The sequence below is a fragment of the Neoarius graeffei genome, chromosome 10 (genome assembly GCF_027579695.1).
Source record: "Neoarius graeffei isolate fNeoGra1 chromosome 10, fNeoGra1.pri, whole genome shotgun sequence".
NCBI lineage: Eukaryota > Metazoa > Chordata > Actinopteri > Siluriformes > Ariidae > Neoarius > Neoarius graeffei.
Genome location: NC_083578.1, coordinates 59042682 through 59186860, shown reverse-complemented (window position 1 = coordinate 59186860; position 144179 = coordinate 59042682). Strand labels below are relative to the sequence as shown.

Below are 144179 nucleotides of genomic sequence, written 5' to 3'. Positions count from 1 at the left end.
CAGGAAGGAAAGCGCAATGTTAGGTTGGAGGATTTGGCCATCAATTACTTTCACTTGATCAAAAGCATGTCTCAGAGACTCGTCACACATCTGCTCCAATGGGAAATTCCCTAAGGGATTCCCCAGATAGAGAGGAGAGCTCTCCCCCCTCTCCATGTCATCATGATGTGGAGCTGACATGGACGGTCCTGGGACCGCCTCCCCAGCTAACTTGCAGCGGGATTCCCCCATGATGTGCTACTGCAAGACCCACCCACTACTAACAGTTTCATTAATGTTTTAAACCCTGGCCAATCTGTTCCCAGCAGAACTGGGTGGGTGAGGCTCAGACTAACTGCCGCCTCCACACTATGTTTTTCTCCCTGGAAGTGAATAGTGATGGGCACTAGCGATATCTGTGAATGTCACCGTGCATACATCTGACCTTCACCAATCGTGCATTTCCCAGTGTCCCGCACTGAAACAGGCTTTGATGCATGGAGGTCTGATTACAACCAGAATCCACCAAAGCCTGATGTGTACCCCCTTGAATACTCACAATGATTCTGTATGCTTCTGCTCTATCAGTGGAAGCCTGTGGTACATCAGGAATGTGAATCAGTAGCCTCGCCTCCTTGTGCAAGCACTTATTCCCCGCCTTCCCTCCATGCTGGCAAACCTACCTGGGCTTGCTCCCAGTTCTGTTGGGCATGGATGAGTCCACCTGTGGATAGAGAGGGGGTTAACGGTGGCACAGACACAGAAGGAGAAGGGAGAGAAGAAACATGAGGACTGACATTAGTGCAGGGAGTGGGTTTGGGGGGAATTGACCCCGTTTCTATGGGGCTGGGGTAGGGGAGGGGCAAGGAGGGTGAGAGGGAGAGGAAGGGGGAGAAAGTGAAAGAGAGAGCGAGAGAGAGAGAGAGAGAGAGAGAGAGAGAGAGAGAAAAAGAGAAGCTGTGGGAGCGCCTGCTCCTGGAAACGCCATCAGGTGGTCCTCTGCCAGCCAGACCGCCTCCTCCAACAACGCTGCTCGGTGACACTGGACCCAAGTTGATGTCTTGCTCGGCAGTTGGGTGATGAACTGTTCCAGCATCACGCAATCGATGATGTCCTCCATGTCGCACTCGCCTGCCCGTAACCACTGTCAGCAGGCGTCTTGGAGCTGCTGCGCAGATGAAAGCGGCTGGCCGACTTCACTGTAGGCCAGCACATGGAACTGCTGGTGATGCTCTTCCGGGCCGTGGCTGGCTCCTTGCAGTATAGCCCGCTTCAGGTCCGGATACTCCAGCATGCTGGTGATGGGGAGCTGCTGAGCCATGAGCTGTGCTTCCCCTAACAGGAGTGACAATAGGCGAGCCGCCCACTCCAAGGTTGGCCACAAACTCGCCTCCACGATGTGCTCTAATAGCTTGAGGAAGGCTTCCCTGTTGTCTCCTTAACCAGCTGCACAGGAACACTGGCTGCAGAAGCGACCGCCGGAGTACCCGCTGACTGGACCAAGCTGTGCATCTCCTGCCGATCCTTTGTTTGGGCTTCGAGCAGGGCCTGGAAGCACTGCACGTGCTTGGTGAATAGGGCAAGCAGCTCTTGGTGCTGGCATTAGAGGTTAACCGTGAGAGTCTGGAGGAGCTCCTGGACTGGTGTGGACTCCATGGCACCATTTGTTCCTCAAAGTCCCGGGTTTTGGCACCAGTGTAACAACTTTGAGGGTGGACAATGAACCGGAGCCACACACTGCAATTCAAGGTGTGCTCTTTTTATTTTCAACCATACTTTTCAGTGACTATAAAACTACTATGTAGACATGCTACACATACACATGCAATGGGGTGTCACAGCTCTCTCTCTCTCGTTCCTCGCTGTCTGAAAGACACACAGATCCATAGGTTAATAGACAGCATGTTAAAATATAATTTAAAGTATTAAATACTGGATGACAGTGGCACAGTGGGTAGTGTTTCTGCCTCACAGCTCCCAGTTTGATCTTGAACTTGGGTTAAAATCTCTGCTGAGTTTTAAACTTTCTCCCCATGTTCATGTTAATGTCCTCCAGGTTCCTGGTTTCCTTCCACTGTCTAAAAACATGCAGGTACAGTGCATGTATTGACTACATTAAGTTGCTGATAGGTGTGAAGGAATGTGCAAATGTGTGTGAATTTGTGTGTGCATGGTGCCCTGTGATGAACAGGTGTCCCAGCCAGGATGAATATAAACATGTTTCACCCAGTGTTCCTGCAGGTACCATTATCCACTGGGACCCTCATGGGAATAAAACTACTGAAGATGATTTAATGAATGCTAATTAAATACCATTACTGTATGTTAACTCAACATATGTATAGGAAACACAACAGAACTCTGCTTTGATGAGAAACCAGCATTTGGGTTGGACTGGATTCTCATCTCATTATCTCTAGCCGCTTTATGCTTCTACAGGGTCGCAGGCAAGCTGGAGCCTATCCCAGCTGACTACGGGCGAAAGGCGGGGTACACCCTGGACAAGTCGCCAGGTCATCACAGGGCTGACACATAGACACAGACAACCATTCACACTCACATTCACACCTACGGTCAATTTAGAGTCATCAGTTAACCTAACCTGCATGTCTTTGGACTGTGGGGGAAACCGGAGCACCCGGAGGAAACCCACGCGGACACGGGGAGAACATGCAAACTCCACACAGAAAGGCCCTCGCCGGCCCCGGGGCTCGAACCCAGGACCTTCTTGCTGTGAGGCGACAGCGCTAACCACTACACCACCGTGCCGCCCTTTGGACTGGATTATTTGAAATTAAAATAATAGTCATGGTACAATTAGCTTTAAAACATCAGCCAGCTAACAGTCTGTTTTTAATCTGTAAGTTAACAATAATTAAACATAAACTTAAAAAAATAGGCAAACAATTATCAGCTATCCATCCATCTATTATCTGTAGCTGCTTATCCTGTTCTACAGGGTCGCAGGCAAGCTGGAGCCTATCCCAGCTGACTATGGGTGAAAGGCAGGGTACACCCTAAGTTGCCAGGTTATCGCAGGGCTGACACAGAGACACACAACCATTCACACCTACGGTCAATTTAGAGCCACCAATTAACCTAACCTGCATGTCTTTGGACTGTGGGGAAACCAGAGCACCTGGAGGAAACCCATGCAGACACAGGAAGAACATGCAAACTCCACACAGAAAAGCCCTCACCAGCAGCTGGGCTCAAACCCAGGACCTTCTTGCTGTGAGGCAACAGTGCTAACCACTACACCACCGTGCTGCCCCAATTATCAGCTAAATACAACAAAATAAGATAAAGCAATGAAACAATGCATAAGCAACGAAGCAAAGAACAAGGCAATACATTTCTCTCAGTAGATTTAATATTTGGACTTGTTATTCAGTCATGAACATGTTTCACCACTGATGTGAGGTTTCCTCAGTCTTACCTGGTGACTTCCACATGTAGCATTATGAGACTGACATGACACCAGGGTCCAGTGATGACCAGTGATTCTACATGGGGTACCACTGGGGTAAACATGCAAAAATGAGGTTGTAGGAAGGTGATAAGCACTGTTGTTCCATCTGTTCAGAGACATTAATGCTTCAATTTGACTTAAATGAAGTCTTTTCCAGAATGTGTTCTTTGTTGTGTTCAAAGCAGTGTTCCTTGTACCTATAGTTACAGGTACTGTGGATAGCTGCTTCCTGAGGTGATAGCTAGCAGTAACTATGATTGGCTTCTCAAATACAATTTCAGTCTTGGTAATAAGCTCATGGGTATCTGTTTACCAAGTTTGCATTTTAATTTATTTATTTTACCTGATGAAATTAGCCTCACTTGTAGCTGACTATAGCTTGCTTTGGTGATTTACAATGTTATCTAAAGAGCGATACAAGCAAGCTAACATTAGATAACCAGCTCAGATTAACAGTTTAAGCTAAGCATACCATAAACTTTATTTTCATTCCATGTACCATGTTCATGTTTCATTTCACTCGACCCAAATACTGGATTCACATGGCAACCACGCCATTATGTTGTGTTACCAACATAAATGTTGGGTTGCCAACATAAATGTTGGGTTAATATACAAAACACCTAGCAAAATGATTCAGCCCATTAAAGAATCAACAAAACAGAAAAATTCTGACATTCACCAGCCACCTCATAGTTCAGGGTGTCAAGATCATGTGCTTACTGCTGTAGGCTTTAAGGTTTTTATAATAATGACCCTGACTGTGCTAAATAGTGTATACTACAGTGCCCTCCATGATTATTGGTGCCCCTTGTAAAGATTAGTAAAAATAAATAAATAAATTAAATAAATTAAAAAGGGGGGAGGGGGTTAGAAAAAAAATCCACCTTTTGGTGAAGTAGCTTCATCTCCCACTGAAAAAAAAATTAGAAAAACCCAACCTTTAATTGAAATAAATTTATTCAGAGAAAAAACAAATCCCTCATCAAGAAATTCTGATTTTCAATAAAGACACATGTGGCAATATTATTGGCACCCTTGGAAATTATAGTGAACACAGAGTAACTGAAGCATGTTTCCCACTTAAATTGTACATTTGTGAGTTGATTGGAGTGTGTAGAAACTTTCAAACTATAATCCATGACTTCCTGATTAACTGGGGAACAAATATGAGGTGACATAGAGGCCAAATTCCCTTAGTCATTCATCAACATGGGAAAGATAAGAGAACACACAAGCCAAATGAGGGAGAAGTGTGTTGACCTTCATAAGTCAGGGAACAGTTATAAAAATCGCTACTCACCTGAAAATGCCCATTTCTACTGTTCGGGCAATAATTTTAAAAAATACTGGACACTAACTGGAACTGTTACAAACTTGCCTGGAAGAGGACCCAAGTTTATTTTGCCCCCACGTACAGTGAGGACGATGATAAGAGAGGCAAAAAACAAAAAACAAAAACAAAAAAAACCCCAAAAACAAAACTCAAGCATCACTGTTGGTGAATTACAAGACAAAGTAAAATCTTGGGCCTTCCAAGTCTCCAAAACGAGCATCAGACACCACCTCCATGCCAAAAGATTATTTGGAAGGTATGCCTTTTTTGTTGGTTAATCACAAACATAAACACCTGAATTTTGGGAAATGATACTACAACTGGGGCAGCACGGTGGTGTAGTGGTTAGCGCTGTCGCTTCACAGCAAGAAGGTCCAGGTTTGAGCCCCATGGCCGACGAGGGCCTTTCTGTGCAGAGTTTGCATGTTCTCCCTGTGTCCGCATGGGTTTCCTCCGGGTGCTCCGGTTTCCCCCACAGTCCAAAGACATGCAGGTTAGGTTAACTGGTAACTCTAAATTGACCATATGTGTGAGTGTGTATGGTTGTCTGTGTCTACGGTATGTGTCAGCCCTGTTATGACCTGGCAACTTGTCCAGGGTGTACCCCGCCTTTCGCCCGTAGTCAGCTGGGATAGGCTCCAGCTTGTCTGCGACCCTGTAGAACAGGATAAAGTGGCTAGAGATAATGAGATGAGATGAGATACTACAACTTTGACTGGAATAGTGTTCTTTGGTCTGATGTACCAAAAATGGAGCCTTTTGGCCATAAACACTCAAGGTGGGTTTGGTGTAAAAAGAAGGATGGCCATAATGAAAAGAACCTGATCCCAACTCTAAATTATGGTGGAAATTCTGTGATGTTTTGTGGTTGTTTTTCCTCCAAAGGCCCTGGAAACCTTGTTTGGATACATGGCATCATGGACTCCATGAAATCCCAGGACATTTTAAATCAAAATATGGCTGTCTTGTCAAGGAAACTAAAACTGGGTCATCATTGGATCTTCCAGCAGGACAATGATTTGAAGCATATGTCTAAATCAACACAAAAATGCTTTGTTGACCTCAAACTCAAGCTTCTGCCATGGCCGTCTCAGTCCCCAGATCTGAACCCCACTGAAAACCTGTGGGGTGAGCTGAAGAAGAGAGTAAATAAGAGAGGGCCTCGGACCCTGGATAATCTGGAGAGATTGTGTAAAGTGGAATGGTCTCAGATGCCCTGCTCTGTATCTCCAACCTTTTAAAATGTTATAGGAGAAGACTCAGTGCTGTTTTACTGGCAAAGGGAGGTTGTACAAAAGTATTAAAGTGCATATCACAGGTAAATTCAGGAGCAAGATCAATGTAATTCTCCTATTTTATATTAAACTTTGGTTAAATATCTGTAACATTCTGCATTCTCTGCAATTTTTTTACCTTGCGCAATACCAGAAAAATTCAGTTGAAATCAAGCCATTTGAGGCGAATTGGTCCGCCTCTGAAAAAACTTGGCATTTGGATTTCCTAAGAAACATTGATTTTCGTGATGTCATCTGTGGGACGCCTCCCTCTGAATCCTACATCAGCGCTGGTTTGTTTATGAGAAAACGACCTGGTGGTTTTCTGCAAATTTCTTCAACGTTATCGCGTAATTATTAAAATGGTTAACAGATTTATCGTAGGAGGGTGTAGCAACACCAATCATGATGGGATTAGCACTCATCATTTTCCAAAAGACCGGACAATGAGAGAGAAATGGGAGCGCTTCATCTACACAGGCTGTGCACTTAAACCATACAAAGCTCGCGCAGCCTGCTCGTGCTTCCGCAGATAACGTCATGATTCTGGCTCCAGACTCCCTTGGGATTTTTCCAGACACGTTTTGTTATTTTATTTTTTTTCTGCTGTCGACAGATGGCCTTGTGCAAAATTACCCTTCTGGATGAGTGTGTAAAGGGACATACTTTCATATTAAAAAAAAACAGAATTGGTCCAGAATATGCCCTTTAAATGTAGGGGTGCCAATAGTATTGGCACATGTGTTTTGTTGAAAATGATTGTTTCTTGATGAGGGATTTGTTTTACTCTGAATAAATTTATTTCAATTAAAGGTTGGATTTTTCTCATTTTTTTCAGTGTGAGATGAAGCAATTTCACCAAACAGTGGATTTTTTTAAAATCCTTTTTACTGATCTTTACAAGGGACACCAATAATTGTGGAGGGTACTGTATGTGCTGTATATATTTTTTAATAATATTACATGACTTGTACAAGTCAATAACCATCTGTCTCTTTTGTGCTGAAAGTCCTTTGGTCTTTTATAAATGACATGGGATTTTATATAGATGCAACCTCATACTGTATTTAGTGTGTGTGTGTGGGGGGGGGGGGGGGGGGGGGGTTGGCAGACTTTTATTTTGTTGAACTGAACTGTTAAAAATGTTTTTTGACAACATTTAATGTCCATTAAAATATGGTGACTCCTGTTGGGTAATTATGGACATGAAAAAATATATATCATAATAAGGAAAAAAGTGGATGAACATATGAAGAAACTTTTTGTCCTGGGTCCAAAGGTTAAGCAGTCAGAATATTAACAAAACCAGGACTGAGGTCAAGAGGACAGGATTCACTTCTTATGAGTGATCTGCCAAAGGTCATTTTCTGGCATTTGGAAGTCAAATGGAGGTTCATTAGTGGAGCAGCAGGTAGCATTGCCACCTCACAGCTCCAGTCCTGAGCTCAGCTTACTGTCGGTGTGGAGGTGTGCATGTTCTTGTAAGGTTCTCTGGTTTCATCCTAACTCTCAAACAAATGCAGACTGGTAAACTGGTTATGCTAAATTGCCCCTAGGTTACATGAGTGTATGAATGTGTGTGCGCAATGGTGCCCTGCAGTGGATTGGCATCCACTGTGATCCTGACCAGGATATAGTGGTTACTGAAGATGAATGAACAAATGAATTCTGATACACATGTATTGTCTCTGGTATAACTGAAAAGGAATGCTTATACTAGTAATTACACATTACATTTGTTGCAAATCTCAAATATTTTTATCTGATTAACAATTTAAAGTTTGTTTTTAATTAAATATAACCAAAACATTAAATCCACACCAATTATTTATGGATCATATCCAACATGCACAAGGATCTCACTTGTTCTTCATAAAAATAATTTGATAAAAATTACTATAGTCCTGACCTGTCTGTGATATCACTCCACCACCACCCCTCTCCTCTCATAATACCTCTGACACCAACAGCTCCCTCCTCACACCACATCACCCCCCCTCCGCTCCCTGCCAGACCAATCCACACACTCCACCCCCGACCTCACTCTACATGACTCACACCTCGGTTACACCCCTCACCTCTCCATAACAGCTGATCAGGTGTTGAAGGAGCTGAGGAGGATCAAGATGAGGAAGGCTGCTGGCCCTGATGGTATCAACTCCAGACTGCTTAAGGACTGTGCAGATCAGCTCTGTGGGATTCTTCTGTACATTTTCAACCTGAGCCTCAGTCTGGAGAAAGTTCCACTTTTGTGGAAAACATCATGTGTGGTTCCAGTTCCCAAGACTGCGCACCCCAGGGAGCTCAACCACTTTCGGCCAGTAGCTTTAACGTCCCACCTAATGAAGATCATGGAGAGGATTGTTCTCTCCCACCTCCGACACCTGGTGAACAGCGAGATGGACCCCCTGCAGTTTGCATATCGACCGGGCATTGGTGTGGATGACGCTGTTATTTACCTGCTACACCGGTCACTTTTGCACCTGGAGGGCACTGGGAGCAATGTGAGAATCATGTTCTTTGACTTCTCCAGTGCTTTCAACACAATCCAGCCATCACTGCTTAGGGGGAAGCTGGAGGGACCTGTTGTCGACTGCCACCTGGCTGCATGGGTCATCGACTACCTCATTAACAGGCCACAGTATGTGAGGCTCCTCGACTGTGTGTCTGATGTGGTAGTCTACAGCATGGGGGCTCCACAGGGTACAGTGCTCTCGCCTTTCCTCTTTACACTTTACACATCTGACTTCAGCTACAACACGGACAGCTGCCACCTCCAGAAGTTCTCAGATGATACAGCCATCGTTGGACATGTGTCAGAGGGGGATGAACTGGAGTACAGAGAGGTCATCACCAACTTTGTCGCCTGGTGCGAACTGAACCACCCGCGCATCAACGCCAGCAAGACAAAGGAGGTGGTGATCGATTTCAGAAGGATGGTTCCTCAAATTGCACCAGTGAACGTCCAGGGTTTGGACATTGAGATCGTGGAGGAGTACAAATACCTGGGTGTTCACCTCAACAACAAACGGGACTGGACTAACAACACAGATGTCCTGTACAAGAAGGGCCAAAGTCGTCTCCACCTGTTGAGAAGACTGAGGTCTTTTGGTGTGTGCAGGACACTGCTTAGGACTTTTTATGACTCTGTGGTAGCATCAGTGATTTTCTACGCTGTGGTCTGCTGGGGCTGTGGAAGTTCAGAAAAGGACAGGAAGAAACTTAATAAACTGGTCAGAAGGGCTGGCTCAGTCTTGGACTGTCCTCTGGACTCCATTGAAATGGTGGGTGAGAGGAGGATGTTAGCCAAGCTAACATCAATCATGGATAACCCCTTTCACCCCCTACATGAGGCTGTGGGGGCTTTAAGCAGCGCTTTTAACAGTAGACTGCTACACCCACGGTGTAAGAAGGAGAGATACCACAGGTCATTCATACCTGCTGCTGTCAGACTGTATAACACCCACAACTTGTAATGTAGCACTAATAACCTTTGTCATTATATTTGCACTACTTCACCACTACTACCTCTGCCATCTCTCATCGATGCAATTATTATGTGCAATAATATAGGCCTTAAACTATTTTTATGCATACTTATCTCATCTCATCTCATTATCTCTAGCCGCTTTATCCTTCTACAGGGTCGCAGGCAAGCTGGAGCCTATCCCAGCTGACTACGGGCGAAAGGCGGGGTACACCCTGGACAAGTCGCCAGGTCATCACAGGGCTGACACATAGACACAGACAACCATTCACACCCACATTCACACCTACGGTCAATTTAGAGTCACCAGTTAACCTAACCTGCATGTCTTTGGACTGTGGGGGAAACCGGAGCACCCGGAGGAAACCCATGCGGACACGGGGAGAACATGCAAACTCCGCACAGAAAGGCCCTCGCCGGCCACGGGGCTCGAACCCGGACCTTCTTGCTGTGAGGCGACAGCGCTAACCACTACACCTCCGTGCCGCCCATATATAAATATTATTTATGTATATATGTGTGTATATATACAGAGTCTACCTGTAATGTGCAATTTTTCCGAGCCTCTCAGTAAGGCAATTTTTCTATACTTTTTCACGGTAGATAATGCAAATAGCCCTCTGTGTTTAATCTTTCATTTGTCTAATTTTTATTTCAGTTTTATTTGTTATCTGTATGGCATTTTCTTGCTACTGTAACATGTGAATTTCCCCGATGTGGGATGAATAAAGTGAATCTAATCTAATCTAATCTAATCTAATCTAATCTAATCTAATCTAATCTAATCTAATCTACAGTATAAAAGGAAGATGATATTATGAAAAAGAAATGGCACAAATTTGAATAGACACACATGATGCTGCTGGATTTCTTTTTTTCATATAAATATATTGTTTTAGTGTGCCTGAATACTGTTAACACAACTCACTCACTCACTATCCAGTTTAACGTCACGTAAACACTACCAGTGTTTTGGACGCTGCGCGGCAAGTCCTTCTTCCAGAAGTCCCTGTCTATGTCAACTGTGTAATGAAAAAAAAAAAAGGTTAATTGGTTTTTGTATTTGCTTCCTTAGTACAAACCCAGGAAGACAGAGACTGGATATAATACTTCTGGATCAGTTCCTGACATGAACAGGCTCATCACATAGCAAGTGTAGCACAACTCACAGCCACCGTGGGGGGTCAGTCTACACATGTCACAGTCAATCAGCTTTACTCAGCAGACCTAGGGTCTGTGTTTGTGTCTCTTCACCAGAACACTGTTGTGGCCAATCAGGCAAATTGATGAGGAATTTGACAGGCAGGGATGGGGAGGCAGCAGCAATTCTCAGTGGATTAGAGTGAAGGCACCATTGCTGTGAAGGCTAAATGTTGGAATATCATGGTATCGGTTAGTATCTGAACTATCAATATGGACAAAATGAATGAAGCATCTAATAATATACAATCCCGTTTTCAAGAAAAGATGGGATGCTGTGTAAAATGTGAATAAAAAGAGAATGTGCTTATTTGTAAATCATGGAAACCATATATTTCATTGAAAATAGTCCAAATACAATATATTAAATGTTGAAACTAAGAATAATTATTGTTGTTGTTGTTGTTGTTGTTGTTGTTTTAAAATATATAAATATATGCTTATTTTTAGTGACTTTAGTGCCAGCAACACATTTTTTAAAGAGTTGGGACAGGGCAACAAAAGACTGGAAAAGTTGTGTAAGGATTCAAAACAAAACAAAACACAAAAACAAAAAACTGGCAACAGGTCAGTAACTTGGGTGGCACGGTGGTGTAGTGGTTAGCGCTGTCGCCTCAAAGGCCCGGGTTCGAGCTCCGTGGCCGGCGAGGGCCTTTCTGTGTGGAGTTTGCATGTTCTCCCCGTGTCCGTGTAGGTTTCCTCTGGGTGCTCCAGTTTCCCCCACAGACCAAAGACATGCAAGTTAGGTTAACTGGTGACTCTAAATTGACCGTAGGTGTGAATGTGAGTGTGAATGGTTGTCTGTGTCTATGTGTCAGCCCTGTGATGACCTGGCAACTTGTCCAGGGTGTAACCTGCCTTTTGCCCGTAGTCAGCTGGGATAGACTCCAGCTTGCCTGTGACCCTGTAGAACAGGATAAAGCAGCTAGAGATAATGAGATGAGATGAGGTCAGTAACTTGATTAGGCATAAAAAGAGCATCCCAGAGAGGCTTCATCTCTCAGAAGTAAAGATGGGGAGGGGTTCACCACATCAGTGGGGATCACTTCATCTATGGTACATAGATCATTTCAGAGAATCTGGAGAAATCTTTGTACACAAGGGATAAGGCCAAAAACCTAATTTTGGATGCCCTCAGGTGGCACTGCATTAAAAAAAGGATTTTGTCACGGAAATCGCTGCATGGACTCAGGAAGACTTCCGAAAACCATCATCAGTTCCTCACTGCATCCACAAATGCAAGTTAAAATTCTACTATGCAAAAGAAGAAGCCATATATAAATAAGACCCTGCTTATTTCAGCAAGACAATGACAAACCACATTCTGTGCATATTACAACTGCATGGCTCCATAGTAAGAGAGTCAAGGTGCTAAACTGGCCTGCCTGCAGTCCAGATCTGTCTTCCATTGAAAACATTTGGTGCATTATGAAATGAAAAATATGACAAGAGACCCCAAACTCAACAATTGAAATCCTATATCAGGCAAGAATGGGAGAACATTTCACTTTCAAAACTACAGCAACTGGTCTCCTCAGTTCCCAGTGTTATTAAAAGTAGAGGTGATGCAACCCAGTGGTAAACATTTCCCTGTCCCAACTTTTTTGAAACATGTTGTTGCCATCAAATTCAAAATGAGCATATTTTTTCAAACAACAATAAAATTTCTCAGATTCAACATTTATTTTGTTGTCTTTGTACTATTTTCAATAAAAACAGGGTTTCTGTGATTTGCAAATCACCACAGTTTTTACATTTAAATTTTACACAGAATCCCAATTTTTCTGGAAATGGGGTTGTATTATATATAATATTAATACTATGACCACCATTTATCTTCATTTATCTGCTGAGAGGTTCTACATTTTCTAAGAATGTTGTAGTAAACCTTTAGGAAAAAATGCTTCTTTACATGTTCCTTTGATGGTTAACCTCTTGATTAAACCTTTTAGAAAAATATGTAGTAATAATTCATTTTTATATTTTATAATATTATATATCTGTGTGTGTGTGTGTGTGTGTGTGTGTGTGTGTGTGTGTGTGTGTGTGTGTAGGTAGGTAGGTAGGTGTATTTGTGGAAAAACTCTGAGAAGTGGGTTGTGTGTAGTTGGGGGAGGAGGGTATTTGAAGGTCATCAGGGTCACACACATGGTTTGGCTTTGTGTAGAGTCTTTGTGTTTCCTCTCTAGAGGGGCCCATGTGGTTTGAACACAAGAAGAGGTAACACCAGTTGAAGGGTTACACTCCTTATATGATATTGATGCAATTTTTAAAAACTATTTAAAATAATGTGCACATTTAAAGGTCATTTGTTGTATGTAGTAAAGGAACAAGTATCTTTCAAACAACAACAACAACAACAATCAAAGAATACCAACCCAAAAGTTGAGTAATTGGAAAAAATTTAATGTAGGGTTGTTCGTACATGAATCATTGGTCTAAATGTGATGAACAATATCTTTTTAAATTTAATGAATTTTCCAAAGTGTATATGTTACTTTTAAAATTGGGTAACAATGTGAATTGAACACCTGAAATCTATTTCACCTTATGTTCAGTTTATACAATTGATTTTAACTATATTTACAACCAAAAGAAAACATTTTTACATTTTGAGATCTATGTTTCAACAAATAAAAAGCTTACCACTATGTGAGGCAGATATTTTTCTGATCAAGTGCAAGGATACATAATGAGCAGTGCTATGTTATTTGAAGTTTAACTTGAAAGTTTGTTCAGATCAAGGTTCATTATCGTGTGTTTCTCAGCAGTCATAACGCATAAATCTGTGAAACTACTGCCGTCTATTGGCTATGAACTGTCATTACAACAGAAATTACCTTGATATGCTGTTACATGTTCATTCATCTTCAGTAACCACGTTATTAGGGTTGTGGTGGATCCAGAGCCAGCTAGAACCCCGGGCATGAGGTGGGAATACACCTTGGATGGGACACCAGTCCACACACACACACACACACACACACACACACACACACTTCTATCTTTGTGGGGACACTCATTGACATACACTACCGTTCAAAAGTTTGGGGTCACTTTGAAATTACCTTATTTTTGAAAGAAAAGCACTGTTCTTTTCAATGAAGATCACTTTAAACTAATCAGAAATACACTCTATACATTGCTAATGTGGTAAATGACTATTCTAGCTAAATTCTACTAAATGTCTGGTTTTTGGTGCAATATCTACATAGGCGTATAGAGGCCCATTTCCAGCAACTATCACTCCAGTGTTCTAATGGTACAATGTGTTTGCTCATTGCCTCAGAAGGCTAATGGATGATTAGAAAACCCTTGTACAATCATGTTAGCACAGCTGAAAACAGTTGAGCTCTTTAGAGAAGCTATAAAACTGACCTTCCTTTGAGCAGATTGAGTTTCTGGAGCATCACATTTGTGGGGTCGATTAAATGCTTAAAATGGCCAGAAAAATGTCTTGACTATATTTTCTATTCATTTTACAACTTATGGTGGTAAATAAAAGTGTAACTTTTCATGGAAAACACAAAATTGTCTGGGTGACCCCAAACTTTTGAACGGTAGTGTAATGCATTCCCTAGCCCCTTACCCTAACCTTAACCATCGCAACTTAGTGCCTAACCCCAGCCCTCACACTAACCTAAACTTAATTTTAACCTGAACCATAAAACCAAGTCTTAATGCCTTTTTGTAATGTTTTAAATGGAATATACATCATTAATAATGACCAAAATTAATTAATAAAGCAAGGAGAAGAATAATATTAATTATTTGTTATTTTATTATCAAGCACAACTATCGATAAATCGCGGCTTCAGGATCCCAGAAAAAGGCAGCCTTGCCTCAGGGCAAATCTCACACAATGTCACACGTGGAACTCTGGTTATCTGGGTCATTTTGGTTCATCTGACTCTGTGGTTGTTTACTCACTGAGATTGGATATTGCTGTAGGAATTTTACAAAAATAATGATGGGGAAGCGCTGCATTGTGTTTGGATGTTCAAATTCCTATACAACAGGACATTTGGTTTACAAATTTCCAAGAAAAAAACAAATCTAAAGTGACAGTGGGTGAGGTTTGTGCAAACAAAGCAGGCAGATTTCGTGTCACCTACTAATAATAAATCTGATTCATCAAGTGTTCATCACCACATGGGAATTATTGGAGCAAAAAAAGAAACCCATTTGACATTTGGACAGTTCATTGATTCTCATATTATCACACACACACACACACACACACACACACACACACACACACACACACACACACACACACACTGCGCACCAGATGCAGGATTATGAGCAACATTTACATGCTCACAACATCCGATCTTATCATATCTGATGCACTTTAACAGGAAGAAAAATGCGCACGCACAATCATCATCATTAATTATTAACTGAAATGTATTAAATGCTCTCAGATTGCAATATTGCAAGACTTGATTTGTTTTTAGTTTTGTTCAGGAAAACATGATGAAAGGTAACCACCCCATTTTCCACATCTCTCTTTCTATCTATCTATCTCTCCATCTAACATGTGCTACAGAGGAAGACTCTTGTGAATTGGCAGTTTCTCGTCTTGGGGGCTGAAAAAGATAACCATTTACTCTGGAATATCCTTGATAATCATCTGCCCCTTCATCCAACATAAAAATCCCAATCACTATCAGAATTCTCTCCAAAACATGATTCCATATCGAGACTGGTCTAACCACTGCTGCGCACATGAACAATATTGATACCTGGATTGTTACACATGTGACGTCACACACCCCTTCAGGATCTTCTGGTTCAGTCTCAGCAGATTCTGTGAAAATCGGCTGATCTTATTGATTTTACATCAATTCATGGCCTTTTGGATCAGCTATGGTTCGAAAACACATGGTCAATCAACAATGATTGTGTCAGAGTGCAGGCCCTTATGGATGCAGGCGCAGAGGAGAGCAGAATAAGCAAACTGTAGACAGAGCCAAAACAGTAGACAAGAAGTGTAGTCAAAAAAACAGGTGGAGGTTGGTCGATTGGCAAACATAGATGAGACTAAGAGACGTGGTCGAGGTAACCATCAACAAAGGTCGAATACTAGAAGGCAGGCAGAAAGTAAATGGATTGGTCATGACAGGAAGGAAAGACTGACCGATACTTTGCAGTGAGTGAGAGTGAGAGTGATGTTTATATAGGGTTGTTGATAATGAGAGACAGGTGCATTTAATAAACTGGAGACAGAGGGCACTGTGGTTCTTGCGAGTTGTAGTTCATGGTGGCCGTGTTTGAAGGCTGTTTTGAGCTTGTGCTCTCAACACTGTTACTGACAGAACACCCCCCTGAGGAGCTCCCTCTGGGAGCAACATTCTTCCTTGGAAGTCCTCTCCCTCTTGGTGCCAATTGGCTGGGGTGTTGGCTATGAAATTCCTGTATCAGGAGAGGGTCCAGGATGTCCCTTGTGCCTACCCAACTTCGCTCCTTGGGTTCGTAGCCCTCCCAGTCTACCAGGTACTCTAGTTGTCCTTGTCTACATCGGGAATTCAGGATCTTGTTTACCTGGTAGATGGGCTCCCCCTCAAAGTTTAAGGGGGGGGGGCTCTTGGGTGGGAGTGGGAGCTGATAGTGGGCCTTGCATTGCTGGTTTCAAACAGGAGACGTGAAAAGTGGGTGCAACTCGGCTGTGAGGTGGGAGCTCTAGTTCATACGAGACTTCATTGATGCAATGAAGAACCTTGTATGGACCAATATAGCGAGCCTGTAGCTTTTTACATGTGTTGGGTTCTTTCAGATCCCTTGTGGAGGCCCATACCCAATCTCCTGGAGCATATTCCGGGTTCTTGCTCCTGTGTTTGTCAGCGCATTGCTTGTATTTAGCATTGACTGTTTCTATTCTGTGGTGTACCTCCTCCCATATCTGTTGGCCCCACTTGAACCAGGTGTCAGCTGCTTGCACCTGGATGGGTGCATCATCCCATGGGAACGGGGGGATTGGTAGCCGAGTATGCACTGGAATGGGGTTAATTGAGTGGCAGAGTGTTTGAGTGAGTTCTGTGCATACTCAGCCCATGGAAGGAATTGTGCCCAATCCCCCTGGTTCTGCATGCAGAAGATTCGCAGGAAGCACCCTATTTCCTGGTTGGCCTGTTCAACTTAGCCATTGGATTGTGGGTGGTAGCTAGATGTAAGACTTACTGAAATTCCCAATCTTTCAATGAAACATGACCAGAGTCTGGAGATGAACTGGGGGCCCTGGTCACTGACCGTGTTCTCTGGAATGCCAAAATATCTAAAAATGTGGTGGAAGATAAGGGCCCGTCCACACAAGTACGTTTTTGTCAAATCCGCATAAATACTTTATCGTTTCGGCCTCGCGTCCAGACGGATCTGGCTTTTTCGAGGTGTGAAACTGGTATTTTTTGAAAACAGGTCCCAGAGTGGGAAAATCCTAAAACGCCGGATAGCCCGGAGTCGTCTGGACAGCGAATGCGGATTTTTTCAGAAACGATGACGTATAAGCCCCTCCTCTCTAACCTTTAACCTCAGCCGCCGCCGCCGCTAGATGCGTCATAACAACAACAATGGCGGACTACAGGCTTCTACCATATAGCTCCACTTCATTGTCGGTCCACACAAAAGACTCTCCTCTTCCTCTCAGAGTTGCGCTGGCCATGATCGTCCTCTTCTCGTGTTATGAGCTTGTTTGTAAACAGCGCATGACCTTTATACGCATGCTCCATGGCTTCTCTTCCGGTTTTAGTGTATTGGTGTGGCGGCATCACAGCACCACATATAGGCCTGGCATATGTACTACAGTGTTTAGGGTCATTTCCAGTGAATCCGTGTGGATGCAGATATTTCTGGAAACGACGCCGTGTTTACGGAGATTTTTTTCAAAATGACAGCGTATTGGGTGAGGCCGCATACTCGTGTGGACGGGCCCTACGTTTGGCAGTGTGGAATGCTGTGGGTAGACCAGATAACGGGAGGAGTCTGAGAGCCTTGGAAAACCTGTCGATGATGACCATGACAACTGTGTTGCCTTGGGAAGGTGGAAGATCAGTGATGAAGTCGATGGCCAGGTGTGACCAGGGTCTTAGAGGTACAGGGATGGGGCATAATTTTCCAGCGGGTGGGGTTCATGGTACCTTGGCTTGTGCACACTCTAAGCATGAGGAGACAAAGTGGTTGATTACAAAGGGGTGCGTGGCTTCCTCCAGCCAATGTCTCCATTCTTCGAAGGCTAACTTAATGGCTCGTAGTTCTGTATTGCCGATGTCATAGTTCCTCTCTGGGGGCGTGTGCTTCTTAGAGAAGAAAGCCACTGGGTGCAGTTTGGGCTTCTCCCCGAATCATTGAGAGAGCACTCCCCCTACTCCAGTCTTTGATGTGTCTACTTCCACCACAAAAGGCTGAGTGGGGTCAGGATGCTGAAGTATGGGAGCTGTGGTGAAAGTGATCTTGAGTTTTCTGAAGGCCTCCTCAGCTGCTGGAATCCACTGGAGGCGCTGAGGCCCATTCTTTAGGAGAGAGGTCAGGGGTGCAGTGATGGTGCTAAATCCCCTAATGAAGCGCCAGTAAAAATTGGCAAAGCCCAGAAAACGCTGTAGTTCCTTAATCGAAGCGGGAGCAGGCCAAAACATGACAGCCAAGACTTTCGATTTGTCCATGCTGACTCCCTCAGCGCTGATAATGTATCCAAGAAATGAGATCTAGTGTACATGAAATTCACACTTCTTGGTTTTTACATACAGGTGAGTTTTGAGGAGGAGGGAGAGTACAGATCCGAGGTGTTTTTGATGGCTTTCGTCATCAGGGGAGTAAATTAAGATGTCATCAATGTAGGCAATTATGTACTTCCCCAACATGTCTCTGAGAATGTTGTTGATCAGGCACTTGGTGCCGAAGAAAGGCCATAAGGCATTACCTGGTATTCAAAATGGCCAGTGGTGGTACTGAAGGACGTCTTCCATTTGTCCCCTTCTCTGATTCTGATTAGGTTACACACACTACATAAGTCCAGTTTGGAGAAGGTTCTAACGGGAATGTAGTTGCTCAAGGGCCAAAGGTACAAGTGAAAGAGGGTAAGGGTATTTCACTGTGATTTGGTTGAGACCCCTATAATCGATGCACAGATGAAGACCTCCTCCCTTCTTCTCCATGAAGAAAAAGCCAGCAGATGCAGGTGAGGTGGAAGGCCGAATGTACCCCTGGTTCAAGGCTTCCTGTACATATTCTTCCATGGCTGCTTGCTCAGTCTGGGAAAGTGGATAAATGCGGTTGTGTGGAGAAGTGGTATCTGGGAGGAGATCATTTGCACAGTCATATGTGTGGTGAGGAGGTAGGCCACATGCCTTGCCCTTGCTGAATACTTCCTTTAGGTCCATATAACATTCAGGAAAGTTGTTGAGTGAGTCGGGTTGTGGACTCTCCACTGACATAGGCGAGAGGGTTAGTTGGAGACGAAGCAGACAGTTTTGAAAACAGGTTGATGACCATTGAAGAATGTCTTTATGCTGCCAGGATATCAGTGGATCATGTAATTGTAGCCAGGGATGGTCTAAGATGATGTTGTGGTGTGACATCGGTGTGGCATACAGCGAAAGAAGTTCTGAGTGAAGAGCTCCCACCTGAATTTGAAGAGGGGTAGTGCGAGTGGTGACGAGTCCGTCCCCTATGGGACCTCTGTCAATGGTCTTGAGGCTGAGTGGTCTCTGCAAGGTGTTCGTGGACAGGTTGAATTTCTGGACAATTGAAATGTTGAAGAAATTCCCGTCTGCCCCTGAGTCAATAAACACAGATAGCACATGTGTTGATGCTGGCAGCTTCAATATGACTGGTATTTTAAAAGATTGAGTCTTATGAGGTAACAGGGGACTGACCGGGCTGGTCAATGCTTCAGCAGGACATGTAGGATTGCCATGAGGCAGACGAACAGGGCATTTAGAAATAAGATGGTTAGGATCACTGCAGTAGAAACACAAACCCTAGCATTTTCTTCTCTCTCTTTCTGAACATTTCAGGTGAGTCTGAGATACCTCCATGGGCGTGGGTGCATTAGTGGCTGGAGGCAGCATGGCAGCATTTTGTAAAGCTGGTCTACTGCTGATTAAATGATCCAATCAGATAGCTAGATCGATGAGAGAGTCTAAAGTTAAGTGTTCATCTCGACATGCCAGCTCACTCAACACTTCTGGGCATAGACCTTGGTGAAAAGCAGCATTTAAAGCTGGCTCATTCCAGCCACTGCTGGCAGCTAGGGTTCAAAAGTCCAGAGCATATTCTATGGCTCTTCTATTTCCCTGCTTAATGGTCAACAGACTCTTTCCGACTCTGATGCCCTCAGGTTCATGATCAAAGACTCGCTTAAATAATTCCAGGAAACGATCGTAAGATGTAGTGTGCTCACCTCTGCACTCCCAGACAGCACTTGCCAACTGAAGAGCCTTACCAGTCAGCAGCGTAAGATACTTTGATCTTTTGATCATCAGAAATGCCAGTGAGAGATGAGAAATAAAGGGAGCATTGGAGAAGAAATCCCTTTGTAACAGTTCCTGATGTGGGTGGAGCCCAGAAGCACGGCAGGCGAGAGTTGATATTTACACACACTCTTTATTGAGCTTTTCAGCTTTCTTTCTTTCTTTCTTTCTTTCTTTCTTTCTTTCTTTCTTTCTTTCACTCACTCACTCACTCACTCACTCACTCACTCACTCACTCACTCACTCACTCACACATGGGTCATTCCATGCCAAATCAAAAAATATCTGACAAATTTATGCTCGACCATCTCAGATTTCAACGAAATTTGGAGGGCTCAGAGATACTATTAAAAGAAGTTAATCCCCAAAATTTGAGCTTCCTATCTCCAACGGTTTCAGAGATACAGGCATTTGAATTTTTCGATTTTTTTGCATTTTGCTCAAAACATACATATTTCCAAGTGTAATATAACCTTTATTATGCAAGATAGAAACCTAAAATTTTGCACAGAGAGACTCAATGTCTTGTACTACAAGCTTCAACTTAGAATTTCAATGGTCATTGTATATTAGATGGTGATTTTAACAAGGAAATTAAAAAGACAAATTTGCATTTTTAACTCATTCTGGAAGCTTGCCTGTGGCAGTAATGCTTAAACTAAGAATGTTATTCAAATCTACACAGAAATATCTACCAATTTCAGTTTTACCAAGTCTCCACTATTCCTAGTTTGTCTGTAATAGGGTTTTGAAATTCGCTGATTTCTAAAACATGCCATTTTCAGTAGCATGGATTCCAATGTGGGATAGCACTTAGGAACTTGTAAATTTTTTTCAGTATTCTCCTAGACCCATATTTTATATTTCCAAGTTTTTGTTCTGTGTCTCTCAAGTATTTCTGAGCTACAGGTGTTTAAAAAAATCCATTTTTTCCAAATTCGAATTTTTGATATTATTTCCATTTTATTGATGATTAAGGACTGATAAATACAAATAAATGGTTTGTATAGATAAGGAAACATTTTACTTGTGTTCATGTCACAGAAATATGGTTTTAAAAATATTGTCATTTTGAAATAAGCTAAATAATATATGAACATTTCACATTTTTCAGTAAATATATATATAAAAACTAAAGAAGTCAGTCATTTTTTCATATAAATCACTTGCTGTTCTTGACTGCAGGAACTTTTCTTTGATAGAATCTACTGTTGACTGGTCAATGGTGTAACTTCTTGCTGACCTAGAACTAGAAGCAGTTGGGTGAAGAATGACTTGTAGAATGTGTTCTGCAGGAACCCAACAAATATCATCCTTCTTCAAAGGCCACTTAAACTGTTTGCAGGGACCATGAGGATGCATAAATTTGACTTCGTAGTCTTCATATTCAGTAGATCTTTGAACTATATTGCCACACCACCAGTTGCCATCATATAGACAGGCAATGTATTGTCCTGGGAAGTATTCTTGCATTGTTTCCTGTCATATGCAGCTTTCTGTTTGTGGCTATACTTGGCAATTTTCAGTGGAGAGCAACCAATTGACACAAGGCTTTTGTCAAGTGATTCAGGTACCTCACCAGTGTATGTTGGATCCACATCTACACACATGCTCTCTTGTTCTGATTCTGTAGAACCTGCTGAATCTGCTTGGCTTAAATGTTCTTTCACTCTCTGTGAACATTTAGAACACAATTTTTGTCCAGGTTTAATATTTTTATTTATCAGTTTTGAAAGTGAATCTGCTGTTTCAGGAAGAATTGAACATAATTCTGTTTTAACTTTTTTCTTGTGCCTTTCATATGGATCACAACAACTTTTCTGTAGCTCTTCATATTTCATCAGAAACAGTTTCTCATGATGCAGGCATACTGTGTCTGTGCTTGAAATGTTGTCAAGTTCAGTTCTCTGTTTAATTAATGAAATTTGCTCCAAACTATACTGAGAGAGTGTATTTAACTTACAATTTCTGTTGTACAGTATGTTAGTTTATGGCAGTCAGAATCTTTCTTTAGTCCAATTCCTATAGAACAGGGAGGAAGTTCAGCCATTTCTAGATGTCTAAGAACAAACTCATTTATACTGATCTCAAATTGAAAGCAACTGCAATTAAATTCCCTAGTCAACTATTCAAAATATCCAATCCTTGCAAAGAAACACATTCAGTTAATAACATTGGTAAATTTTCTCAGTGCTCTGTATTACAATGTATTTAATATAATCCAAGAAATATAATGTTATCTGAACAAGTATGCAGTTTACAGACTCTAAAACTATAAGATATGAGCCACGTGTTCTAGTATCAAAGGTCACCTATTGTGCTGTGTTGATATTGATAAGGCTGGCTGTTGACTGGTACACAATAGCTGGTCATTGATTGCTAATGTTACACAGTCTTAGATTAAAATAAATTTACAAATAATTAATACTGAGCATTAACTGAAATTTTATTTAAAATTGAGGAAGAAACATGTCTCCTAACCTACTTGAGCCTTATTGAAGCATTTATTAACCCTCAAATATCAGTTATATGAAAATATATCAAAAATTCGAATTTGGTGAAAATGGATTTTTTAAACCCCTGTAGTTTAAAAATACTTGAGAGACACAGAAGAAAAATTTGGAAATATAAAATATGGGTCTTGGGGATTACTGAAAAAATTTACAAGTTCCTAACTGCTATCCCACATTGGATTTCTTGCTACTGAAAATGGCATGTTTTAGACATCGGCGAATTTCAAAACCCTATTACAGACAAACTAGGAATAGTGGAGACTTGGTAAAACTGAAATTGGTAGATATTTCTGTGTAGATTTGAATAACATTCTTAGTTTAAGCATTACTGCCACAGGCAAGCTTCCAGAATGAGTTAAAAATGCAAAAAATGCAAATCTGTCTTTTTAATTTCCTTGTTAAAATCACCATCTAATATACAATGACCATTGAAATTCTAAGTTGAAGCTTGTAGTACAAGACATTGAGTCTCTCTGTGCAAAATTTTAGGTTTCTATCTTGCATAATAAAGATTATATTGCACTTTGAAATATGTATGTTTTGAGCAAAAAACAAAAAAATTGAAAAATTCAAATGCCTGTATCTCTGAAACTATTGATGATAGGAAGCTCAAGTTTGGGGGATTAACTTCTTTTAATAGTATCTCTGAGCCCTCCAAATTTCATTGAAATCTGAGATGGTCGAGCATAACCTCTTGTTGATTTGGCATGGAATGACCCACATGCATTGTGGTCGGGGAGAGACCCCTTTTCTCTGCTCTCTCTCCTTTTATGCACCATCCCTGTAACACACACACACACACACACACACACACACACACACACACAATAATTGACAGCAGGTGAAATGACTTAGCCACTTACCTTCCCCGACCCCGCCTTCCATTCACAGACTGCTGCTTGGCCATGCCCCCTACTGCCACATACCCCCACCGCCCGACTCAGGCCGGGGAGCTGTCCGGCCTGAAGCTGACTCCCCCCCCGATGGGACAAGAAGCCCGCCACCACCATCTGTGCCCCCAGCCTGTGGATCACCTTGAACTTAAATGGCTGGAGGGCAAGATACCAACAGGTGATCCATGCATTGGCATCCTTCATGCGGTGGAGCCACTGGAGGGGCGTGTGGTCTGAACAGAGAGTGAAAGGGCACCCCAGCAGGTAGCATCAGAGGGCAAGGACCACCCACTTGATGGCAAGACACTCCTTCTCAATTGTGCTGTACTTGCTTTCGCGCACCAACAGTTACAGGCTGATGTACGCATAGGCTCCTCGCCCTCCACCTCCTGGGACAAAATGGCCCCCAGTCCTCTGTCCGATGCATCAGTCTGCAAAATAAAGGGGAGAGAGAAGTCAGGGGAGTGTAAAAGTGGCCCCCCACAGTGCAGCTTTTACCTCAGAGAAGGCTTATTGGCACTGCTCCATTCACTGGACCGGATCTGGAGCTCCCTTTTTAGTGAGATCGGTTAGCAGGCTGGTGATGTCCGAATAATTAGGTAGAAACCTACAATAATAGCCAGCCAGCCCTAAGAACCATCTCACCTCCTTTTTGGTCTTGGGCCTCAGACAGGCCTCAATTGCTGCAGTCTTGTTAATTTGGGGACGCACCTGCCCATGGCCCAAGTGGAACCCCAGATACAGTACTTCCACCTGCCCAATCACACACTTTTTTGGGTTAGCTGTGAGGCCTGCTCGCCTCAGCGACTTTAGAACAGCCCTCAGGTGTTCCAAGTGCCGCGGCCAATCATGACTGTAGATTATTATGTCTTTGTGGCAGCGGGGGCGTGGTCAAGCGCCGGTCTGTGACAGGAGGGCAGAGTCAGGGAAGGTAAGTGGCAGAATCACTACACCTGACAACAATTAACCTGTGTTTGTGTGTGTCTTCCCAGTGACCGCGCCCTATTTAAGGAGGGAGAGCGAGAGCAGAGGGTCTCTCCCGAACCAGACACCTGATGTGTGTGCGCGCGTGTGTCTGGGTGTGTGTGTATGTTCATGAGAGACCACTGAAAAGTGTAGCAATAAAACTATTGTTGAACCTGATCTCTGTCCTGCTGTCCTCTGTGCTCCACCCCTTCATAAGAACTGTTACAGTGGTGCCGAAACCCGGGATCTGGAGCACAGCAGCCTACCAGCCCCATGGAGTCCTCCCCGTTCGCTGAACTGGTCCACGCCCTCGCCACGGCCCAGCAAAGCCAGCGCCAAGTGCTACTCACCCTCCGAAATGAACAAGAACAGCGGTTTGAGGCCCTGGTGTTGGCCCAACAAGAAGATCGAGAGGCGTTCCGGCACCTCCTCGCGTCGGCGGGGTCCACCAGCGCTCCTGCCGCGGGCCCGTCTCCCCTCACCGTCACCAAGATGGGCCCGCAGGACGACCCTGAGGCGTTCATCATGCTCTTCAAGCAAGTCGCCGAAGCCTCGGGGTGGCCGATGGAGCAGTGTGCGGCGCGCCTTCTCCCCCTGTTAACGGGAGAGGCACAGCTGGCCGCGCTACAGCTCCCCGCCGACCGCCGGCTGGCCTATGCGGACCTCCGCCGGGCTGTCCTCCAGCACGTGGGGCACACCCCAGAACAGCAGCGCCAGCGCTTCCGCGCGTTGCGCTTGGAGGAAGTCGGCCGGCCGTTCGCATTTGGCCAGCAGCTCCGGGACGCCTGCTGGCGGTGGTTGAGGGCCGACAACCGCGACGCCGAGGGAATCATCGACCAGATGGTGCTAGAACAGTTCATCAGTCACTTGCCAGCAGGAACTGCGGAGTGGGTCCAGTGCCACCGCCCGGCGTCGCTGGATCAGGCAGTCGAGCTGGCGGAGGACCATTTGGCGGCTGTCCCGGCGGCAGGACAGCAGATGGCATTGTCTCTTCTCTCCTCTTCTCTCTCTCTCTCTCTCCCCCTCCTCCTGTGTCCCATCCTCGCCCCATTCCCCCACCGCGGAGGCGGGGGCTGGCACCACCCCAGCCGGCCCGCCGCACCCGCGGTGCCCTCCCGTTTCTCCCTTCTGTGTCTGGCTCTCCCCCACCTCAGGTGAGTGAGGCCCAGATCACCGGTGCAGAGGGAAAGCCCGGGCCGATTTGCTGGCGCTGCGGGGAACCGGGCCACTTTCAACAGCAGTGCACGGCGATGGAAGTGGGCGTGGTGATTCGGATCCCCGACGCACCAGAGGCCGCCCTCGATCGGGCCGGAGAGAGTCACGCAGCTTTTGATTCTGAAGAGCCGCCGGGAATTGGTATTCCAGGCGGCTCACTTTAATCCCATGGCTGGACACTTAGGGCAGGATAAGACACTAGCCCGAATAATGGCCCGATTCTATTGGCCGGGGATTCGCGGCGATGTTCGTAGGTGGTGTATGGCATGCCACGAATGCCAGTTAGTAAATCCAGCGGCCATTCCAAAAGCGCCTTTGCGCCCTCTTCCATTGATCGAGACCCCGTTTGAGAGAATTGGGATGGATCTCGTCGGGCCATTAGATCGGTCAGCACGAGGGTACCGCTTTATATTAGCTCTGGTGGACTATGCAACGCGATACCCGGAAGCAGTGCCTCTGTGCAATATCTCAGCACGCAGTATTGCAGAGGCAGTCTTCCGCGTCATCTCCCGAGTCGGAATCCCGAAAGAGATTCTGACTGATCAAGGCACTACATTTATGTCACGAACACTGCGTGAACTATATGGGTTATTGGGGATTAAGCCGATCCGCACCAGTGTGTATCACCCACAAATGGACGGTTTAGTGGAACGGTTCAATCGCACCCTCAAAAATATCATTAAAAAATTCGTAAGTGAGGACGCACATAATTGGGATAAGTGGCTCGAGCCCTTGTTGTTCTCAGTGCGAGAGGTTCCCCAAGCCTCCACAGGGTTCTCCCCGTTCGAATTATTATATGGGCGTAAGCCGCGCGGCATCCTAGACGTGCTGCAGGAAAATTGGGAGGAGGGACCTTCACAAAGCAAGAACGAAATCCAATACGTTCTGGACCTGCGCGCAAAACTCCACACACTCACCCACCTAACCCAGGAGAATTTGCGGCAGGCCCAAGAACGGCAAGCCCGCCTGTACAACAAGGGTACGCGCCTTAAGGAGTTCACACCGGGAGATAAAGTACTTGTACTGTTGCCCACATCGCGCTCCAAATTGATCGCCAAGTGGCAAGGGCCCTTTGAGGTCACACGGCAAGTCGGAGACGTCGACTATGAAGTGAGGCGAACAGACAGGGGTGGGGCACTACAAATTTACCACCTCAACCTGCTCAAACTCTGGAATGAGAAGGTCCCCATGGCGTTGGTGTCGGTGGTTCCGGAGAAGGCAGAGCTGGGGCTGGAGGTCCAAAAGGGGGCATTGGCATCACGCACCTCTCCGGTCCCCTGTGGAGACCACCTCTCCCCGATCCAACTCACGGAGGTCGCCCAGTTGCAGACCGAGTTTTCGGATGTGTTCTCGCCCCTGCCCGGTTGCACTAACCTCATAGAGCACCACATAGAGACGCCCCCGGGGGTAGTAGTGCGTAGCCGCCCTTACAGACTACCCGAACACAAAAAAATGGTGGTTCGGGAAGAACTTGAGACCATGCTCGAAATGGGCATCGTTGAGGAGTCCCAAAGTGACTGGAGCAGCCCGGTGGTCTTGGTACTCAAGGCCGACGGGTCGGTCCAGTTCTGTGTGGACTATAGAAAAGTCAACGCGGTGTCTAAATTCGATGCATACCTGATGCCTCGTATTGATGAGTTGCTCGATCGACTCGGCACTGCTCGCTTTTATTCGACGCTGGATTTGACGAAGGGATATTGGCAGATCCCATTGACTCCACTATCCCGAGAAAAAATGGCCTTTTCCACACCGTTTGGTTTACACCAATTCGTCACCCTTCCGTTTGGGCTGTTTGGGGCGCCTGCTATGTTTGAGCGGCTGATGGACAGAGTCCTCCGCCCTCACGCCACGTATGCGGCTGCCTATCTAGATGATATCATCATCTAAAGTAATGACTGGCAGAGGCACCTCAAACATCTGAGGGCTGTCCTTAGGTCGCTGAGGCGAGCGGGGCTCACAGCCAACCCAAAGAAGTGTGCGATTGGGCAGGTGGAAGTACGGTATCTGGGCTTCCAGTTGGGCAACGGGCAGGTGCGTCCCCAAATTAATAAGATGGCAGCGATTGCGGTCTGCCCAAGGCCCAAGACCAAAAAGGGGGTGAGACAGTTCCTGGGGCTGGCTGGCTATTACCGTAGGTTTATACCTAATTATTTGGACGTCACCAGAAGTCACAGAGCAATGCCAGTGGGCTTTTTCTGAGGTGAAGGCTGCACTGTGTGGGGGGCCACTTTTACACTCCCCTGACTTTTCTCTCCCCTTTGTGTTGCAGACCGATGCGTCGGACAGAGGGCTGGGGGCGGTTTTGTCCCAGGAGGTGGAGGGGGAGGACTGCCCTGTCCTGTACATTAGCAGGAAGCTGTCAGTGCGTGAGGGGCACTACAGCACGACCGAGAAGGAGTGTCTGGCGATCAAGTGGGCGGTCCTCGCCTTCCGTTACTACCTTCTGGGGCGCCCTTTCACCCTCTGTTCGGACCACGCACCCCTCCAGTGGCTCCACCGCATGAAAGATGCCAACGCGCGGATCACCCGTTGGTATCTGGCACTCCAACCCTTCAATTTTAAGGTGGTCCACAGGCCGGGGGCGCAGATGGTCATGGCAGACTTCCTCTCCTGTCAAGGGGGGCCTGAGTCGGGCGGTAGGGGTATGTGGCAGCGGGGGCGTGGTCAAGTGCCGGTCTGTGACAGGAGGGCGGAGTCAGGGAAGGTAAGTGGCAGAATCACTACACCTGACGACAATTAACCTGTGTTTGTGTGTTTCTTCCCAGTTACCGCGCCCTATTTAAGGAGGGAGAGCGAGAGCAGAGGGTCTCTCCCGAACCACACACCTGATGTGTGTGCGCGCGCGTGTCTGGGTGTGTGTGTATGTTCATGAGAGACCACTGAAAAGTGTAGCAATAAAACTATTGTTGAACCTGATCTCTGTCCTGCCGTCCTCTGTGCTCCACCCCTTCGTAAGAACTGTTACAGTCTTCTAGATAGGCGGCCGCGTAGGCAGCGTGAGGGCGGAGGACCCTGTCCATAAGCCACTGGAACATAGCAGGTGCCCCAAACAACCCAAAAGGGAGCATGACAAATTGGTGTAAACCAAATGGTGTGGAAAAGGCCATTTTCTCTCGGGATAGAGGAGTCAAGGGGATCTGCCAATATCCCTTTGTTAGATCCAGTGTCGAATAAAAGCAAGCAGCGCCTAACCGATCAAGCAGCTCATCAATGTGAGGCATTGGGTATGCGTCAAATTTAGACACTGCATTGACCTTTCTATAGTCCACACAGACCCAGACCGACCCATCAGTCTTGGGAACCAGGACCACTGGGCTGCTCCAGTCACTGTGGGACTCCTCAATTATACCCATTTCAAGCATGGCCTTGAGTTCGTCCCGAACCACATTTTTCTTGTGTTCGGGCAAGTGGTAAGGGCAGCTACGCACTACCACCCCGGGGGCATTTCGATGTGGTGTTCTATGAGGTGGGTATGACCAGGAAGGGGCAAGAACACATCGGAAAATTCCTTTTGCAACTTGGCTATCTCCATGAGAGAGGTGGTCTCCACAAGGGACCGGAGACGTCCGAGATGTTATCTTTTTCACCTCCGGCCCCAGCTCCGTCTTCTCCGGGACTACCGAGGCCAACGCCATGGGGACCCCCTCATTCCAGGGTTTTAAAAGGTTGAGGTGGTAGATTTGCAGTGCCCTGCCCCTATCCGTTCGCCTTACCTCATAGTCAATGTCCCCGACTTGCCATGTGACCTCGAAGAGCCCTTGCCACTTGGCGACTAATTTGGAGCTTCATGTGGGCAATAATACGAGCACTTTGTCTCCCAGTGTGAACTCTCTAAGGCACGTGCCCCTGGCTTTGACGTTCTTGTGCCTGCCACAAATTCTCCTGGGTTAGGTGTGTGAGGGTGTGGAGTTTGGTGTGCAGGTCAAGAACATACTGGATTTCATTTTTACTAGGTGAAGGTCCCTCCTCCCAATTTTCCCGTAGCACATCCAGGATGCCATGCGGCTTACGCCCATATAATAATTCAAATGGAGAAAACCCCGTGGAGGCTTGTGGGACCTCTCCTACTGCGAATAACAGGGGCTCGAGCCACTTATCCCAATTATGCGCATCTTCACTCACTCACACATGCGTTGTAGTCAGGGAGAGACCCCTTTTCTCTGCTCGCTCTCCTTTTATGCTCCATCCCTGTAACAAACACACATACACACACACACAATAATTGACAGCAGGTGGAATGACTTAGTCACTTACCTTCCCCGACCCTGCCCTCCATTCACAGACTGCTGCTTGGCCATGCCCCTACTGCCACACCCTTATAGCCAGCATGTTTCTCAGCTAACGGGAGGAGCTTTGTGGAGCTTACGGAGGCTTTAGAGCATGTTAGGAGTGCCTGCGACATCATAGCAGCGAGCTGCGCCTTCTTGGTGTTGAGGCCGCTGAGCATCTACTGGTGTTCTCCTAAGAGGTGCCCTTGAGCGTTAAGGGCAGTCTGCTTTGCCTCCTCTGCTGCATCCATTTGACAGCAAAGTATCCTGTCAGGGTGCAGACACTTACGGATGCAGGCACAGGGGAGAGTGGAAGAAGCAAACTGTAGACAGAGCCAAAACAGTAGACAAGAAGCATAGTCAAAGAAACGGGCGGAGGTTGGTCGATCGGCGAACTGGATAACGTAGATGAGACTAAGAGACATGATCGAGGTAAACATAAACAAAGGTCAAATACTAGAAGGCAGGCAGAAAGTAAACGGCTTTGTAATGACAGGAAGGAAACATTGAACGATACTTCACAGTGAGTGAGAGTGAGAGTGGTGCTTATATAGGGTTGTTGATAATGACGAAAATGAGAAACAGGTGCATTTAATAAACCGGAGACAGAGGGTGCTGTTGTTCTTAGCAGTTGTAGTTTGTGGTGGCCATGCTTGAAGGCCGTTTCAAGCTTGTGCTCTCAACGCTGTTACTGACAGATTGTTGCTTTGTACAAGGAAAAAAGTGGGGTTTAATGGTATTACATACACTTTAACCCTCAAATGGCTCTTTGAAGAAGTGAGGACCAGTCAAAATGTCCTCACTTCCCAAAAATATCCTAACATTGCTGGTATTTAATTTTTTTTAAAAAAAGTATTAGAGTCCTCAACATGTAGCAAGTACAAGTACGCATGCGCACACACAAACACACACACACACACACACACACACACACACACACACACACACACACACACAACTAGGGCCAATTAGAGCAGCCAATCCACCTAAAGGCCTGCTGTTTGGAAGTGGGAGGAAACTGGAGAACCTGAAGGAAACAAGCATTAACATGGGGAGAATGTGCACAGAAATCTACATGGACAGTAAACCGAGTTCAGAATCAAACACGGAGATTTTGGCACTGTGAGGTGACAGCCCTACTTGCTGTGCCCCTGTTACTTCTCATGATTACTGATAATAAAAAATAAATAATGATAATTCTATCATTGTGAGTCAGATTCTAAAGTACTGTAGAATCCCTTCAGTTTAATGCTTTGTTACTAAATGTGAAATAAATATTCATTCATTTATTTTCAGTAACAGCTGTATCCTGGCCAAGGTTATTAAGGCTGTCCTGGGAACCCTGGACACAAAATGATAATGCACCCTGGATAAGACACCATACTTTGCCAGTCCACTTGCCAGCTGTTGTGAGATGGGACGAAACAGGAGAGCCTGGAGTAAACCTATGCTAGTATGGGAAAGTCTGCAGAGACAGTACCATGACACCCACTGTGGCATTGTGCCACACTGAAATAAATATTCTGTGATTAAACCTTTCCCCAATTCACCTATTACTGTTGCTCACACATCTTTTTGATACTGAGGCTATCCCATGGAGTCATGTGTCCCCATACAACACACACACACACACACACACACACACACACACACACACACACACACACACACACACACAGAGTTAAGGCACTGACCTTGAGTTGCCATGGTAACTGTGGTGCTCTACATGAAACTTCACTTTAAAAAAAAAATGCCTAGCTGTGCATACTGTCTCGCACATGTATGTACACACACAGATAGATCATACTACTAACAGAAATATATTAGTCCATAAAGTGTTTTGTGGTTACACATGCTTAGATATGGGCACTAAAGCATCTCCAACATCTTACATATTTCACAATATTCATCTACCTTCTGCCTTGTTTTTTGTCACACATTCATATCCTTCATAATCTGGACACACTCACCCAAACATGTGTTTAATTAAATCATCTCTCTCTCTCTCTCTCTCTCTCTCTCTCTCTCTCTCTCTCTCAACCCATCAGATCTTTTAATCAAAACAGAATTTTTTTTTGGATATAACTGTTGCAAGACAGTTTCCAAGACAACTAGGCCACAGAAGCATATACTAACTAATGAAGTACCTGTTAACATAAACCTCACATCTTGAAGAGAAAATGCTTGGAGATGAGGCAGAGTGACTTTAACATAATTAAACTAGATGAAATGTATTTTTGCAGTGAGTATGTATGTATGTATGTATGTATGTATGTATTATTATTATTATTATTATTATTATTATTATTATTACAGGAAAATCACTTTCCTAGGTTAATGACACATTTAATAGATTCTTCTAAATTTACAACCATCTGACTTTAATGTAAAGGCCAATTAAGAGCAAAGAATGTAAATAACTTTAATTACAAGAAGTAAAAAAAAGGGAAATCTTTTAAACATGTGAATTCCATTCTTCACAGTTAGCAGAGTTTGTTTGTTTGTTTGTTTGTTTGTTTGTTTTGTTAGCTATTATGCTTCAATGAGCACATTATCATGGCCATTACTGACTTTTAAAGTCTAGGCCATAAAAATACAAACAAATTATTATGGATGTAGCAAAGCACAAAATCTGGCACATGATCACTCAATACTTTACTGCATATAATTTAGACTTATACATAATGTTTTTTCTAATGCACCATTCCCCCCATCTACAATTTAGTTGCCTGGCACAATGACTGCCCCATTTTCAGTATAATAGAAAACTCAGTAGATGATTTAATTTCCTTAATCATATCTAAACAACTGTTCATTTATTAGACCAGAGAATCTCAGTCCTGAAGATCCTACAGAGATTCAGGTTTTTCTCTACTCCTAACCTGATCCACACCTGCTGAGCCTGATTTACCATCTCATGAGTTGGATTGTGTTTTGGGTGTGCACAAAACTTGGGGAAGACTAGAGTTTATCATATAGCACTACTCTAGAGTGTTTAGATGTAATAAAAAGAGGTGTATACATAGAGCCATTTAATTGTCAGTGTTTGTTAGAGTTTATCTTTTAATTTGTTAGTAAAGTAGATTGACTCTATGAGGGTGGATGATGACAGAACTGTTGCTATGGTTTCTGCAGTCCATATACAGAACAGAGAAATGATGCTTTACCTCAACTTGCTGAGTTGCATCAAGAAGCTGGTTTTAAGTTATAAATATATCACACACATCTCATTGTTTTTCCGTACATATCCTATCTGATTTTTGATGTTACTTGATGTTTTCTGTTGATCTGTTTGCTAGTTTGTCTCCCTGATCATTTGTATTATTGATCTTACTTTTTGCCACACACTCTTTACAACACACTTGCTTTACTTCTCTCACTTTAATTAAAGTGCACTTATTTGCTGGAGTGGTCTTTTTTGGTTTCATACAATATTTCTTTAAAGCAGTGAACATCACAGAAAATTGACAAGTTTTCTTTGTCCTATTCACAGCTACAGTAAAACTAATTGAAAGTTATGAATGCGCAACAGTGAGGAAAGACTGGGTGCATCTGTCCTGGGATTTCAAAAGGTCAGAGGGGAAAATGTAAATTTAATTATAATCCTGTTTCCAAAAAAGTTGGGACACTGTAAAATATAAATAAACCAGAATGTGATTATTTGCAAAACAGTGAAACTCTATATTTTATTGAAAATAATACAAAGACAACATATCAAATCTTGAAACTGAGAAATTTTATTGTTTGTTGAAAAATATATACTCATTCTGATTTTGATGCCAGTAACACATAAAAAAAAAAGTTGGGACAGGAGAACGTTTACCACTCTGTTTATCACCTCTGCTTTTAACAACACTCTGTAAATGTTTGGGAACTGAGGAGACCAGTTGCTGTAGTTTTGAAAGTGAAATGTTCTCCCAGTCTTGCCTGATATAGGATTTCAGTTGCTCAACAGTTCAGGGTCTCCTTTGTCATATTTTTTGTTTCATAATGTGCAAAATTGGAAGTGTCTCATTTTGCTTCAAAACAAATCTACCTATGGGTACAAATAAAGTAACCTGACCTGACCTGACCTGACCTGAAAATTTTCAATGGGAGACAGGTCTGGTCGGCAGATGTCCACTAGATGTTTTTTGTAGCATTACAGGACAAGTTTTCCAGTCTTTTGTTGTCACTGTCCCAACTTTTTGAAAATGTGTTACTGGCAGTAAATATAAAAAGTGAGTGTATATTTTTCAACAAACAATAAAATTTCTCAGTTTCAACATGTGACCTTTTGTCTTTGTACTAATTTCAATGAAATATAGGGTTTCCATGATTTGCAAATCATCACATTCTGTTTTTATTTACATTTTACATGGGGTTGTATATTTAATACTGAAACCATATGTGGTAGCAAGTGTGTGGTTGAGCGCCGGCTGTGAATGGTGAGGAGTCAGGTTGAACCAGTAGGTAACATGTGACAAGATGCACCTGTATCTAATTACTGGCTGTATGTTAACATGTGTCTGCATGTGTCTTTCAGACAGCCAGGAATGAGAGAGAGAGTGTGTAGAGTGTGCCTACATAGTAGTAGAAGTCACTGAATAAAGTTCAAGCATGCCTTGAATTACAGTGCCTGCTTCCAGTTCCTCATTGACCACTCCCACAAAGTTGTTACACTGGTACCGAAACCTGGAACTGAGGAACGAACACTGCCATGAAGTGTGCTCTGGTCAGGGAGCTCCTCCAGACCCTCACGGTTAACCTCCAATGCCAGCACTAAGAGCTGCTTGCCCTGTCCAATGAGCAGATGCAGCACTTCCAGGCCATGCTCAAGGTCCAGCAGATGATGCAAAGCTGGATCCAGTCAGTGGGTACTCCACCGGATGTTCCTGTGGCCAGTGTTCCTGTGCAGCTGGTTAAGATGAGGCCGCAGGATGCCACAGAAGACTTCCTCAAGCTGTTTGAGTGCATCACAGAGGTGAGCTTGAGGTCAACCTCACAGTGGGCGGCTTGCCTATTGCTGCTCCTGTTGGGGGAAGCACAGCTTGTGGCTCGGCAGATCCCCACCACCAGCATGCTGGAGTATCCGGGCCTGAAGTGGGCTATACTGGAATGAACCAGCTGCAGCCTGGAAGAGCATCGGCAGCAGTTCCATGCACTGGCCTACAGTGCAGTCGGCTGGCCATTTGAATTTGTGCAGCAGCTCCAAGATGCCCTGCCGACAGTGGTTATGGGCAGGTGAGTGCAGCGTGGAGGACATCATCGACCTCATGACACTGGAACAGTTCATCGCCCAACTACCGAGCGAGACCTCAACATGGGTCCAGTGTCACCAAGCAGCATTGCTGGAGGAGGTGGTCTGGCTGGCAGAGGACCACCTGATGGCATTTCCAGGAGCAGGCGCTCCCACAGCTTCTCTTCCTCTCTCTCTCTCTCTCTCTCTCTCTCTCTCTCTTTCATTTTCTCCCCCTCCCTCTCACTCTCCTCGTCCCTCCCCTACCCCAGCTAACGTGGAAATGGGGGCCAATTCCCCAAAACCTGCTTCCCGCACTCATGTCTGTCCTTGTGTTTCTTCTCTCCCTTCTCCTTCTGTGTCTGTGCCACCATTAACCCCCTCTCTCTCTCCACAGGTGGACTCATCCATGCCCACCAAGACCAGGAGAAAGCCTGGGCAGGTCTGTTGGCACAGAGGGAAGGCGGGGAATCAGCACTTCCACAAGGAGGCGGGGTTAGTGATTCACATTACTGATGCACTGCAGGCTTCCCCTGATCAAGCAGGAAAGAACAGAGTCACAGTGAGTATTCAAGGGGGTACACATCAGGCTTTGGTGGATTCTGGTTAAAATCAGACCTCCATGTATCAAAGCCTGATTGAATGCAGGGCACCAGGAAATGCACGATGGGTGAAGTTCAGGTGTGTGCATGGGGACATTCACAGATATCCACTAATGCCTGTCACTATTCAATTCCAGGGAGAAAAGCATAGTATGACAGTGGCCAAAAGTGCCATTGCACCCATTACCGTTAATGGAGATCCCATCCATCCATCCATCCATCCATCCATCCATCCATCCATCCATCCATCCATCCATCCATTATCTGTAGCCGCTTATCCTGTTCTACAGGGTCGCAGGCAAGCTGGAGCCTATCCCAGATGACTATGGGTAATGTAGAGCCCCTTGGATCTCATTGGGCCATTAGATCGATCTGCACATGGGTATTGCTTTGTGTTAGTCATAGTGGATTATGCAAGGTGATACCCGGAAGCAATGCCTCTTCACAATATCTCAGCATGTAGTGTTGCAGAGGAGCTCTTCCGCATTATCTCCCAAGTTGGTATTCCAAAAGAAATCCTGACTGATCAAGGCGCTACGTTTATGTCACGCACACTGAGCGAATTGTACAAATTATTGGGGATTAAATTGATTCATACTAGTATTTATCATCCAGAAACGGACAGGCTGGTCAAATGATTTAATCAAACACTTAAAAACATTATTTGGAAGTTCATTCACAAGGATGCTAAAAACTGGGATAGGTGGCTAGACCCTCTGTTGTTTGCAGTGCGCAAGATCCTGCAAGCCTCCACCAGGTTTTCCCTGTTTGAATTGTTGTATGGGCACCAGGGGCATGTTTAGCCTATTTTTGGGGGTGCTCAAGCACCCCCAAAAATGAGCTCAGCACCCCCTAGCTCAGCACCCTCAAAAACACTGCTTTTGGATGTAATTTTCAGAAATAAGTGCCCTTGCGCACTGCACAATGAATGTGTGTGCGGGCGTGTGTGTGTTCTTGAATTCATCTGTTACGTGATAGTTCTATGATCAGTAAAATACCTCTCCTCCTTGCGTCCCCTCTGATTGGGTTGCCTGTCCGCGCGAGTGCTTGCTACAACATGGTGGGTTTTTTTTAACTGGATTCCACCCCGATGAGGAACTCGAAGTAGCACCTGAGTATTACTGGCATAGCGAGATGTGAAGGTACGGACTGGAGCTACAATTGTTAAACACAACACAATAATATGCATAATGCAATATTGATGTTCCCTGGTCTATGAACAGAATGATAAAAATGACATTTACCATCCATATCGAGATACTTAATTAGCAAATTAATCAAAACAGACACTGAAACGTACATGCACGAAGCAAACAATTAAACAAATGACTATCAAAAGAACACTACCAAAATATAACAAATATAACAAAAAATATAAACTAATGTAAACTAATGTAAAATCATAATAATACACACTATTATTACACAATACACAATAACACATTAATTAACAATTACCACTGTTCAAAATTAATAGCTCCAACATTACAAATGCAGTAGTAGGTCTTGTTTAGTTAAAAATATAACGTAAATATTTGTGTCAGTGGTTGTAAATGTGTAGATATCATAGTTTATTGGGTCAGTTTCTGTTAAAACATTGCATAAGTCTATCTTGTCTAGTCTTCTTGTCTAGTTAAGTCTAGTCTAAATGCGGAATAAATGTGGAAACACTGTCATTCAAGCCAGGTGCCTCTGTCAGCTCTGGGGGGTAAGCACCCCCAAAGATCAGATGCTAGAATCGCCCCTGATGGGCACAAGCCCCGTGGTATCTTAGACATCATTAAAGAAAATTGGGAAGAGGGGTCTTCTCAAAGCAAAAATGAAATTCAATACATTCCTGACCTGAAAGCAAAAGTCCATGCACTGAGTCACATAACCCAGGAGAATTTGCTACAGGCCCAAGAACATCAATCTTGTCCATACAACAGAGGGACAATGCTAAGGGGATTTGCACCAGGAGATAAAGTCCTCATTTTACTGCCCACCTCAAGCTCAAAATTACTCTCCAAATGGCAAGGGTCCTTTGAGCTCACATGGTGAATTGGGGAGGTCGACTATGAGGTCAAGTGTTCAGATAGAGGTGATACATGTCAAATTTACCACCTCAATCTCCTGAAACCATGTAGAGAGGAGGTTCCTGTGGCTCTGGTGATGGTAGTTCCAGAGAGTGAGAAGCTGGGACCAGAGGTAAGTCTAAAAAATATGGCTCAATTCAGCCCGGTCCCTTGTGGAGACCACCTCACACCCTCACAGACAGCGCAGGTTATTAGGTTACAGGAGGAATTCTGTGATGTGTTCTCACCCCTCCCTGGTTATACAGACCTCATAGAACACCATGGTGAGACTCCTCCAGGGGTGGCAGTGTGCAGCCGCTTGTATCAGCTCCCCAAGCACAAGAAAAATGTGGTTCAGAATGAGCTCCAAGGTATACTTAAGATGGGAGTAATTGAGGAGTCACACAGTGACTGGAGCAGCCCGGTGGTCTTGGTTCCCAAGACTGACAGGTCAGTCTAGTTCTGTGTAGACTATAGGAAAGTCAACGTGGTGTCTGAATTTGACGCCTATCCAATGGCTTACATTGATGAACTGCTCAATCAGATATTGGCAGATTCCCTTGACTCCATTATCCCATGAGAAAATCTGCCTTTTCCACTCCGTTTGGTTTACACCAATTTGTCACCCTTCCTTTCAGGTTGTTTGGGGCCCTAGTGAAGTTTCAGCATCTCATGGACCGAATTCTCACCCCCACAATACATATGTGGCAGTCTATCTAGATGGCATAATCATCTATTGCAGCATTTCTCAACCTTTTTTCAGTCATGGCACCCTTCAGAAGTATGCAAATTCTCAAGGCACCCCCATATAAAATATACGCAGTCACGCTGACCATACGCTGACCCCGGCAGTGACGTTGTGACATGGGAAAGGGGGCCATGAGACAAATTTTGATGATGCATGAGGCGGCAATGATCTGCATTAGTGTAACTATCGTTTTTTGGAATTTTAATTCATTTTATTTATTTCAACGTTAGAATATGTAATTTTTTGATGGCACCCCCAACGAAGCCAGACAGCACCCCAGGGTGCCACGGCACCCTGGTTGAGAAAGGCTGATCAATTGTAATGATTGGGAGCAGCATTTACAACATCTCAGGGCGGTCCTGAGGTCGCTGAGGCGTGCTGGGCTCACAGCAAACCCAAAAAAGTGTGTAATTGGACAGGTGGAAGTATGGTATCTGGGCTTCCACTTGTGTCATGGGCAGATGCATCCCCAAATTGATAAGACTGCAGCAATTGCAGCCTGCCCAAGACCTAAGACCAAAAAGGTGGTGAGGCAGTTCCTGGTACTGGCTGGCTATTATGGGTGGTTTGTGCCTAACTTTTCAGATGCCACCAGCCTGCTGACTGACCTCAGTAAAAAGGGGGCACCAGATCTGGTCCAGTGGATGGAACCGTGCGAACGGGCTTTTGTTCAGGTAAAAGTAGTTTTGTGTGGGGGCCTGCTGTTGCATTCTCCTGACTTTTCTCTCCCTTTTGTTTAGCAGACTGACACATCAGACAGAGGGCTGGGGGTAGTTTTGTCCCAGGTGGTGGAGAGAGAGGAGTGCCCGGTGCTGCACATCAGCTGCTCTCCATGCAAGAGTCAAAGTACAGCACCTTGGAAAATTAGTGTCTGGCAATCAAGTGGGTGGTCCTCACTCTCCGGTACTACCTGCTTGAACACCCATTCACCCTTTGTTCTGACCATACCCCACTCCAGTGGCTCCACTGCATGAAGGATACCAATGCGCAGATCACTCACTGGTATCTGGCCCTTCAACCCTTTAAATTCAAGATGGTCCACAGGTCGGGGGCGTAAATGGTGGTGGTGGATTACCTCTCCCACCGGGGGGTGTCAGTCAGCTGCAGGCTGGATGGCTTCCCGGCCTGAGTTGGGCAGTGGGGGTATGTGGGCAGCGAGGGTGTGGTCGAGTGTCGGCTGTGAATGATGAGGAGTCAGGTTGAACCAGTAAGTAATGTGTGATGAGGTACACCTGTATCTATTTACTGGCTGTCTATTAATGTGTGTCTCTGTGTGTCTTTCAGACAGCCAGGAATGAGAGAGAGAGCTGTGACATCCTGTTACGTGTGTGTGTGTGTGTGTGTGTGTGTGTGTGTGTGTGTGTGTGTGTGTGTGTGTGTGTGTGTGTGCGCATGTGTGTAGAGTGTGCCTACATAGTAGTAGAAGTCACTGAAAAGTGCCAATAAAGTTCAAGTGTACCTTAATTTACACAGCCTGCTTCCAGTTCCTCACTGACCACTCCCACAAAGTTGTTACACCATATTTTAAAAAAATAATAATCACTGCCATTAAAAGTAAGCCTATATTTGTTGTGTATTTTCTAACTGTTAAAACCCTTAATGGACAGTTGGTATGGGGGAAGCCATGGCCTAATCGAACTGGCAAAAGGTTGCCAGTTCGATTTCCTGGACCAGCAGGAATGGCTGAAGTGCCCTTGAGCAAGGCACCGAACCCCCAACTGCTCCCCAGGCTGCTCTGGGTATGTTGTCCGTTGCTCTGGATAAGAGCGTCTGCTAAATGTTATTAATGTAATATAATGTATTTTGAAGTAAATCTTAAGCTATTCCACCTTTGGTTTTTGTGAACAGCAAGCCAAGTTTTGTTTTGATTTAATGAAAACATAAGTCACAGCATGGCATAATGGTGATAATGATAATAACAATGAGAAAGCAATTTCACAGTGCGTTATAGAGAGGTGCTTTTATTTCAGAGTTGTAATAAATTATTTTTGTTCAGTCAAGGCTGTTGTTAGCTGCTGTGTGTATATACAGTACATCTGATAATTTAAAGCAAAATGCACTTTTTGCTAGTTTTGAAATATTACTGTATCTTTGCCAGAAAATATCTTTTGACAAACATATTATTCTTCCCACCTAATTGTATTTTTCTTTTTAAATTAAGCCCATATGACAGAAAAGAAATATTGAACACTCGCATGTCCCATTTGTGTAATATAAACTGAGAACATCATATCATAATGTCATGGTATTGTTCTTTGAAGCCATTAAAGAAAAAGGCACTCAAACCTGAAATCACTTGCCTATGCCTGTAAAAGAAAAAGGAAAATCCCATATAAACCCACAAAATTATTATATTCATCCACAGCAAGACCAATACTTTATCGGCACAGTTCTCAGACACAAGAAGAGTTGAGTCTGCCATTATGGAGACAGTGTGAACAGAGTGGTCATATCACACATTGCAGGAGAGGGATCATGGCACACAGTCCAGAATCTGTTCTTTGCTTAGCTTTTCTCTCTGACCTGTTATCACACCAGCCACTGAAGTTGGCTTTTTTTATAAGCATGACAGAATACATGACACACCTTTCTTTCAAGCTTCATCCAAACCCCCAGTCAGTAAAGCAGTACAAGTCAAACAGTGTGAGCTCAAGCACCTGCTAATTGAATTCAATTCTCCTTTTTCATCCCTCTTTCTCGTTTTATGATTAACCAGACCCACCAGCCTCCCCTCTCCCCCTTTCACCGGTCGTTTCCTGTTACTTGGTTACCAGTTGCTGCGAACTGCTTGGGCCGGCCACGTTGCCATGGCTACTGTGCCCATTCTGTCGTCTCCCGGCTGCCTCTTGGCTTTCTCGTCCTGACATCCCCCCATCACACAGCCACCCACCCCACTGGTGTCCCGTGAGGCTGCATGTGTGTGTGTGAACAAGTTGGTGTATGTGCTTCTGTGTGTGTGTGTGTGTGTGTGTGTGTGTGTGTGTGTGTGTGTGTGTGTGTGTGTGTGTGTGTGTGTGTGTGTGTGTGTGTTTCTCCGTACACTCCTCCTCCCCCATGTTTTTTTTTTCTTTCCTATGGCTGATTGACTGCCCCAGACCAACAATTTAACACCTGCCGAAGCACTTCATCTCAGTTCAGGTACAGGAAATGGACAATGGACAGAAAATGGACAAATCATCTTATATTCAAACTTAACAAGTAACAAGGCAGCTAAATTCTTCCCTATATGGACAAGAAACAGAATTTTACATATATAAATACATTTTCAGGATATTTTGGTCTATCAGTGCCTCAATACTTCTGAGGCTGTAGGAAGTGAAACCACTTGATGTTTGAAATTAATTTTGTTGAAATACTTCACAGTTATACATATAAATAAAGATGTAGATGTAGACAGATAGATATAGATATATTAGTCCATAGATCTGTCCCATCAAGATGTGTGATATTTTTTGATTAGCCTATGAATATTGATGATACACTATATGGCCAAAAGTTTGTGGACACCTGCTATCACACCTATAGAGGATGTGCAGTCACGTGACCTGTCCGTGTTTACTCCGCCTACTCCGCCATATTGGACGGCTTCAGGATTGTTTACCTAGCGCGAGTGTAATGGATCCAGGGAGTAATCCCCAAGAAAATTCGGAAAATACCCCATCTACATCGCGCGATTACTTGTCTAAGTTTGTTCAGCATCTTGAAGGTGACGTGAGGCAGCGTTACGTGGAAAAGTGTTCCAGGTTGGGGATTGCAGATCCGTACAACTTGCCGCAATCCTTGTTCAGGGAAATTCGGAGCTGCGGTGCTGGCGATTTGCCCGATCTGGCCTACCACGACATTTACAATTTTCTCGTTAATCGTGAATCGTGTTACACTGGCAAAGCCCTCAAAGCTTACAAGAGCCTGGAAGCTTATAAATATTTTGTTGCGGGATGGGTATCTCAACTATACCTCTGGAAGGTCCCGAAGAAGAATGTCTACTTGATAACCTCACGGGTAAGTGGCATTAAGACGTTTATCATAAAGAGACTATGTAGGACGTTTTATCTTAAGAATGTTCGAAATCTAAACTCAGTTCCAGATAATGACAGGGTTGTAAATATGTATGTTTTTGTCTGAAAAACAGTAAATCAGAAAGCTGCGCACGTTTGCGCGGAAGCTGCGCAAATGTGTGCAGCTTTCTGATTTACTGTTTTCTTCTCATACTAATACTTCCTATGTTGCTTATTTAGTAATTTTAATACAGAATTTACTCTGATGAAATTATTCAGACACTCCAACGCCCCCCCTAAAAAAAAATCGGATCTGCGCGATTCAGCCTTGAAAAAGGCGGCATCCGCCGTTTGGATCCCTGTTTAAACTCATAGGTTAACCGACTTTAACCGGCTAATGAGGCTCGGTGGTCGGTCAAGATTTTTTTTTAGTTTTCGCCATCCCTACTATGGATTGGCCTTTCAAAGGCATATATGAGCCAAAAAGATAAAACATTGTCATAGACTAGGCCAGGGTAGTAGGGCTAGGCATAGCCATTTTAAACGTTAGAGACTGTCTAGTTTCTAAGTATGCAGTTATTATTCAATCCGAAAATCAACTTAACAGATGTACTAGGAGTATTGAATTAGAAGATTACACCTACCTGATATGAAGTGTTCACTACGAATTCGGCTGGTAGAACTGGGGTACCAGTTTTCTCTTCGCACAGCGGACACCCATTTTGCGCGTCTCTCCTCGTCTGCGGGGAATCTATAAAATGACAGGCCCTCCTTTTGGCCCTGTCTATTGGTCAGTGGCGATCCTAGAGTGATTTACTCCCCGGGCGAAACCCCCTGCTGGCGCCCCCCCGGCCCGTCTTTTTTTTTTCGGGGTTTTTTTGGGGGGGACCTTTTTTTGGGGGGGGGGGGACCGTTTTTTTTTTCGCACCCGCCCCCCCGCGTTGGGCTCTGTATTAGCCAACAGAATGTTAACAGCTTTACATGGTCATTTAAACATTTCTCGTCGTGTGTTGTACGTCGCGGACACGGCCCGTTATAAATTTGCTGTTACCAGAATGGCAATGATCAAGTCGTAATGTATTACTTAAGACTCTGTGTAATGTCATAGTAGTGTAGTACTATGGTAGTAAAGTCTTTTTGATGACTAGTACAACGTTCCGCTGGTGGGATTGTGCATATTATGGGGCTACGACAAGTTAGGCACACACACACACTGATGACGTCACCTGCGCAACTTTGGTATCGAGGGCTACCGCATGACGTCACCGCACCGCGAGATTTTGTTAGGCCCCATATTGGAAGACCAAGTACACATCTATGCAAGTACATACATTCATAAAACAAACTACACCTGAAATGTAGCCAGGGCCGGTTCTGCCCTAATCTGGACCCGGGTGCAACATCGCGCAACCCCCCCCCAAAAAACCCCCAGTCTAAATCAGGACAACCATCACATAACTATAACTATAAACATTTTATATCAACTATTTTAACTAAATGGGCTATAATAAATAAGCCTGCAGGCAGCCACGGCGGGCTGCCTCAGAAAAGTAACCATTCAATGACACAACTGAAAGCCTGCAGCCACGGCGGGCTGCCTCAGAAAAGTAACCATTTGTCCTACCTTAAAACTCGTTTTGCATTTTCTGCCTCCTTTTTTGTATTTTCGACCCTCCGTTTATTTTCTTTCCTTTTCTGAAAACCCGATTTGTGTCCAGACATTTTGTTCTGCTATCAACGAACTAACTTGTCAGGTCTCGTCTCTCGAGCCCGCGATGATTCCCATGGGAAGGGCAACAATTGATACATTTTTACAAACAACCAATAAACAGCCAATAGGGAGGTTGCAACATTCAGGCTCTCCTTTGCTCACAGACACTCAGTAATGCACTTATTCTCTGTCTCCTGGCAGAAAGTGCCTTGGTTTGCTTGTGTCTCAATCACAGCTGGTATTCTGTAGAAAGACTTCTTTTCACCTTTCCCATCAGCTTTGTTGGAACACCCTAACACAGCACAAAAGTTTACCATTGTAGGTTTATGATGACTCAAGTGCCTCGTGGGTTTAAATTCCGCGCGCTGCCGTTATTTCCCCCAATCACGAGTTTGTTGGTCTTCCAATATGGCGCAGGGTTTGTTTACTTCCGGTTTCCAGTGACGTCAGTGAAAAGGGTCTATTGGGCTTCCCCATCCAAAATGTTCACACACACACACACACCCGCCCGTCTTGTTTTTTTTTTTTCGGGGTTTTTTTTGGGGTGACCTTTTTTTTGGGGGGGGACCTTTTTTTCGCGCCCGCGCGCGTGCCGCCCCCCGCGAAGCCGCCCTGGGCGGCTGCCCGGTCGACCCGCCCCCAGGACCGCCCCTGCTATTGGTACAACCAAATGCTGAACAAGATATAACCATTCTCGAAAGATCTACTCCCACACACTTGATAATTAGAACGGGTTCGTCTAAGTTCTATGCGCGACCTTGCCGTCCAAAATGGCGGATAAACAAATATCATGTGACCTCGTGACGTCACATGCACGATCTCTATATGTGCTTTTTGAATGTCCAGTTCCAGATTTAACTCCCCTTTTGCTGTTATAACCCCCACTATTCTGGGAAGGCTTTCCACTAGATTTTTGAGTGTAGTTGTGGGAATTTTCTCATTCAGCGACAAGAGCATTATTGAGATCAGGCATGTCGGAGGCCTGGCATACAGTCAGCATTCCAGTTTATCCCAAAGTTGTTCAGTGGGGTTGAGGTGAGGGCTCTGTGCAGGTCATTAGAATTCTTCCATTTGAACCTTGTCAAACCATGTCTTCATGAGCTCATTTTGTGCACAGGGGCATTGTTGAAATAGATTTGGCCCCTTAGGTCTAGCAAAGGGAAATTGTAATGCTACACTATACAAAGACATTCTATACAATTGTGTACTTCCAACTTTCTGGCAACACTTTAGGGAAGAACCATGTATGTGTGTGATGGCCCGGTCTCATCAAACTTTTGGCCATGTTGTTTACGTATTGGTATAACTGCTTTGTGTTGATTTATTTGTATTTATAACAGGTAATTAAGGCTATGGACTCTTTGTTTCTGAATTGTGTTTAAGTGCAGCATACTCACTACAGGCAAAAATATTTATTCAGAACCTTGGTTCAATGTTCATTATCTCCAGAAATACTCAAATCATACATGAATAAACAGATTAATTCTGCTGGAGGGTGGCACGGTGGTGTAGTGGTTAGCGCTGTGGCCTCACAGCAAGAAGGTCCAGGTTTGAGCCCCGTGGCCGGTGAGGGCCTTTCTGTGTGGAGTTTGCATGTTCTCCCCGTGTCCGCGTGGGTTTCCTCCAGGTGCTCCGGTTTCCCCCACAGTCCAAAGACATGCAGGTTAGGTTAACTGGTGACTCTAAATTGAGCGTAGGTGTGAATGTGAGTGTGAATGGTTGTCTGTGTCTATGTGTCAGCCCTGTGATGACCTGGCGACTTGTCCAGGGTGTACCCTGCCTTTCGCCCGTAGTCAGCTGGGATAGGCTCCAGCTTGCCTGCGACCCTGTAGAACAGTATAAAGCGGCTAGAGATAATGAGATGAGATGAGATGAGAATTCTGCTGGACCAGTATTTCTCCCTTCATGGTCTAATTAAAAAAAAAAATCAGCCCACGTTGTGATGGGACAGAACTCTGGTGCAGTTCTGTGAAGCGAACTATAGGTGGCAGCAGTCAATAGAGGATCATTCTCCTCTTCAGTCCGTCCATCATCGACCTGCAAACATCAACTTTCAAACTTCATCTGTCATCTTTCTCTCTGCTATCACGCTGTGTGTTTGTGTGTGAGACACGATCTGATTAAGCCTGTCCAGTTTTGAACTTCTTGAAGAAGAGCATCTTCCACACTCATCCACTCTCACTGCATAACCAGTGGAACTTCGGGCTCTGATCTTGGGATGTGAATCAAAATCCTCCTTTTGACACTAATCACCTTGGTTATGGTGGAGTATCATGCCTGCCACTTGAGCACTGAGCCGGAGGGGGAGGATGAAGATGGCTCTCACGTTAAAACAGTCAGTGTTCTACAGAGATGATGGGTTGGGGTTTTAAATGGCTGTGCTGGAGCTGGGGGAGGGGCGTTTAATTAGGAAGTGAGATGCTCATTAACCGTCGGGAAGTGTGACAAGCCTCTCTCTGAGTGCCTCTTCATCCCATGCAACCCTCTTCCTGCTAGCAGCTGATCATTATGTGGTTTTTTGATGGAATGTCCTGCAATGGGTAGATGACTGATGTTGAGTCATCTTTGTGTGTAACGGTGTTGTGTTTAAGTGAACACTCAGGAAAGAAAGGGAATACACAACACCAGGGGTCATGTTATCATGTTATTTTATTGATATGTTCAATTTTTTTTAACCACAGTATTTTTTCCTGGTCAGTGAACAACTGATAAGGCTAAGAGTTAGTTTGAGAGGAAAAGCAGTGGACAAGACTATTTATCACACATTCACTCAAGCACAGTGAAATTCCTCCTCTGCATTTAACCCATCTGAAGCAATGAACACAGAAGTGAGCAATAAGTGCACACACGCACACACGCGCACACACACACGTACACCCAGAGCAGTGGGCAGCTATGCTACAGTGCTCGGGGAGCAGTAGGGGGTTAAGGGACCTTGCACAAGGGCACTTCAGCCCAACCTTCAGGCCATGACTGCCCCATGTTAACCACATGTCTTTGGACTGTGGGGGAAACTGGAGCACCCGGAGTAAACCAGACATGGGGAGAACACGCAAACTCCACACAGAAAGGCCCCCGTCAGCCGCTGGGCTCAAACACAGAACCTTCTTGCTGTGAGGCGACAGTGCTAACCACTACACCACCGTGCTGCCCAGCTTGTCTTTCAATGGTGAGAGACAATAAAGTATAAAAGAAGATGGAACAGCAGAGAGAGAGAGAGAGGGAGAGAGAGATTTTAGAAAGAAGAATAGCATAATGTGAATATCTGTGCTGGGTTTTTTTTTCTTTTTTTATCTAGACAGTTTTTGGGATAATGCTCTGCTTTGGTTCCACTGGCAAAAATAAACAGCAGTGCATCAGCACAACTGCACAACCTGAAATGAATGCTAGGAGAGGCGCTGCAAGCTCTGCACTAACCTACAGCAGTGGCAATCTCCCATTCATGACTGCATATGCAGCTTTTGAATGGAGGTGCAGAATCTATGTGCCAAATAAACCATAGGCTGTTGATGTGTGTGTGTGTGTGTGTGTGTGTGTGTGTGTGTGTGTGTGTGTGTGTGTGTGTGTGTTCAAAATGGTGTGCCACTGCAAATAACTGAAAACACATACACAAAGGCAGAAAACGACCATCATGTTCTCTTTGCAGAATTTTTTTAAATTGTGCCTCGAGGGTGTGATGTGAAAGGACTGGGATAAGCCACATACCAAGGCCACTCAGTTTGCTACACAGCAGCAGCAACAGCACCACAAGGTGTTAATCTGTGCCTCAGAACCACCATCATAACATAAAAAAGCCTTTACAAACAAAGGCAATTCTGTCTGCCTTTCCTCTAAAATGATGAAACTCCAAGAAACACTCTGACTTTAAGAGAAAGAAAACACATCCATGCTCACCTGAACAGAGCAAAAATGACCCACCTGTGTATCAGAAACCAATAAAAATGAAGCCTAGGCATTTTGGACAACACAGAATACCAATTTGTTTCATATGAGCAACGCACAAATTAAATATAAGAGCAGAATGGCTAGCCCTGCTATAGTGAATGAAATCAGATTTTTGATTCTCGTGCAGAGCTATACAACTTCCTGAGTATGCCCTTAGGGTTCTTCAGTTGTCCCTTTTCTGAGATGTAAAAACCCTTAATCATCCAGTCAGCCCATTATTTCTAAGAGTACAGCCTTTTTTCTTTTATTCATATATAATATACAGTAACATATCCCATGTATTTTAGGTGCTAAGACCAACAGATCTGGTAAGGAGAGATGAGGCGTATCATTGAAGTTGATCCGGATTGTCCTGTTCTGCATTTCCTACTGTTCAAGCCGGAGTTGGAGCCTGAGCTGAGCTGCTGTCATAGCAACAGCAGCAGACATCACCGGCAGTCCCAGCATGGTCTTCGACACGGCCCCGGAGCGCTAACACTGCACAGAGCACATACCAGAACACACACACACACACACACACATGACTTAATGTTCATGTTGTTCAAACAACAACAACAACAACACACACACACACATCCTGTCATGCTTACCTATCACATAATAGATTACACTACCTAAATGACTAGAGCACAAACATATAAAGTGAATCGAATTTGTTAAAGAACACCAAAATACACATCAGTGGAACACAGCTGTCTCAAACTGTAATGTGATTTACAATGTAGTGTACAAATTATAAAGCCTGATATTGTGATGACTAAATATAGGCTACTATTAACCCTCATCCATCCATTCATTATCTGTAGCCGCTTATCCTGTCCTACATGGTCGCAGGCAAGCTGGAGCCTATCCCAGCTAACTATAGTCGAGAGGCGAGGTACACCCTGGACAAGTTTCCAGGTTATCACAGGGCTGACACAGACACAAACAACCATTCACACTCACATTCACACCTACCGTCAATTTAGAGCCACCAATTAACCTAATCTGCATGTCTTTGGACTGTGGGGGAAACCGGAGCACCCGGAGGAAACCCACCCAGACACGGGGAGAACATGCAAACTCCACACAAAAGGGCCCTCGTCAGCTTCTGGCCTCGAACCCAGGACCTTCTTGCTGTGAAGCGACACTGCTAACCACTACACCACTGTGCTGCCCGCTACTGTTAACATATATGTAATACTGTGAATTAGTATAGGTAATCATATGGGACCGAGTAAAATTAAGGATTAATTTCACAAGTGATTTCGAAGTTTAGCGACTCGGGCAATTTCAAAACTTTGAAATCATGAGAGAAATTGATCCTTAATTTTACAAGGAACCATACAATTACTTGTTTATAATATATAGGGCCAAATTCATACTTCGGAAGTCATTCAAGTTCACAACATTTGTCATTCACGTTTTCTGAACCAATCAGGGCACAAGACTATCCTGCACGTTTGAATCAGTTTCTAAAGCGTCTTTCATCATGACACGGCGACACGACACGAGGATTTTGAGGTTTATCATTTCTTCGTCAAATATAGCGAAACGCGGCATTGCTGAGTCAGCAGAGTCAACCATTTTGTTGGCAAAAGTTGCTCATTTTTGTAACCGTAACCAAGCAACGAACTAGCCAATAGCATTTCAGAAATACGGCCTGTGTTAAGGAAAAAAAAGCCCTCCTTGACTGACCAATCAGAATTGAGTAATTTGGCCCTATGTATTATCTCATCTCATCTCATTATCTCTAGCCACTTTATCCTGTTCTACAGGGTCGCAGGCAAGCTGGAGCCTATCCCAGCTGACTACGGGTGAAAGGCGGGGTACACCCTGGACAAGTCGCCAGGTCATCACAGGGCTGACACATAGACACAGACAACCATTCACACTCACATTCACACCTACGGTCAATTTAGAGTCACCAGTTAACCTAACCTGCATGTCTTTGGACTGTGGGGGAAACCGGAGCACCCGGAGGAAACCCACGCGGACACGGGGAGAACATGCAAACTCCGCACAGAAAGGCCCTCGCCGGCCACAGGGCTCGAACCCGGACCTTCTTGCTGTGAGGCGACAGCGCTAACCACTACACCACCGTACCGCCCCAAACTCCACCCTATGTATTATAATGCAGTTAAACAGCTGTTGTTTCCTCAATATTTTGACTTTAACCTGGGGTGTGGTGGAGGGGAGACACATTGAGAGATGAAAAGACATGTTGGAAAATGTTCTTTGGTGAAATGCATTTTCATATTTCCATAACTCTAACGCTTTTTCCGTTCGCAGTGCCAAAAAAAAAAAAAGTTTGCTAATTTGCACATATTCGAAAATGGGGTTTCAAATCATCTGGACTTCCTGAAAACCAATCCGCCCTCAGTCAGGATGCTCAAACAAGGCTGTGTCCTCAACCGCATTGCAACGTCAATATAGTACAGTGGCGACATTTGCGTTTTCCACCCGGACGTTGCCCAAGTTCGCCTGAGTCTAATTACGCAATGTATTGTGTGTGCGCGTGCGTGTGCGCGAGATTAATCTTTTGTCATGTCTCCATTCGGAAGTGATGTGCGTCTGTTCTCAGTGCTCCCTTTACAGAGCGCGCGCGTAGCACTGATTCAAACAGGTGGATGAAGCTCCTATCCCGCATAGCGCTTCCTCATCAAAGCTTTACTGCACAACACTTTACACCACAGAACAGACACTTTATGTTGGTTAGGAGCCCCGGAGCATGTTGTAGCGTGTCTATCCCAGTGAAGACGCGTCGTCCTGGGCTGTCTGGATGGAAAACGGAGCGTTAAATGCGGTTAAGCAGAGTCGTTTTGCCTTGCCGCTTCCTTTCCTTTGTTGTGTGGCTTTTACTGAACCGCGCTTTCGGCTTTTCTCTCGTGCTCGGTCAGGAGACCGTTTACGCACAGGTGGGAGATAACCTAACCCGTCTGTTAGGACAGCCCCTCCTCTCTCTCTCTCTCTGTCTCTATCGCTCTCTCTCTCTCTCTCTCTCTCTGAGCAGTATGATGAGCGCGCGTGACATTTGCCGTTGCGGTCTGGGACGGTAAAGAGAAACAGGTGTGCGGCTTCCCGAAACGAGCGCGCGCACGCCTTTTCTTTTCTTTTCTTTTTCTTTCTGCCCGGTTTTGTTCACCGAGGTGAAAATTCGCCCTCGTCCTTAATCATCCTCTTAGCGGGACAGGGAGAGAGGGAGAGGAGGAGGGAGGAGGAGGAGGAGGGAGTCCGTGGCCACTTCATTTCTAGTTTCGGCTGCGTTTTTTGTTTTGTTTGTTTGTTTTTAGCAAGCTTTTCTTTTTGGAGCAAGGGGGAGAGCCCGGCCGGCTCGCTCGTGAAGAGGAAGAGGAAGCTCATGGCCACCAAGAAGCCGTGCTCGGATTTAATAAAAAGGAGTCGAAGTCCGGTCGTGCTCGAGGCCGAGATGTTTAGTGAATTTCAGGAGTGGTGCCTCCGGACTTACGGAGACTCGGGCAAAACCAAGACAGTGACGCGCAGGAAATACAACAAAATCATGCAGACGCTGTTGCAGAATGAAGAGGCGGACGGGGTGTACGTGGACAACAGCCACATCAACGCCAAATTCAAATTCTGGGTGAAATCCAAAGGGTTCCAGGTCGGAAGCACCGTCCTGGGTGAACACAACCAGAAGGGCACTCCGGGGAAACCCGTGCTCTATGTCCCTGTCAAATCAACGGTAAAGTGCGCCTTCTTTTATCTGACAATTGTTTGGGGTTTAGTTCCTTTTACACTGGCTTACTTGTGTGTGTGTGTGTGTGTGTGTGTGTGTGATAATTGAAACTATCAGCCGAACATCTTCGGAACATCCTCCCTTTAACTTTATGCTCGTTTACTTCTTCTTCTCCATCATTTGACCGATCGAGCGGTGATCACGTCGACCGGCCAGAACACAGACCCTAACCGAGACCCTCGCTGCCATAGCAACGCCGGAGCTATACTCGACTGCTTGTGTAGTAGCGGTATCTCTCCACGCACGCGCGCGCGCGTACTGCCTCTTGACGGATTAGCATCACGTTTGTCCTGGCAACGGGATGGCAAGGAAAATCGAGAACGCGCTCGCGGCTCTCACGAGCATCACAACGAGGAATCAAACGCCAAGCTGCTTTTTTTCCCTCCAAATATAGGCGATGCCAAGTGGTGTGTGGTGTTAAAAGCTGGAGGCACAGAAGCGAACAGAGGGCGCAAATGTGTAGAAATAAACACGATGTGGATGAAATAATGATACTTTATATAGCCTAGACTAAAAACCGTAAAGACATAACAGCGATGCGAGCACTTGTAGCCCTTTGCGGGTCGCGTGCGCGGGCAGATCACACCCCCCGCAGCCTGATCACCCGCAACAAACCCCATTCAGCCCGGGCAAGATACACTACCTGCTTTGACGCTCAGACCGGTACACACACACACACACACACACACACACACACACACTTTGTGTGTGTGTGTGAGAGAGAGAGAGAGAGAGAGAGAGAGAGAGACACACACACACACGCACAGCACAGCGCGCGCATTGTCCTGGTGGAGAGATGGGCGGAGCGGACGGTTGGCACCCGTTGCTCTGGTAACCTACCTGTTCCGCTTTCCATGTCTCCCGGGAAGGTTTTTCTTTCTTACCATCCCAGGACTAGGGCTATATTCAAATGCACCGAGGTGCTCTTATGTCTCTCTGGTGCCATGATTACACACCGATGTCGGCACTAGGTTAGCACGCATTTATTTTTCACTGTAAAATGCAGCCCTGCATAACATAACGCAGCTATACAGCGCAGCCTATACCACATGTGTCTGTTGCTTCAGAGGTGATTTACTAAACTCTAATTTGCATTCAGGGAAAGAAAGAATGAGCTATTGATCACTGAAATCATCCTTTTATCGGCCGTGATTAAAAGTCAGTAAACTCAGGTGTATCAGTTATTTTCAAAGCTCTCACCTGTAATTAGGACTTTAAGAGAGTCACATTTACAATAATTAGCACATGAAGGCAGCATAGACAAGACTTCCTGAGGGAAAACACTAATGAGAGATACGATGCACTTGATTCCATTTTTACACATGATTATGAGAGGGAGATGAATTGTTATAGATTAAAATACAGTTGACTGGTTTAGCTTGTTTTTGATGTTTTGGTAGCTTATTAATAATAATAATAATAATAATAATAATAATAATAATAATAACTGTCGCCTCACAGCAAAAAGGTCCTGGGTTCGAGCCCAGCAGCTGACAAGGGCCTGGAGTTTGCATGTTCTCCTCATGTCTACATGGGTTTCCTCCGGGTGCTCCGGTTTCCTCCACAGTCCAAAGACATGCAGGTTAGGTTAATTGGTGGCTCTAAATTGACTGTAGGTGTGAATGTGAGTGTGAATGGTTGTCTGTGTCTATGTGTCAGCCCTGTGATGACCTGGCGACTTGTCCAGGGTGTACCCTGCCTCTCGCCCATAGTCAGCTGGGATAGGCTCCAGCTTGCCTGCGACCTTGTAGAACAGGATAAGCAGCTACAGATAATGGATGGATAATAATAATAATAATAATAATAAGGGGTTCTTTTCCGGGCGGCACAGTGGTGTAGTGGTTAGCGCTATCGCCTCACAGCAAGAAGGTCCGGGTTCGAGCCCTGTGGCCGGCGAGGGCCTTTCTGTGCGGAGTTTGCATGTTCTCCCCGTGTCCACGTGGGTTTCCTCCGGGTGCTCCGGTTTCCTCCACAGTCCAAAGACATGCAGGTTAGGTTAACTGGTGACTCTAAATTGACCGTAGGTGTGAATGTGAGTGTGAATGGTTGTCTGTGTCTATGTGTCAGCCCTGTGATGACCTGGCGACTTGTCCAGGGTGTACCCCGCCTTTCGCCCGTAGTCAGCTGGGATAGGCTCCAGCTTGCCTGCGACCCTGTAGAACAGGATAAAGCGGCTAGAGATAATGAGATGAGATGAGAGGTTCTTTTCCCTTTAAAATAGGCAAACCAAAAATATGCTACATTTTATGTTCAAAAGTCATCAAACATGCTTTTTTTAAAAAAAACCTCACAAACTAAAATAGAGTACATTCGTAAGCAAATAAGTTACTCATTAGAGGCTTTTTGCCATCCCTCGACACTGAAAGTGACCTGCACATGTCCCAATCTCCATGCTCACCATGCATGTGTCGTAAAGAAGCTCCATTTTGTGTTGGCTGGAGGGTGAGATGGTAACAGGACTGAGCCTACTGGGACTAACTTCCCTGACCCAAGCCAATAAGTCAGAGTCAGAGAAAAACACACACAGACACACACACACACACTAGGAAGAAGAAAAAAAACAAAGACAAAATCTGGTAGAGAATAACTGTGTCAGTGTTTGAGAATAAAAAATGGTAAGATTATGGACATTATGGTTTCACTGTGATCATAGATGTAATACAGTAAGCCAATTATGATATCTACAATTCAAGTGGATTTTTAAATACTGTACAGACTGTCTACATGTGTGTGAGAAGTCCTTTTGTTCACTTTGTGTTATAGATCTCCATCTGTCATTCTCCCTTTTGGAAAATAAGCAAAAGTACATTAGCGTAGATAAAGCCTTGTTAGCAGATAATTGCTATGCGACCCTTTAACAGCTCCTCAGAGAGGTGGATCCAGACGTGATTTTAATTTATAAGAGGCTCTTAAGGAGAAATGAAGCATAACTCTGAACATAGTAACATTTACATTAGTTATCCTTGCACACAGGTGAGGTATGTGAACAGATCAGGAGATGCACTGTTTGGCCACAGTGCACCCCAGGCCCCCTAACCACAAATTATTCCAAACCACAAACCATTTGATCCCAGCCCTCCTCAGCAACTTAGTCTGTTGGGACATAATGTTGGACAAGAAAAGGAGTTGTGTTGTTTGTGGCACATTTTGTACTTCACTCCCTGTTTCCTAATAATTACACAAATGACTATAGAATTTAAAAAAAAAACAGTCATACACTTTTCATATCTGTTAATGCCAAAAAATGTGTACTTTCCACCTCGACAGTCCTAGAAAAAGGGGTTTTCGTGTGTTCCTTGTATGGTTAATGGTTCTATCTTTCTACTGGGAACCTGTTTGTGCATACAGTAAAATGCAAATGATTCAAAAGAACAACAAACTGAAGAACCCTTTGAGCGCTTAAAGGGAACTCTGTTGTTTTTTTTTTAAGTGTGCGTACCACCCACTCAAGCACATACACACACCTTTTTCATCTGTCTTCTCAAAATGTTACTCCCTGAGCACATTCAGATCAGGGCCAAATATGGCCAAAATACTGCTGTGTACACTACTGCCATTCACTATTATTATTTAGCACCACTGAGACCTCCTTAATGCCCCAATTTGTTTAACACTTCATCAGTCATTCTGTCCCTGTGCGGAGCCTCTGTGTGACACAGTCTAATACAGCTTCCTGTCAGTGAATGATGCATAAGCTACATCTGAGCCATGAAAAAGCACCGTCAATCACAAAAGAGTAAGTTAGTCAGCTGGGAGAAAGGCACAAGGACTACTGACAGAAACAATACCAATAATAATAATAATAATAATAATAATAATAATAATAATAATAAACCAGTCAAACAGAAAGACTGTACTAACAAGGTTGGAAATTACACTGCATTTGATGAACATTCATGATTAAAAAGTGTCCCAGTGAAAGCATGAATCAGAAAACTCATGATTCATTCTTACTTCCTGTAATATCTTATGAGAAGGAAGTGAAGGCTTGGTCTTACAGAAGTGTTCCTCAAAAAGCCCACAGACACCCACTGGCAGTGAAAAAGGGGAGTCCAGTATGATAACTTCCTCTTTTGTAGACTTGTGGGCATATTAGCATTCTTTACCAATCAGCATGATTGTCACAGTATATAGGCATTTCTGGAGGAAGTAAAACTATCCATGAAGGAAGACAATTTGTGCAGTTTTATTAGCTAATTAATGATTAAACCAGTTGGTGATCACCCCAACAAGCCTTTATTGTGCAAATTAAATTACAAGCCAAGAGACAGAACCAAATCATTGGAAAGCTACAGAGAATTAGATGTTACAGTGAAAAGAGACAGGGAAGTTTTTGGTCATGAAATGCTCCTGTGTGTTGACTCAGTGGTCCCCTTGTGAATTTATTCAACACCAAAAAATGATGTAGAACCTTGTATTTTGATTAATGCTGCATTTGCACTTAAGTAATGTGTGTATATTTTCTATTTGCTATCGGAGCAAAAGGGTGTGAGATTGTATGTTTCCTGTTTCTACTGTCTGCTAGTGGCAAAACGACACTTTGTATAGACTGAGTGTCAGATCACATTTCAGATCTCTTTTTCTGTCTCTCGTTCTACCACACACACTATTCCATCCTTATCTCTACAACATCTCCATATCTAACTGAAATACCAAACTGACTTCACATAGGTAACATTAATTCCTATCTTCCCTCACTCGCCCAACCATTACCACATCCCCCTGCCTCTGCCTTTTTATTTCCCCTAACACCTGCCCCCATGTGAGACCAGCCTTATCCGCTCCCCTCTGCTCTGGGTGCGAGGCCTACAGGCTGCCATGGTTTCTGATGAAGCTTCAGTGCTGTGCACACTGAAATGGTGGAGTGCGATCTCTCATGCAGCTGCTCCTTGGGTGTGCCAAGTTTCACTGAAAGGGGAGGGGGCAGTACTGACAGCACAGGGTACTGCTGAGACCAGAGTGGAGGATGGGTAATGGTGGGGGCAAAAAGGGCATCTGTGTGGTTTTTAACTGAATGTAGAGGAACTAGAAAGAGAAAGAGAGTTGGGTCTGGCACATTGTTCATAAGAAATGGTATGGAAAAGTAGAAGAAGAATGGAATAAAGAAACTTATGAGTAGTAAAAGTGACCCTTGTACATGGAACTACTTAAGTTGTTTATGTGTCTGCATGTGGACTTAGATCTGGTAGAAAGTGAAGAAGAGAAACAGAGCGGAGGTAGAGAAATGAGGTGACAGACCAAGAGAGTAGCCGAGAAGTTAATGGTAGCGGATATGATATTCTGGCACCTCCTTGTGCATCATACACAGAGGATGAATTGCAGATTAGTCATAAAATGATAAAAATATCTATTTATAATCAGTCTGATGTATGACGCTATTGTACAAGTAGATTCTCAATTCACTCATTTTATCTCTAAGAATGTTTATCTTCCTCAGATTCTTTGTCTTCTTCTTGAACACTATCTTTACCCTCTCTTCTTGCCTTTTCATTTGTATCCTTTTGTCTCTCTCTCTCTCTCTCTCTCTCTCTCTCTCTCTCTCTCTGCTGCTATTGGGACTATTAGGAAGCTTTCTGTTTCCAGTGAGGGGGTGCAACCTCATTTATCTCTCATTATGGCCTGATTAGAACAGAGAGAGGAGGACTGTGGACGTGGACACGTGAATGTGCTCATGCAAACATGTACGCACAGCCCCAATCCCAACCTTTGATACATCTGTATACTGCTCAACTGACTCTTTGCATCTATGATGTTTATGCATAAATGCCACTGCTATTCATATTTAATGCTAGACTGCAGCATACATTCAAACAAAAACCACCCGTACTTTAGCAAAGCATTTGTTCTGATATGTGATTTGTCCACAGCATTGTTCAACATGAGGGAGTTACAGATGAGGAGCACGCACTCAAGCTTCCTGCTAGCACCACTCTTAACAGTAAATCACCCATCCACTTACTCATGCTACCTTTCATTCATTCACCTCGCCGTTGCTCCTTTGGAACGGACTAAATACTAGAAAGGCAGCGGGTAGTGCTGCTGCCTCACAGTTCAAAGGTCCCCGGTTTGATCCTGAGCTTGGTTCCAGAAACAACATTTTTCCCCCCCAATACTTGATTAAACCCCAACCAGCGTATATAATTTTATCCCACTCTTCCACTGATGCTGCAAAATTCAGCTAGAGTTTGTGGTGTTTCACCAGCTCTTCAAAATAATCCCTCAGTGATGATTTTGCAGGCCAGATAAATTGCCACAGAGTTCATTCATACTCATTGAACAGGTCACATAGACCTGGGCACCCTACAGGACACAGTTTGTGTTCAGCTTGGTCATGAAGGCAACTTTAAAACCTAACCATTAACTGACAGTCCAGTCTTCTGCTAAGTTACATTCATCTAGGTGCACAACATATTATTAAGTACTGCTATTGGTGGATACCTGTATACCTTGTACTAAAATGTGTTTTTAGTAATCTGATCACAATCAGAAAGTTTTTGAAAAAAAAATAATCGTAAGCACGTGTTTAGAAATATGGTGTTATCAGCTATAGACATCTGTGGTGGCAGTTTGACTTGTGGCTAGCATTAGGGAGAAAACACCTGTTCACAGGATACCGAATAAATCTATTCCAGCAAAACACAGTGAAGGTGCATGTGAAGAAGTTTATTTATTTTGCACAATAAAACAATCTCCAGCAATCTAAAATATACTTATTTACGCATAGTGCAGGAGAAATGACAGTGCACAGGTAAGTGCTGCAGAGCCCTGACTTTCAGAATTCTTTTTATGGCAACTGCTGCTACAATTGCTATAATAATAATAGTAATATAGACAAACAAATAAAGATTAGATTGACTTTAAAATTTAGGATTTTGAGTAGTTGTAGAATTTATACAGTGGAGCAGAAGTCCATCTTTGAAATACTGCTGTCAAATTAAAGGATTTTTTTTTTTTTGCTGCCCTGCAGTGTTTTTTGTTTGTATAGACTGCTTATCTTTCTGCAGTTCAGTAGTACTACTACACACATTGCACATTTGCGTTTAAGTTGTATCATTTTAATATATGATTGTAATCAACCCACTTTCTCCATTTAAAAAAAAAAGATTTGACTATCATTTGGGTGTGACGTCACAGAGTACATCATACATATGCTGATTAAAATCTCAGAAATGAGATCTTCCAAATGTAAAATGCCTTCGTACATCCCTGATACAGAAGGCAGGTGAGAAACATTGATGGCTTTTTGTTATCAAAGTCTATGAAGTAATTCAGTTCAATTCAATTTATATAGTGCTTTTTAGCAACGGACGTTGTCACAAAGCAGCTTTACAGAAATATGGATATGCATCCATCCATTATCTGTAGCCGCTTATCCTGGCCTACAGGGTCGCAGGCAAGCTGGAGCCTATCCCAGCTGACTATGAGTGAGAGGCAGGGTACACCCTGGACAAGTCACCAGGTCATCGCAAGACTGACACATAGAGACAAACAACCATCCACACTCACATTCACACCTACAGTCAATTTAGAGCCACCAATTAGCCTAACCTGCATGTCTTTGGACTGTGGGGGAAACCGGAGCACCCGGAGTAAACCCACGCAGACACGGGGAGAACATGCAAACTCCACACAGAAAGGCCCTCGTCAGCTGCTGGGCTCGAACCCAGGACCTTCTTGCTGTGAGGCGACAGTGCTAACCACTACACCACCATGCCGTCAGAAATATGGATATAAAATTGAAATAAAAAAATTAAATTTGTCCCTAATGTAAAAGGCAGAGGTGTCGTATGCAAGGAAAAAGACATGATGACAGGAACCAGACTCAGACGTGATCATTGGGGGTTGATATTTAACAGATCAGTGTTAGGCTAACTAATGTTTCTCATACCCTGGTTGATTTACCTTTGTAGAGCAGTTTGAACAGATGGTTAGTAGGAATTGCATTGTGAAGCCAAAGAGCAATGTCTGCCTTCAGGGCTCAGGGCTCAGCACAGTGCTAGGATCTCTCAAATCTCTCTTTTGTTCTTTTATTCTTTTTATTATATAGACTTTAACTATACAGTACCAGTTAATAGTTTGAACACACCTACTCAGTCATAGGTTTTTCTTTATTTTGACTCTTTTCTACATTGTAGAGCAATACTGAATACATAAAATCTATGAAATAGCACATATGGATTTATGTGGTAAACAAAAAAAAGTGTTAATAAAGAACAAAATATGTTTTATATTTTAGATTCTTCAGAGTTGCCACCATTTACCTTGATGACGCTTTGCACACTATTGGCATTCTTTTAACCAGCTTCATGAGGGAGTCACCTGGGATGCTTTTCAGTTAATAGGTGTGCCTCGTCAAAAGTTAATTAGTGGACAAGTTTCTTGCCTTCTTAATGCATTTGAGATAAAACACTAAATAGTAAATAATAAAAAAAACAGTAAAAAGCCCTATTCCATATCTGTAGTAATCCATATTATATCAAGAACCGCTCAACTAAGTAAAGAGAAACGACATCCATCATTACTTTAAGACATGAAGATCAGTCAAATTGCAAGAACTTTGAATGTATCTTCAAGTGCAGTTGCAAAAATGATCAAACACTTTGATGGAACTAGTTCTCACGAGGACCGTCCCAAGAAAGAAAGACTAAGACATATCTCTGCTGCTTAGGATAAGTCCATTAGAGCCACCACCCTAAGAAATCACCAATTAATATCGTCACAAGTTAGCATCCGGTGAGTGGCCTAGTGGTTAATGTGTCTGCCTCTTGATCGTGAGTTCTACTCACGGTTGGGTCATACCAAAGACCATCATAAAAATGGTGCCTACTGCCATCTGGCAAGGCATGCTGCAATACAGATGTGAGTGGGGAGTCAAACTCTTGCGGTTACCAGAGGACTAGCCCCCCACTGTAACCCTAGCTATGTAATATAGGCAAGAAGCCAAGGGCTACGAAATGGAGATCGGCACCGCCAAACGCGCCATGAATGGTGCAGGAAGGAGTTTGACTTGATTTTGACAAGTTAGGATCTACATGAATGCTTCACAGAGTTCAAGGAGCAGACACATCTCAGCATCAACTGCTCGGAGGAGACTGCATGAAGCAGGCCTTCACAGTTGAACTGCTGCAAAGAAATCATTATTGAGGAAGGCCAATGATAAGAAGAGAATTGCTTGGGCCAGGAAACACAAGGAATGGACATAAGACCAGTGTAAATCTTTACTTTGGTCTGATGAGTTCAAATTTGAGATTTTTGGTTCCAACCACCATATCTTTGTGAGATGCAGAAAAGGGGAATGGATGGCATCTGCATGTGTAGTTCCTACTGTGAAACATGAAGGAGGAGGTGTGGGGGGTGCTTTCCTGGTGACACTGTTGGCGATTTATTCAAACTTGAAGGCACACTTAACCAGCATCATTACCACAGCATTCTGCAGCGACATGCCATCCCATCTGTTTTACACTTCGTGGGACCATCATTTGTGTTTCAACAGAACAATGACCCAAAACACACCTCCAGACTATGTAAGGGCTATTTAACCAAGAAGGAGCATGAAGGAGTGCTGCATCAGATGATCTGGGCTCCACGATCACCACAACTGAGATGGTTTGGAATGACAAGGAACATGGAGTGAATGAAAAGCAACCAGCAAGTACTCAACATATATGGGAACTCCTTCAAGACTGTTGAAAAACCATTCCAGGTGACTACCTCATGAAGCTGGTTCAGAAAATGCCAAGAGTGCAAAGCTGCCATCAAAGGAAATGGTGGCTACTTTGAAGAATCTAAAATATAAAACTTTTTTTTTACTTTTTTTTGTGCTTACATAATTCCATATGCGTTATTTCATAGTTTTGATGCCTTAGGGATCATTCTATAATGTAGAAAATAATAAAAATAAACCTGCGATGACCTGGTGACTTGTCCAGGGTGTACCCCACCTCTCGCCCATAGTCAGCTGGGATAGGCTCCAGCTTGCCTGCAACCCTGTAGAACAGGATAAGCGGCTACAGATAATGGATAGATGGATGGCATTGAGTTAGAAGGCATGTCCAAGTTCTTGACTGGTAATATACATACATGCATACATACAGTGCTTTGCAAAAGTATTCATCCCCCTTGGTGTTTGTCCTGTTTTGTTGCATTACAAGCTGGAATTAAAATGGATTTTTGGGGGGTTAGCACCATTCTGATTTACACAACATGCCTACCACTTTAAAGGTGCACACTGTTTTTTTTATTGTGACACAAACAATAATCAAGATGAAAAAACAGAAATCTGGAGTGTGCATAAGTATTCACCCCCTTTCGTATGAAACCCCTAAATAAGAGCTGGTCCAAACAATTCACTTCATAAGTTACATAATTAGTTGATTAAGATCCACCTGTGTGCAATCAAAGTGTCACATGATCTGTCACATGATGTCTGTATAAATCAACCTGTTCTGGAAGGACCCTGACTCTGCTACACTACTAAACAAGCAACATGAAAACCAAGGAGCCTCCAAACAGGTCAGAGACAAAGTTGTGGAGAAGTATAGCTCAGGGTTGGGTTATAAAAAATATCCCAAACTTTGAATATCCCAGGGAGCACCATTAAATCCATTATAGCAAAATGGAAAGAATATGGCGACACTACAAACCTGACAAGAGAAGGCCACCCAGCAAAATTCACAGACTGCGCAAGGAGGGCATTAATCAGAGATGCAACAAAGACACCAATGATAATGCTGAGGGAGCTGCAAAGATCCACAGCGGAGATGAGAGTACCTGTTCATAGGACCACTTTAAGCCATACACTCCACAGAGTGGGGCTTTATAGAAGCGTGGCCAGAAAAAAGTCATTGCTTTAAAAAAAATCACGTTTGGAATTTGCCCAACAGCATGTGGCAGACTCCCCAAACACATGGAAGAAGATTCTCTGGTCAAATGAGACAAAAATTGAACTTTTGGCAGGGCTTTGAACCAGAATTTTTTTCCTATTGGTTCGTTCCGAACAGAAACGGAATTTTAACGTTTCCGGTTTTGGGTTCCACCATTAAATAGACATTCCCGAACCGGTTAGAACAAAAAAATTTCGTTCCCGGAACGGTTAATTACGTTCCCTGTCAGCTGTTTAACAAATGGCTATAAAATTGTGTCTCTGTCTCATCCAGCTTAAGCCAAATGTAGACTAATTCTATTACAACCTTCATTAAATAAGACAAGAAATAATTCAAAACAATTATTATTTCAAATGTTGGCGATTTGGATTCTCAGTATGTCTTCCCATCTACACAAACAGAAAAAGTGCCAAAAATGAAAGATAATTCGTTTAGTGTGTTACCAAAGGCTAGTCAGGCCCTATAGAGGGCTACCGCATGACGTCACCGCGCCGCGAGATTTTGTTAGGCGCCATATTGGAAGACCAAGTACACATCTATGCAAGTACATACATACATAAAACAAACTACACCTGAAATGTAGCCAGGGCCGGTTCTGCCCTAATCTGGACCCGGGTGCAACATCGCGCAACCCCCCCCCCCCCCCCCCCCCCCCCCCCCCACCCCCCCCCCCCCCCCCCCCCCCAAAAAAAAAAAAAAAAAAACAGTCTAAATCAGGACAACCATCACATAACTATAACTATAAACATTTTATATCAACTATTTTAACTAAATGGGCTATAATAAATAAGCCTGCAGGCAGCCACGGCGGGCTGCCTCAGAAAAGTAACCATTCAATGACACAACTGAAAGCCTGCAGCCATGGCGGGCTGCCTTAAAAAGTAACCATTTGTCCTACCTTAAAACTCGTTTTGCATTTTCTGCCTCCTTTTTTGTATTTTCGACCCTCTGTTTATTTTCTTTCCTTTTCTGAAAACCCGATTTGTGTCCAGACATTTTGTTCTGCTACCAACGAACTAACTCATCAGGTCTCATCTCTCGAGCCCGCGATGATTCCCGTGGGAAGGGCAACAATTGATACATTTTTACAAACAGCCAATAGGGAGGTTGCAACGTTCAGGCTCTCCTTTGCTCAGACACTCAGTAATGCACTTACTCACTTATTATCACGTGGAGACATGATAGTAGTCCACCTTCCCGCTCTCTCCATTCAATCAGCGAACGTCACACAGGAAGTGAACCCCAGCGGGTCATAGAAACTTGCGCAGGAGAAGAATGACTTATTTGTAGGCTACAGAAACTTTGAGGAACGAAATAAAAACCGGTATTAACCGGTTACCATTATTTTTAATAAGCGTTTCTGTTCTGGAACATAAAAAATAATAAAGTTTCTGGTTTCGTTTCTGTTCCATGTGAAATAGAAAAAGTTCCCGGTTTTCGTTTTCGTTCCTTGAACTGGTTCAAAGCCCTGCTTTTTGGCCATCATGGGAAACGCCATGTGTGGCGCAAACCCAACACCCTGAGAACACCATCCCTACAATGAAGCATGGTGGTGGCAGCATCATGCTGTGGGGATGTTTTTCATCTTCAGGGACAAGAAAGCTGGTCAGGACTGAAGGAAAGATGGATGGCACTAAATACAGGGCAATTCTGGAGGAAAACCTGTTTGATTCAGCCAGAGGTTTGAGACTGGGACGAAGGTTCACGGTCTAGCAGGACAATGACCCTAAACCTACTGCTAAAGCTATACTGGAGTGGTTTAAAGGGAAACATTTAAATGTCTTGGAATGGCCTAATCAAAGCCCAGACCTCAATCCAGTTGGGAATCTGTGGCATAACTTGAAGATTGCTGTACACCAACGCAACCCATCTAACTTGAAGGAGTTGGAGCAGTTTTGCCTTGAGGAATGGGCAAAAATCCCAGTGGCTAGATGTGCTAAGATAATAGAGACATACCCCAAGACACTTGCAGCTGTAATTGTAGCAAATGCTGGCTCTACAAAGTATTGACTTTTTTTTGGGGGGGGGGGGGGATACTTATGCACACTCCAGATTTCTGTTTTTTCATCTTAATTATTGTTTGTGTAACAGTAAAAAAAAAAGTGTGCACCTTTAAAGTGGTAGGCATGTTGTGTAAATCAAATGGTGCTAACCCCCAAAAAATCCATTTTAATTCCAGCTTGTAATGCAACAAAACAGGACAAACACCAAGGGGGATGAATACTTTTGCAAGGCACTGTACATACATATAGTGTCCTCCATACATATGTACAACTTAGAACATGGCACCTTTTGTTTACCTTCTGAATCCTTCTGATTCTTACTACTGATGAGTGGTTTGCATCTTGTGGTATGCCCTCTATATTTCCGCTTACAAAGTCTCCTTCAAACAGGGGGTTGTGATGCCTTCACCCATGTCCTGTGAAGGTTGTTGGTAAGGTTGCTGACTGTTGGTTTTCCTTTACAGCTCTCACAATGATTCTGTCAACAACTGCTGTTTTTTTCCTTGGCTGACCTGGTCAGTACACCAGTGGTTTATTCCTTTTTCAGAACATTCCAAATTGTTGCACTGGCTATGCCCAGTGTCTCTGACTGATTTTCCTTCCTTTCTCCCATAGACAGCTCTCTGGTCATCATGTCGGTTTGTCCATTTTAACAAGAAGTGCAGTCTTCACAGGTGAAACCCTGGGCTCACACCAAGCGTGTACTTCATAGTTATTAATTGCTTAACCCACCAATCTAACAGGGCACACCTGGGCAACAAGAAACACTTGCCAGACTCATGTTCTAATATTTTTGATCACTTGAAAAATGGTTGGGTTCAAACAAAAGGTGCCATGTTCTAAGTTGTTTAACCCATTTAGATGTAAATATCAGTAAATGAAAACTTGCTCTCTGAGTCAATTATTAGCATCTGCTGTTAAACAAAGGAATTTCATTGTAGTAAGTGTATAATCATATTTAGTATGTATATTTACAGTGTGGTAAAATGTGGGTAAATGTTAAAAAAAAGCCATGATGTATGCAGAAAAAAATAGTATACTTAGCGTTTCAGTAGGGATCCTTATATTTACCAGTCATTTGCATTAAAGCTTGCAGTTTTGCATGCTGCTTTTAAACAGCAGGACTGTATAAGGATTAGACATCACTGACTGCAGGCACATATAAAACCATGTGCTATGTGACAAGCAAAACTGTGAAAATTCTATCAACTAAATGTTTCTCATAATTCCCTGTGAGCATTTTTTTTTTTTACAAATTCTGTATATCCACCTTCAGTGTGTAAACATATCCTTACATTATAAATGATGTGGCACTGAATTCATTAACACCTCCCAAATATTGATTCAACAAACTGTTATGTTTGAGAAGGTCAAGGCCATGCTAGTGTCCTGTCCTGTGATGTTGGATTCCTTAAAAAGACCAGGAATCTAGAACAAACACTTGTTTAGCAAGAGTAGTGTATGCACCTGTTGCAGCGGAGCATATATTAGTTCAAGTTGACAGAGTTTGGGGGCAGTTTTCCTCACGGGAACCATTAGATATTCCTATCCTTATGGTGGACATTTGATCTAAAAACATGCATGCACACGCGCTCACACACAGAGAGAGAGAGAGAGAGAGAGAGAGAGAGAGAGAGAGAGCGCTTGATTGACCCACTTCAGTCTCATCCTTTGTAAGTGAGCAGCTTCCTGCTTGGGAAGATGGTTAGAGCTTTAGAGTAGGTGATCTGATCATGGGTAATCTCTCCTCTCCTCAATTTGTACCATCTGAAGCAGCAGAGCCAAGCAAGTGTTCATTCAATGTTTCCAGTTTGGAAGCAGATCCTGAGATGATCTAGGTGGAAGGGTAAAAGAACGTGCCATCCAAGGTGCATGTCTGTCCTTGAATACGGCTACTTTATGTGTATGTGTATGTGTGTGTGTGTGTGTGTGTGTGTGTGTGTTCATTTTTATATGAGGGTGCCATATTGTATTTGGCTTTTCCATGAGCTGACTCATAAATATGTTCATTTCTCAATATTACTAATGACTATACCTTTAATATATATGATACTATATATTAGACTTGTCTTTAAGTCCCCTCTGTGTGTGTGTGTGTGTGTGTGTGTGTGTGTGTGTGTGTGTGTGAGAGAGAGAGAGAGAGAGAGAGAGAGAGAGGTACTGTGAGAGGGTCGCTGCTCTGGTTTTCCTCCCTTCAGCACCCTATCTCTGTTGCCATGGAGAGACAGTTCTTGTCTCCCATAGGAGGAGAAATTAACACCATTTTTAACTGGCTCCAGGGCCTCCCCCCTGCCAGGGAGAAAAGGTGCTCTGCTCCACATACACACTTCCCCCTACCACCCTCCATATACACACCAAACACGCGCACGCACACACACACACACACACACACACACACACACACCAAGGCTTGCTTCCATATGTGCACCTACACAGATTATCAAACACACAGTCCCAGTTCAAATTGCCAGCTTGTGGTTGGTTATGTTGAACAGATCAGCCTGTGTGTGTTTATGTGCAAGACAAAGGCAGAGAAGAAATAAAAACCTTCTCCATGTCTTCTTCGCTATTCTGGGAGCATGCTGCAGTGGGACAAAAGAGTGTCTCACTCCCTTGCTCCCCTTCCTACCCCCATGGATCTCGATCTCTCTCTCTCTCTCTCTCTCTCTCTCTCTCTCTCATCTTTCCATCTCTCCCTCATCGTCCTCTGTGTATAATTAGCCTCTGCAGTCTCTCATTAGCGTTGTGGACCTGTCTATCTCTCTGATTGTCCGTTCCCCCTGCAATTATTCCGTGACACCAGGGCCAGAACACTAACATCTCAGCACATGCTGTAAAACATTACAAAGACAGGGACAGATTACAACAAATGCAAAAAAAAAAAAAAACTCTTTCATTATTAATTAACAGGTATTTTTGCATTACCTTGAATGTAAGGGATATTCTGGTGGTAGTTCCTATACGGCTAATGGAGCCTTACTTTAGATATTTATACTTTGGTATACACCTTTTTGGATGGCCATCAAAAATACGTGTTTCTGATTGAGTTCTAGATGTTTATTAATTCCTTATATCAGGATACCGAGTGGCACAGTGGTGTAGTGGTTAACACGGCCGCCTCACAGAAAGAAGGTCCTGGGTTCGAGCTCAGTGGCCGACGAGGGTCTTTCTGTGTGGAGTTTGCATGTTCTCCCCTTGTCTGCGTGAGTTTCCGCCGGGTGTTCCCGGTTTCACCCACAGTCCAAAGGCATGCAGGTTAGGTTAATTGGTAGCTCTAAATTGACCGTAGGTGTGAGTGTGAATGGTTGTTTGTCTCTGTGTGTTAGCCTTGTGATGACCTGGTGACTTGTCCAGGGTGTACCCTGCCTCTTGCCCATTGTCAGCTGGGATAGGCTCCAGCTTGCCTGCGACCCTGTACAGGATAAGTGGCTACAGATAATGGATGGGTGGCTGGATGGATATCAGGATACCACTAAAGTAGAGTTGGTGCAAAATATAAAATGTAAATCAATGCTAGGACGTAACTTTGAGCTGTGATGACATTTGTTCAGCAAATTTGATTCAGAAGTCAGAGGAAATCAAGAAAATCCTACAGAAACATCCATCCATTATCTATACTGCTTATCCATCAGGGTCACTGTGGAAACTGGAGATAATCGCAGCTGAATTTCAAGCGAGAGGTGGGGTACACCCTGAGTGGGCCGCCGATCTATCACAGGGCTAACACAGAGACGAACAACCACTCACATTCACACCGATGGGTAAATTAGAGTTAACCTAATCCTCATGTCTTTGGACTATGGGAGGAAACTGGACCACCCAGAGGAGACCCACACAGGCACGGGAAGAACTTGCAAACTCCACAAAGAAACGCTCCAGTCTGAACCCAGAACCTTCATGCTGTAAGGTGACAGTGTTAACCACTGCACCACCATGTCATCCCCGACAGAAACAGCTGATCTTCATTTGAGGTTAATCAGAATCACTTTACTGATGACAGCTGTATGATATATATTTTTGTTATTTACCAGCTGGGAGGTCTGTATCGTGAAATACCGTGACCGAGGTCTTGAAAGTACTGAGCGAGGCCCTCTGGGCCGAGGTCAGTATTCAAGGCCAAGGTCACGGTATTTCACCATACGGACCGACCTTAAGCTGGTAAATAATATATATGTTTTTTTCTTTACCAAATTCTAACAGAAAACGAGAGCGCCCGAAAGGGAAAACCAAGCTGAGAGCAGTCATTTTGAATCCTCATTCACGGCTGTAATGCAAATGGCTCCCTCCTCAGTATACAAGTGCACTTCCATGGCAGGAAAAAAACCTACATTTTGCCACCTTTGTAGTCCCCTATTTATACAAAATTGAGTCATTCAGGATTCAGCCATGTTTTTGCTTGGTGTTAGCAACAGTTACAGATTTTTAGCTTTTTCCTGAAATGTTTTCTTTTATTTCTTCTTCCTCAGGGTAGTAAAACTCGCTTTTGCTGTGAAGACTGTCATTATCGCTATCCATGCTGTAAAATTAATGCTATTCTCCTAAGAAATGCTGGCAAAAATGTATAAGATTTTTGATAATCTTATAAATAAATCTTATAAAAAAAGATAAATGTTGACAAAAAATGCTACTATGTTTGTTGTTGTTGTGAATGAGCGAGTTGTCAGAGGTCCATAACCGGGGTCCGTAACTGGGGTCTGTATCATAGGATACGGACCCGCTCGCCAGCCAATCAGAGCGCAGGATTTGATGGAAACCGGACCGCGAATAAAATAATTAACCGTTATTCCACAAAACGGAGTCGTACATGAGCTGATAGTTGATGAGGCACGTAGCATCAAGTTGGCTATAAGCCATGTATGACGAGATTGAGTGGAATAACTGTTTTATTCTATCCACATTCACTGGATTTTGAGAAACAGAGCATTTTTATTTTTTGCAAATTCGATAAATAAAAACTTTATACAAAACGTCCGACAAAATAATTTCCACTTTGAATGTCAACAAACTGGTGAAATGACAGTAGCAATTTGTGAAAAATGCTATAATAATAATTCTTGAAAAATAAAAAAGATACATTCTTACCATCAAATACTTTCATTCCATATTTTGTCCTCGGTTGGTTCAGTAACACGCTCTGCCATTTTGTTTTTTTCTACTCACGGTATATAGGCTGATGGCCTAGTAGGAGAGTAGCCGATCAGAGCACGCGATTGCTCATATCAGTGACTGTGGATAGAATAATTACTTTTGAACATTAGTTTGAATGTGAATGGTTAAACCTAAACACAGTCTCATGCCCCATGATATGAAGGTGTGCATACCCCCCCCCCCCCCCCCCCCCAATGTTGCTATTTGTTTTCCACTTAAATGTTGCTGGTTTCTATATTACATTCAACGTGGAAACAGATCTGACATGATTCAGCTTGGGTTCTTTTTTTTTTAACATCACAAAGTCCTGCAATTTTAACAGAGGTGTGTAGACTTTTTATATCGACTATAAGCAAGATAAAGTCAACTGAAGTGTCTGATATCTAGAAATATCAGAACACCACTTGGTTTGTGCTGTCTGTCCACCTTGGGTTTGTCTGTTACTTTATTATTTTAGAACACTTTTTGTTGGGCATTAACTCTTACACATAACAAGACATTATTCTATCCACATTCACTGGACGTGAGCAATCGCACGCTCTGATCGGCTACTCTACTACTAGCTTATCAGCTCATATACCATGAGTAAAGAAAAACAAAATGGCAGAGCGTATTGCTGAACCAATTGAGGAAATTATTTTGTCGGACGTTTTGTATAAAGTTTTTATTTATCGAATTTGCTAAAAATAAAAATGCTGTTTCTCAAAATCCAGTGAATGTAGATAGAATAAAGCAGTTATTCCACTCAATCTTGTCACACATGGCTTATAGCCAACTCAGTGTTACATGCCTCGTTAGGTATCAGCTCATGTACGACTCGATTTTGTGGAATAACTGTTAAATATACATTGTATACATAACAATACAGTACTATTAATCCTTTAGAATCAGCATGTATTATACGGTTAACTACAGTGAATCTAATGTAGTTTTTATTTCATTTTTATCTAATGTAGAATCTAATGTACTTTTATGAGCGAGGAATGCAAGTCTAGAGCTACCAGCAAGTCTGTTGTGATTAAGTGGTTAAAAAAGCTTAATTGCCCCTGAAGATGAGTGTTACAGTAAGATGATAATGACAGTAGAGAACAAAGCATTAGTTGGGGCTGAAAGTGAGTGTGAGTGTTGCTGTGATGATGATAATTTTCACTAGAATGAAATGAAGACAGTAATATGGGACATGGGAAATATGTCACTTACAGGTTGAGTCGAGGGTCTTCTGAGTTTGTGATATCCACAATATCTAAACACTTTACACAGTGATACAGAAAGCGAGAGAGAGGCAGAGAGGAGGGAAATAATAAAAGAGGGCTATAGAGAGACATGGAAATGGGAGGGACAACAGAGACAGTGAGTGAGAGAGACAGAGGCGTAATGTGGATTTAATGAAGGGGCTTTATGAACTAACAGGGAAAGGGAGGAGGAGGGAGATCCGAGGATAGGGGAGGAGAGGAAAAGAGAGGAGAAAAAGCAGTTTACACACTTTCCCTGCCTCTTGCTTTCTCTGCTTCCCACTGTGGATAGGAGGGCTTTTCAGTTTTTCTCCATTTCCTTGCTGATGGGCTGACTAGGGAAGATTGGACTTTAAGAGGTGACCTGTTGCTATATTTGCAGTGAGCTAATCAGAATTCAGCGCTGAATTCAGTCCCACTCCCCAACACATCTGCTTCACACGTCGTAAACCAGCACCTTCTTCAAACATACATTACATACCTGTCAGCTCCGTCTCTGATTCATTCCCAGCTGCTTCAACCAAGTGCCTACGGTTGGATGTCGCACGTTATGACTCATACAAGAAAACAAATTGAATTGATGTCTAGACATATAATGATTCATGTTTTGGGCATTACTTTTTGAAGTTAATAAAAAAAAAGCCTACAAACTGCATTGAGACTGCAGCTGGTATTAATATATGGGTCACATTATGTGTTAGTTTATATGATCATTCCTGGCAAATCTAATAATGCTGCAGTAATTACTGCATGATTTCTACTTTGTTAATAGATAAAATGAATCAATGAAATCCACCCATCCATCCATCCATCCATCCATCCATCCATCCATCCCTCCGTCCATTATCTATGCCACTTATACATCAGGGTTGCAGGGAAAGCTGGAGCCAATCCCAGCTGACTTCAGGCGAGAGGCGGGGTACACCCTAGGCAGGTCACCAATCTATCGTAGGGCTAACACAGAGACACAACCATTCATACTCACATTCACAACTATGGGCAATTTAGAGTAGTCAATTGATTTAATCTGCATGTCTTTGAAATGATAACCATTGTGTGCAAATCTTTCAATTACGTTCATTATGTCATATATTAAATATAGTTAGTTTTTTTCTTTTTTATCAGACATCTAGTTTTTAGGTTTGTTTACCTGACATGTTTTGACGTACGACTGTCGTCTTCCTCAGAGTGTCACCGGATGTTATTGGTGACGCATCTTTTATCAGCTGATGTTTCCGAAGGCGTGGCCTTCCTGTCTGGTTTGTCAAACCATACACAACACACTCCGTCAGATCCTGGTTCATCCCAAAGACAGAATACATCCGGAAAACAAATGCAACACCATATATGAGATTCCATGCCAATTATGCAATAAAACTTACATCGGGGAGACAGGAAGGAGTTTCAACACAAGAAAAAATGAACATAAGAAAGAGTGCGAAAAGGAGACAGCTACAAGACAAACCCGAACAATAAAAGAAAAGGCACAACAGGAAAATTATAAGTCAGCCATAACAGATCACTGCAAAAGGGAAAATCATATCATGGACTGGGGGAATGCCAGAGTCATCCGCACAGAAGATAATAAACATCAGCGCTGGATCAGGGAGGCCATGGAGATCCGTAAGCGAAGTCCAAGGACCATCAACCGGGATGAGGGAGCATACATGCTCTCCCATACCTGGAGTGCCATCTTGCAGGGGACGGACAAACAGTAGAAGGCGTGACCGACCTGTCAAACCAGACAGGAAGGCCACACCTTTGGAAACATCAGCTGATAAAAGATGCGTCACCAATAACATCCGGTGACACTCTGAGGAAGACGACAGTCGTACATCGAAACATGTCAGGTAAACAAACCTAAAAACTAGATGTCTGATAAAAAAGAAAAAAACTAATTATATTGTGTGCAAATGTTACAGCTTTGAATCTTCTCCTTCTCCTTCTTCTTTCGTCTGCTCCTGTTAAGGGTTGCCACAGCGGATCTGTTCCACATATTTGATTTGGCATAGGTTTTACACCGAATGCCCTTCCAGACGCAACCCTCTCCAATCTATCCGGGCTGGGGACTGGCACTAAGTATATACTGTCTTGTACAACCCCAGTGGCTGGGTATTTTACCTAATCTGCATGTCTTTGGACTGTGGGGGAAACCGGAGCACCCGGAGGAAACCCACGCAGACACAGGGAGAACATGCAAACTGCATACAGAAAGGCCCCTGTCGGCCGTGGTTCAACAGTTTTGAATGATTCAACAAAAACATTGTTGGTAAATGCACATCTAGGTGTAAATATGCATATATGTGATTATTATAGGAGCGCATAGATTAAAGATCACATCAGCATTTTCATATTAGTACATACAGTGGCATACTTGTCAATACTGAGAAAAGAATGGATACACTGATAATGGAAGTCTCTGAGCATTTGCTTGGCCAATCAATGGACGTTTCAAATACACAACTATGGAATGCAGAGTCCAACCCATAATCATTACACTCTAACCATAAAGAGAGAGAGAATGTCTTATTAAAGCTCCATACAACCATGTTGGGGCGGCACGGTGGTGTAGTGGTTAGCACTGTCGCCTCACAGCAAGAAGGTCCTGGGTTCGAGCCCTGGGGCCGGCGAGGGCCTTTCTGTGTGGAGTTTGCATGTTCTCCCCGTGTCTGCGTGGGTTTCCTCCGGGTGCTCCGGTTTCCCCCACAGTCCAAAGACATGCAGGTTAGGTTAACTGGTGACTCTAAATTGACCGTAGGTGTGAATGTGAGTGTGAATGGTTGTCTGTGTCTATGTGTCAGCCCTGTGATGACCTGGCGACTTGTCCAGGGTGTACCCCGCCTTTCGCCCGTAGTCAGCTGGGATAGGCTGCAGCTTGCCTGCGACCCTGTAGAAGGATAAAGCGGCTAGAGATAATGAGATGAGATGAGAGACAACCATGTTGGAAACTTATAACCATGAATTCTGGCCACTGAAAAAACAGCTGCGTCTCTGAAAGAACAAATTCTACGGATTTGGAATGCCATTTACAGATACCTTTGATGGAGGAATTTATGAAAGCATTTTACAAAAAAATATGTTTCTCATAAACATTTACTGACAGAATTTAACAACAACAATATTTCCATGAATAATACAATTTTGTGTTCAGTACAGGGGAATTACTGTTTATGGTAATTTTACTTACACTACAGATGCAGAAAGTAGAGCCTAGCTGAAAAAGTGTATTAGGTTTTCTCAAGCGTTATGTAACTGAGTATTAACCATCATGTTTGTTTTATATGTGGCTGTAATGCATGTTTCTTTCATAATGTCTAGATTGTTACATGATTTCATATAATGTGTGTTGAGAACATTTTTGCATAAAGTTTCTATTACTGTCAGGACAGTTACTGGAGCTGAGTATTGTTCCATGTTGGGATGCTTTGCTGCTTTTATGTCCTTTTAGCAGGAAATGTTTTGCCCGTTTTATCTTAAATATTAGGCAGGCATCTTCTTTCAGTGCCCTGTGTGTGGATTATTGACATTATATCATGGCAGGAGCCAATTATTCCTACACGGAATAAAACAGTTGGGGCACTGTGTAAAATGTAAATAAAAAACCAGAATGTGATGATTTGCAAATCATGGAACCCTATATTTAATTGAAAACAGTACAAAGACAACATATACTGTCAACAAAAAATTTATTGTTTTTTGAAAATATATGCTCATTTTGAATTTACTGCCAGCAGCACATTTCAAAGATGTTGGGAGAGGGGCAACAAAAGACTGGAAAAGTTGTTGAATGTTGAAAAAAAAAAAACCTAATTAGGTTAACTGGCACCAGGTCAGTAACGTGATTGGGCATAAAAGGAGCATCCCAGAGTTTTTTAGTCTCTTAGAAGTAAAGACAGGGAGGGGTTCACCATTATGTGAAGGACTGCAAGAGCAAAAAGTGCAACAATTTAATAATAACATTCCTCAAGATAAAAGTGCAAAGAATTTGGGGATCATATCATCTATGGTACATAATATCATTAAAAGATTCAGGGAATCTAGAGAAATCTTTGAATGCAAGAGACAAGGCTGAAAACCACCACTGGATGCCTGTGATCTTCAGGCCCTCAGGCCACACTGCATTAAAAACAGACATGATTCTGTCGTGGAAATCACTGTATGGGCTCAGGAACACTTCAGAAAACCATCGTCTGTAAACACAGTTCATCAATGCATCCACAAATGCAAGTTAAAACCATATATAAACAATATCCAGATGCACCACCACCTTCTCTGGGCCTGAGCTCTTTTACAGTGGACTAAGGCAAAGTAGAAAACTGTCCTGTGGTCTGATGAATCAAAATTAGAAATTCTTTATGGAAATTGTGGACCTTGCCTCCTCCGGGCTAAAGAGGAGTGGGACCATCCAGCTTGTTATCAGCACACAGTTCAGCACACAGTCAGCATCTGTAATAGTATGGGGGTACATTAGTGCACATGTCATGGGTATGTTGCATATCTGGGAAGCAACATTAATGCTGAATGATAGATACAGGTTTTGGAGCTACATGCTGCCATCCAAGCAAAAGTTTTTTGAAGAAAAGTCTTGCTTATTTTAGCAACACAATGCCAAACCGCATTCTGCACATATTACAACTGCGTGGCTCTGTTGGAAGAGAGTCCATGTGCTAAACTGGCCTGCCTGCCATCCAGACCCGTCTCCTATTTAAAACATTTGCTGCATTATGAAGCACAAAATACAACAAAGAAGAACCTGAACTGCTGAGCAACTGAAATTGTATTTCAGACAAGAATGGGACAACATTTCACTTCCAAAACTACAGCAATTGGTCTCCTTAGTTCCCAAACATTTACAGAGTGTTATTAAAAGTAGCGATGGTGCAACACAGTGGTAAACATCCCCCTGTCCCAACTTTTTTCAACATGTTGCTGGCATCAAAGTCAAAACGAGCATATATTTTTCAATAAACAATACAATTTCTCGGTTTCAACATTTGATATGTTGTCTTTGTACTGTTTTCATTGAAATAGAGTTTTCATGATTTGCAGAGCATTCTGTTTTTATTTGTATTTTACACAGTGTCCCAACACTTTTGGAAACAGTGTTGTAGCAAATACTGTAGATTTTATTTTAAAAAGTAAAAGCACTCAAAGGTTTCCTTTTGATTTTAATATTTAGTATGTCAGTTATTATAGTAATTATTGGAAGGTCTTCACAAGGATAGTAAGGTGTGTGTGTGTGTGTGTGGGTGGGAGAGAGAGAGAGTGGGGGAGAGAGAGAGAAAGAGAGAGACCCAGCTGCTTCTTCACTGTGGCCCCTGTCTCTATTACCCCTGTGTGCAGGACTGTTCAGCAAGTCAGTGCTCCATGTGTGTACATGTGTGAGACTGCCAGAGGGGGGTGGGGGGTCGGAGGCGGCCGCTTGCCCAATCAGCTCCACCAGTATCCTAGCAACAGAGCTGTTTGGAACAGGACAGGGAGAATGAGAGAGAGAGAGAGAGAGAGAGAGAGATGTAGAGAAAAAAATATGAGGTATAGAGAGCAGGATAGGGGATAGAAGGGATGAAAAATATGCCACATCTGGAGAAAACAGGGTTTGAAAGGAGAGTGGTAGGAAGAGGGATAAGTGGAGACAAACGCATCAAGCATGAGAGAGAGAGAGAGAGAGAGAGAGATGGTAACAAGGAAGAAGCGAGAGAGCTTTAGCATGGAAATGCTGATTGCTGCTGCTGCCATTTCATGGGGCTTCTTAAAAATGATATGACAATGACGAAACCACACACTCACTGACCCACTAAAGCAGCTGCTTATCCTCTGAGACGCAGATACAAGCATACACATTCACACATGTACCATGTGCCACTAGACTGCAGTTTAATGATTAAACATTCATGCAGTTATATGACACAAAAATAATCACCTCTGAGTCTAAGCACAGTGTGTAGATCACTTCTGGTGATACTGCCTGTTCAGCTAGCCCATATCTCTGCTTGTGCTCATAGCGAGATTATTATAAACTCCAGGATATGCCCTGGGACACATGCTGCAGCCATGGGTTATTTACCATGCTAGAGAAAACAACAGCAGCCGTATGTATTGAAGGTACTGAAAAATAATACTCTGCTTCTAACGAAGATAATATTTGTGTTGGAAGATGAAAGCACTTTTGAATTGTGTTTTCTTTGAGAATTGTGAATTCTTTTGATACACATGTTGTGGCTTTTGAAATATCTACTACAGTTTGAAATACTGCCCCAATAATACATATTAGCATGTGATCTAATACTATGCACCATTATACTGTTAGAAAATTTTGTACCAGTATCAGTACATCACTTAGCCTTGGTTTAGCCTGTATGTATTTGTGTAGCAGGCCTTAGTTTAAGAGCAGGCTAGCATTGGCTGTGTCAGGCATGAACCTAAGGTGTCAACCTCCCTGGCCTAGTTTCATCACCCACACTCTCATCGCGTCTCATTCTCATAGTGACATGCCCTCAGAATGGGGAAACAGGGGTTGAGTGTACCAATGCTCGCGCTCTCTCTCTCTGTGCGTGTGTGTGTGCGTGCGCGCGGGCGCGTGTTTCACCCCTAAGCTCTGACTCCCACTGTCCTACAAACATCCCCATCTCAACTTAATTCCTCCATTCCAGTTGCGCGCACACACACACACACACACACACACACACACACACACACACACACACTCCTTGCCTGTAGCTAAAGCTGTGGTTTTCTTCTCAAAGGAACAGAAGTCTGCATCACATCATGTCCTGAAGGGGTTATTTCTGAAACAGTTTCTTGTAGCTGAGAAGGGGGGAGGGAAAGAATGAGTGCGAGAGAGTGAAAGAGAGCAAATGAGCACTAAACCAGGATGGGACCCCATAAACCCAAGACATATATACATCATATGTTTTCCTGCTGTGCTGAGAACGGTGTTAAAGCCATGGGCAATCACACATATTTTCACTGATGGGAACATAATAAAGACGATAATTATTATTCGGAGTAAAAGCACATGCACGGGAGGACGACTAGAGAAGGCCGGATTAAAGTGAACCCACTCTGCGCGCGGGTTTTAGTTGCCATAGGAACGTTCATTACCTGGCACTTGGGAGAGAGGAGCAAGAGAGAGAAGAGGTACTGGGACAGATAAAGAGAGAGATGGATAGAGAGGCGCGAGCAAAGAGGGGAAGAGAATATCTGGTAGAGAGGAATGAAGAAGGAAGAGAGCAAGAAAGAACAAAGGCATGTAGTGGGATAAGGGAAGGGTGCAAAGAAGGAAGAAATAATTAAAGAAAGCAACTGCTCTCCATGTATCTTACACTAGATAATCACTCACACACACACACACACACACACACACACCTGCTGTAAGTCTCTCCAGTCAAGCACTGAAATAAAATATTTCTTTTATGTCTGAAATACTGTACATTGTACTGTGCACAGAACAACATGAGTTGAAAGGACAGTATACAAATGACTTAAAAGCATGAAATAGACAGATATGGGCCAAAATGTCAATTATTTGAGCCCTCAAAGTAAATACACAGCAGTGAATTAAACTGCAGAAGGTTATGGGACAAAAATATGAGCCGAGGAAACAAAGGACGAAAACAAAGAAAGCACGAACATGAAAAAAAAAAGAAAAACGCAGAAGAGCAAGCAGGTGACAATGTGGCCCATGTGGGATGGAGGTGCCAGGCGTTTGTTGTAGCAATCAGAGTTTCAGCAGGCATCACATGACCCGCTGCCCCACACACCTGCCTGAAAGAGTGCCGACAGTTGCCATAGCAACGGGGTCAGGAGGATGGAAAGCAGGTATTTAAAGGGGGTCTGTGGCAGGAGGTGGGGCAATGGGTGAGTGTGACACAAAACAGTGTTATTTTTAAAATGCTCTCACTCTCTCGCTTTCTCTCTGTCTTTGCGGATTGCGCTGTTCAGCAATCCCTCTTCTTGAGGCCTTTGTGTTAGAGGTGGCACTAGGTCTGACTCGGGATATGCTCGGGGAATTCATCACTGATTCAGTGATGCAGTGTCTAGTTGTTTTTATTGTCAGATACTAGACATAAAACACCTCTAGGATCTCTGATTTAGGGTCTATTTGGATTAAGGCCATAAAGAAATTCAAAGTTATACTGGCGTTTCTGCATAGAGATTAATATTTGCGCATTAAAAGTTCCAACAAAATATGCCACCTTATATTGTTCTGTTTATCAAAACCTATTGCTCCCAGTGAGCAATTCCAAAGTCATGATGATACAGAAACACAATGATATAGAAACAGAAAAGTACGTATATCAAGCCAGTTTGGATGTTTCTGGTTGTATCTGTGAAACAACTTTGCAATTATCTGGCATATAATAAAGATAGAGTTCTCATGCAGGGTAGCATTTAAAATATAATCTTCTATTCTAATCATCTAAATTACTTGTGTGTTTTGTAAAGAAACAAGTTGTCTACAGGATATTTTCATTCCAGATACAGGCCTTAACAGCAACAATATTCATTATTATGAAGAAGCTAATGTCCCCATTTGTCATGTGTCTTCATCTTTGGTCTGCAGTGCTCTGATGGCGGACAGTCACAGGACAGTTCTCTGAAGCGTGTTGCAGTGGTGGAGGATTTCTTCGACATCATCTATGCCATGCATGTGGAGATGGGCGCAGATCCAGGAAGAGCACCTAAACACGCTGGCCAGAAAAAGACCTACAAAGCGGTAAAGCAGAGCTGTACTGTTTCTAAAACTAACTCACACTGAAGTACACAAGAAACGCAAAGCAAGATAAGGGGCAAAATCATAACTCTTGGTCTTTTGTCATTAAGTTTGGCATGTAGGTTAAAAAAATTAAGTAAACAGTTATTAATGTTCTATTAAAGTCTAATACAAGTGAAAGAGTGTTGGTAATTATAGTAATTTATAGTAATAGATGAACTGAAACGTAAGGCAAATTTTGGCTTGTGTTTGGTTATTTAAAGCACAACTTGTGAAGCCCCGGGGCCGGCGAGGGCCTTTCTGTGTGGAGTTTGCATGTTCTCCCCGTGTCCGCGTGGGTTTCCTCCGGGTGCTCCGGTTTCCCCCACAGTCCAAAGACATGCAGGTTAGGTTAACTGGTGACTCTAAATTGACCGTAGGTGTGAATGTGAGTGTGAATGGTTGTCTGTGTCTATGTGTCAGCCCTGTGATGACCTGGCGACTTGTCCAGGGTGTACCCCGCCTTTCGCCCGTAGTCAGCTGGGATAGGCTCCAGCTTGCCTGCGACCCTGTAGAAGGATAAAGCGGCTAGAGATAATGAGATGAGATGAGACAACTTGTGAAATTCCTCTCTGCATTTAACCCATCTGAAGCAGTGAACACACACACATGCGCACACACACATACCCAGAGCAGTGGGCAGCCATGCTAACAGCACCCGGGGAGCAGTTGGGAGTTAGGCGCCTCACTCCAGGGCACCTCAGCCCAAGGCCGTCCCATATTAACCTAACTGCATGTCTTTGGACTGTGGGGGAAAACAGAGCACCCGGAGGAAACCCATGTAGACACGGGGAGAACATGCAAACTCCACATAGAAAGGCCCCCGCCGGCCGCTGGGCTCGAACCCAGAACCTTCTTGCTGTGAGGTGACCATGCTAACCATTACACCACCGTGCCGCCCAAGACATGCAATTATAGTTTCATTATGACTTACAAATGAGAAAAAAATACATCGTATTGACAAAATAATTCTCTCAAAGTCATGATTGTGGAGATCTGTGCAATTGTGGTAAATATGTCCCTTAATTATGTTCTCACACTATTCTCATTTTAGCTGGCAATATTTTTTTTCAATCTTGGATAATATAGCTATGCATGTGTGATATAATTAGCTTAAAACTATTAAATGACATTGTGACATTTGCATGGCTCATAGTGATTGGCTTAGTTTTCAGTGAGTGTAAAATCTTTTTACTACCTCTCTCCACCTTGTGCCGCCCGCTCTCTCTCCCTCACTCACAGCCTGTGAGATGCCCAAAGAGGACAGTAGTGAAGTGAGAGAAATTAGGACTGTATTAATGCATTGTGTGTGTGTGTGTGTGTGTGTGTGTGTGTGTGTGTGTGTGTGTGTGTGTATACACACACATACATACAGAATGTATATATGGACTTGTGATAAATTAAAAGAAAAATCAATACACAGCTTGTAAGTTGTTGAGCCACCATGAGCAACAGGAACTGCTTTAAAGTGCCAAAGATTCTACAAGTCTCTGGAACTGTACTAGAGGTATTAACACCATTCTTCCAAATGATATTCCTGTCAGGGTGCAGGCACTTACTGATGCATGTGCAGGGGAGAGCAGGTGCATCGCAAACTGGCAGCCAAATCCAAATTGTGATCCGGAAGTCGTAGTCAAAGTCAGTCAAGGGTCGATTGATGTGCAAACGTAATATCAGAGGGTACACAAAAGTCAAGGTTGGAAACAAACAGAAACGAAGTCAGAAACACAGGAGACTAACACTGGAGTAAACGGCTCGGTATGATCAGATGTAGAACGCTGAGTGATGCTTCACAAAGTCTGTCTGTCTGAGTCATGTTTATATAGGTGTGCTGATTAGTGGAAAACTAGGAACCGGTGTGTCATCAGTACTCAGGGGAGGAGGGGTGCTGTGGCACTTGGGAATTGTAGTCCATCGCCGCCATGTTTGGGGCCTGCTCTGGACTGAGATCCTCTGTGCTGTTACTAACAGAGTACTGGCATCTAGGTCCCTTTTTCAATAGGGAGGTTAGAGGAGCTGCAATGGCACTAAACCCTCTGATGAATCCATGGTAGGAATTCACGAACCCCAGGAAACATTGTAACTCCTTAACGGTAGAGGGTGTAGGCCAGGAAGTGACTGGTGTGACCTTATTTTTGTCCATGTTTACCCCTTCAGCACTGATAATGTACCCCAGGAAAGAAATCGAAGCTACATGAAACTCACACTTTTTTGCCTTAACATAAAGTTGGTTCTCAAGGAGCCTGGCGAGCACTAAGGTGACATGTTGATGATGAGTGACCTCATCAGGGGAGTAGATGAGAATATCAATGTATGCAATAACATACCTTCCTAGCATATCACGGAGGGCGTTGTTGATTAAGCACTGGAACACACTGGGAGCACAAGAAAGCCCATGTGGCATTACCAAATATTCAAAGTGCTTCTTCCACTTGTTACCCTCAAAAATTCTGACCAGGTTATAGGCACTCCGTAGGTCCAGTTTGATGAAGATGCAGGCTTCTCTAAGCTACTCTAAGGCTGACTGTGCAAGTGGAAGTGTATAGGCATACTTCACAGAGACTTAATTTAACCCTTGGTAGTTGATGCATGGCCTCAGACCCCCTCCTTTCTTTTTTATAAAGAAGAAGCCAGTGGAAGCTGGAGAAGTGGATGGATGGATATAACCTTGTTTCAATGCCTCTTGAATGTATTCGTCCATGGCTCCCTGCTCCTTGATGGATGGCAGGTAGATGCGATTGTATGGAGGGGTCTTAACCAGGAGGTTTATGGCACAGTTTTACGGGCGGGGAGGAGGTAGGCCACTGGCTTTACCCTTGCTGAATACTTCTTTGAGCTTATGATAACGGACAGGAACATGCTCAATGCCCCCAGGTGAGGAGCTCTCGATCAATGTGGATGCCAGGGTGACTCATGAAAGTTGCAGGCATTGGTGGAAACAGGAAGGTGACCACTGCAGGATTTCTCAATGTTGCCAGGAGATGAGGGGGTCATGTTGTTGTAGCCAGGGAAACCCCAGAACCACAGCTTCACAAGCAGTGCGGGTGACAAACAGAGAAATTTGTTTAACATGCAGGGCACTGAATTGAATCTTTACAGGTGTGGTGAGGTGATGAGCCCTGTCCCTGTGGGTCTGCCATCAATGGCTTTTAGGCTTACTGGGCATGGGAGTCCTTCCGTGGGCAGGTTGAGGTTCTGGACGACCTCAGGATCAATGAAATTTCCCTCTGCCCTGGAGTCTATGAGGATAGAAAGGACATGGGTGGAGTCTGAGAGCCTCAATAAAGCATGAAGCTTGAGAGAGTGTGGACTATGTGTTAGGCTGTGACTCACCAGGCTGTTGGGGCTGGATTTGGGTCGAGGCTGGCTGGATTTTCTTGGATTCGGTGGGCAAACTGGAAACAGTGCTGGGAAATTACCCTGTCCTCCGCAGTAGAAACATAATCCCTCCTTCTGCCTTTTTTCTCATTCAGAGTGCAGCATGCAAGTGTTGGAGACCTCCATTGGCGTGGGGTTTTGTGAAGGTAGTGATGGAAATAGTTTGTGCTACAAGGATGGTCGGTTGAGTAGCAGGTGGTCCAATCTAATTGCCAGATCGATCAAGGAGTCTAGAGACAACTGTTCATCATGACATGCCAATTCAGTGAGGATTTCAGGGTTCAGGCCCTGGTGGAATGTGGCTTTAGGTGCTGGTTCATTCCAGCCACTTCCTGACGCTAGCGTAAGGAATTCCAGTGCATACTCGGCCACTCTCCTCTCTCCTTGCCAGATTGTAACTTCTCTCCCACTTCTACTCCCTCAAAGACCCTCTTAAATAGCTCAACGAAATGATCATAAGAGGTGGTATACTCACCGCCATGCTCCCATACGGCACTAGCCCACCTCATAGCTTTGCCCGTTAGAAGATTAATGAACTGGGCGATTTTCTGTTCTTCAGTGGTGTCCGTGAGGGTAGTGAAGTACAGCGACCATTGGAGGAGAAAGCTTTTACATTCCCATACTTCTCCAGAGAATTTGTCTGGTCGAGGAACCACCATTGTGGCGCTGGCTGATGATGTGGGATGTGTCAGGAGGGCCTGCGAGACAACAGCAGTTAATTGTGACATTTGGGTATTGAGTTCACTTAACATCTGCTGGTGTTCTCCCAACAATCGTCCCTGTACATTCAGAACAGTTTGCTTCGCTTCCTCTGTTGTATCCATAATGGCGAAGTATCCTGTCAGGGTGCAGGCACTTACTGATGCATGCGCAGGGGAGAGCGGGTGCATCACAAACTGGCAGCCAAATCCAAATCATGATCTGGAAGTCCTAGTCAAAGTCAGGCAAGGGTCAATCGATGTGCAAACATAATATCAGAGGGTACACAAAAGTCAAGGTCAGAAACAAACAGAAACGAAGTCAGAAACACAGAAGACTAACGCTAGAGTAAACGGCTTGGTATGATCAGGTGTAGAACGCTGAGCAATACTTCACAAAGTCTGTCAGAGTTGTGTTTTATATAGGCGTGCTGATTCATGAGAAACTAGGAACCGGTGTGTCATCAGTACTCAGGGGAGGAGGGGCGCTGTGGCACTTGGCTCCATGTTTGGAGGCCGCTCTGGACTGAGATCCTCTGTATTGTTACTGACAGTTCCCTCAGTTGATGTTTTGATGATGATGGTAGAAAGTGCTAACACATCAGTCCAAAATCTTGTAGATTATTTTATACAGATTACTTATTTTTATTATATAATATTTTTATGATAGATTATTTTTTACTTGTCAAACCATTTATTGAGAACTCATGTTCTGTGGATGGGGGTGGGTCATCCTGGAAGAGACCACTCCCATCATGCGAGAAGTATTTAATCATAAACATTGTCAATCAGAAACATCGCATTGATTTGCTGTGGCGCTTCTCTCTGTGTGAGTTGTGATATTGCATGGTTGTCAATACAATATGACTTCACACGTCAGAGCTGATGCAAATATCCAATGAGAAACTTTTCTGTTGCGCACGTATAGAATCATTTCTTTGTTCACCAGGAAAGAGAAAGACACATTCAACACCCGAAAGGCTACCAAAACTTCATTAGATATTCTCCATGCATATTTACAAAAGAAAAACATACCAACAGACATTGAAAAACTGGAAAAGAGACACATCGGAGATGTAAAACTTCCGCGCTAGTGAGCGACTGTGACAATTTGTAAACAAACATGGCCGCCAGGTTTGCTTCATTAAGACGGAAGATTTTGAGAGAATTTTGGCTGCCAGGTCACGCCGTTGTGTGTAGCTGTTGATGTTGATTTTAAAAGTAACTAAGTAAATTACATAGGGAAATGAACAAGTCTTCAATTCATTCAATATCTTGCTAGCTCAGTGGAATATATCTGATATACCACTCAAAACCAGCCAATATTATTTAAATATGTCACTCAGATCCAGGATGTATTTTGTATGAAAAAATACTAGTTTTTCAACACAAGAAGATAAATTTCATATCTTCAAGCCAATGTGTGATTTTTCTTTTCATTATATAGACACATTCACAAACAAAAACTATACAAGTTAATCAAAGCAATTCATCGATTTCCTCACGAGTGAAGCTATTAGAAAATATATTACTTAATGTCCTGGATGTAGTTCGTATGAAAAATATGGGTGGCGTATTTCCCAGTAAAACACTTGTCTATAAAACAGACAGACAGACAGACAGATAGATGGATGGATGGATGGTTGGATGGATGGCTTATGGTTTATCCGTCCCATAACACATTACAGGAGCATGGACCCAAATATAAATTGCAAAAATGTGTGACAAATGCAGCACAATACAGCAAATATCTACTTGATTATTCGCACAAATACACAGTACAAACTCCACAGAACAGAAACATAATGGGGATTAACTAATTGGCATAAGTATGCAAAAGCTGCGCAAAACTGTGCAAATTATTAAGCCATATGCAGCAGGTTATAAATGTAGCAGCATAAAGAGCAGATACACACAACATCTGGAGTATGGAGTGCAGTTTGGAAGATGACACTATGAAGTGCAGGTGTGAGTAACTGTGTGTGCGCGCGTGTGTGCGTGTACACCTGTTCAGTATGCTCTCTGTAACATACACACAGATATGTAAGTAATATATTTAGTCATCTTTTATCTGCTACCTGATGATTAGTTTTTCACATGCAACTACTCTCGTATAGAAAAATGTCAAAAAGATATCTGCAAAAATATTCAGTAGTCTGTGAGCTATACTATCACAGTATGTGAAAGCAGGTGTCAGGTTTCTGCCCCCATCAAGCTCTTTGCTAATTACCTAATTAAAAATATTAGCCACCTGATAGGCCTGTTTTTGACATTTGGCACGCCAAGTCCCACAGAGACCCGCTCCACTGTCCATCTCTAACACTATCTGCTAGCTTATTGCCCTTAACGTTTGTTGATTGGCTGTGACTTTTAAAATGAGGTGTGACTGGGAGAGATGCTCTGTGATTGGTGTGATTTGCTGTGGTTGGACAGGCTTTGATTGGCTGTAATCAACCATGACTGACGCTGATAGGTTGTTTACCATAACTCCACCTCTGACCAGAGAGGTTAAGGGAAAAGACTAGCTGTTTTAGAAAGGCTTGCTTTAATGAAATTATGTTTGGGAATTTCAAGGCTTTGGAGACACTGCATGTGTCCGAGTTTAAAATTATTTAAATCTGTAACTTTGGTTTAAATTAGATATGATTTGGGCTAAATTTAAAGATAGTGTTTTTCAGACAGTTATCAACACTTCTGCTATTAAGACATTACAAATTCAAGACTTGTCCCTGTGATCTGCTGTCTTGTCTGTGAACTCTGCCCTCTTGTGGTGATATTATGTAGCTGTGGTAATTCAGCATGTTTTAGACAGGCTGTGTAAACTGAGTAGCTATCAGTGTCTGTGGAAGGACACGTGTGTGTGTGTGTGTGTGTGTGTGTGTGTGTGTGTGTGTGTGTTGGGGATTTGGGGTTCATTTCTTCCTCATCCTCTACCCTAGAGAGACTTGCTGTCAGGTCTTATAGCACGGCCGTCCCTGTGAGCAGCCATACACTGGGAAGGGAGGGCTGTCTTGGGCTGTGGCGTTCTGAGAAGTGCATGTGTTTGTTCCCTGGGTGGCCTTTTCCCTCTGTGCAGCCTGAGGCAGGATCTGGGGAACCAGGCGTCCCTGATGAGCCTCCTTCTTCTATTCCCCCCCTGCCTTGTATGTACATGAAGGTCACACACTAAACAGCTGCAGCAAGAGAGGGACAGAGAGGGGATGTGTAAAAAAGGTCAGGCATAGGATAGCATAGTATAATCAGTTCTGCTGTGACATGGGATGCAAATGTTCAGACAATCCAATAAATAGAATAAAATATTAAAATCAAATATTATAGTTGTCTTTGTCCCTCAGCTTATATCGACAATATTCCCCACAAAGATGCCTCTAATCCCCTCCATCCTCTCATCCCGTCTCCTTAACCCCCATTTCTCGCTGCTTCTGTGGTTGCCAGATTGCAGAGACATACGCTTTCCTTCCCCGCGAGGCTGTGACCCGCTTCCTGATGAGCTGTGGGGAATGCCAGAAGAGGATGCACATCAACCCTAGCACTGCAGAGTTCAAAGGTTAGACTCTTCATTCTCACCCATGTGCAAACAAAAGTCTGATTTTGATTATTAGAACAAGAAGATAAGTAGTGTTCCTTCCAGGTGTCATTCCTGAGCAATTGTGTTTTTTGTAATGTGGCTTATTATGCTATGATTAACCCCTTAAACTTACAGGACTTCCAGACTCTTATTACTGTAGTCATTAGAATTAGACATTATAATTTACAGGCTGCTCCCATTAAGGGTCACATATGTGATTTGGCATAGGTTTTTAGTTTAGTTTTTTGCCCTTTCTGATGCAACCCTCCCCAATCTATCTTGGGACTGGCAACCCCAGTGGGTATTTTACCTAATCTGGGTATTTTACCTAATCTGCATGTCTTTGAAATGTGGGGGGAAACCAGAGCACTGGGAGGAAACCCACACAGACACGGGGAGAACACGCAAACTCCACACAGAAAGGCCCCCGTCAGCTGTGAGGTTCAAACCCAGAGCGTTCTTGCTGTGAGGCGACAGTACTCACCACTGCACCACTGTAAATCATGAATAGGGGGTAACAATTCTATCCCATACAAGGCATTGCAAACAATAATGCAATTCGGGTGCAAGTAAAATCTGGTGCACAGATAATAATTTGTATTGACTAAATATTATTAATTATATGCATTTATAATTAGAAAAATATACTAAACTGAAGCAGTACACATGTAACCAGTGTTCAGCACTATAAAAACACAAGTTGTTGAGTAGACATCCCTCTGTTCACCTTCTAAAATGTTTTTTTTTCTTTAGGTGAACTAAATCATAGTTAGCGAACTATGAATACATCTCATCCTGTTCCAGTAGTCATTGGAATGTTTTATGAAGGCATGACCTGTCCACATGAATTAGTTTTGTTTTCAAATTACCTGTATGATATATGTTGTGGCGGCACGGTGGTGTAGTGGTTAGCGCTGTCGCCTCACAGCAAGAAGGTCCGGGTTCGAGCCCCGTGGCCGACGAGGGCCTTTCTGTGCGGAGTTTGCATGTTCTCCCCGTGTCCGCGTGGGTTTCCTCCGGGTGCTCCGGTTTCCCCCACAGTCCAAAGGCATGCAGGTTAGGTTAACTGGTGACTCTAAATTGACCGTAGGTGTGAATGTGAGTGTGAATGGTTGTCTGTGTCTGTGTGTCAGCCCTGTGATGACCTGGTGACTTGTCCAGGGTGTACCCCGCCTTTCGCCCGTAGTCAGCTGGGATAGGCTCCAGCTTGCCTGCGACCCTGTAGAAGGATAAAGCGGCTAGAGATAATGAGATGAGATATATGTTGTCATATTACCATGCAGCATATTTTAGTCACTTTACCACAGAGAAATGACGCCTGTGTTCTGTTAGTCATTAGGAAGTGAATAATCCACTTTCTGTGAGATGTTATTTCTAAATGCTCTAGTGCTGCATGAAGTGAGTTGTCTCCTTTTGAGTTTAACCCAGATGAAGTAAACATAGGATGAGGATGTTTAAACGAAGTCATGGTAATCCGTCCCCTCAAACTCTTTCCACAATTCACAGACGTTAGACAGATTTGTATTATGTCTGTTTGACAGAGTCAACAGACCTGTGTGAAACAAAGACAACTCAGTGGTTGTAGTGTTTGAACAAAGACCCAATATATTTTCAGGAATTTTTGTACTGCTGATTCTCAACATTGCCCTCCAGTGGACAGACTGGGGACTGTTTAGAAAGCAGTTACTCATCGTCTGTTCAGCTGGTCCACCTGTGGATTTTTGCTAAAGGATGTATTTTATACAGTCTATGGAAACAGACCCAGTAACATCTATATAATGTTATTTGTAGCCACCTTCCTTCAATTCAAATCAATTTTATTTGTATAGCACTTTTAACAATATATATATTGTCATAAAGCAGCTTTACAGAAATATCTCATCTCATTGTCTCTAGCCGCTTTATCCTGTTCTACAGGGTCGCAGGCAAGCTGGAGCCTATCCCAGCTGACTACGGGCGAAAGGCGGGGTACACCCTGGACAAGTCGCCAGGTCATCACAGGGCTGACACATAGACACAGACAACCATTCACACTCACATTCACACCTACGGTCAATTTAGAGTCACCAGTTAACCTAACCTGCATGTCTTTGGACTGTTGAGGAAACCGGAGCACCCGGAGGAAACCCACGCGGACACGGGGAGAACATGCAAACTCCGCACAGAAAGGTCCTCGTCGGCCACGGGGCTTGAACCCGGACCTTCTTACTGTGAGGCGACAGCGCTAACCACTACACCACCGTGCCACCCCACAGAAATATCTAAATTCCAAAAATCCATTTTAAACATATGAAAATTTAACAGTTATTCACCAAAGGTGAGGTGAATATCGGTGAATAATAACCGAGACGAACTCGGGGTTATTATTCACCAATATTCACTGAGTCTGAGGCAGATAATTGTTTTAGTATAAATACACAGGTGATTTTTTTTATGATTTTTTAAAATAATAATTTATTTCAATCTTTAAACGCGGTATGCAAATGTAATGTATGCAGACTTGCAGCATGCACGTAGACTTGTGTCACTTATCTATGCCGAGTCACAAAAAATACTTTGTTTTGAAATCGATAAAATAAATCACAATTCCACCTTACCTTTGAATAGTTTTAGCATTTGTAGCTTTAACTTCGTAGCATCTTTAGTGCTTTTAGGAACAGCATTTTCTTTCATAATTTCTAATTCTTCCTCACAGTGACGAAGCGACTGGCTGCCATTTTGCCGAGTCGCTGGAGGTGATTATGGAGAAATAATCCAAATCTCTTGACCAATCAGCATGCACGATTTCCTATAATCACCTCCGTATTTATACTAAATAAATTTATCCTTAATAATCAAGCCTGCAGCGACCGTGGCCAGGAAAAACTCCCTGAGGAAGAAACCGTGAGAGGAACCAGACTCAAAAGGGAACCCATCCTCAATTAGGTGATAGCAGATAGCGTGATTATAAATACCTCGCTTCTATAAGCGTGTCTTATATAGCCACAAAGCACAATTGTGTAACCAGGAAATTCATGATTGTTTTGACATGAAGTTTATTTTGATGAAGTTATCAACTGATAACTGATGGAGACTTGAGTGCAAAACTGTTCATAACAACTGCAAAGTTATCATGGAAATTGTAGTCCTAACCATTGTAGCAAAACCATTTCATTAATTGTCCAAAGACATCGTCGAAGTGTATCTTTAGACTGTCCATATGGGACCATCCTCCACCTTTCCACCTTTCTTCTCTCATAATATCCTGTTTTAATATATAATGTTGATATACAGTACTTGGGACTATAATGTCTTCTTTAATGATGTCTCCAATTTAATGTTGATCATTCAGCTACGAAATTTGTGTGCATGTGAATTATTATTTTTCTTTAAACAAAGCACTTGTGTGAAGGAAAAACACAAAAAAACCAAACAAACCCTAAAGCTGATTTAATCCCACAGAAAATGACCGACCCACCTCACTGGTCCCAGACCTCATCGACTACAACATGCCTCTTACTGCCACCTACTTGAAACAGATGAAACTGCAGTGCATGAATACCAACGAGCAGGTAGGTGCACAGGGGTGGTGCAGTACACTTTCATTAGAGAGGAACAAATAGTTTCATTGCAGATTATAAAATAAATTCAGTTCTTAAAAAAGCCACAATTTAAAAGAACTTGAGAAAGTGTGCGTGGTCACACCTGGCTAAAACCATTCTTTTAATTTGTCCATTGGACAAAGGGGAAAGTGCAACAATTATACAAAAATATAAACGATTATGATTATCTAATTATTATCCATTTTGGAACATTGGTGCTATATGACAGTCACACACATTTGGCTTCTTGTGCAATCATTATATTCTAGAAAGTATTCAGTATGAATAACAAACTGATATAATATAGAAATAGCATGGGTATATAAATCTTATCAGTCCTTATTTGTCCAAATATCTGTTCCCTTTTTGCTGAACACCTTTTTGTTGATTTAGTACAATTATTTTTCCCTAAAAGGGGCAGTGACTGAGAAAAAATAGAAATTAAATGCTTGGTGTTTAATCCTGTCATCTTTAAACAAAACCATTCTTGCATATAATGTTTGTGCACTAAAGTGTATTGTGAAAAAAACAAACACCCAAACAAACCAACCATGATTTCCAGTCTAATCTTTTATTATTATTATTATTATTATTATTATTATTATTATTATTATTATTATTATTATATAGGCAGATATCAAATAGGTATCCAGATCAAATATTTGTTAGACAGTGCTGTCTACTACCTCTGTAGTCATATCATAGCCTATGAGATTTACCTGAGGCATGGTTATTGTTAGTAGAAACCTTACTATATTTAAATTGCATTATTATAATTATACATGGCATAATGATTTACATAATTTACATAGGGCCAAAACAAGGCTTATAGATGTAGACTACAAAATCCTCCTTATGGTAAAACAAAACAGACAGTTCAGTACATTGTACCACAGGAGCTCTGCTGCTGGGCCGTAATTTGCAGGATGTGGTTGTCAAGGTAAACCTCTATAGCTTTGGTTGCCACAGCAACAGTATATACCAGGATGCCTGGAATAGCAGTTCATGGGTTACTAGTATACGTACCTCTCTGTGTAGATTATACATGGATTAACCAAAAAAAAAATCCATGGTTTTACAGATTTTGACAATGAGTTACTATAAAGATTGACCTAGACACATACTTCATAAACTGTCATAAAATATGATTTGGAGTTACTTTGTATGACAAGGATTTGAAGCTATGTTAAGTTGTTTGGTTACATCGTGTGCAGTATGGCTGCTTGGAATAGTTAAAATTCTATGACAGCAATTTAACACCAGAGTGCAGTGTTTACCTATTATGCGTAGATATCTTTTTAATCAGCACACTATTTCAACAAGCTCTGTCTTGTTTTATCATTAACATGCATCAGACAATGTGGACAGTATTGTATTCCATAGAGCATACATTGTTTCCTGAGTCATATGAGTCTATTATTGCAATCATGACATTACTTTCTCTGATAGCTCTCTCTCTCTCTCTCTCTCTCTCTCTCTACTACCTTTTCTGTGACTCCAGACTTTCATTCCTCATACCTACATAAACCTTAGTTGCAGGATAATTCATAGTAGTTCATTCGTAATATGCTTAAAGATGAATACTTGTGATAATGAACAGGAACATTAGTGTTACCTTAGAGAGGTGGAAGTTAACCCTATTGCTAAAACTGTACTGAATTTGCTTTAGTGTGTAATTAAACAAAAAGAGGGCCGAGATGTGCAAAACGGAAAGACTGAGGAGGAGGAGGAGGAGGAGGAGGAGGAGGAGGAAGGTGGGAAGGTTTATAACTGTCAATCATGCTGGATCAGGCTGCTCTGTCACTGTGACTGGGCGTGGTTTAACAGTGAGTGGTGACCCCGCCTCCTCGTTGTGGGTGCGCGCGAGCGTGATTCTCCCAGGCAGAGTGTTTCAGCGTCCACCGGCACTGTGAGGGAAAACACACGGGCTCACTCTCTCTCTCTCTCTCTCTCTCTCTCTCTCTCTCTCTCCGTGGGGGAATTCAGGAGAAAATATTGGCGCTATGAAAGAAAGGTAGGAGATAAACGGGTTTATACACTTCAGTAATGATGAAGAAGTCCATAGTTAGCCCACTGCCTGTAGCCTGCCACATGCTAACCTTTCTGACAGCTCGAAGTTACACCTTTGAGCTCAGATATTTAGCTGAATGAGCTTTACAGATAAGTGAGACATTTACACGACATATGGTATTTCCGAGTGATTAATAGCTTATAGTTTGGATAAATGTTTATCTTATCTTCTTGTAAAACTTGCTGTTTTCAGGACTGTAAAGTAACGCATCTCCCATAACAGAACCGTCACGTATTTTCTTATATTCGCCTTCCGGGTTTTTATATCATGCTGTTCCGTCCCATGTATAACAATGTTCTGTCCCGCAATACCCACAATTTTTTGTAACATTTATTTGCATAATGTATAACCTTACCTTTTTTTTATTCCAGATATCCTCTGTGAACACACACACATTGTTGTAAAGTGTATTATGGGATCGATCTACCCATTGTCTGGTTGCTAGGGACCCTTAGTTACCGTCCCGTCACGTGTAATTTACTGTTCCGCCTCAAGATGGCGCTCGTTCCGCCACACGGGATTTCTTTGTGACGTCACGCCGAGGTTGTTCGTTTTATCTGTAACCGCTTATCTATGGAATCAATTTTGTGCCAAAATGTTCATACAATACTTTTGAAATATCAAACAAAAACGACAAATCAAAATACAAAAAAAAGTCAATTTTTTTAGTCTGGCAAACAAATTATTCGTGTAATCGTGCAAAATATCAGTCTATTACTCTTCAGAAACCTTTTATTTTTGTTCCGCGTCTTTCTCAGTTTTGTTTGCCGTAATTTATTTTGGTTGCGATTCCAGCTTTCTCGTTTGCGCTTCCTGACTTTTTGCTTGTAGTTTTGGCACAAACTTCACGTGTGGGTGGGCTGTCCAGGAATGCATTCCCATTGGCTAACTTGTGTTTGACTGACAGCTACGCTCAGCCATTCCCTACTCGGATTCTGGCGGACTGTTTGACGAGTGACCGATCCATTGACGGTAAACAAGGATCGAGTGGACCGAAGGATCGGTCACTCGTCAAACAGTCCGCCAGAATCCGAGTAGGGAATGGCTGAGCGTAGCTGTCAGTCAAACACAAGTTAGCCAATGGGAATGCATTCCTGGACAGCCCACCCACACATGAAGTTTGTGCCAAAACTGCAAGCAAAAAGTCAGGGAGCGCAAACGAGAAAGCTGGAATCGCAACCAAAATAAATTACGTCAAACAAAACTGAGAAAGACGCGGAACAAAAATAAAAGGTTTCTGAAGAGTAATAGACTGATATTTTGCACGATTACACGAATAATTTGTTTGCCAGTCTAAAAAATTGACTTTTTTTGTTTTTTTTGTATTTTGATTTGTCGTTTTTGTTTGATATTTCAAAAGTATTGTATGAACATTTTGGCACAAAATTGATTCCATACTTATCCCGTGCGGGGTCACGGGAGCCTATTCCAGCTGGCCATGGGTGAGAGGCAGGGTACACCCTGGACAAGTCGCCAGGTCATCGCAGGGCTGACACACACATAGAGACACAAGCAACCATTCACACTCACGGTCAATTTAGAGCAGCGTTTCTCAACCTTTTTTTCAGTCACGGCACCCTTCAGAAGTATGCAAATTCTCAAGGCACCCCCATATAAAATATACGCAGTCACGCTGACCCCGGCAGTGACGTTGTGACATGGGAAAGAGGGCCGTGAGACAAATTTTGATGATGCATGAGGCGGCGATGATCTGCATTCGTGTAACTATCGTTTTTTGGAATTTTAATTCATTTTATTTATTTCAATGTTAGAATATATAATTTTTTGACGGCACCCCTAATGAAGCCAGACGGCACCCCAGGGCGCCACGGCACCCTGGTTGAGAAAGGCTGATTTAGAGCCACCAATTAACCTAACCTGCATATCTTTGTACTGTGGGAGGAAACCCATGCAGACAATATGCAAACTCAACACAGAAAGGCCCTTATCAGCCACTGGGTTCGAACCCAGAACCTTCTTGCTGTGACAGTGCTAACTACTACACCACTGTGCTGCCCACGCCAAGGTATATTCCATAATTGGAGTTCCGGGCTATAAGATCAATTTCGATTGAAAATATTGTGACTATAACGTTAATACAACATGACTGGATATAATAATACTGGTTAATCAAAGAATACATGACAGTGATACGTGTGAGTACAAGATGTTAAGTCTGAAACCCCTCCCTTACAGAAAAAACGCATGAATTTCCCATGTATTTCACATGTGATCACGTTACCACATGTGGTAACATGTGGAATACATGGTATCAGATTTTGTAACACGTGTATTACCATGTAGAGCACATGTGGAAAACATGTTACCACATGTGTAAAACATTCCCACATGTGATTCACATAAAATTGGGCCAAAACCACGTTTCCCATGTGCAAATAACATGTTTCCCATGTGCAAATAACATGTTTCCCATGTGCAAAACACATTTTCCACATATTTCACATGTGAGAAATCATATATGAAGTTCATGTGATTTTCTGTAAGGGCTGAATATTTAGAAAATGTAACGTTATTGTAATGTACCGTCCCATTCCGGTTCATGCTTTCCGTACCGGGTTTTGGGAGACACCTAAAGTAAGGACTTCTTATTAGCTTTTGTATTTTTTATGTCTTATGCCTGTTTATATTTTCTTAAAATATAATTCATTCTGCAGAATATTTTGTCTTTGCTGCAGTCAGCTGAAAGGTTCTTCTAAAAGCAAAAGGTTTGCAACTTTCACCCTCCTGCACATGGACTTGGAATATATATATATATATATATATATATATATATATATATATATATATATATATATATATATATATAATTCCTGTCTTCCCTTCACTGCAGATATTAGATACAAGTATGCCTGCAGTGCTGTTAAAACTATTACCACCAAAGAGTATGTTGTACGCTACTCTGGGATACTGATACATGCTATTTGCATTAAATCAATAGGTTCTGTAGGTGCAGCATGTATATGAGAAAAGAAAAAGCATGTGCAGGAAAACATACAGTGCCCTCCATGGTTATTGGCACCCCTTGTAAAGATTAAAAAGGGTTAGAAAAAAATCCACCTTTTGGTGGAGTTTCATGTCACACTAAAAAAAAAAAAGAGAGAAAAATCCGACCTTTATTTGAAATAAATTTATTCAGAGAAAAACAAATCCCTGATCAAGAGATAATTATTTTCAACAAAAACACGTCACTGTTATTTGCACCCCTGGAAATGATAGTGAACACAATGTAACTGAAGCGCGTTTCCCGTTTAAATTGTACATTCGTGAGTTGTTTGGTTTGTGTAGGAACTTTCAAGCTGTAATCCATGACTTCCTGATTAACTGGGGAACAAATATGAGGTGACACAGAGGCCAAATTCTCTTCATCATCCATCAACATGGGAAAGATAAGAGAACACACAAACCCAATGAGGGTGAAGTGTGTTGACCTTCAAAAGTCGGGGAATGGTTCTAAAAAATACTCACCTGTTTTTTTTGTTTGTTCATTTGTTGTTCTCTGAATAAAGTGTTTATTTCAATTAAAGCTTGGATATTTCTCATTTTTTTCAGTGGGAGATGAAGCTACAGTACTTCAACCAAAGGTGGATTTTTTTTCTAACACTTTTTACTAACCTTTACAAGGGGCGCCAATAATCGTGGAGGGCAACGTACATTTTACATACTAGGGATGCACCAACCCTCAACCTCCCCCAAGCTTCTTATTATTGTAACAGTACCTACATCAAAACTCATTATTGGTCCCATATCACTTTTCTCCCAGGAACAGAGCCGAATTTCTGCAAGTTTCTGTTGCCAAGTTATGTGAAACTGCAGAGGTGTGATGGCATTGTACTTTAAGGTAATCAGCATTGTGTGTTCACTTGGCGGATCTGTGATTTTTCAGTTAACATCGTATGCATTCACAGCATAAATAAAAATAATAATAATCTAGTGCTTTGTTTTTCTTGTTGTTCTGTAGACTTGTAGATTAATGAACCAAATGTAAATATAAAATTTCATTAGCCTTACGATAGATAGATAGATAGATAGATAGATAGATAGATAGATAGATAGATAGATAGATAGATAGATAGAGCGATAGTTTATTAATCCCTGAGTGAAATTCTCATAATATCATATTATGTATTTAACAGCTTATTACAATATTCCGCCAAAAAATCCCTTGAAAACCCATCCATCCATCATCTGCAGCCGCTTGTCCTGTGCAGGGTCGCAGGCAAGCTGGAGCCTATCCCAGCTGATTATGGGCGAGAGGCAGGGTACACCCTGGACAAGTCGCCAAGTCATCGCAGGGCTGACACAGAGACAAACAACCATTCACACTCGCATTCACACCTACGGTCAATTTAGAGCCACCAGTTAACCTAACCTGCATGTCTTCGGACTGGGGGAAACCGGAGCACCCGGAGGAAACCCACGCGTACACGGGGAGAACATGCAAACTCCACACAGAAAGGCCCTTGTTAGCCACTGGGCTTGAACTCAGGACCTTCGTGCTGTGAGGCGACAGTGCTAACCACTACACCACCATGCCACCCCCTTGAAAACCATTCTTATAATAATAATTTATCTAAGAACAAAGTGTCTAATATATAAATAAAGAATATAACTTTATTATTATTATTATTTTAACTTCATAGCATGATTTTTTTCAATAATGTAATACACGAGTTATTAAGCTTTGTACTCACTGTGAAAGTTGTACTGAGTTCAGGATGTTTTCCTGATGCAGCATATGTTTGTGATTCTTAAAGTCTTTATTAACCTCGTGAAAAGTAGACTGAAGGGCCAATTAGGACCAAGTCACAGGAGCAGTGGCTTAAAATCCTTTGTCTTAATCCTCCTACCAGCATGCTGGAATGACTGGACTGTCTTTTCTGCACTCCCTCTCTCACTCCCTTGATCCTTGTCTGTCTCTCCTCATCCCTCATCTCATGAGGCCAGAAGTGGCTAGACAGCAGCCCTCAGTGCTAAATCCTCTCTCAACTCATTAGAACATTTACCAGAAGCTCCCGTCTTCCTCTCCAAAACTGTTTGTGGCTTTATCCCTTCAGCCCCTTGTTCAGCATCTTGAAGGCTGTTTGTTTCTCTCTTCTGTCACAACACTTTTTTTATTTCAGTTCAAATTGATTTAATTCAATGAGTGTCATTGACATGACCATTACCGAAGTTGCAGTATTGCCATTGCAGAAATGTGCATCTTTTTGAAAAGTATAAAATGGCATGACATATAGGCTAATCTACACATTTTCTCTGCATCTGATGCATGATGATCGGTTGAGGTACAGTATATGGTCTGCCATGATCGTTGATCATGTTAGTATGATTTCACCCATTTCTTATTTCTTTTCACTTGTAACTTTATATTTCATTCTGTCCGCCTCCTTGTATGCCATAGAATAGATTCAACTTAAACTTGCACTATGATGTGGCTGTATTAAAGGCTCATTGTTTTGTGCTGTTTGAGTGTGTAAACGTGTACAAGGGCACAGGAAAGTAATAGTGAATGTGCTTATGTGTGAAGCACATCTGTGTAACTGCTCAGCACAGCTCTGTCTGAAAGCTTTAACATCACAACCCAAGTTTGCAGTATGCACCATACCTCATGCATTATTAAACATAAAATCAAATGCAGAGACAGTTTGTAGCTTATACGTCAGGTTGCACTTTTTGAAAGAACACGTATTATTTATCGGCTTCAGAATTTCGAAGAGGATGAGCGTAATGTATACTTTCCTTGAATTCCATAACTGTTTTCAGACCTAATAGAATGGGTGTAGATAACAGCCGATAAGGCACACAGCTGCAAGATTTAAATGTGCACAATGGTTGATGTCTCACTTTCTTTGTGTCAGGTATCACCTCTTCACTGACAAATCATTTCCCATGTAGACATGACTGAAACCATAAAGCTGTCAATCATGTCTGAGGAATCACCATGTAGGAACTTTTAGCTGAGCTGAGAGTTTTCAGGCTGCGTCTCCTAGCAGTGGGGAGCCATGCAAGCTTTTTTCTTAAGTGCTTTGTCGCATTACATTAGAAGCTTTATTGAAGTGTTTCACTATGGCAGTTCGGTTGGGGGGGGTTTGTAATCATAGGCAGAAAGGCCAATAAGAATGCATACATCTGTCTTTCTTTATTTTTACTCCCCCACATAACTCCATATTTAATGCATACCCATACAACTTCCTCTTTCGACAGCTCCACTTCATGTCTGCACGTTACTATGGGAATTGATCATCAGTTTGCCAGAGGGGCAGGTATAGTGTAGTGTAGTTACGAGAGTCATATATTTGTACTGCATTATCTATCGTCTCGAGGCCTTGTTTGATTTGAGTACCAGAGGGTGGAGTAGTTATGGGGATGGGGGTTGGTTGGGATGGATAGGGGTATGCGTAGAGAGACATGGTGGTCTTTTGGGTGAGGGTATAGAGATCTTGCAGTCACGTGACCGGAAAGTACAGCCGCCATCTTGTCGGTAAAAAACACAGCTGAATACTGCTGCACTCGTGTACAGAATGGATCAATTTCAACCGGCAGACTACACGGCTCATTTTTCTAATGAACAGATAACTAGATATATGTCTAAAATAAACGATCTACAGATTAGTGACCCTTATGGCTTACCGGACGGAGTTTTCACGACCGTGTCAGTGGATTTTGAACTGCCAGCAGAATACCTAGACGTGTATAATTACCTCATCAACTTTCCCTCGCTGTTCAGTGAAAGTGCTTATAAATCTCTGGACAGTTATCTTTACAGAAACTCAGGATTTGTCAGCCCCCCTCAGATGTGGCATCTTGTAAACAAGAAAATAACAATCCTCATTGGACGGGTAAGTCACTTAAGTATTATCTAGTATAGCACTGACCAGCCGATTATAGAATAGAATAAGGTAATTCCAGCTGTAATTCCAAATCGTCCGTCTTGTTTACCATGGATCTGGCGTTGGAGAGGTAGAGGCGGCAGTGGAGATTTGAGTGGCTGTTTTCTGAGCTTAGTCAACAGGCCGGCTCTGCAGCCTCGCTTTTGCTTCCGCTCCCGACGCCGCCTCCTTCGCCTGCCAGACCCGATAACAGTCCACGGAGACCCCGCTGGTCTTGCTATCTCGTCCAGAATGTTGTGCATGTGATGGAAATCGCTACAAACCGTCATTTTCTGCTGGAAACCAATGTCCAGTAAGTCCATACGGTTGTAGTGGATACTGAAGTCCAATACAGACGAACAACATGCAAAAATACACACAAAACACATAACAAACGTGCACAGGTAGGGAGAGCTTGTAGCCGCAGCCGTTGTAGTAGAATTGAAGAGTTCAGATGCAAAACTCCCTAAATCCATTTGACCACTTTTTGAGAAAAAGGCTATTTTTTATCAGGCCTTCATATTTAAGTATAGAAAGCTAGTTTTATTTGAAATCACAAGGTTATTAGTTAGTGAAAAATATATGTTAATCTCACAAATGTTACTTCAGCCAAATTACTATTTTTTAGCAATTTTTTTTTATTTAGCGTCAAAACCAGCTAAATCCATATGTGGTTTGTGTGCAAAAACCTCTAAATCCATTTTTTCCTTCCAGACATAGGTAAGTGTTACAAAACCACCAAAGATATACAATTGAAAATATTGAAAATTATGATACCACACATATGGGGTGGTTGTGATGGTGGTGTGGTTGGCTCACTCATAGCTAATTTAATATGGGACCTATGATCATGAGCAAATTGCACCATATTTTTAGGTAATACGTAATAATACCAACACCTCTCAGGAACCCTTGTTTTATCTTCCTTCAGAACGGAGTATTTGATGGTCACGTCTCTCTGCCGTCTCTTGTCTTCATCATCAACTTGTTCCCTCCTCCGTTGAACCGGCATAATCTCCAAGTGGGACAGAAGTATAGCGTCCTGTTCAACTTTATCTTTAGATGTGTATCGCTGATTTTTAAAGTATGCCAGGTCGTTCTGAGTTAAGCTTGCCGCAGCGCACATCAACCTGTTGTGATTGCAGGCTATCCCATTTTCAGTATTTTCGCCACTATATCGGTTCATTTTCGCTTTATAGCAAACATGATTTTCAACAACGCGACATTTTCTCCGCCCATTCACTGTCTGGAGGACAGGTTCATCCATGCCATCGTAATCCATGTTGGTATTATCTGGCATTTCGCGAAATCTCCCTCTGAATAAAGTTGCAGCTTCCTTGATGAGACTTTGTTTACTAGCGTTAAAGCACGTGAGTCCAAGTGACGTTCTGATTGGTTGTTGAATATAGAGGCTTTTGTTGCTAAATCGAAGCGGCGTTTAGAGGGGTTTGATATTAAATCGATTTTTTAGACAAGACGGGGAGTGGTTTTTATTTTATTTTTTTACAAAAATATTTCATTTACATATACTAGATGTAACCAGGATTCACACAACATCCTTAACTAATTTTTCACGGAGATGGCGTTTAGAGGGTTTTGCATCTGAACTCTTCAATTGTAGTAGGGTTTTCCAGAAGAAAAGGTAGAAGTAGAACTAGAAGTAGAAGGCGGAAATATGGCGTATGACCGGTAAGATGGCGTCTGTCACAATCTGGATCGGCTGTGACGTCACATGCAAGTGCTCCATAGATGGGGGATTGGGATGTTGTTATATTAGATGTTCACTACACATACAGTGTATGTATATCCCCTGCATCCCCTAACACACACACACACACACACAGTAAGTTCTACATTCCCCAAGCCCCACTCTTACTCACAAGACTACTGCAAGCACACACTACATAAACATATCAGCTTGTCTACAGTGTCTTGCAAAAGTATTCATCCCCCTTGGTGTTTGTCCTGTTTTGTCACATTACGAGCTATAATTAAAATGGATTTTTGAGGGGTTAGCACCATTTGATTTACACAACATGTCTACTGCTTTAAAGGTGCAAATTGTTGTTTTATTGTGACACAAACAATAATTAAGATTAAAAAAACAGAAATCTGGAGTGTGCAGAAGTATTCACCCCCTTTCATATGAAACCCCAAAACAAGAGCTGGTCCAACTAATTCACTTCATAAGTTACATAATTAGGTGATTAAGCTCCACCTGTGTGCAATCAAAGTGTCACATGATCTGTCACATGATGTCTGTGTAAATCAACCTGTTCTGGAAGGACCCTGACTCTGCAACACGACTAAGCAAGCAACATGAAAACCAAGGAGCACTCCAAACAGGTCAGAGACAAAGTTGTGGAGAAGTATAGATCAGGGTTGGGTTATTTTTAAAAAATCCTAAACTTTGAATATCCCAGGGAGCACCATGAAACCCATTAAAGCAAAATGGAAAGAATATGGCACCACTACAAACCTGACAAGAGAAGGCCACCAACCAAAACTCACAGACCAGGCAAGGAGGGCATTAACCAGAGATGCATAAAGACACCAATGATAACACTGAAGGAGCTGCAAAGAGCCACAGCGGAAATGGGAGTATCTGTCCATCGGACCACTTTAAGATGTACACTCCACAGAGCGGGGCTTTATGGAAGAGTGGCCAGAAGAAAAAAAAACTCCTTCAAGAAAAAAATAAGAAAACACATTTGGAGTTTGCCTAACAGCATGTGGCAGACATCCAAAATACATGGAAGAAGATTCTCTGGTCAGATGAAACTAAAATTGAACTTTTTATCCATCATGGGAAACACCATGTGTGGCGCAAACCCAACACTTCCCACCACCCTGAGAACACCATTCCTATAGTGAAGCATGGTGGTGGCAGCATCATGCTGTGGGGATATTTTTCATCTTGAGGGACAAGAAAGCTGGTCAGGACTGAAGGAAAGATGGACGGCACTAAATACAGGGCAATTCTGGAGGAAAACCTGTTTGAGTCAGTCAGAGGTTTGAGACTGGGACGAAGGTTCACGTTCCAGCAGGACAATGACCCTAAACATACTGCTAAAGCTACACTGGAGTGGTTTTAAAAGGAAACATTTAAATGTCTTGGAATGGCCTAATCAAAGCCCAGACCTCAATCCAATTGAGAATCTGTGGCATAACTTGAAGACTGCTGTATACCAATGCAACCCTTCTAATTTGAAGGAGTTGGAGCAGTTTTGCCTTGAGGAATGGGCAAAAATCCCAGTGGCTAGACGTGTTAAGCTAATAGAGACATACCTCAAGAGACTTGCAGCTGTAATTGCAGCAAAAGGTGGCTCTACAAGCTTTGGGGGGTGAATACCTACGCACACTCCAGATTTCTGCTTTTTCATCTTAATTATTGTTTGTGTCACACACAAAAAAAATTGCACCTTTAAAATGGTAGGCATGTTGTGTAAATCAGATGGTGCGAACTCCCTCAAAAATCCATTTTAATTCAAGCTTGTAATGCGACAAAACAGGACAAACACCAAGGGGGATGAATACTTTTGCAAGACACTGTAGACAAGCTGATATGTTTATGTAGTGTGTGCTTGCAGTAGTCTTGTGAGTAAGAGTGGGGCTTGGGGAATGTAGAACTTACTCTGTGTGTGTGTGTGTGTGTGTGTGTGTGTGTGTGTGTGTGTGTGTGTGTGTGTGTGTGTGTGTGTGTGTTAGGGGATGCAGGATCATCACAGAGGTTGGCACATGCATGTGATGTTAAGTGGGACGCTGGTGAATGCTAGTAGCAATGGTTTGAAAGCCATCCATTGTAGCTAGTACTAGTGTATATAAAATAAATCACTTGCCTCATAGATAATAAGTAGAAGTTAATGTATTTTCTTTGGAGAGGTTTTTTCATATTCACACTGAATAACTTGATCATATGTCTTATGAACCATACTGGTAAAGGAAGGTTTTGAACCAAGAGTGAAGTACAAATGCTAATATTAGCAAGTCCAGATGGCAGAGCATGTCTGAAGCTCCAGAAGTATCTCTGAACCAAATTAAGATTTTTTGTTCCTTTTAATGTAATAGCCATCCATCAAAGAGAGAGAGAGAGGTGTGTTCACAGGTCTTCATCACATGCCCTACACACACATACTGTCTTTGTCTTACTGTCATTGGCCTTGTCATTGGCGTAATTATTGCTGCAGCGAATTACTGCTATACCTACACACCAAGCATCTTTTTAAATTAGAAAAAAAGCAGCATTTCTTGTGCAGACCAGCCAAATGAACTCACAAGGTCAAAACTGTCAGATAATCCTATCCTTGAGAGCACATTTGGTCCCCATCAAGATATAAAAATGTGCCCACACATACACAGGATATAATTAAGTCAGGACAATATTTGTATGTTATGTTTTGTTTTTATTTAAAGCTTACACCCCGCAACCCCCCTTCCTGCCTTGGCACTCGTCCCCATCTACTCGTCTCCATGTCATGATAACATGAGCATCTTTGGGGAAAGTTAAAAATAGCACTTCTCTGAGTCACTCATTATTTAAAACAGACCCATTCTTCTCACTTTTCTTCCTTTCATTCCCAGTATGGCGGGCATGGAAACACATCTTCATGAAGGTGTATCCTGTTGAAAGAGTGGCACAGCCATTTGTATGGATTGGTTCTGATTTTATTTGTTTATATATTTTTATTCTGTATTATTTATAACAAGTATTTAGACTAGAGCAGAGGGAGAATTGTCCTAGTGTTTGGATTTGTTTTTTTTCCCACTTTAGGTCTGTGTACCTCTATAGTTGCTATAAATGTAGCACTGAATTACAAGTTAGTAAAAGCCAAACTTGTTTAAATTAGACCAATATCAGATCTGTATCATTCAGGTACCTTTTGCAAATGAGGTTTTCATTTCAGAGAAATTCCATGAATGAATTTTTTTTGGGATTTTTTTTTTTAATCAGTCCGTTTTCTTCCCTTGTCTTTTCTTTGTACACTTTTTCCTCTGTTTCTCCTTCCACCTGTCTGTCTATTCTATCCCCTCTGCACTTTTCTCCATCTGTTCCACCCTGTTAGGATGAGAGTTCGGTAAGCAGTGAAGACCTGGATATGACTGAGCCAGCATGGGGCTCTACTGAGCGCGCTCCAGCAGCAGCGCCCAGTGGCACTCCTGAGCCACGACCAGAAAGGAAAGCCACGCCCCCACAACCCAGCATCAAAGAGGAGGAAGGTTAGACAGTGCTCTCCATCAAGCTTCCTTTCATATCCTCTCTCTGTCCAGTAAGGTTCACTGCCAACTCTGTTCTGTCTTACCACAACACAGCATGTTATTATAGACTTCAGTTTAAAAACACAAAACTTGGCTTAATAGTTTGCCCAGGCTGCTCAGATTTGTTTTCTGAATGCAAAGTTACTGGTTACCTTTTGCATTAATGACTATGGAGGAAAAGTCATTTTAGACTTCTAATGACATGCTTTAGCAGTTGCTTATTAATATAATTCAACCCATTCTCACAGGAAAAAAAACATTCACATGTAACTTATCGCTGTTCTGATAAGCATACTTTATCAAACAAATGCTCACCTTCTGCGCCAAGCTCACCTCTACCACTGCACTATTTGAATAAAATGCATATGTAATAAATCATTTTCTGTCTGATACACAGATATTGTTGAGCATATGAAAGTTTAAAAGGAACCGATGTCGTTCACTACCAACTACACATCATTTATCAAAAACAATTAGAAAATCTGACTCCATTCTTACAGGTTAAGATTTGCTTCATTTAAAAGGTATGTATAAAAGAAATTGGCAAAATATTTCTACGTCCAAGTACTATTTGTTTAATTAAAACAAAAGGAGTTAAAGGATGTTTAAATTTTAAGTGTTGATATTTACCATCTGTTAATAGATAATGCCGCCTATGTTTCATGCGTTATTATTGCTACAGTGTTAAATAGTATCAATTTTTAAAATTTATATTAATCTGGTATGATATAATCTTGATTGGATGAAAGTGAATTAGTCTGGACTCAGATTGGAGCTTACTGTATGAATTAAGATTGTTAAAGGTCAGGTAATTGCTTTCTGAAGATCATTTTCGATGGCTAGTCCATTACAAGCTATTTTCAGTGCTTTGCTCTTCACTTGTCCATTATATACTGAACGGGTGCTTTTTAAATGGATGCCAGAGTTATCGAGGACCATTAAATGAAGTTTGAAGGCTTTCAGAAGCTTCTTGCCATAGCACTTAAGCTTGTTTGGACTTGCTTTAAAGTTAAGACTCAGTCTGCTTCAGGCCCTGTCCACACGGCAACGGATTCAGGTGACTCCGATGCAGTTGCTTATCGTTTAGGCCTGGCGTCCACACGGCACCGGCGTTTTGGGTGCCCAAAACGCAATCTTTTTGAGAACGGGTTCCAGAGTGGAAAGATCTGGCAACGTTGCCGTTGTGAAGTCGTCTGGATGAGTAGAACGGATTTGTTTACGATGACGTCACAACCACATGACTGTGAGTGCTTCACGCCGGGTAGAAGTGTAACGAACTCGATGCGAGTTGTCAACAAATCCTATAACTTGGTTCATGAAACGCGCTTACAAAATATTTTCACTGTGAATATTTATTGTGTAATGGTGCAAAGTGTGAGAGAGAGAGAGAGAGAGAGAGAGAGAGACTCTGCCCTTAGAGCAGAGTCAATCCCGCCAGCAAAAATAGGGAAAAAAAGGAGCAATCTCACCTCTTCAGATGTTGGTTTAAGTCCTACAATACATTCCTCAAAAAGGGCGTAGAAGAGCAAATTAATCCATCAACGTGTAGCATTCAATTTATTCCGGACCATTAAAGTCGCCGCCTTCCGCATAGAATCATGCGTCATCCTCGCCGCCATATTGGATAGGTCAAAGAGGAGAATAAAGATTCATGTGCTGCGTTTAACTGTACCAACAGGTTTACCGTCCAAACGAGATCACATGGGATTACCTTTCACAGGTGAGAAACAACAAATTAATCCATCAACGTGTAGCATTCAATTTATTCCGGACCATTAAAGACGCCGCCTTCCGCGTAGAATCATACGTCATCCTTGCCGCCATATTGGATAGGTCAAAGCGGAGAATAAAGATTAGCTGCATTTAACTGTACCAACAGGTTTACCGTCCAAACGGGATCACATGGGATTACCTTTCACAGGTGAGACTGGAAAAATACTTTTCATTGTATTTGGTCATTATAATGTAATTTTACTAACAGATTTTCCTGACTTTGTGGCTAATATGAAGTCTCGCGCATAATAGTTTATGCGCATGTGTCCTTACTTCTTCTATTGTTCTGGTGTCTCCGAAGGGACCGTCTTACAGCGCCCCTAGAGGTGTGGCATGTGTATTGCATCGTTTTCAGCAAGCGTTGCGTTGCCATATGGACCTGATATTTTACTGATCGTTGCCCATTTGGACGCGATATATTTTTAAATAACATCTCGTTGTCGTGTGGATGTAGCCTCAGGCTTACTGATGATTTAAATGAATGGTGGCCATCTAATTCGCATGTATGAACTTATGGATCTGGGTAAACATGAAGGTTTAAAAATCACTTAAAAGCATGAAAATCACAATTACACCTTAATATTTTTTTTATCGCACATAAGCTTTTGTTGCTCTGAACAATTTCTGATTTTCCACTGCCTATAGAAATCTCACTTTCCACATGTGTATTAGTACCGTTTTCCCCAAGAATACATTACCCATGCAGTCCCCCGAATTCACTGTGTGTTTGTCTCTCTTTCTCTTGTGGCTCCATTCTGTTCGGTGCTTGGACTGATTTCAGCATAGAGGAGGATTTTGTAAAATGGCCGCTTGGGGAGGGGCTGGTGGGTCACTCAGAATCAGGCCGAGGAGAGAAGGAGCAGCTTGTGCTGCTGATTTCGTGGGTTAATCCTGTGTAAAAAAGTAGGAAGAGCAGCACGTGGAGCTCAGGCTGTCTTGCCTTTGACAGAGAGCTGTGGTGGCTCCAAGGGGAATTATCTTAAAGAGAGATGAGTGTTAGGAAGAGTGGTCAGGGGTCAGCACCAGGTTACATGGTTTCCCTCATCTACTGTAATTGCATGGAAGGGTCTATTTTTTATTGGCATCCTTTCAGGAGGCCATCTTAAAGGTTACTAATGCCTGCCCACATATCCACGTAGCACTACTACAACTAGCATTACACGAATACTTTGATACTTTATTCTTGTGTTTTGTTTTTTGTGCTTTAAACCCCCACATTATTATTAAATCAATAGTCGTGTGTGTGTTATAAATATAATATAAATAAAATAATGGGCGGCACGGTGGTGTAGTGGTTAGCGCTGTCGCCTCACAGCAAGAAGGTCCGGGTTCGAGCTCCGTGGCCGGCGAGGGCCTTTCTGTGCGGAGTTTGCATGTTCTCCCCGTGTCCGCGTGGGTTTCCTCTGGGTGCTCCGGTTTCCCCCACAGTCCAAAGACATGCAGGTTAGGTTAACTGGTGACTCTAAATTGACCGTAGGTGTGAATGTGAGTGTGAATGGTTGTCTGTGTCTATGTGTCAGCCCTGTGATGACCTGGCGACTTGTCCAGGGTGTACCCTGCCTTTCACCCATAGTCAGCTGGGATAGGCTCCAGCTTGCCTACGACCCTGTAGAACAGGATAAAGCGGCTAGAGATAATGAGATGAGATAAAATAATGCAATATAAATCCAGCAGACGTCATCATACACTCACTGGCCACTTTATTAGGAATACCCATACGCATGCTGTTTTATAATAATAATAAATAAGTTAAATTTATATAGCACCTTTCTCAAAACCCAAGGTCGCTTTACAATTCTAAGGGAAAAAAAAAGTCCAAGGTCAAGATGTTATTCCAATGGTGTAGCAGCCACAGTCCTGCCAAAAGGTCCACAAAAACAAGTCCCACATCTCCAGCACAGCCGCCGCGACCGCACCGGGCAACACCGCCTGGAACACCACGCCATGGATCCACAAAGCGAGCACAGAAGCACTGCCACGCAGAGCGCTGGTATGTCCTAAACCGCCTGCACAGCCGCCGCGATGCCACCGAGCAACATCGCTCGGAACATCACGCCAAGCACTAAAGCACCACTGCACAGAGCGCTGGACAACCATGATGTTAAAATGAGCAACGAGCTCACTGCAGTCCATAGCTAGGAACACAGGCATCACCCACGGCGAACCAAAGCCTGGAGGGAACCGACGCCCAAAACTGGGTCCGGAGCTACACCACAACCAGCGGACAAAAACACTCAAACAAAATCAAACATCAAATTACACAAACACAAAAAACAAAAGAGAAAAAATAAAATAAAAATACAAAGCTCCGGTGAGAAGCGGCAGCCAGAATATGCACGGCATACTCTTAACCGTAAAACATTTGCTGATTAGATATGCAGTTATCTAATCAGTCAATCCCTTGAGAGGAGCATAATGCATAAAATCATGCAGATACAAATCAAGAGCTTTAGTTAATGTTCACTTCAAACATCAGAATGGGAAAAATTGTGATCTCTGTGACTTTCACTGTAGCATGGGTGTTGGTGCCAGATGGACTGGTTTGAGTATTTCAGAAACTGCTGATCTCCTGGGGTTTTTACATACAACAGTCTCTAGAGTTTACACAGAATGGTGCGAAAAAATAAAAACATCGAGTGAGCGACAGTTCTGTGGGTGGAAACGTCTTCTTGATAAGAGAAGTGAGAGAAAAATGGCCAGATTGGTTTGAGCTGCCAGGAAAGGTATAGTCAAGTTTGTTTGTATAGCGCTTTTAACAATAGACATTGTCCTAAAGCAGTTTTACAGAATCTGGATGACCCAAGACATGAGCCAATTTTATCCCTAATCTATCCCCAATGAGCAAGCCCGTGGCGACGGTAGCAAGGAAAAACTCTCCCAGACGACACGAGGAAGAAACCTCAAGAGGAACCAGACCCAAAAGGGAACCCATGCTCACCTGGACAACAACAGACATGACTATAACATTAACAGTTTTAACATGAAGTCAGTTTTGTTGATGTTATAACTCTTCATTAATGGAAACTTGAGTGCAAAACTGTTCATGACAACCGCAGTCCCAAAGTTAGCAAGCCAACTGTAGTCCTCAGCCACAAAAGCATTACTGTAAGTGTCCAGAGTGTCTTCCAAGTGTGACTTTCAACTGTCCACATGGGACCGTCCTCCACAGGAGCAATGTGATGAGACTCCAACCAGACACAGGGCATCAGGATGGATCAGGCAGGTCCGAGGAGCAGAAGAGGTCAGCACCTCGATCCCAGGATTGACATGTAACTCAGGGGGACAGATTTTTTTTTTTTTGGGGGGGGAGAAAACACAGGTTGTTAGGTATGCCCAATGTCACCTGAATAAGTAGGTACAGTATACATTTTGCACTGAGTACAAGCAGGGACTCCGGCACAACTAACTATGACAGCATAACTAAAAGGGGAGAGCCAGAAAGTAGCACAGGCATGAGGGAGCCCCGGGACATAAAGCAGCCAGCCACTACACCGTCAACAAACTCGAGTGAGCAAGCGAGTGGGGGACTGACAGCATCCATACATCCCAGTTTACCAAAACACTTTGTCTGAGGACCCTCCAGATCTACACCTTTACCTCATAAACACCGTTAACAAAAGGCTTGACTAAACAGATATGTTTTCAGCCTAGACTTAAACGCTGAGACTGTGTCTGATTCCCAAACACTACTTGGAAGGCTGTTCCATAACTGTGGGGCTTTGTAAGAAAAGGCTCTGCCCCCTGATGTAACCTTCACTATACGAGGTACCAGCAGATAGCCTGCACCTTTTGATCTAAGTAGGCATGGCGGGTCATAGAGTAGCAGAAGTTCACTCAGGTACTGTGGTGTGAGACCATTCAGTGCTTTAAAGGTCAATAGTAGTATTTTTTAATCAATACGAAATTTGATTGGGAGCCAATGCAGTGTGGATAAGACAGGGGTGACGTCATATTTTCTAGTTCTAGTAAGGACTCTTTCTGCTGCATTTTGAACTAACTGGAGCTTGTTTATGCACTTATTGGAACATCCAGACAGTAAGGCATTACAGTAATCCAACCTAGAGGTAACAAAAGCATGAACTAGTTTTTCTGCGTCATGTAGTGACATTAAATTTCTTATCTTAGCAATATTTCTGAGATGAAAGAAAGCTATCCAGGTAATGTTATCAATGTGAGTTTTGAATGAAAGACTAGGGTCAATAATCACTCCGAGGTCTTTTACTGCTGCATGTGAAGAAACAGAAAGGCCATCCAGAGTTGCTGTATAATCAGAAAACTTACTTCTAGCTGCATGTGGTCCTAGTACAAGTACTTCAGTCTTGTCAGAGTTAAGCAGAAGGAAGTTAATAAGCATCCAGTGTCTAATGTCCTTTACACATTCCTCAATTCTATTAAACTGGTGTCTCTCATCTGGTTTTGCAGAAACATACAACTGTGTGCCATCAGCATAACAGTGGAAACTAATACAATGTTTATGAATAATATCACCCAGAGGTAACATACGCATATAAAGAAAAAAGCAGTGGACCCAAGACAGAACCTTGAGTAACACCAAACTTTACCTCAGTATGTCTAGAAAAATTACCATTTACATCAACATACTGATAGTGATCAGTCAAATAAGACCTGAGCCAGGAGAGGGCTGTTCCCTTAACTCCCACAACATTTTCTAGTCTATCCAGAAGAATGGAATGATCAATGGTATCAAATGCTGCACTAAGGTCAAGCAACACAAGCAGCGAGGCACAGCCCTGATCAGACACCAACAGTAGGTCGTTTACTACTTTAACCAGAGCTGTCTCTGTTTTATGATGAGGTCTAAATCCTGACTGATACATTTCATGGATGTTATTCCTATGTAAATATGAGCATAACTGCTGTGCAACAGCTTTTTCAAGGATCTTGGAGATAAAGGGGCGGTTGGATATTGGCTGATAATTGGACAGCTGACAGGGATCAAGGTCAGGTTTTTTAATCAGGGGTTTGATAACTGCTAGTTTAAAGGATTTGGGTACATAGCCAATCCTAAAAGAAGAATTTATTATTTTTAGAAGCGGTTCAATTACTTCAGGTATTATCTGTTTGAATAGACGTGTAGGTAAGGGATCTAGTACACAAGCTGAGGCTTTTGATGCCGAGATTAATGAAAGTAATTCAGTTTCTCTAAGGGGAGTAAAACATTCTAATTGCTGATCTGATAGTTATATTGTTAACTACAGGGTCACTTACATTGTCTGACCTTAAATTAGTAGTTTGAATTTTTTGTCGGATATTCTCAATTCTGTCATTAAAAAAGTTCATGTAGTCGTTGCTACTACATACTGCAGGTGTGCATGTGTCTATAGTGGACTTATTCCTGGTCAATTTTGCTATAGTATTAAATAGGAATCTAGGATTATTTTTGTTATCTTCTATTAAGCAGGAGAGATATGTTGATCTCGCAGCACTAAGAGCTTTTCTATACATCAGGAAGCTCTCCTTCCACGCTAATTTGAACGCTACCAATTTTGTTTGATGCCATTTACATTCTCTGACAGTTCATGTAGGTGGGTGGAGCACAGAAGGACGGCAGGCCAGAACTGAGTTCACAAAACTCTCTTTTATTCAGCTTTTCAGCTTTCATAAACCCTCTCACACACTCAGACACACGCACACACATCAGCTGTCTGGTTCGGGAGAGAGCTCTCTCTTCTCTCGCTCTCTCTCCTTAAATAGGGCGCGGTCACTGGGAAGACACACAAACACATTAATTAACGACAGGTGTAGTGATTCTGCCACTTACCTTCCCCGACTCTGCCCTCCTGTCACAGACCGATGCTTGACCACGCCCCCGCTGCCACATACCCCCACCGCCCGACTTGGGCCGGGCGCCCGTCCGGCCTGCAGCCGACTCCCACCCCCCACCCACCCCCCCCGACGGGAGAGGAAGTCCGCCACGACCATCTGCGCCCCCGGCCTTTGGACCACCTTGAAGTTAAAGTGTTGAAGTGCCAGATACCAACGGGTGATCCGTGCGTTGGCATCCTTCATGCGGTGGAGCCACTGGAGGGGTGCGTGGTCCGAACAGAGGGTGAAAGGGTGTCCCAGCAGGTAGTAACGGAGGGCGAGGACCGCCCACTTGATCGCCAGACACTCTTTCTCAATGGTGCTGTAGCGCCCCTCACGCACCGACAGCTTGCGACTGATGTATAAGACTGGGCGATCCTCCCCCTCCACCTCCTGGGACAAAACGGCCCCCAGCCCTCTGTCCGACGCATCCGTCTGCAACATAAAGGGGAAAGAAAAGTCAGGGGAGTGTAAAAGTGGCCCCCCACACAGTGCAGCCTTTACCTTAGAAAAAGCCCGCTGGCATTGCTCCGTCCACTGGACCGGATCTGGTGCCCCCTTTTTAGTCAGATCAGTCAGCGGGCTGGTGACGTCCGAATAATTAGGTATAAACCTACGATAATAGCCAACCAGCCCCGGGAACTGTCTAACCCCCTTTTTGGTCTTGGGCCTCGGGCAGGCCGCAATTGCTGCTGTCTTGTTAATTTGGGGACGCACCTGCCCGTTGCCCAAGTGGAAGCCCAGATACCGTACTTCTACCCACCCAATCGCACACTTCTTCGGGTTGGCTGTGAGACCCGCTCGCCTCAGCGACCTAAGGACGGCCCTCAGATGTTCGATGTGCCTCAGCCAGTCATTACTACAGATGATAATGTCGTCGAGGTAGGCGGCCGCATAGGTGGCGTGGGGGCGGAGGACCCTATCCATCAGCCGCTGAAACGTAGCAGGCGCCCCAAACAGCCCAAAAGGAAGTGTGACGAATTGGTGTAAGCCAAACGATGTGGAAAAGGCCGTTTTTTCCCGGGATAATGGAGTCAAGGGGATCTGCCAATAACCCTTTGTTAAATCCAGTGTCGAGTAAAAACGAGCCATGCCTAGCCGATCGAGCAACTCATCAATACGAGGCATTGGGTACGCATCGAATTTAGACACCGCGTTGACTTTTCTATAGTCTACACAGAACCGGACCAACCCGTCGGCCTTGGGTACCAAGACCACTGGGCTGCTCCAGTCACTGTGGGACTCCTCGACGATGCCCATTTTGAGCATGGCCTCGAGTTCTTCCCGAACCACTTTTTTCTTGTGCTCGGGTAACCTGTAAGCAGGGATGCAAACAGCGCGCCTTTTGGCGGATGCCTCCTTTTTCACGGCTGAATCGCGCAGATCCGAATTTTTTTTTAGGGGGGGCATTGGAGTGTCTGATTACAATTTCAAAGTAAATTCTGTATTAAAATTACTAAATAAGCAAATCCGTTACAGTCCATGAAACAGGAAGTATAAGGATGAGAAAAAAACAGTTTAAATCGGGAAGCTGCGCACATTTGTGCAGCCTGAGCGGTAGGACTGCGCAAATGTGCGCAGCTTCCCGATTTAAACTGTTTTTTTTCTCATCCTTATACTTCCTGTTTCATGGACTGTAACGGATTTGCTTATTTAGTAATTTTAATACAGAATTTACTTTGAAATTATAATCAGACACTCCAACGCCCCCCCTAAAAAAAAATTCGGATCTGCGCGATTCAGCCGTGAAAAAGGCGGCATCCGCCAAAAGGCGCGCTGTTTGCATCCCTGTGTAAGGGCGGCTACGCACAACCACCCCCGGGGGCGTCTCAATGTGGTGCTCTATGAGGGTGGTGCGGCCGGGCAGGGGCGAGAACACGTCCGAAAACTCGGTCTGCAACTGGGTAACCTCTGCGAGTTGGGTCGGGAAGAGGTGGTCTCCACAGGGGACCGGAGAGGTACGCGATGCCAATGTTCCCTTTTGAACCTCCGGCCCCAGCTCCGCCTTCTCCGGAACCACCGACACCAATGCCACGGGGACCTCCTTGTTCCAGAGTTTGAGCAGGTTGAGGTGGTAAATCTGTAGTGCCCCACCCCTATCCGTTCGCCTCACCTCATAGTCAATGTCCCCGACTCGCTGTGTGACCTCAAAGGGTCCTTGCCACTTTGCGACCAATTTGGAGCTCGATGTGGGCAACAGTATGAGTACTTTATCTCCCGGTGCGAACTCCCTAAGGCAGCTGGGCCATAGAAGGTTCACGCTGCATGCTGCACGCTACACGTTCACGTGAAGAACCGGACCCTGGGCCATTAAACTTCATGCTTGGATGTTCACGTGTTGCGTCTGTTCTACTTTGACCGAGTAACCAACAATACGGACTCTTCGGATGACGACGATTGCCTCATTCTGCTTTTACTGAGACAGAGGAAGAGAAAAAGGAACAGAATTTGGAGCCGAGAACACTTCCTTCTGAGAGAAACCCGTGGTGAATTTCACCGAACATTCTATAATCTGCTTGACAATCCCGATGAAGAACTATTTTTCAATTATACCATTCAATTATATTTTTTCTGAAGTTTTCCCCTGAAAGCATAGTTATCTCCCTAGACCCGTTCTGATTGGCTGGCGCGGCGGTGACCGCATGCATTGACTGGAATTTCCATCTTCACGCCTAGAAAAAAGTGTGCATGTTCATTTCACGCTTCACGCGTGAAGTGTGCAACGTGAACGCCGTTCTATGGCCCAGAGCAAGTCATGCTACGTTTGTCCACTTTTCTTTACACGCGTGTAGTGTGCAGCATGCAGCGTGCAGCGTGAACCTTCTATGGCCCAGCAGCCTAAGGCGCGTACCCTTGTTGTACAGGCGGGTCTGTCGTTCTTGGCCTGCCGCAAATTCTCCTGAGTTAGGTGCGTGAGTGTGTGGACTTTTGCGTGCAGGTCAATAACGTATTGGATTTCATTTTTACTTGGTGAAGGTCCCTCCTCCCAATTTTCCCGCAGCACATCTAGAATGCTGCGCGGCTTACGCCCGTATAACAATTCAAACAGGGAGAACCCCGTGGAGGCTTGGGGGACCTCTCGCACTGCAAAGAGCAAGGGTTCGAGCCATTTATCCCAATTACGTGTGTCATCACTTACGAATTTTTTAATTATGTTCTTGAGGGTGCGGTTGAACCGTTCAACTAAACCGTCCGTTTGTGGGTGATACACGCTGGTGCGGATCAGCTTAATACCCCACAACCCATACAGTTCGTTCAGTGTACGTGACATAAACGAGGTGCCTTGGTCAGTCAGAATCTCTTTGGGGATTCCAACTCGGGAGATAACGCGGAAGAGTGCCTCCACAATACTGCGTGCTGAGATATTGTGAAGAGGCACTGCTTCCGGGTATCGCGTTGCATAGTCCACTAGAACTAATATAAAGCGGTACCCTCGTGTTGACCGATCTAATGGCCCGACGAGATCCATCCCAATTCTTTCGAACAGGGTCTTGATTAACGGTAGAGGGCGCAAAGGCGCTTTTGGAATGGCCGCTGGATTTACTAACTGGCATTTGCGGCACGCCGTACACCACCTACGGACATCGCCGCGAATCCCCGGCCAATAGAATCGGGCCATTATTCACACTAGTGTTTTATCCTGCCCTAAGTGTCCAGCCATGGGATTAAAGTGAGCCGCCTGGAATACCAATTCCCGGTGGCTCTTCGGAATCAAAAGCTGCATGACTCGCTCTTTAGTTTGAGTGTCCTGCGTCACTCGGTATAATCTATCCTTCATAATCGCGAAGTAGGGGAAGGACGGGGTGGCGTTCGGCTGGAGCGTTTGACCATCGATTACTCTCACTTGGTCAAACGCATGCCGCAGAGTCTCGTCTCGCGATTGCTCTAATGGGAAATCCGCGAGGGATTCCCCAACAGAGAGAGGAGGGGCCGGCGGCTCCTCACTCTGACGCGGAGATGACGTAGACGGCTCTGTGACAGCTGCTCCCGCCAAAGCGACACCGGGACCTACCCCTGTTAAATGGCAGGACCCACTCTTCACTAAGTGTGTCATTAAATCCCGAAATCCCGGCCAATCAGTCCCCAAAATTATAGAGTGGGTAAGGCGAGGATTAACCGCCGCCTTCACTATAAATTTTTCCCCTCGGAAAAGAATGTGGACCGACACTAAAGGGTAGTTGTGAACATCCCTGTGCACACACAACACCTTCACCAATTGTGCTCCCCCCAATGCCTTGTCTTGCACCAGGCTTTGGTGGATTGAGGTCTGATTACAGCCAGAATCCACCAACGCCTGATATGTATCCCCTTGGATACTCACCGGTATGCGATACGCTCCGGCCCGATCGGGGGCGGCTCCTGGCGCGTCGGGGATCCGAACCACCGCGCCCACCTCCATTACCGAGCACTGCTGTTGGAGGTGACCCGGCTCCCCGCAGCGCCAGCAAACCGGCCCGGGCTTTCTCTCTGCACTAGTGCTCTGGGGCTCACTCACCTGGGGGGGGGAGACAGACACAGAAGGGAGAAACGGAAGGGCACCGCGGGTGCGGCGGGCCGGCTGGGGTGGTGCCGGCCCCCGCCTCCGCGGTGGAGGAATGGGGCGAGGAGGAGACACAGGAGGAGGGGAGAGAGGAGAGAAAAGAAGAGGTCGTCTGCTGTCCTCCCGTCGGGACAGCTGCCAAATGGTCCTCCGCCAGCTCGATTGCCTGATCCAGCGACGCCGGGCGGTGGCACTGGACCCACTCTGTGGTTCCTGCTGGTAGACGTGCGATGAACTGTTCCAGTACCACCTGGTCGATGAGTCCCTCGGTGTCGCAGCTGTCGGCCCTCAACCACCGCCAGCAGGCGTCCCGGAGTTGCTGGCCAAACGCGAACGGCCGGCCGACTTCCTCCCAGCGCAAAGCACGGAAGCGCTGACGCTGCTGCTTGGGGGTGCGCCCCACACGCTGGAGGACGGCCCGGGGAAGGTCCGCGTAGGCCAGCCGGCGGTCGGCGGGGAGCTGTAGCGCAGCCAGCTGCGCCTCTCCCTTTAGCAGGGGGAGGAGGCGCGCCGCGCGCTGATCCATCGGCCACCCTGAGGTCTCCGCGACTTGCTCAAAGAGCGTGATGAATGCCTCGGTCCTGCAGGCCCATCTTTGTTAGGTTGGGGGGGGACGGGCCTGCGGTGGGAGCGTTGGTAGACCCCGCCGACGCGAGGAGGTGCCGGAACGCCCGACGATCTTCCTGTTGCACCAGCACCAGGGCCTCGAACCGTTGTTCTTGCTCCTTTCGGAGGGCGAGCAGCGCCTGGTGCTGGCTCTGTTGGACCGTGGTGAGGGTGTGGATCAGGTCCATGAGGGGGGAGGACTCCATGGGGCTGTTCTCTTCTGTGCTCATTCCCTGGTTTCAGCACCACTGTGACAGTTCATGTAGGTGGGTGGAGCACAGAAGGACGGCAGGCCAGAACTGAGTTCACAAAACTCTCTTTTATTCAGCTTTTCAGCTTTCATAAACCCTCTCACACACTCAGACACACGCACACACATCAGCCGTCTGGTTCGGGAGAGAGCTCTCTCTTCTCTCGCTCTCTCTCCTTAAATAGGGCACGGTCACTGGGAAGACACACAAACACATTAATTAACGACAGGTGTAGTGATTCTGCCACTTACCTTCCCCGACTCCGCCCTCCTGTCACAGACCGATGCTTGACCACGCCCCCGCTGCCACACATTCCAATTTTCGAGTGGTCTGTTTTAAAGTGCGAGTGTCTTCATTATACCAAGGTGCTATTTTTTTCTCTCTGATCATTTTCCTTTTAAGAGGAGCTACATTATCTAAAGTATAACGGAACGTTGACTCTAACTTGATTCAGTTGCCTGATCAAGTTCTGCAGGGGCTGACAGTGACCCAATCAAAGTTGAAAACTCTGGGAGATCATTTATAAAGCTCTGTGCAGTAGTATAGTAACTTATATAATAACTCTAAAACAGTGGTAAAAGAAAAGCATCGCAGCATGCAACAGCAGAAGACCACATTGGGTTCCACTCTTGCCAGCCAAGAATAGGGATCTTAGACTCAAGAACAAGTTCCTATTAAAGTGGCCAGTGAGTGTATTTTTGTGTAGTCTGTTATGTAATCTCATCTCATCTCATTATCTCTAGCCGCTTTATCCTGTTCTACAGGGTCGTAGGCAAGCTGGAGCCTATCCCAGCTGACTACGAGCGAAAGGCGGGGTACACCCTGGACAAGTCGCCAGGTCATCACAGGGCTGACACATAGACACAGACAACCATTCACACCTACGGTCAATTTAGAGTCACCAGTTAACCTAACCTGCATGTCTTTGGACTGTGGGGGAAACCAGAGCACCCGGAGGAAACCCACGCGGACACGGGGAGAACATGCAAACTCCACACAGAAAGGCCCTCGTCGGCCACAGGGCTCGAACCCAGGACCTTCTTGCTGTGAGGCGACAGCGCTAACCACTACACCATCGTGCCGCCCTCTGTTATGTAATAGGATGCTTATTTTATTGACATAAAAACATGTCACTTTATTTTTTTTTTCTTTGGAAAAGTAATGTTTGGAAATATAAAATGTTTTTCTACTCAATAATGCAGTACTCATAAAATAAACATCAACAAAATTTATACAAAAAATTAGGACGCCTCCGACTTGCACAGCACTGTATACTGTATATTCAGATGCAAAGGTAGTCTCATTTTTTCACTACACCAGGAACCATCATTTTTAAAAGACGCATACTAGATTTTTAAAAGATGCATTCATTATATAGTGATATTGCGTATATTTCTCAAATTTCCGATGCTCCTTATCTCTCCTCCTACACCTACTGTCAGTGTGTGTTTGTATGTAGTCACTAAATGTAAAATCCCAGCCTCAGACCTCCGCTGGCATCTTATATTTCAAGGCAGTGGCAGAGTGATTGGGATGAATGTCTTGAAAACAAATTGTGTGAAAACAACTCTGCCATCAAGAAGACACTTTTATTCTCATTTCAGACCAGATATGACCAAGTGGTGTATACCAGGCGTTGTATTGGTCATTCAAGGCTCACCCATGTTTTTTTTTTTTTTAATTAAAGGGTGAAGACCCACCATCATGCCATTTCTGTAGGAGATCTCTGACGATCAGGCATATTTTACTTTATTGTCCTGGTTTTAAATGCCAAAAGGGAACGATTTTATTCTCAGAGTACTTTTAGGTGATGTTTTTAACAAGGTGCTGCCACAAAAATCTCATCTCATCTCATTATCTGTAGCCGCTTTATCCTGTTCTACAGGGTCGCAGGCAAGCTGGAGCCTATCCCAGCTGACTACGGGTGAAAGGCGGGGTACACCCTGGACAAGTCGCCAGGTCATCACAGGGCTGACACATAGACACAGACAACCATTCACACTCACATTCACACCTACGGTCAATTTAGAGTCACCAGTTAACCTAACCTGCATGTCTTTGGACTGTGGGGGAAACCGGAGCACCCGGAGGAAACCCACACGGACACGGGGAGAACATGCAAACTCCGCACAGAAAGGCCCCCGTTGGCCACGGGGCTCGAACCCAGGACCTTCTTGCTGTGAGGCGACAGCGCTAACCACTGCACCACCGTGCCGCCCTGCCACAAAAATATTTTAGAATTTTTATCACATGCATATCTGAAGCATCTCATTCATTCATCTGTCTATCTATCTATGAAGAAATTACTGTAACTTTTAGAAATCCTCTTGCCATTAAATAGCCTTAGGTGCTGACATGGCTTTAAAAAAAAAATCACTCGTTCACTCACTCACTCGTGTTTGTATGTACTGTATACTGTGTAAATTAACAATACAGCAAGGTCAGTGGATCGAGATGATTTGATGTATTAAATGCTTTAGACCACTAAATACAATTCTGTTTATATAACCAAGACATTTAACATTCACTGGTCAGGTTCCTAATTTATAGAAAGGTGTATTCATTCACATGATATATGGACATAGCGATAGTTGTCTGTGAGATATTGCTTACTGATTCAGGTTTGTATGTCCGTGGAGCACCGTGAATTGTGTTTTGGCAATTAATCCATGACTAAAGAAGCTGTCCCTCTGTGTTATATCTCATGTTTTATTACCAAACTGGACATGGTTATGCTGATAATGTGCTGATTTCATCTAGACATTAGAGGTTAACTAAGATCATGATCTCGTGAACCTCCTTTGGAAGACATTAAGGTAATAGTCTGTGGTTAAAAAAATGTAGAGTAGATTATCACTTGATAGTTGTGAATCAAAAATCCTCCAGTCATGACCATCATGGTGAAGCCATTTGCAGGGCATGTTCATTATGAGATTTACTGCTATTTAGTCCAGTATTGATGTTTAATAATTGGCCTTTTCGCTCACAGTCCAAAGACATGCAGGTTAGGTTAACTGGTGACTCTAATGCCGCTTTTCCACTACCAACGCGGCTGAGTTGGGCTGAGCCGTGCCGTGCTGAGTTGGGCTGAGTCGGGCTGAGCGGGGCTGTTGGAGTTGCATTTCGACTACAACCGCGCTGAACCGTGCTGGCTGGAAGTGGGTGGACACATTGGGTGGAGTTAGCGAAAGTGGGTGGACGTCACGTGATGTCGTTAGGCGGCGCAAACAGTGACATCAGTGACCTTTTAAGCGGTAGTCTCACGACCCGGATAGTAAACAATAAACATGGAGGACATGGAGTCGTTAGTGTTGCTGGTCTTGGTGCTGTGGCTTGTTGTCACCGACAATGCCAGAAATTCTCGTAATTCGTAATTCTTCTTCTTCTTCCGGGTTTACGGTGTTTACAGATCCCAGCGTGCTCGCGGGGCGTGTGTGGGCATGTGAGGACACTCCTCCTCACCAATCAGTGCACAGGGGAGTGTCTCCTCACGCCCCTAGCCCCACTCGGCTCGGTCTGGCTCGCTTCAGCCCTAATCCAAAACCGTGCGAGTTTTGGGTGCTGAGTAGGGCTGAAGCGAGCTGAGTCGTGCTGCTCTGAGGTAGTCGAAATGCGAGCCGTGTCGGGCTGAAGTGAGCTGAAAAAGGGTAGTGGAAAAGGGCCATTAATTGACCGTAGGTGTGAATGTGAGTGTGAATGGTTGTCTGTGTCTATGTGTCAGCCCTGTGATGACCTGGCGACTTGTCCAGGGTGTACCCCGCCTTTAGCCCGTAGTCAGCTGGGATAGGCTCCAGCTTGCCTGCGACCCTGTAGCACAGGATAAAGCGGCTAGAGATAATGAGATGAGATGAGACTTTTTACCTACTAGAAATTGGGGGGTATGCTCATTTGATCTAAAGTATTATTAGGGAGATATGCAACTGTTGAGATAAATAGCTCTATTTAAATTTATTTAACCAAAGATATTGTTTTTCAGACTTCTCAGTATGGGGAACAAGGCAGTCTTTCAAAGTATGCTTTGAATAATACAAACCACTATAAGACTATAGAATCAATTTAGAGTACCAGTCAAAATTTTGAACACATCTTTTAATTCAGTGTTTTTTCTTTACTTTTATTAAGACACTTCATGTATTATTGTATGTAGTATTGATCTTTTATTTATTACAGCCAACCAGTTTCGTTGTACTGTATTTGTGCATTACAATGACAATAAAGGTCTGTCTGTCTGTCTGTCTGTCTATCTATCTATGTCTTAAAGTAACGATGGACTGTCATTTCTCTTTAGTTGAGCGGTTTCTTGACATAATATGGATTACTACAGTTGTGGAATAGGGCTATTTACTGTGTGTTTATTATTTACTGTTTGATCTAAAACGCATTAAGAAAGCAAGAAATTCCGCTAATTAACTTTTGACGATGCACACCTGTTAATTGAAAAGCATTCCCGGTGACTACCTCATGAAGCTGGTCAAAATAATGCCAATAGTGTGCAAAGCGTTATGCAGTGAATATGGCTATTTAGATGAGTTGGTAGTGAATCAGTGAACGGAATCAGTTTTTTAGGTAATCGGCGTTTGCTGTACTTGACCTCTTTCATTCATTTGTATGATTGTATGGAAACCAAATTAATCTACATTTAAATAATGTAAATTGTCAACATTAATTAACATTTAATGTAAAAATTCTTAAATTGCGAGTTCACCAAGTATTTTTCCCTTCTATATTTTTCAGTAGAAATCAATGCATAGAATAACATTTGGCAATAAAAACAAAAATACATACTTTTCAAATGGAGATGGTATAGCCAAATGGGGGTTACCAGAAAATGATTGAATACCAGTGTCCATTTTCAAATTAAATGTGCCAAAGTAAGTATCTATAGCAAAAAGAAGAAAAGTAGGAAGATGGTCTTAGAAGGTGTATGTGTGTGGTTGCTGTATCATTGTTTCCCCTAAGTTTGGTGGTTTTTTTTTTTTTTTGGGGGGGGGGGTACTGGACAAGGACGGTCACCTGCAGGATCCCTCCCCGTGACTCCTATTACAGAGCATTTGGACCTGAACAGTTAAAGAAGTCATATTTAAGTCTTCAAATTTATTTTAGAACAATAATTAGAACAATTTTTACAATAGAACTGCACTCCTGTTTTGTTTTGGGGGGTTTCGGCCCTTAAAGTGTGTGTGTGGATGGGGGGTCCATGTGGAAGAATCCTGTTGGAACACTGCTGTATTATTTTGGGTGCCATAGTCTCTGGAGTGTGTGTGCAAAGAGAAGGGCATTGATGCTGCTGACTCCTGAAGGAGTTCATGTTGGGTGGGGGAGTGAGTGTTGGCTTGCCAAAGCCACCTTTCTGACAGCGGGGGGGCATGTAGCCAGGGGGCTTTTTTTTGGAAAGGGGAGGCTTTTAGTGCCCAACCTGATATACTTTTAAAAAATTTGAAATGCTACATCATTTAAGTTTTTATTAGGAAAAAAAAAACAGTTAAGTGAGTGTGAATGGTTGTCTGTGTGTCAGCCCTATGATGACCTGGCGACTTGTCCAGGGTGTACCCCGCCTTTCGCCCGTAGTCAGCTGGGATAGGCTCCAGCTTGCCTGCGACCCTGTAGAACAGGATAAAGCAGCTAGAGATAATGAGATGAGAGATGAGAAAAACAGTTAAAGGACCATGTGTTTGGTTGGCGTGCATTATTTTTTTGATCATTAACACTACACATGAAAAGAGCTGCAACCTCTTTGTCAGCTGCCTTTTCTTTTGACACTGGGAGATATGTGGGTGCTTTTGCTGTCCTTGTTCTTCCCCCACCTACTTTTCTGTGCATCAGCTTGGATTTTCCCCATCTGCTGTTCTTTTTGTTTCTGTAAGCCTTATTCTAATGCACCTCTCTGATGAAGGCTCCAGATCCCTAGCCTGGCTAACACGACTTCAAAGCTCTCCGAGCTATTGGTCTGGCCAAGATATTAAGCCCAACCGTTTCCCAAAGTGCGTGGTTGACCCGCCTCCCTGAAATGCCTCAGTTTGCTACTGGTCGAAGCCAGAAAAGGCTGTGACGAAGCTTAAACCAATCACATCACTCTTTCCTCTGACGTATGCGACGCTACGGGGCTAACTGGTAGATTAAACTCTTACCGAAGCCGGTCGGGAGCAAGGCGAAAACGTCCTTCCTTTCAATAAATACCTCCAGGGCTGCTCTTTGCTCCGTTTTCAATGAGAACTTCCCGTTGAATGCTTTCAATACAGCATCTATGCGTAATAGATGCGGAAGCGTGAATGAAGCGCTTCCGGCATAGATTCTGTAAACAATCTATGGCTTCCGGTCGCAGTTCTACTACGTCAGTGCCTTGAACACGCCTCTACCCAGGGCCGTTGGAGATGCTCAAAGTTGATTGGTTCCCGATTTTTCGGGAGCTTGGAAGAACTGTAGATAGCTTGCCTGGCCAGACTAAGCTCGCAACAGGCCCTCGTGTTGCGTCACGCTTAGGATGGGCGGGCCCAGGCTAGCAGATCCCCCCCCGCCGTAACCTAACCCTGAACTGACTTTCCCTCTGTACGTACACAATCACTGACTGAAATGCATTGACAAAATGGAACACTGACCACTACCCACACAAATACAAGTATAGATGCAGATTACACACATACTCTCAAAGCATATGCTTAGACATGGACTAATGAATGGACATGTCCTGCTTATCAATTTAGAACGTACTAAAGGATTTGAAACCATTGAAATTTTGCTCATACTAACCTTAAACATGGTTAGAGGGATACATTTTTTATATTGTTTGTTCTTTGTTGGTCAAAGTTTTCCATTATTATATTAATAAGGTTGGCTAGTTGGTAACAGTGGATATGTGAAGGGAAAAACATTGCTAATGTTGCTCTCTTCCGATCTTTCTCCTTCCTTTCCTCCTTTTGGTATGCTCTCCTCTCACAGATGACTCTTCCTCGGAGAGTGCCAGCACTAATGGACTCCCTTCTCTCGCACCTCCCACTGGTGCTGCTATGGTGACTGGTGGCATTTCTGTGACAGATGGCATGATTCCATATGAAGAGATGAATAGCAACGGAACCACAGCACCGCTGGATTTCAGCACCACTTCATCCTCCTCATCCTCAGAGGAAGGCCAGCAGCCCCTTAACCTGAGTGACAGGCTGTTGCCAGGGGTTACTCCTGTACTTGCACCATACCCGGCTGACCCCAGCAGGAAATACACAATCAAAACGGAGTATAGCAACAAGGTAAAGGAGAAAACATTTCTCTTAAATTTCTATAGGAGTATTCATCATTCATCACATTACCTGCTGTGGTGCATATTCTCCACTATGCTTGCACTGTGCTATTCCAGGACCACAAAATACACACATTCCTATGATATTGTATGGAGAAATGGGAACTGACTCCATTTTGTGCAAATACAGATGGTTTTCTGTATATGAAGATAAAGGAATTTATTTGCTTTATTTCTGATCTGTGTAATTCCAGTCTCCTCAGTACAGCTCAGGAAGCTATGACTCCGTAAAGACTGAAGTGAGCATGTGTGCTGAAGACTCGAATACAACACGCGCTCAGGTCATGGATGACGAAGATGATGATCATGATGATCATGATGACAGTGACAAGATTAATGACACAGAAGGTCTCGACCCCGAAAGACTCAAAGCTTTCAACGTGAGACGTTTTTTCGGAAATCTTTTCTTAATTACATATAGTTTTGCTGGTTCTCACTTTATGTACCACTATTGGATTTCCTGTGTTTTTACCCTTTGCACGTTTACATCTTTCAATCAGTAACACAGTCTCTTTTTCTCCTTTCCTTCTTCCCTCTGTGAAATGTTTGTGCAATTTTTAAGATGGCTAAGAAACTGGGTTCCATAGTTTCTTTTCATTGTTACTCAGTTTCATCCACATTGCTTCATGTTTTTCTTTTGGTTTCCCCCTTCTGTCTATAGGTTCTTACTGTCTTTCATTTGCTCTCAATCACTCAAATTTACTACCATTTCCTCTCTTGCTCCCAGATGTTTGTACGGTTGTTTGTAGATGAAAATCTGGACCGGATGGTGCCCATCTCCAAGCAACCAAAAGAGAAGATCCAAGCCATCATCGAGTCCTGCAGCCGCCAATTCCCAGAGTTCCAGGAGCGAGCTCGTAAACGCATTCGCACCTACCTCAAATCCTGCAGACGCATGAAGAAAGGAGGCTTTGAGGTATAGAATTTTTAAAATCTTTATATAGTATATGTGTAAAACTATAAACACATTTATTTCTTAAGCTCACACAAGCTTTATAAAGGATTCCTAATGTTCGGGTTTGTCTTGTTGTCTTGAAACTTTTTCAGTGACTAGTATCTGATATCAGAGCACAGGCTGGTAGGTGCAGCTTTGTGTTAATCATCAATTTTCAGCCAATTTTAAAATTAATCCTTGATAAGAAGCATTCAACAGATTACTATTAACCTGCTGTTTGTGACGTTTAAAGGAAGTTGTACTCAGGCATAGAAATTCTGAGGTTTTCAGATCTATTCCTGATTTCTTGGACCAAACATGAACATATCTAAAAGAGCTCACTGTTACTGTCTGTTAACTCTGGATGTAACATTAAAGAACACTTCTACACATTTTTTGTTTCATATGGAATTCCTTGGAGGGGCTTAGTGAAAATGCAGCATTGCAGTGTGTATCATCCTTGGTATGTTGACTTTCCTTTTACATTTTGCTTACTTCTGCTTCTGCTCAGACACGGCCCACCCCACCACACCTCACCTCTGCGATGGCTGAAAACATCCTGGCAGCTGCCTGTGAAAGCGAGACACGCAATGCTGCCAAGAGAATGCGCCTTGACATCTACCAGAACCACGTGAGTGCATGCGTATTAGTGTGAGACAGATCGAGAGATGGAGACACATAGGTGGGAAAAGAAGGGAACAAATCTGATAAGGAATTTTGCAAAACTCGCACCAAAAAACAGAAACAAGCTGGCAGGAGTAAAGCTGAAATAATGCTTGTCTTTTCCCTGTAATTCCATACTGAACACCAACATCACATTTAATGTACAGCAGAGATGACTAAATTGTAGCAGCCAGAAAAATACACAAACATTTAATTCTCGAGTAAAATAACTTACTTTTTTTTAATTAGGCAGATAAAGAAAAAATGCTTTGAGATTCGAACTGTATCACTGGGAATAACCAATTTGCAGGAAAAATATTACATAACCCCTTCGGACACAAGGAAAAATGCTATGGAATTTCACCTGTACAATTGTACACATTATGTCTGAAGGGGATAAATGCAGAAATAAATACAGAAATATAGCTCCAAGCAGCAATGCGGGGCCAAGCAGCCACATGCTAAGAGATTGATGTTATGTTGGAGAGATGGTCATAACTTGTGCTGACCTTGAAATTTTTAAATGACCTTCAATGGGGCATCCAACAGTGTGATCAGGCATTGGAATTTTGTTTCTAACCAAAACACATGAGATATGAGCCAAAACACATTTTTACAAATTATAGCGCCCCCTATTGGTCAATTTGCACCAAATTTGGTGTGGACCCTTCTGGAGGGGTGTGGCTTTGTCGTTAAGTTTGGTTGAGATATGTCAAAGGGCTGCCGAGATATGAGCTCACTTCCTGTTTGGCGTCCTCGCCACTAAATTTGATTGGCTGCTGTGCAGTGACAGTTTTATCAATCGCTCCAAAAAATAGACCCTATATGCACCATAGTCTGAAGATGGTCCATGTCAATTTTCATGAAAAATGGTCAAAAAATGTAGGAGAAGTAGAATTTTATTCAAGTTTAACAAAATCCAAAATGGCGGAAAATCTACCCATGCGGAAAATGACGTCATATGGTCCATTGGAATCGGCTTGGCCCAAGGATTCCAGGGATACCAAGTTTTTGAGAATCGGATGTACGGTTCAAAAGTTATGAGCAAAAATGTATGTCAAACTTTGACCAGTTGGTGGCGCTAGCGAGTTTGAGGTGGCAACATGAAATTTACTGAGAATCATGAAACTGTCCAGAATCAGTGTGCTAAATTTCATAACTTTTTACCATACGGTTCTATAGGCTGCCATAGACATCCTATACGGAAGAAAGATGCTTGAAATAATAATAATAAGAAGAAGAAGAAACCATAGAAACACTAGAGGTGCCTGCAGCTCCGCTGCTTGGCCCCTAAAAAAAGGTATTTATCATAATGTATAAAACGTAATGTTTCTCTTTTTTGCTGCTGCCCTCTGTAGGATGAGTCAATTACTACAGACAAACCCAGCTCCAGAGACCCAGCCGCTGTGGCCCACTCAGGCTTCTCATTGGCTGCCTCAGCTTACTCCCAGGACCAGCTGTACACCAATGGGGGGCTCAATTACAGTTTCCGTGGTTACGGAGCCCTAGGCAACAGCCTGCAAAGCAGTGCAACAGCACAGAGCAATGGTTAGCGGCTAAGTGCTTTCGAGGCAAAGTATTTTCAGCTGAAAGACATGCACATCGTTCTGTTCTCTCCTCTCACTCTTTTGCATTTATTTTTCACTCTCATTCAGGTCCCACTGACTTGAGTATGAAGTCTGTGGGCTCCAGCTCCTCCTCTTCTAGCTCTAACAGCCACGGTCAGGGTGGTGGAGGCGGAGGAGCGTCGGCTCAACTCAGCCCTCCTGAAGTCACGGCAGTGCGGCAGCTCATCGCCGGCTATCGTGAGTCTGCCGCCTTCCTGCTCCGCTCAGCTGACGAGCTTGAAAACCTCATTCTACAGCAGAACTGAGATTCCACAGTCACACACACACACACACTCGTATGCACAGACATACATTCACAAACACATGAGCAGATGTGCACAGATAGCAGCATACATGAATTGGGATATGCACACAGCACATTAAAAGGTATATGTAGCTACATGGCCACAAGCAGATGCACAGATGTACTACAAATACACACACACACACACACACACACACACACAGTCCCCTTTCTTTATAGAGCTACCTACTACATTCTTCATGATAGCCTTATTGTCATTATAGTGTCTTTGCCCTATTCCCTTTGCCCTCAGTTAGATTTGTAACAGGGCACAACTCTCTGTACAAGGCTTCGATAAACTACTTTTCTCTTAATGCCAAAGGCCATGATCTGAGAAAGGCCTGATCTGTGAGGCTGTGCAGTTACATGACCAACACAGGTTTGACTTTAAAATGATGTCACTGTACAGAGCTCAATCTATGATGCAAAAGCCATCTGAAGGCTGACTACTGAGAAACACTGCAGCACTTGAGGGAAAGAGATTTGCATGATTCTACACAATCAGTTTGGTATAACCCAGTATTCGGAGCATGACTAGAGCAAACAGCGAACTATATCGTTTCCTGTGCATCGTGTTTGGATCATCACCATCCAATAGTCACTGACCATTATTTTCACAACTGGAGTGTTTATAGGGTGTGGGATCCTTTGCAGCTACATGGAGAGTTGTAGCATAGGTGTGCAGTCGACGCACTGACGTGTAAATGTAATTGAATTTCATGAAAATTAAGTAGACACCTACCGGTAATATACACAAACTGATCATTCTCCTAAAATTTCATAGTGCTCGTTGATGAGCCAAATTGTTTGGATTTCTTCTTCCAACCCGCTCTCGGTCAGCTATGCGACAAGTACAAACGGGGTCGAATGACTTGAGAACCAGCCACACCAAAAGATAGAACACAAGCTATCAAAATCTGGTTTTGCCCAGCTAGACTCATGGGTACAAAATGACTCTGCTCAACAGCTGCTGGTGCACTGTCTGCATATTCAAGCCCTAGTTAGATTCTTAAAACTTTAAACTAGGGGTGCATTTTGGGTAACGGGCTACATTACACTTAGCCTAATATCAGGTGGGCTGGACCAAAAAATCAGTTCAGTAGCCCAATAACTCCTCATAAATGTTCATTTTTCTGCAATTATTTAAAAGTTGTGCATGAACTGAACATATAGCTCTTGCAAAACAGATTGACAGACTGCAATTCATTACCAAAAAATACTCCTAATTTTTCAAATTTTGGTTTTACCATACAGTATCTTGCATAACTATTTGCCCTTCTTAAACTTGTCCACATTTTGGACTGAAGAATTCCTTATCATTCACACTTTTTTTAATATATATATATATATATATTTCCCAATTTTGTCTACCAATTCCCGCCTCCCAGCCTTTCATACAACAGCTATCAACCAGAGAGGAGGAACGCTAATGTGTGTTTCTTCTGAGACATGTAAAGCCAGACAGCTGCATCTTTTCAAACTGCTGGTGCTCATGCTGTGTCACATGGCAGCGTAACACTCTTGGAGGAATGTGCTATTTGCTCCCTGCCACTTACATGAGCTCACAGACTGGCACAATTCACCAGTGTCACTGTGATTGATTGGGTGTACAGTAATGCCATCCCTTCTACCCAGAGCACATGGGCAAGATCGTTCCCTTGATGCCGGGCATGGTTGGCTATGGCACTGGTGGGATTCGTACTCGCAGTCTCCTGACTATTATTAGCTTATTTTTATCTCCTCCTCTAGTAAAATAACAGAGATTAGCTCTTTTTTTGGATTTCAAGTTAAAAAATTTCCCACAAGACCGTTTTAATTCAGCACATGGTTTCTAAGTTCATTTGGTGGGCTGGTTTAGAACCTTTATTCTCATTGTCCTAACTGACAGATCTTATATAATTGGTACCCTTGCTTTAAATGTTTCAAACAAATAAGTATGGGAAGTTGTCATCGAGACAAACCTGTAGTATACACTATGGAGATACCATCAAAGATGAAGGAGGAGAAACTGTAAGATACCTAATATTTGATTAATGTTACTGAGGTTGGGTATAAGGTGCAATGTATATGACAATATTTTTTGTGTGTTGTCTGAAAATTTAACATAGACACACTTTTTATGACATAATTCCATTCTTTACATACATTTATTCTTTCTCATATATAAAAAACAAAACATACAAACAAAAAAATGTATTTAATAATTTGATGTCGACTGCTACAGATGTTTAAATTCTGTCAAATGGGCATGTTAGACTGTTGGACATTATGCAAACAAAGCTGCGCTGAGATACTTAAAACCCCACTCTCAACCCCTCCTCCACACCCCATTGCCTTTGCAACCCTTTATCCTCAGCACTGCAATGACTTCTGGGAAACGTGCTCACAGAGAGGGAGAAAAAAAAAGTACAAAAAAAGACAAAGGACTACATTTCCCATGCTGCATTGCAAACAAATTTTGTTAAGTTGTGAATGCTGCTCTTGTTTTCTAACCTCATGACTATGTCACTTTCATACCGCACGGGGACCAATTGAAATCATCAGAGGGATTTATTTATGTACATATGCATACATGTTTAAGCAAAGGGACCTAATTATCGGTGGAAATAGGCCAAAGCTTAAAAAAACCTCCATACTACTTATGTCATAATTTATGTAATGTCAAGTCTTACCAGGTGATTTTTGATTGGCTGGACACCTCAGTGATTTGCAGAACAATTAGAGGTGTAACACTTCCATCTCCTATTCCTGTCATGGAAATTCAGTTGAATGATATAGCGCACAAAGCTATTTTACACTGCACACTATGACTCTGAGCTCCCTTTTGCTTGTCTCATGCCCCCATTTTAATTTCAAACATGTCACCAAATTCAGGCCTCGCACAAAGAGACACTGTATTTAAAAAAAAAAAAGAAAAGCAAAAGACAATCCTGGAGAAGTTGATTTAAACAGTGTAAAGTTATGTGAGCTGTGTGTCTCAAGCCTTCAAGTAGTATAGCAACCTTCCAAGTGTTGTACCTATCACCACAAAATTACAGTGAACCAGATAACTTTTCCTACTGGGGTGTCAGGTAAGGGGAGCAATGCATTTCCACTAGTTAACTGTACCCACTTTTTTAATCTGATGCTTCTGTGTATTTTATATTATTTTATTATTATTTTCATTACTTTATATGTATATGTCTGCAAGGTTTATAAAGTTCTGTATGTATGCCTCTAGAGGGAACTGTCACGTTGTTTAGAACCAAAATCAAACTTTAGCCAATTGTGTGTCGAACAGGAAACTAAAATACACAGGAGAATAATCTGATAAAGTATCGACAGTAATCATCATTTGGTTTCACGTCAGATTATATCTTAAATTAAATGAACCTGAAATGTAGCACTTTATGGCTTGGTTAATTTAGTAAATGTCTTAAATCTGGAATCATAAAGTATAACATGAGGGAAAAAGTATATGTTACTATACTCAGGCCATATGTTTAGAGTAATTTATTTATTTATTTGATGAACATTTATTTAACACAGAGAAGGCAAAATGTCCTTGTTTCTGAAAGATGCACTTGTTTTGGTGAGACCTGCATCCAAACAGAAAATGGACTCCATATATTGGCAGTTCGTTGTCGGACGCTGTGAGGAACAATTTGATGAAGGGATCAATTTGATTTCCCATTAGTACTTAAAAGAAATGTAAGGTAGAGTTGTTCAAACAGTGCTGGAATGCCCACTTGCTCTACATTATAGTTTTTTGTTTTTGTTTTTTTTTTAATATTAGATTTCATGTGAAATGAGATTAGTAATGTATTTATGTTCATATTTGTTTGAGAACAAGGTCCAAGAGCTGTGTAACTCTTCACAAGGCAAAATGCAAGATACACACACACACACACACACAGACATAAACAGGCTCACAAACACACAATGAAAAAAAAATGGAGGTAAAAAAAAAAGAAATGCTATGACTTATTTTTTTATGAGTGCAGCAGCAGAGGTCTGCAGTGTGGTAACAACCATTGCCTGTGTTCTTTTCATTTGTGGTGCTTTGTAAGATTATTGTTATTGTTATTACTATGATTATTGTATTTGATTTGTTTCTACTCCTGTACCTGCCTGGAAACTGTTGGCTGAAGCCTAGTTTCTCTTTGTATACCAATGTGAAGCTTTGTATTATTTCTTTCTGGTTCTGACTCAGTGGAAGTGTGTGATGTTTACATGTACAGAGGATTAGATTCTTTTTGTTGTTGGTTTAGTTTTTCTTTCTTTTTTCTTTCTTTTTTTTGTTTTTCTTTTGGAAGACCCACATATCCAGCCTCAGTTTGTAACTTCAAGTTGTTTCTTTAATCTTGTGCATGGAGGGGCAATGTTATGTTAGAAAGTTATAGAGACTTGGTTAAACCACTGTTAAGGTCCTTGCACACTTATAACGCATAAAGTGAATATTTGTGACTGTCATTTGTCCGCGGTGGTTCATGTTATTGTCCCAGAACATGAGAAAAGTCGCATTGTGCTTTTATTCCTCAGACATGAGTCTAGTACAACTGTTATAGAAGCCTGTTTTCATTTGCAGGTGTGTGTTACCTCTCTGTTAAACACTGTTCAGTTTTTGCACTTGAGAAGTGTGTTACTTCCTCAGCATTAGTTCAGAATGAATCAGGGTTGGGATCCATGTGCAAGGGCCTTGAGAGACGACATTTCAGTCACTGCTTGTGGATGAAGGTGCTGGATCAGAAAAAAAAAAACAGAGAGAGAGAGAGCTTCTTATTAGCTCAAAGTGCAACACCACTTGTCCTTCCCATAATGCTACATAATGGACCTGATGGTTAATGAGCTTCAAATGATTTTTTTATTCCTACTTTCACAAAGACTTGAAACAAATATTTTACAAGTAAAGCCAGTGATATGGGGAAAGCGTAGCCTCCCTCAAACTGGTACATTTAACTAGAGATTTCCAATGTGGTTAAGGCCTGCTATATTCGAATTTGCACTTTGACCTTTTGTAGAAGCTTCTCAGTGATTTTAAAAGCCATTCCCCTCATGTTGTTTGCCCATATGGGGAACATAGGAACCTCAGGAACTGTTGAATCTCTGAGTTTTTTTTTTTTTTTTTAATCCAGGCCAATATGTCCTGACTGACCAGTCCTCATGCTCTCTCTCAGCAACCACATCATTTATATCGAATTTGCTATATATCCTTTTTATATTTATTATTGTGATTTAAAAGTGAATCTTCTTTTCAGTACATGTGGCTGAATATTTTAATTCTTTAGAAAAGTGTTGATAAATATAAATATATATCTGAATATATGTGAAGCAACTAAAAGATGGAAAACATGGCAGGTAATTCCATTTATGTTTGTTTCATGCAAAAAAAAAAAAGAAGAGGAAGAAAAAAAATACTCAGGTGGGAGAGTTTCCCACCTATTACATATCACTTTGATCAGAGACTCATTATTGTCTGAAAAAGACTCTTTTTACATTTTCAATGTGGTGTCGGTGTTACAGTCTGAAAAACTGTCGGGTTTTCCACCTGCTGCAAAGTTGCTAGTTCCTTTCCTCCAGAGGTGTGTGTCTCCGAGTTGCTGAATAAAACAGTGAGCTGCATAGTCGTCTTGACTGTTTTTTCAACACAAGCAACATTAATCTGTAATTGCCATTTATATACAGTATATTAGCATGACAAGTTTATCAAGGTCATCACATAAATTACATATTCAGAATAGAAAAATAAAAATGAAAAGGCATTACATTTGGAATCTGTATCTTATACTTAGATTCTTGGCCCTGTAGGTTGAATTGGGATTAATTAAATTATAAATTATGTAATAATTGATAATTAAATTAATCAATTTATAAATAAAGATCAGTCTCATAAAATCTTAAATTATTAATCTTAATACTCACCGTGAATGGTTACACTCAAGATTAATGGTAGCTCTGTATTAGATGGGAAACCCAGTTGTATACAAAAGCTAAATTCTGAAGGAAAAAGGAGTTCTAAATAGTTGACCTTGTGAATAAACAACAGGAACAAGTAAAATGCAATTCAATTTTATTAGCTTTTATTTGTCTACTACTCACTAATAATAATAAACTCAAAATACATTCAATGTCAGCAAAGGTAATAACAAGACAAAACAATGGAACAATTACACCTGGACTATAAATTTGAGGGAAAGAGAGAGAGAAAGAGATAGAAGGAAAAAAAAAAAAGAAAAGAATCCCTTGTGTGTGCGTGTGTGTGAGGCTAGGGCAAGCCGATGCGTGTGTGTGTGTGTGTGTGTGTGTGTGTGTGTGTGTGTGACCTAGCTTGTCGTTAGCTAAAACAAAGGAATGTTAGCTAAAACAAAGGAATGTTAGCTAAATAGAACAAAGGATTAGCTCTGTGGCTAATGTGTGCTTTGTGTAGGTATCTGTGGGCAGATGCTAATGCTAGCCACTCTGGCAATGCTTAAACAAAATGGCGGTCAGTGCCTAGGTGTCGTATCACAGGTAACTCAATGAGGAAGGTATCAAAATGGCGTCGGAAAAATGGCGCCTGCAGGCCTAGTCGAGAACACAAGCCTACCAGCTAGCAATAAGTTGCTAAGGAGAATCTGACCACGCTACAGCTGGATCCAAACACTGCACTTAACAACAATTTCCAACAGACTATCTAGGCAAAGAACTCAACGCGAGAGAGAGAGAGAGAGAGAGAGAGAGAGAGAAAGAGTGTGAGAGAGTGTGTATATGTGTTGGATGGAGAGAACTAGGCCTTGTAGCGGTCTAGCCTCGGAGCTTAAAATAACAAACTTGTCGCTGCGCTGCTAATCAGATAGGGAAGCTAGCAATGGAGTTAAGGAAAGATATCATGCAAGATACCCTGTCTAACAAGTTCAAAGAAAAAAAACAGAACCAAAACAAACAATAAAAACAAACAAACAATAAAAACAAACAAACACCTTCCGTGTCTGAGCGGGTATGCTAAATAGCTCAAAGCTTAAACATGACCCTAACAACCATCTGAATAAGCTACAAATTAAAAATTTGCCCAAGTGCCTACTCAATGCGATGGAAGTTCTTTCTCCGTTGTCCGCGCTGAGGGTCGCGGTCCGAGGAGAGGAGGTTAGCGGCGCGTTGCGTCCAACCGCGGCTAACGAAGCAGGGAGAGGGAGGCCTAGCTGGCCCACGGTGCTTCAGGAGAAACCTCCGGTGATGCGTCGACGAGGAAAAGGCTGAGAGGAGCGAAGCTGTCCGCAAATGCCTCTTAGCGTGGAAAACTACTTAACTGTAGTTAAACTTTGCAAAGGTTTAGAATCGAAACCACTATATCGCTGAAACTTAGCGGGTCGTTCAAAAGTTCGGCCGAAACTAATTTGAACAGGCTGTTCTCAGACAATAGCGGTTAGTCTCAACACTGTAGGCGAGCGTGCCTACAGTCCGTCCGACCACTCCAGTAGTCAGAACATGAGAGAGCGAATCGAGGCGCTCTCGATACAGTTAAAGCAGTTCCACTTCACGTCACATCCGGGTGGAGCGCGCAAGGAAATTGTGGGATCGTTATAGGGGGCGCTGGCGAGTTACCAACATTCCCCCCTTGGCCATAGGCGCTGAAAGGAGTGATACCCTATGGGCACATGGTGTTTAGTCTGCGACCCACGGTCCCTAGTAATCCACAATGAGGTAGTTCCACAATGAGGTAGTTCCACAATGAGGTAGTTCCAAGGGTCCTTTCTGTGAAAAGTCTTTCAGACACAGTTCAACAGTTCAATTCATTTCATACAGTCCATAAGATGCATAGGCACTTGGGCATGAAAGCATAGGCACTTGGACATGAAAACAATTACACTATGGCTACTTAACTACCTTCTACATACAATATTTCACACAGCAAACAAAAATAATCAAAACTCCATAAAGGAAAATGGAAAAGAGGGGTTAGTTAGCGTGTTAGCAAGCCTACTCTTCAAGAAAGTTAGTGGAGGCCTTAGGCCTGATGGAGAATCGGACAATGCCACGATCTAATTTCTCAGGTGCGTAGATCGTTTTGTCCAGTTTGCGGTGTAGTGTCAGTATGTACCTATGTAGAGTGATGGCTATGAAGACTGTGATAACCCAACCGCTAGTTAGAAATCCCAGCGCAATTCGGCTTATTAAAGATCCTTGATCGGACGAAGGGTTTGCGCGGTTATTCAAGAAAGTGGTAGCGATGCCAGTGGGCTTAAGATCGAATTGCACGGTTTTGGTCCCTTCCAGCAGTAGTTGTGCTTGGAGGGTGGAGTTTATCTCAAGTTCGTGACCTGGGAAGGCATCGGGCATTTCTATCTCGGTCTCATACTGGTCAGCGCTAAGGTGATGGAGGGTGATGTCACCCACGTGAACAGTGGCTCCTAGTGGGACACTTAGGAGAGAGGTTTCGTTAGGGATCTTCATTCTAGTGGCAGTGTTATGTTGATCATATGATACCAGAATCTCAGTTTGGGGAGTGTTGATTAGCCACCGATTACCAGCTCTTTCTACTCTAGTTCCTATTCCTTCATCTTTAATAGACAATTTGCCTGCACACTTCTGCTCGGGGACTTTTGTCAATCCACAGAGACGGTCTGTGGTGTCTCGGATAAAGGGATTGCTGGGGCAGACCCAGTGGATATCTTTGGTAGAGGTGCACATGTCTAAATTAGGGACGAGGTAGATAGAGGGGTTGTCATCGTGATAGGCTATGGTGGAAGGTGTCTGCAAACGTACGTGTACGTCGTTGTTCCAGAAACCTACATTAAGGACAGATTTGATTCTGTATATGTTTTGCCGTTCAATAACGGGGAGATTGAGGATGAAGCCTATTTCTAGGTTTTGAGGGTTCACAAAAATGGGGATAGCACTGCCAAGACTATAAGCCAGATGAATCTGTGATGAGTAAACGTTAGTCGTGGTAGTAGATCGGAGTATGCTGTCAACCATGCTGAGGGGTATCAAATATGGTGGGATTTTACCTCCACTCAGGGTGCTGAGAGAGCTACTTACTTCTCTCATCAGGTCCTGCATTAGGTCTCGGATTACTCGGACGTACTTGACTTCGCTTCTCATGATTGTCGCTAGCCTGTCTACGGCATGTACTGTGTTCTTGATTAATGTAGAATGCATGTTAACGGTTAGTATGGTTCCCTGCAGGGTTTTGCCTAGGCCCTGCAGCTCCTCCTGTTGAGTTAGTAGTCTACCCTGGATTTCTGGCATTTCTTCCTTAAGAATGTTCATTTCTCGTTTGACCGCGGTTAGGCTAACGGTGTTAACGGCAGAGAGGCCCATTGAGAACAGAGAGCCAATGGCGGATGCAGCAGTAAGTAGTCCTCCGAGGAACCGTTTAGGGCGTGTTTTGCCGCTGAGTTCCTCCTCAGTGACTATGAACTTCTGTAACTGTTCGAGCATGTGAACTGTGGTACGCTTGGCGTGTTCGATGTTGGACCCAATCTCGGAGTCAGGCCCGGTTTCGAGGTTTGTTTGTGTGGGCGATCTAAAATGCTTACGGTACACGTCCCAAGGATCGAGGCGGGTGTACACGCGCTGGGTATGGACGCGGCAATTGGTGAGGAGCAGTCCTGGGGCATCTTGGAGAACAATGCCACTCGGCGGACCTGGTTCCACTATGTTACCGGCCAATGTGGTCTGCAGGACTAGGAAGATACCGAGGATCCAGAGAGGGGCCATTCTGCAACATACAGGAGTTTGTTATTCCGATTTGAGTGATAACGAGGGTGGTTACTTATAGATGCACGCTTATGGATTGAGAGGCATGCAACTAAGTTGGGCAGGCTATAACTTATTGTTTGTCCACCCCCCTATGGAGTGTGGACTGCTCAAAAAGCTTTATTTGGTTGCTATGGACCCATCTATACGAAGGCGCCTGGCTGGGCTTCGAAGTTTTGATGCGGTAGGCGACGGGGGACAGTTTACCGACGATTTCGAAAGGGCCGGACCAACGGGGTAAGAATTTTCTGGCTACTCCTACCGGTTTGGTGAAATTGAAGTATAGGACTCTGTCGCCTACTTCGTACTCACGGTGTGTCGCCTTTCTGTCGTAGTAAGCTTTCTGTCCTTTCGCACTCTTTTCGAGGTGTTCCTGGGCCCACGCGAACGTGGCCTGCAAGTGGCGTTGCAAGTCGGTGACGTACTGGTGTGCGGTGTACGCAGTGGCAACGCTTAGGTCCTCTGGTCGGTAGAGGAGGTGTAAGGGAAGAACCATTTCACGGCCAGTCATCATTTCGAACGGGGTGACTCCGGTGGTGCGGTGAGGAGTGGACCGAATGGCCATCAGCACCAGAGGGAGTTTGATGTCCCAATCTTTGCCATGGTGACTCACATACTTGCGAAGCATGCTCACGATGGTTTGGTTGGCGCGTTCGACCTGACCGGAAGACTGAGGATGATACGCGATGTGGAATTTTGCCTCGACTCCGAGCATCTCCCACAACACTCTCATGACCTCTGCGGTGAAATGAGTACCTCGGTCGGAATCAATGGATAGGGGCAAGCCCCAACGGCTGAACACATGGTTCATAAGAAGGAGAGCGGTGGTCTCTGCGGTTTCGTTTGGGGCGGGCAAGCATTCCACCCACTTCGTGAACGCGCAAGTGACGGTCAGGAGGTACTTATTACCTCGAGCTGATTTCGGCACCGGTCCGACCCAGTCTATCTGGAGATTAGACCAGGGGAATGAGATGCCTTTGCTTTGCAGTGGGGCGCGGTTCAACGGTTGGGCTGGTCGGAATTGGCAGCAAATCAAGCACCCTTTGACATACTCAGTAACGTCCTGAATCATGAAGGGCCAATAGACAATCTGTTGGAGTGTCTGGTAGGTCGCCTGAGCGTTCCTATGGCCCCCGCACGGGCTGTCATGAGCGTACTGCAACATGACCCCCCTATGATCTGTGGGCACGACCCACCGGGGAGGTCCCTGGTTGCGTGGTGTGTACACCAGGAGTCCTTTCTCGAGTTTTAAGCCGTTTTTGAGATTGTGAAGGTGATTTAAGTCTCGGGACTGTTGCAACTCTTGTGGGGAAATTGGGGACGCCACGGGGTCCGCAAGGAACTTACGGATTTGGTGGATCACGGGGTCCCTTTCCTGCATAGACACCAGGTCGGCATCCTGGGGCAGTCGGCCGAGTTGCACTGTTCCTGCTTGGGGTACTGCGTCAGTTTGACCTGCTCTAGCCTGTTGGCGAGTAATCGCGGTTACGTTATGGCGTGGCGTCTCGGGAAGCCATGACGGCTGGAATTCCCAAAGGGGGCCGTCCACGGCTCCCGCTTTGGCGAGGCCATCTGCCTCATCGTTACCGACTTTGTCAGGTCCTGGGACTTGAGAATGTCCCTTCACCTTCTTCCAATAGACGCACATTCCCTGTTCGGTTACGAGTCGATCGCATGCTAGGAAGAGTTCGGAGTGTTTCACTTCCTTGCCCCTTGCGTTTTTCATGTCCCGCACCTTCCACGAGGGAAAGTGTGAGACGAAGCTATGCCTGGCATAATTTGAATCAGAGCAGAGGACTAACCGCTTGATGTTCTCACGGGCAGCTTGTTGCAGGACGATGAGCACGGCTGCTACCTCCGCATATTGGCTAGTCTTAGCCCCGAGTCGATGTTGGTATTTCCCTTGTATAGGGCCGTTCGCCCATACGATACCGACACCGGCTTGGACTTTGCGTTCATGATGGAATGAGCATCCATCTATGTAAGCGGTGGGGAGGTCTTTGGAGACGTTCTCGTCATAGTAGTGGTGGTCGGAGGGGAGAGCAGGTACGGTTGTTAGTTCGGTTTGATCCGGACTATTCTCGCAGTCGCAATGCTGGCATTCCGCCAGGCCTCGGCCAAGCGCCATCTTGTGGTTCTGGGCGTACTTCACCTCGACGTCGTAGCCCTGTAGTGCCATCATCCAAGCTGCGATGCGACTGTTCGAAACTCTTCCCTCTCTCAGCCTCTGGCTGTTCAAGAACGAGACCGGTTGATGATTGGTCTCTATCACCACCTTCTGGCCACCAATGTAACTGCGAAAGTGTTCAACGGCCCAGACCGTGGCCAGCAGGGCTTTTTCGCAGTCTGAAAATTTCAACTCCACAGCACTGAGGGGCCGACTGGCGTATGCTACGACACGGCGATCTTTGTCATGCTGCTGTGACAGTGCAGCGCTCAGGCAGTGGGTGGAGAAACTAGCCTCCAAGAAGAACGGTTTGTCTTTGTCGGGATACGCGAGGCAGGGAGCAGAGCAGAGCTTCTGCTTCATGCTCTTGAACGCGAGTTCTTGAGGCTCACTCCACTGGAAGGGTTTATCCTTCCGGAGGAGCTCGGTGAGCGGTCGTGCTATCTCCGCGTAGTCCTCGATGAACTGTCGGGAGTAGTTGCAGACCCCTAAGAAGCTCCTGAGTTCGGGTACGTTGGATGGGGCTTTGATATCTTGGATAGCCCGCACCCTCCCTGACTGGGGTTCAATGCCATCTGGCCCGACGCACAGTCCAACGTATTCAACTTTGGTGCGACACCACTGCCCTTTGGTGACAGAGAGCTTCGCTCCTGCTCTGGACAGCTGAGACAGAACATGGCGTATCTCTTCGAGGTGTGCATCAAAAGTCTGTGACCTAATGAGGATGTCATCGACATAGATCAAGTTGCCACGAGCTGCGGCATCGCTCATTGCCTTATGCAAGAAGATGTTGAATTCAGCGGGGGAGTTCGCGTAGCCGAACGGACATCGGTTGAAAGTTAGCTGGCGGTTCCCAAAGGAAAAGGCCAGCTTGTGCTGGTCAGCTGGATCCACGCGCATGGTCCAGAATCCACTCGCCACGTCGGCGGTGGAGAAGAACTTTGCACCCTTCACCTTGGCAAGTTCTTGATCCAGATGGATCATGGGCCATCTTGACAAGGGCACTTGCTTGTTCAGCTGCCTATAGTCAATGGTGAGACGCCACTTGCCGTTCGGTTTCAGCACTGGCCATAAGGGGGAGTTGTAAGTCGAGTTACACTCACGAATGATCTGCTTTTCCAGCAGAGTGTCCAGTGTTTCTTGTATTGAGTCGTATGCGGCTAACGGGATTTTGTATTGCCGCACGAACGTCGGTGGAGCGTTCGGATCTGTTGGGATTCGGACGGTGTGGATGTCCGTGACTCCGCAGTCATTGGAATCTCGCGCCCAGATCGCCTTGAAGTCGTACAACAGTTCACGGAGCTGTCGTCTCTGGGCGTCCGTGGTCAGGCTGTCAGCTTTCACCAGCTGTTGTTGAACTTCTCGTTCAAAGCCTGGGTACGGTTCACCTAGAGCTGAATCAACGACCTCAGTTGCAGGGGTGTCGTTGCTCGATTGCGTGGCAAGAGCATACACCAGCATGTGTTTCGGGGTGTCAGTTTTGGTCATGACTATGCGCTCGTCGCAAAGCATGATGTGAGGTTCGATGCGGATCATGTGGAAAGGAAGTGTGATCCAGGGAGGTTCCACTGGATCGGAATGAGTGTCCGGCGTTGGCAGCTCACCAATGACTGGAATGGTGAGTTCAAAGTCATGGAATGCCTGGTCTATCAGAAGGCCTAAAGGCCGACGGGCGGGGATCGTGATGGCGTCCCGCGTGGAGTTTTGAACCAGGAGGTAAGCGGAACGATGACTCACTTCAAGCAGCGGAGTCCCACACACGGCTAAATCGAGCTCCATGAAGAATCTGAGAGGCTGGAAGAACGCCTGGGAGCTACGAAACTGTTGGTCTTTCATGATGACCAGCTTAAGAGGGGAACCAGCAGTCCTAGCGGGAATGACAATGTCAAATTCGCTAGCGACATGGCAGGCTTGGGGAATCGTTTGTCCTGACCGCATCTGTTCCGGGTCAGCTTGGAACGGGTGCTTAGCAGCGTCGGCTTGGGTCCAGATGACCCGGTTGACTAGGTCCAGTTGGGCTCCCAGTCTGACCAAGATGTCTGCCCCAATGACCAGTGGGTCAGGAAGTCCGGGGACGACACTCAAGAAATGAAGGAATTCTCTCTGACCGATGGCGAGCGACACGGCGCAGACGCCCGTGGCTTTGATGGGGCTCTGGGGTTGTTCGGCTGACAGTAGCCGGTGGCTCTTCTGCACAAAGACAGCGGAAGGAGTGCTCTGACGCACTATGTCGAACCACGTTTGGCTGATGGCTGACTTCTCTGACCAAAGCGCTAACCTGACGGCAGGTGCCGTGACGCCGTTGACAGCAATGTTGCCAGATATCCAGGGGTAGTACCTGGTTGGGGCAGATTCGCCAAGAAAGCAAAGGAAAGACGGGTGGCCATCAAGCGCGTTGCGGTTGAGAAGAGTGTCGGTTGAGTTTGGTGCGTCTTGACTCGGCTCAGGGGGGAGCGGAGTGGTCTCGAGGTTCTCGGGGGCCTGCCCTGACTCAGCTATCGGTGGAGTAGCCTCCACGCTAACTTCATCGCAACAGGCTCGATCGTGACGACGAGGATCTGGGGTCTGTGGGGACGCGACCTGGGCCCACAGTTGCCCACGACGACAGTCAATGAGGGGCGCTAGCCTATCTAGTAGGTCTTGGCCAATGAGGAACGGTTCTACACCGACAGAGCAGATGTAAGTGGGGTGAGTGATGGACATGCCCTGGAAGGTGAGTTCTAACCATGCAATGGTTGTTACTGGGGCTTGATTCTGGGTGAAGCTAACCAAGTTGACGTCACAACGTTCGGTTCTGATGGGTCTACCTTGCGCGCGCCGCGCATCAGAAACCTCTGCGAAGACTTTGGAACACATCAGGGTGATTTCTGACCCGGTATCCAAGAGAGCTTGGAGGGAAACGTTGCCTTCTACCACCACTGGGGTATAGATACGCTTGGCGTTGCCTTTCCTAACCAAATCTCC

General features: G+C 43.7%; 1 protein-coding gene across 1 annotated transcript; it reads left to right on the top strand.

The window, feature by feature from the left end:
- Nucleotides 1–51387: 51387 nt before the first annotated feature.
- Nucleotides 51388–134932, top strand: nol4la (nucleolar protein 4-like a). The gene is made up of 11 exons (XM_060931959.1): nucleotides 51388–52025; nucleotides 79909–80061; nucleotides 87609–87720; nucleotides 91183–91292; nucleotides 105344–105497; nucleotides 125469–125773; nucleotides 126018–126203; nucleotides 126551–126739; nucleotides 127269–127388; nucleotides 128779–128968; nucleotides 129076–134932. The coding sequence occupies exons 1-11, from the start codon at nucleotides 51684–51686 to the stop codon at nucleotides 129291–129293; spliced, it is 2079 nt and encodes a 692-aa protein (XP_060787942.1). The 5' UTR covers nucleotides 51388–51683; the 3' UTR covers nucleotides 129294–134932.
- Nucleotides 134933–144179: the final 9247 nt, after the last annotated feature.

Coding starts and splice junctions, on each gene's coding strand:
- nol4la (XM_060931959.1), top strand. CDS start 51,684: ATGGCCACCAAGAAGCCGTGCTCGGATTTAATAAAAAGGAGTCGAAGT. Junction 52,026..79,908: donor ATGTCCCTGTCAAATCAACG/GTAAAGTGCGCC, acceptor TTTGGTCTGCAG/TGCTCTGATGGCGGACAGTC. Junction 91,293..105,343: donor GCATGAATACCAACGAGCAG/GTAGGTGCACAG, acceptor CCACCCTGTTAG/GATGAGAGTTCGGTAAGCAG.